The 101499-nt window shown below is 37.2% G+C and overlaps 5 protein-coding genes and 1 long non-coding RNA gene across 11 annotated transcripts; 2 read left to right on the forward strand and 4 right to left on the reverse strand.

Moving 5' to 3' along the window:
* Positions 1–699: 699 nt before the first annotated feature.
* Positions 700–14476, reverse strand: LOC105196269 (activating transcription factor of chaperone). 3 transcript variants are annotated; one of them, XM_039452438.1, is made up of 3 exons: positions 12741–12953; positions 11233–11324; positions 700–2489 (listed from the first exon to the last, which is right to left on the reverse strand). In XM_039452438.1, exons 2-3 carry the CDS (start codon positions 11270–11272, stop codon positions 1555–1557), a joined length of 975 nt encoding a protein of 324 aa, XP_039308372.1. In that variant the 5' UTR covers positions 11273–11324; positions 12741–12953; the 3' UTR covers positions 700–1554. The 3 variants fall into 3 exon arrangements, with proteins under 3 accessions (XP_039308372.1, XP_025990838.2, XP_025990837.2); XM_026135052.2 differs by lacking the exon at positions 11233–11324 and adding an exon at positions 14285–14476 and having other exon boundaries at positions 702–2489; positions 12741–13058; XM_026135053.2 differs by lacking the exons at positions 11233–11324; positions 12741–12953 and adding an exon at positions 7312–8404.
* Positions 14477–17238: 2762 nt separating this feature from the next.
* Positions 17239–24911, reverse strand: LOC105196624 (inactive hydroxysteroid dehydrogenase-like protein 1). Of its 2 annotated transcripts, XM_039452520.1 has the most exons (6): positions 24773–24911; positions 22130–22322; positions 21526–21719; positions 20740–20976; positions 17854–18197; positions 17239–17629 (listed from the first exon to the last, which is right to left on the reverse strand). In XM_039452520.1, exons 3-6 carry the CDS (start codon positions 21683–21685, stop codon positions 17411–17413), a joined length of 960 nt encoding a protein of 319 aa, XP_039308454.1. In that variant the 5' UTR covers positions 21686–21719; positions 22130–22322; positions 24773–24911; the 3' UTR covers positions 17239–17410. The 2 variants fall into 2 exon arrangements, with proteins under 2 accessions (XP_039308454.1, XP_039308455.1); XM_039452521.1 differs by lacking the exon at positions 22130–22322 and having other exon boundaries at positions 24773–24905.
* Positions 17503–33119, forward strand: LOC105199868 (carbohydrate sulfotransferase 11). 2 transcript variants are annotated; one of them, XM_039452519.1, is made up of 5 exons: positions 17503–17610; positions 29975–30359; positions 30446–30733; positions 31920–32155; positions 32241–33119. In XM_039452519.1, the coding sequence occupies exons 2-5, from the start codon at positions 30045–30047 to the stop codon at positions 32404–32406; spliced, it is 1005 nt and encodes a 334-aa protein (XP_039308453.1). In that variant the 5' UTR covers positions 17503–17610; positions 29975–30044; the 3' UTR covers positions 32407–33119. The 2 variants fall into 2 exon arrangements, with proteins under 2 accessions (XP_039308453.1, XP_039308452.1); XM_039452518.1 differs by lacking the exon at positions 17503–17610 and adding an exon at positions 25126–25538.
* A 3701-nt stretch (positions 33120–36820) lies between these two features.
* LOC120358390 lies at positions 36821–38945 on the forward strand. The gene is made up of 3 exons (XR_005575349.1): positions 36821–37398; positions 37679–37841; positions 38339–38945. It is a non-coding gene; the product is annotated as an uncharacterized LOC120358390 (long non-coding RNA).
* On the reverse strand, positions 38240–45158 carry LOC105197360 (sodium channel protein Nach). Its single transcript, XM_011163671.2, has 9 exons — positions 44688–45158; positions 43511–43727; positions 43122–43379; positions 42885–43041; positions 42129–42206; positions 41780–42007; positions 40881–41062; positions 40368–40471; positions 38240–40296 (listed from the first exon to the last, which is right to left on the reverse strand). The coding sequence occupies exons 1-9, from the start codon at positions 44974–44976 to the stop codon at positions 40184–40186; spliced, it is 1626 nt and encodes a 541-aa protein (XP_011161973.2). The 5' UTR covers positions 44977–45158; the 3' UTR covers positions 38240–40183.
* Positions 45159–45427: 269 nt separating this feature from the next.
* Positions 45428–51610, reverse strand: LOC105196628 (cAMP-dependent protein kinase catalytic subunit PRKX). Of its 2 annotated transcripts, none has more exons than XM_011162659.3 (5): positions 49607–51610; positions 47357–47519; positions 46718–46981; positions 46020–46350; positions 45428–45847 (listed from the first exon to the last, which is right to left on the reverse strand). In XM_011162659.3, exons 1-5 carry the CDS (start codon positions 49695–49697, stop codon positions 45701–45703), a joined length of 996 nt encoding a protein of 331 aa, XP_011160961.1. In that variant the 5' UTR covers positions 49698–51610; the 3' UTR covers positions 45428–45700. The 2 variants fall into 2 exon arrangements, with proteins under 2 accessions (XP_011160961.1, XP_039308451.1); XM_039452517.1 differs by lacking the exon at positions 49607–51610 and adding an exon at positions 48479–48672.
* Between the last annotated feature and the right edge of the window lie 49889 nt (positions 51611–101499).

The raw sequence follows: 101499 nt of genomic DNA on the forward strand, positions 1-101499 counted from the left end.
TACCGAAAAGGTTAAAGAGACAAGTACATATCTGGAATTTGAAGAGAAAATAAGAAACACGAGGAAATACAGAAAATGTAATTAAAAGAAATTTATACAGATAACACGAATAAATGCAGATAACGAGGAAATGAAGCATCAGTTAAGTGAAGAAAGCCGATTGCAATCTTCAAGCGAGGATAGCAGCTGATGACGTATCTCTCTCCTCTCTATCTTCGTATACCACATACACATAATTAAGCCTGCTTTATCAGATAATAGGATAATGCAAATATAAGCATTGCATTAAAGAAACTTGATGCTCATTGTCGGGCATTAACTCGTCTGCGGAAATTATCTGATTCTTAATTGATTTTCGTTAATAAAACAATTAGTACATCTCTCAGTGAACGTTTTATTTCAAATTTTAGTCTGCGAGATACTTATTCGTGAGCCAAGATTTATTTGGTAGGAGGCACATACAGTTCTCGTAAATTGTATTGTACAATTTTTTATGTCGTGCGCATTTCGACAAAAATTTTCTTGATTAAATAATGAAAAATTAAATTGAAGAAATGCACACGTCAGAAGCATCAATATTTCTTACATTAAATATATTGTCAATAGTGTAAAATGTTGATAGAATGTTAACTGATGAAAAAAATCATTGATTTGCGACTATGATCTAAAGATGTCTAATGAGAAAATAACATATACACCTGTTTCATTTGACCCATTTATTCTGTACTACATAATTTGCAGTATGAAATTATAATTATGCAATAAAGGATAAAAATTAATCGGAATGAAAAGATTCGCATCTGAGAGATGCGATAGATAACTGGTGGAATGTGCACGAGCAAGCAGTTTTCAACTTTGATTCAACATATATCAAACTGTTCAGAATTATTTATATATTTGTTCAACAACTTTTAAAATATACAGGATCTGCTTCAGGGATCCGCATATTTCTCATTCATATAATAAGCCGGATTGGATTTTTTCCGTTAGCTCGATTTTCTTTAAATTCTGTTGGTCGCAGTTGAGCAATATCTAAAGTTTCAAACAATGCAGCGTCGCTTTGATTTTGCTCATCCTTAACATGGCACAATCTTTTAATGTAACAAGTTTTGGTACTCGGAAACATAGGTATTAGTTTAATATAGATACTAGCAGCTTTCTCATTTAATATTAAAATGATTGTTAGATCTTCACTCGAGCACACTTCACAATTTATACGCGTTATCTATCGCACCACGTTTACCGATGGTGATGGACCCCGCTCTCTATTTTAGATTAGATGTACATTTCATTCTAAAAATCAAGTCTGTAGACTTTCTCTAAAAAGCTGCGGACGAGTTATTACAGATACATTTTATGTATAAAATACATATTAACAAATACTTGTTAAGAAATAAAGATCACGAATAGAAAATACGATAGTGAAAGTTAATATTAGTATACAATTACAGTTAAACAGTTAGTGACAAAAAGTAAACATCTAAAATTAACAAATAATATTTAAGTAAAACAGACGATTATATATATAATGATGAGAGTTTCTAGACGAATGGATTATTTAAGAAGACCCTTGGCTTTGAACACTTCTCTCATCAACCCCTTTAGATATCCTATCTCCTGCTGCAAATTTTTCACTTTCTCTTGCAGCTTCTCGTTGTGCTCAGCCAGTTCACGCTCTTCGCCTTCTATCTCTTTGACCTCTTGTTTCTTTTTCTGTCTGTAACGAGTGGCCGCGTTCTTATTCTGCTCTTTCTTTCGTACTTTCTTGTCCTCGAGAGACGATCGAGAATACGGTTTATACCGATGCTTCGAAGAGTCGTGAACCGAGTGCTTCGAGATCTCTTTTTCGGTTTCGTAAGTCCAATCGGGATCATCAGTGCTGTCGTCGGCCGAGATGTAACTACCACCTGAACTGCACGGGCTTGAGGGAGACGGTATATCCTTGGCGTGCGAGCGAACGTATTCGTCTACCACCGCTAACTCGTTCGCAACATCCCCGCTGAGCGGGCTAAGCGATATGTTCTCAGTGTTCCATTCACGCGATGTGTCGTTTACGTACAGCGGTTCTTGCGTTGGAACACTGCTGTATATCGATTGATTGCCGGCAAATGGTTGAACAGGCTGCAAAGTGATCAACAGCTGCGTGTCCACATTGACCGCTTTGTGCGGGGGTGATTGAGGAGGAGTTAGCGTCGAACTGCTTGCCGGAATGATTTGATGGCAGGCTTCGACGTCACCCAAAACCGTTTCGAACTCCTGCAAAAGGGTTTGCGTGTTGTCATGCTGCTGCTGTTGCTGCTGCTGCTGTTGCTGCTGCTGTTGTTGCTGCTGCTGCTGTTGTTGCTGCTGCTGCTGTTGTTGCTGCTGCTGCTGTTGTTGCTGCGATGCCTTTACGATATTTGGGTAAATTGGTTTGTTATTTTCGAAAAAGGATATTTGCTCAAATATAGGTAGATCTATCTTTTCCTCCAACCAATCTGAGAAGGGTTCTGTAAGCAAACAAATGAAAAATTTTGATTAGTACAACAGTTGTTTGTGCGCCTCGACGTGGAAGTTTCAATGATTCTTCGCGAAACCAAAGTTCCTCAAGTCACAATTTGGACATTGTTTACAATTATTTATTTTACAGATTTGTAATAATTAGGGGTGTGCGGGTACTCGAGGTTTCGGGTTCAGGTCGGGTCGGGAATTTTTTTCGGGATCGGGTCAGAACCCAAAAGTTTGTAAAGTTTGGGTACCCGAAATCAAGTCGAGACCTCCTGAAATCGGATCGGGACTCAAAATCAAAACGGAATCTCAAAATTTTGTAAATTTTGAGTACTCGGATCTAAAGTCGGGTCAAGTAGCGGTCAGAGATCTAGATACTTTATACACTGATGTGAGAAAAAAATTACTAAATTTACGTAAGGTATTTCGTTTATATTGAATTACTAAATTTGAATACTGCCAATGAAATATTTACTTACAATACATAAGTATTTACTCAATAAAAAATGATAATTAAATTACTGGTCACTCCTTGTACTAAATAAATATATATTTACGTTCGGAAAAATTTTATTGGGGCAATATTCAAACAAATAATTATTAAAATTTAGTAATTTATTTTCTCACATGTATAAGGTATTTAGATCTATGACCGCTTTTTGACCCGATTTTAGATCCAAGTACTCAAAATTTACAAAATTTTGGAATTTCGTCTCGATTTCGGGTACTTGTAAGTTTCGGGTACCCAAACTTTACAAACTTTTGGATCCCGACCCGATCCCCCTCCAAAAAAAAATTTGACCCGACCCAAAGCTCAGGTACCCGTAATTTCAAAAACCCGCATATCCCTAGTAATAATATTTATAAATATAAACTATTATTAAATTAAATTTATTTTTATATTAATAAATTGCATAGATACTAATTTGAATACGTTTTTCAAAAAGGCGCACCACATTTGGGTTGAAACGAGGCGAATAGGATCCAAACTCTTATTTGAAGAACTCTACAGCAATATCGCGCAATTCTTTGGGCAGGTCTTAACGGCGCCGCTGATCGAAACGCGCCAGTCTTATTTCTAATTGACGTCGCATATCGGTTCGCGCGTCAGCCACCGCTCGCGATACATTCGTTCGTTTGCAAATGAATCACACACTGGCGATATTATATTTCCTGGTATGTGCATTGTTATTGGATAACGCGAGACGCAATAGCTTTAGCGCGCCTCTGGAAAACGGGCGGCATGCGGTCCGGCAACGTCGTCAAGAAATGATCGATCTTCGTATTTCCCATAATATCGAGACTGTTTATCGTGTATTACGTTCTGGAAATTACGTTATCCATCTTTCATGTTTTATCGGTGGCATCGGGTCCGAGTTCTCTTCCTCGTTCTTTAGTGACAGCGTTTTGTGCGAGTGTTCGGGAAAGAGACTTTATGTAAACGTGTCCCAACATATTATTCGATATTCTTATATGTAACATAAATTTGAATAAGGTTTCAAGACACTTTAAAGTCGACAGCTCTAACAGTATTTATCGTTGCAACGTGCGCGAACAATAAATAGGTGTGGCGCGGTTAATACAATTTCATGGTCGTTAAGTAGGAAAACAAGTCTCTCATTTGCAATCTCATTTATAATGAGATCAATTGCTTATTAATTTCTCATTCCGTATGCAAAGCGATGAATTTGAAAAAATTGTCTTTTTTTTTTTTAATTGTTATTAACGACTGAGCGTGTGGCGGCTTTACGGAGCTTTACTCAGACGAACGTTTCGCACAAAATGCTCAATCTTTCTGGAAAGCTCCGTCTTTTTCCGGCGGATGGTGTAGCTGACCAAAGACCTAGAGCGCATAACATTATAATTTTCGCGCTCACTACGACAGCCGTGACCTATTTTATGAAACTTTGATCAGTAGCTATTGGATGTTATCTCCATTTAAATACAAGAGGGCAGAAGGTTAGATAAGACCATTTCTGTATTCAGATGACGTTAAACGCTAGTAGAAGTATACAAAGAACTTTCAGGAAAACAGAGATATGCGAGTGCAGTTAAAATGGTGTCATATATAAAAATGTTACTGTAATGTATGCGCGTGTGCAGTAGCATTTTTAAGCGATATTATTTCAGCTGCACTTGCATATCTGTTTTCTTAAAAGATTTTATGTATATATAGAGTTCATTATCACAACTTTTATGTTCTTCTGTTTCTTAAGAAAATACCCCAAGCACGATATTTCAAAGATACGACCGACTTTTCTTGCACGATATGTCTATTTCATAATGTCTAATGTACTTTTATGAAAATGTTTTGTAACGAATGAGTTAATTGACTTGATAATGTTCTAAAAGCGCAAACAAGTGGTGAATAAGATCAATGTGAAATGGATTTTTCAATTTCTAAGGGCTATCTTCGGATAAACTATGTGATAAATTATCTAATGGATAAATATCTATGTCTACACGTCTATTATAAGTTTGTGTGTAGACATAGATATTTATCCATTAAATAATTTACCATATAATTTTTCCGAAGGTCGACTAACCGGTCCTAAGGTCCACTTGCATCAATACAAATTAACTTTAATTCGGTTTGAATATCTTTTTCTAATTTTTAGGATCGGTTGCTCCACCTTCGGATGAACTATGTGATAAAAATTATCTAATATTTGATAAAATATCTAATGGGTAAATGTCTAAGTTTACACACAGACATATAATGGATATGCAGACATAGATATTTATCGATTAGATAATTTATTTCAAGGTTGAACTACTGGTCCTGAGGCCCTTGCATCAATATAGATAACTTGAACGATTTAACTTGCTTTCTATTTTTTTTTTCCTAAATTTTAGGGACGGTTGGGCTCCACCTTCGGATGAAGTATGTGATAAAATATCTAATAAATATTTGATAAAATATCTAATGGATAAATGTCTGTGTTTAATACTCTCTAAATTCTTTGGAGTGAAAATCCAGCCAAATGACCGGATTTTCACTCTTTTAGAGTGAGATTCCACTCCAAAGAATTTAGAGAGTACAGGCAAATAATCAACGTATAGTTATAGACATTTATAGACAGATAATTTACATGAAGATGGAACAATCGAGAATAATCTTAAAATTAGAAAGACAGAAAGTAAGTTGAGCCAAGAAATTTACATTAATCTACATTAGTGCAAACGGACCGAAATGATATTTAATGAGTGTTAAACACCTTACGTATCCAACGTATTGGCGAGAATTTTTTTTAAAACTCGTGTATGCTTGCTGTTATCGCGCGTGCGATTTGGCGTATCTTTTATTTTTATGCTATACTGTCGGGCTGCAAGTCTGGAGTTTCATCTGCGGTAATGACGAGTTAGCGTGAGAAACGTTTCATGATGAAGAACATCAGGATGTCTATTTAAACTTTGGAAACACTTTTAAATATATTCATTTCCAGAAAAAAATCTTTACAAACGAATTTAAAATAAATTTATTATGTGATTTTTTCATTTTTTTTTCTATTCGAGAGAAAATTAAGTATTCAAGAATTTACAAAAAATTTTATTTTCAATAAAGCAGACTTGTGAAACATCGGACATAACGGGAAATGTATTCGGAATACAACTCGCGTATGTAAAATTATACAGTCTATGAAGATATCTTCCTAAATGTGTGTTTGAAGAAAACAGACGTGCTATTTCAGTTGATCATATAAAATGAAAGAGACTTGAACCAAATAAATCAATAATTAATAATTTAAGACCGTAAAGTGTTACAGCGCAATTAAAATCGGGAAAGGTAAACAATGGTCATAGCCCATAGTGAATCTTAGTCAATTAAACAATATATGATTTATATACATTTTCTAGTTCCTGCGCGTCTTTACTTTCGGTCTAGAAACGTAGCTCTTAAATTAAACCTAAATAGTAATATTACAAAATTAAATTAATAATTTTGTAATATCGATACTAACAAGCATTTGTAAAGTTTTATGTTCACGAGGCTAGAAATCGGTTCGAGATCTCGGACAGATAGAGAATTGACCAATCGCATTTGAACAGCTCGGCTAACTGATCAATGCGATTTGTCAATCCTCTCTCTGTCCGAGATCTTGGACTGATTTCTAGCCTCGTGGATACAAGATTTAAGATCTATCTACTCTAAAAAAAAGGGGGGGGGGGAGGTACTAAAGAATTTGCTACGGAAAATAAATTAAAAAGAATCTTTCGGTTCTTCAAATTCTTCTTTGACTTTTCTTAATAGTTAGACATCCTGAATGTGAAATTCATCCCAACGTGAAAAGGGACCAAAATACTTCATCTGTACGTGAATCGCTCTCATTACTAAAAACACGCGACTCCACGGATTCACTTTCTAAAGAACAAAAATTGATCTATCGAGAAGCGGAAATTGATTAAATGTTACAAATGCTTAACATGGTCGAGTTATTTCTACACAGCACCGAGAACGTTTTTAGAATGTTTGAACATTCTTTGAACGTCCCTAGGTCTGTACTGTGTAGAGATAAACTTTTACGCGAGACAGACTTTTAAGACCGAACCTTTTAATTATGTATCGAACGCGGTTCTCGTACTATTTTGCGCTTTAAAAAGAACGTAGCGCGCCATGCAACAGCTGGCAATAGTAACCATAAAAACTAACACAGAAACAAGAGATCGTTATGTCTACATTTACAATGTGACAGATAACATATTTCTATCCCCTCCCGCGTCCAGATAATAAATTCTGTATTATACCTCGAGTTCGAGCAACCCGTCTGGGTGGGAGGGGAGAAGGGGGGCTGAAAGAGACCGAAGGGGGAGAAGGAAACCTACCGTTGTAACATAAGGCAGCCATGGTAATTGCGCGTGGCTTGACGTTTTCCTCGTTAAAGGGACGGGAGGAGAGAGATCAGGTGGGAGTGCGTATCTAGTGCAGCTGGTTGGGAAGGGCCGGTGTTTCCAATACGATCGTTCCTTCAGCACCGTCGACGTAACGTGCCGCAGCTCGTACGAAGACGCAGAAGAACGCGCGATCCTCCCACGTGTAATCGCGATGGGACGGCCGATATTCAACGTCTTTTCACGAGCTTCTGGGAGTTGACGATGATCTCTCGATTCCACGTGTACCGATATGCGAACTGCATGCTATTATATAACATTAGTACACTCCACCATCGAGACGAAAGGACGGTTTCACGGATCAACTTTAATGATGCCAGTCTCGCAGGGTTGCCGGAGCCGAGCCACTGTTCTCTTCAGGGCACCGGCCGTGCGGTTGCGCTCATGCACAAACAAATGTCACCGAATCGGTACGGAGCTGATCTGCGTTGGGCAGATGTTTCGCGATAGCTCGTCCCACGCCTCCTCCGGACGGTGATGCTTGACGCGGTTCGCGAACTCGCGTGGTATCCTTTCGTCTCCCTGCGCCGACGAAGATAGGTCCCGTGAGACTTGGGGAGGATCTTCCCAGAGCACGACACGAGGTTGTCGCGTTGATACGCACAGCCACGTGTTATCGTCCAGCGAGCGGGGACGATTTCACTGAAGCGCTACTTGTCGCACGCGCGCGCGCGCGCGCGAGATTCCGTTCTCTCCGCGGCGTCTTCTCCTCTATCGCTTTCCTCTTCGGCGGAGCTTTCAACGACGTGCCACGAGGAACGAGTTGGGAGACTCGTGCATTCCACTCTGCGCGGGACAGTTGCGCGGAATTTTCCGGCGATTCGCGCGGGAAACTGATATAGAGATGTAGACAAGGAGTTTTCACGAGACTGTTAACCGACGGTCGAGAGACAGATCCAAGATGCCGTGGGCGACACTGCGCGAAAACACTGATAAGAGGCGAGATGCTGCGAGCTGCACGTACAGACGGCGGGTAATTAAATACTGATGTAGCGCGACAGCTCGGCGAATGGCGATCGTGCAAATTGGACTTCGGTGGCCTGTATACTGCCGAGAAACCACTCCTGCTTATCTTTGGACTTTCCCCTCTGCCGCCCCTACTCCCGTCTTCCGATCATGCCGCTGACACCGCCGCCGCCGCCGCCGCCCCCTTCCGCAGCTGAAGCCATTCGCGTAGAGGTTAACCAGTTTGTCCCACTCTCTTTTATGGAAAAAAAGGAGAGGAGCGCGTTGGAGCGACGGAGAAGAAAAAGACGGTCGCGCGCGCGCGCGCGTGTACGCGCCGAGTGGTGCTAACGAGAAAGAATGAAAGCGATAGAGGGATACGAAATCAAATGAAAATACCAGTTTTCTCTTTTTTTTCCCCCTTTTTTTTCGCGCAGCGCGGAAATATGCGAAAAGTAGGTACGATTCTCGAGTTAGTGCGCACTCACGCACGTCCTTTATCGCGGCGGACTTCTTGCCGCTCGATTAATATTTTGATATTGCGAAATAATCACTGCGAAAGCATATAAAGTAACGTGTCTTTTTCATCGCGCTCCTTCGGAATATCGGGAACACTGGTGCCCCCCCCCCCTCCACCCTCCAAGGCGGCTGGAGGCTCTCACGACGCGACGCTCTCCGTTAAATCACCTATTTATAACAACGTTTAATATGCCGGTGATAATATAGCGATCGGGATTTCTCACCGCCCAGATGCGATAAATATATGAAAATCATACGGCATGTAATTATGTAAACACGAGAATCTAAGTGATTTAATTCCAGACCCAAGTTTTCTCTTCTTCACTGAAGCGAGCAATGCACTAATTATATTAAGGATTATGCAGACATACACATCTCAGAACAGCCATAAAATTAATCAATACGCAGGGAAAAATTAGTATCAAATCAATAATTCACTTTTGATTTGTTTGAATTGCTGGTTTGATATTAATTTTTCTCTGTGTACATTGTACAATTACAACAATCAATATATTGTAATTATATTGTACAAATAGTTATCTCCTAATACTTAAATCATTAGACATTATGACATGTTGCGGGTTTCTAAAAAAATGCGGAATAAAACTCGAAAACTTGCGTTTGTTTTTAATGACTTTGGTAAGTTGATTGACATTCGTTGGTGGGCTATACTTCTTGCGATACAACAAATATCCGTATCATGTCGGTGTATGATAACAAAAAAAGAAAAAAAAAATTTGTCCGGAATCAAAGTCTGGCTCGTTAATACTACTTCAGAAGATTGAGTAACAAGTTTCAGCGGAATCTTCCAGAGAAACTTGGCAACAAACCGGGATGTATACCTTCGGCATACATTATATTCCCGATATGTTAATTTTTTTAATATAAACAAGAAGACTCTCAACGAAGATTCTCAACTAGATTAAAAATCAAATAAAGACAGTAATGGGCTACAAAAGCCATGTTAGATTTTAATGCTAAAGATTATTAACAATATAAACAAATTCTAAATGTACGAATGTTTCAACTTCTATCAGACCATCCTAATTAATGTGTCAAATATTAAAAAAATATCCAAATGAACAATTAATAAATTACAATAATAAAAGCATGTTGTAAAAATTAAATGTAAAAATTATCAAGTGATTATTGAATTTAATTACAATTCGTAATTTTAAATTTTAGTAAAAAATTATATTTTTAATCACAAATACATTAAATTCAAGCAAGTTTTCTTACAAAAAATTTAATGTAATTTTTAATTATAGAAATATTAAATATTGAAAATTAAAGTTACTACGACGATTGCCCGAAAAGTAATGCCCCACATTTTTTTTCTCAAAAACTATTGTCCTACAAAAATGATGTTCACACATATGAAAAAATGATATTTTATCTGCTCACTCTATTTTTCTATATAATCTCCTTCAAATTCTACTGCCTTCCTCCAGTGATTCACTAGGGTGTCTATGCCCTGTCGGTACCAATCCTCGCTCTGAGTTACGGAGCCAGGTTTTCACTGCGCTAATCACCTCTTCGTCGTCTTCAAAACGTTTTCCGGCCACTATAGAATAGCATTCATGAAAAACATTTTGAAGATGACGAAGAGGTGATTAGCGCAGTGAAAACCTAGATCCGTAAACAGAGCGAAGACTGGTACCGACGGGGCACACATGCCCTTAGTAAGTCGCTGAAAGAAAGTAGTAGAATTTAGAAAAGATTATGTAGAAAAATAAAGTAGATAAAACATCATTCTTTCATATGTGTAAACATCATTTTTGTAGAACAAATAGTTTTCGAGAAAAAAATGTGAGGCATTACTTTTTGGGCAACCCTTGTAAAAAAGTATCATTAGTTTTTAGAATAACAATTTTTTGTGCTCAAGAAAAATAAACTCTATGAATTTGTTAAAGTATTATTAAGTTCTAATTCAGTAATAAAATTTAATGGAAATACTTGAGTCATATCAATGATCTATTCAATTATATCATAAATATATTATTATGTCATAAATTTTATTTATAAAATCATGTCTATTAAAAATTTCAAAATGTCTCAAGAGATTAAAAGTTGTATTTTTAATATAGTAATAGATTTTTATATTTTAATTAAAGATGACCTTGTTCGAATATAACTAGATCTTCGATGTTTCTTGTTTGATTTCCATATATCTTTTCAAGTTCATTAAACTGCATGCCGAATAAATTTTCAATTTTGAAACACAGATTGAACAAGAATAAAATCACGAAATTAAATTGATAACTTAATAACAATTATGCTAAGAAATATCTATCATCTTTTCCCCCAAATATTGTATAGAATTCTTCTTTGCAAAAACTAACACTTCTATCAGGGATTGCATCTGGACCTTCCAACTTTCTGATGACTTACCCAATTTAACCAAAGGCATGTGATAAGTAATCGTAACCATCAGACGGTCCTGCTTTTCATCTCTGTATCAATCCATGGTTTCTTGTTTTTCACTGAAGATGATCCAAACCAAGGGTTGAAACGTTTGAATTAAAGCTTGTTATTAATTAATAAATAATTGTATTGTTACATACTAAAAACTTTTACCGGCTTTTTTTATCACTAACTTTTGTCTTTAGAGACTTAATTTTTTATTTACATCAGTTTAGAACGCACGTTAAAAATACATGTTTTAATATCGTGAAATTGCTATTCTTATTCAACTTATAACTGTGTTTCAAGATCAAAAATTTATTCGTAATTTGATAAACTTGAAAAGGTATACAAACTCACATAATATCAATATGAAGATCTAGCTATGACTTGGAACTTTGTGTTGATATTGTATGATTTTATATAACTTCTAATCTCTTGAATCATCTTGAGATTCTCAATTGATATAAGTGCTTATAAATAGATATAAATAATTGTATCATAAATAAACATTATTTGATATAATTATTTATGATTATAATTGAATAAATCACTGACATCACTCAAGCATTTCCATTAAATTTTTTTATTAAATTAGAGTTTAATAATAAACACTTTCACAAATTTAGTTTATTTTTCTTGAGCAATAAAATTGCTATATTAAGAAATGAGATCATCTTTAATCAACCGTAGTTTACATATATAGATCTATATACACTACTCAAGAAAAAATAGGGAACACTTTCCAGACACCAAAAATTAGGCTATTTTCACATGGCTATAATTCGGCAAAAAATGGTTTGGCAAAAAACGGCATAACTCAGTTAAAATTTTAAGAAGCAAAATATGGTGAGCTCTTTTACTGCATAAGATAAAAAAGTTAAAAGAATTTTAATAATCTGTTAATAGAGCATTAAAGTTAAAACTTCAAGCTTCAAAATGCTTTTTTTTTATCTACGATGATTTTTCGCCGAGTTACAGCCATTTGAAAATAGCCTAATTTTTGATGTCTGGAAAGTGTTCCCCCCCTTTTTTTTTTAAGTAGTGTATTCTATTATTTTTATATTTTGTTAAGTCATTGTACTATATATTATTTTTATACATCATTAAGAAAGAAATATTTGCAATATTTAATTTTTTGCTTATCTTTATATGTACAACTACTGTTTTATAGACTGATTTGTAATTCTGATTTCTAGTTCTTAGATATAAGCTTAAGAAGAGATAAAGTTGTTTATACAAGATTTTTTAAATGTGTTCTTATGTTAATCATATTCTAGAATAACAAAATATTACATGTTTTGATAAAATTTAGAATTATCAAATTTCTACATGTCCAGTATTTTGTTTGATGAAACACAAAATAATCATCATATCATGAAATATTATCGCCAATTTAACATTGCAAGATGAATGTTTATCATTGATACAAAAGCCACCATTGATTTATGTACTTATATATTTTAAATAAACAACAAAATAAATAAAATAATTACCTTCTTTTATCCATTCGTCTAATTCTGCTAAAAGTTTAGTTGCCACTTGTGCCCGGGTGGGATGGTCGTCGTACATAACAACATCCGCAGCATTATTAGAGTCTTCTACACACTGATTATTGAACAGAACCCAATCGTCATCAATCTCTAGCAACGATGCCCCGCTGGGGGACACCGGCTCGTTCTTCCACAAGAACATCTCCTGGTTCGGACTGGATGACATTTTCGATGCGAATCCAATCGAAAGGTATTAAAGAATGATGAAAAGAAATTTGTGTCGACGTAGCGACGTAGCTCGAAAAGAGCGCCATTTTGGCACTGAAAAGTAAAGAAAAAAAAATTAATAATTTCCATGTTAATAAACAAACGTAAGAAAAAAACTAATAAACATTTTCCTTACTTATCCATTTGTAAGTAAATTCTTAACGCTAATACTCAATTATCAATCTTAGTATTATAAAGAGTCTTAGTATTATAGAGAATGTAAATTTTCTACTTTATATGTAATTAAAATTTTATATTTTGTGCCTTTGTGGGCAATAACACAAAAAAAAAATATTAGGACATTCCCTAATGGCTCAAATTTAAAGGAATGCTGAAGCAAATTACTTATATTTTTTTATTAGAAGACATCTTTGAATTGGCTTTACAGAATTCCAATTTTATTTACACAATTAAAATACACACAAAAATCAAGAAGACCGATTTCATGTTAATGACCAATTTTTTTATTTTTATTTTTAATGTACTAAAAATTTTTATCACAAATAAATTGTTAAACACATGAAAAATTATAAGATTGTTTCCATTAATAATGAGAAATCAACTTTTACCCTTCGACTTTTTGTTACATACTTTAATTGTGTAAAAGAATTTAGAATTTTATAAAGCTAATTCAAAGATATTTCTTAACAAAAAAAAAGTTGATAATTTGCTTTAATATCTCCTTAAGCCTTTTCCCTCACTCTCAAGCTACTTGGAACCTGAACTGACCTCTCTCAATACTACTCAATGTTTTGCCTAAATATCAATTTTACACTTTTATATATTTTTCACAAGCATGCAAGATGAATTTACATCTGGAAGATGGATAGCTAGTGACGCTGATAAGGTCATCGGACCGGATATCGTATCAGATCCATATCATTGTTTTCGTCTTGGCGGTTATCTTGACGGAAGATGACTTTTCTTTCTCGCACAGATCACACACAGAGAAGCCGAATAACAGATACATATCGGTGCATGATGCATCATGACGCAATCGGGAGGCTATCGTCTGGCGAGATCTTTCGACGGATTCAGATCGCGCAACACGTGCATGCATGGGTCGCAAACATTTACGCGGCTCATTAACGTGACACGACATGCACGACCGGACAATAAAATCCCACGCGACATAGCGAGCCACGGTTATCTCGCAGTCGATTCGCGCCCGAAGCGATGACTCACAAGATGGCCAGATCTCGTTGCAACACGCGCACGAGACAGACACCGAAGCGCGACGCCGAGACAAAACCCGAGAGACAAGCGAATTCGTTACTTACTGCATGATTATTTAAAGGGCGATGGCACACTTGCGTGTGCAAGTTCTTCTTTAAACTACAGACTCATCTTGCTCGTATTCTGGAGCATAGAAGTAATCCAAACGTCTTCCTTGCGAGCCTCATGGACGGGGAATGTCCGCTCTGGTTTTCATTGGCGTCATCGGCGAAGTCGGAACGGCGGAAATGGGCCGCGGTTCATCTGCGAAATGGATGGAGGGGACACGTACACTAGAGAAGGATCGCACACGTACGTGCTTGACGCCTCACACGCACGTGACTGTTGATAGGATGAGTGTTCCCCTCCACTTCTTTCAGGACGAGCCGCGGCCCGTTTACGCCATCACCGACTACGATCGATCACGTGACTCTTCCCCCGCCACATGTCGATGACCTACACTCGGCGTTGCTTTCCCGTGCGATTGGCCGCTGCCGAGCGCTATTTGGAAACGCCACAGGCGATCCGGGTTAAAGTCGAAATTCCGAGCGTAAAACGCTCGCCGATACGTTCCATGATAAGTCGGTTTTTTGCCTCTCTCGAGTCACGATTGTGAAAACATTGGTGAGATATATATTCTACGTAGTATTCTGAGCCAATCGGGAAAGTTCAAACGCTCTCTTTCGATGAGTTTCAGAACGCGCCGATCTCGCCGGAGTTTGTCCACGGTCTTGCGCAACGAGTGGTAATTCTGAAGATACACAAGATGAAATTTAATTTAGTTTCTCCTCATTAGCAATTCTATGTTCTACATTTTGACGATTAAATCGTCAAGAACTGATTTGCATCTTTTGCAACGGTACAACAAATCATTGAATCAATATTAAAGCAAGCTTTCGTCAGTATTTTTTTCGAACACGAAATATTCGAAAAAAATTGAAACGCGCGTTCCGTATTTTTGAAAAAAAAAAAAAAAAAAATTATAAAGAAAGTTAATTGGTTTTTGTATCTTTTTTTATTGTGCGAAATATTTAATAATATATATTATTTAATAATATTCCTAAAATATTATTTAATATTAATAAAAAATGGTTATATAATATATCCACTCCTCATAATATTATATAAATATTATATTAGAAGTAAATAATATTATTTATTTCAATATTGTAAATTATTGGGAATATTATATAACTTTTAAATGTAATAATTATATCAAGTTTATGAATATTTTATACATAATAATTCAAACTAATTTTTGAACAAAAATAATATTTGTAGAATACTTTCATAATATTCTCGTAGTATTATTTTAATATTTCAATTTTTAATAACATTTGTATAATATTTTAAGAATATTGTAGCGCTTGTAGGGAATTATTAGAGAACGTAATTAAATAAGAGGTAACGATCGAGAGTATGCATCAAGACTCTTAAAAACTTAAAGTTGTCAAAAGAATATATAAATAAATATAGAATAAGAAATTGTTTTCAAAGAAAAATTTAGAAAACAATATATTAAATATATCTATATAATTTAAAAAATTACAAATTATAAAAATATTAAATATTAAAATATGTTCTACTATTTATCTCATACAACTAAATGATTCGAAGCTAAATGCTGCGTGAGGAGATAATATACTTGTTATTGTATGTATTCTAACTGTGTAGTAAGCGCAGCCAATCAGCGTGCAGGTCAACATACATTGGTATACTGATTGATTCGCATTTTACTCAATCGTGATATATAATCATACGGGAAACCCCTTCCTCGATCGATCGTCAGAAGCTAATCATTCGATTGCTCGATTCGACGCAGAATAATGAATGAGATTATGTAATTATTTATTTTTCTTCTTGGACGGTGGACTCTCTAAGGACAAGGAGTGGCTGTGTAGTCATTATACCTACTTATAGATTCTAATTGAATAATACCTGCGAACCAACCAGCGCATGGGTCAACGTTATCTCGCAACATTGATCTGTCTACACGTGTTACTCAAGTCGAGCGTATAAACAGGTAGGTTTTACTCCATCACACATCGTTCAGCTTCGGCTACGGAATTCCCAATCACTAAGGCTGCTGTTATACTGAATTACTGATTGTAAATATACAGAAGTAGCATACAATAACCACTTACATTAACGCTGCGTCATTGCAACCATGTTGTTCTGTTCGGGTCTATTTGAACTAAAACGTATTTTACTATTTCTTTTTAATCGTAAGTAAAAGTATTAACAATAAGTAAAAAATAAATAAATAAATAAATTTTTACAGACAAGAGATCTACATATAAAAAAAGTAAATGTCAGATAAAAAATTTTTAAATAAAATATGAGAAAATAATAATAAATATTGCTCGTATTAGTGGTAAAATAAGCGGGCCAAAATTAACAAATCTCTCGTATAAGATGTAGATTTAATAATAATTTATTTCACTTAACAAAATTTGAGACAAAATTCAAATTTTGTTAAGTGAAACAAATTATTATAAAATCTACATCTTATGTGTATGTGAAGCTCATAGTGTATGTGAAGCTTAAGTTTGGGTCTGTTTGTTTTATTACTTTGGAAATTGTAAATATATTAGCGATATTTTTTTATTTATATTTTATTAAAAAATTTTTTCTCTGGTATTTATAATAATTTCGTCTTTATATGTATTGAGATCTCTTTTCATTAAAATTTTTTTTTTATTTTTTAGAGAATTTTGATCAAATTAACTCCTCCAAACGATAGTATGAATATAGTATAAAAAAATCGAATATAACAGCAGAGTTAATATCGCTTACATAAGATATGTCATAAAAATGTAATGTGTTACAAGCCAATCTATTTCCCATTAAAATTAAATGTATATTGCGACTTAAGCTTGCACAACTGCAATTGTTAGAACAAGAGTACAATTTGGAGAAAGGAATGTTAGAGTGGAGGTATTGCTCAGTCTCGATCTTAGAACAGAGAAAAATTAGTTGAGATAATTGTTGAAATTTTGTAAAATAATATTAAAGTGCATAAACAAGTATATACATATATTTCTCTTTTTCGTACATGCACACAAAGAATTTTTTTTTCTCTCTTACTCTTTCTCACTTTGTTCTATTTTATTTAAAAATTTATTATTTGTTGCTTAGTTTCTGTATCGTAGTGATACAGAAACTGACTAGAAAGAAAAGATATTGAAATATCATTCCAATATCTTTTCTTTCTTTTGCTTGAAATAATCTTGTCTAAGATTCTCGTTCATAATTTGTCCTATTTTTGTTCTTATCCATACAGGTGGCATTAGAGTGATGAACTTTTGAATACTGTGAGCCCAGTAGCCAGTACTGCAGTCCATTTTACCCAGAGTGACAATGGCGTTTTTCGCATAAGTTGTGGCATCAGGTACAAATAGACTTGAAACCTGCGGTTTTTTCGATAAAACATATACGTATTAAAATTTTCCATTAATCGCAAACGCAAGAATTGGAATAATAAACGCAATTAGAAATGCAAGTTAAAATATAAAAAATTAATTGATAGCAAATTGACAAAAAATAAGTTTTAAGAGCGCGAAAATTCAGTTTTAATAATTTAATGGAGAACATTATTTAAAGTAATATTATTTTAATAATGAAGTTTCAATACCTGAAGTCTAGAACTAAACGCGTTCATTTTGGTATTGACAAAAAATGGCGACAAGTGTTGTACGGTTACGCCGAATCTGGAGTATTCTTCTCTAAGACCGTCGGAAAAACTCTTCACGTATGCCTTCGTAGCGGCATACACCGTCATCAATGGCAATGGTTGGAACTCAGACCCGGAGGAGATGTTGACAATCGCACCTTGTTTGCGCTTTTGCATCTGCCCGATAACCAATCGCGTCATTAATGTTGTGGCGGCCACATTTATGTTGATAATGTCCCACAGTTCCTTCTCGGGTATTTCTCCAACGTACATCGGATACTCGTACATCTTACCTACGTTGTTCACTTAAAAACCAAAAATTGCGTTCTTTGATTTATGGTATCCACAGAAGCATTATTTACTGACTTTTATGTGTGATGTAAATTTGTGTTTTAATTTATGTACCCTTGTGCATTATCGTGTTATGTGTTATTTGTTTATTCTTTGTGCCATGAGAGAATGACCTCTGTCCATCGGACATAAAGTGGAGGAAACATTAAAATGTCGTATGAATTAATACATAGCATTTTTTTAAACTTACATTAGTAAACCCGTTTATAATAGCGTGTTGCGTTATTTATTTAAAAAAAAAAAAAAAAAAAAATGCACGATGAGAGAATCGAGATATTTTTTACTGATTTCGTTTATTTTTATTCATTTTATTCATTTTTATTTATTTTTGAATTGAAGATTGTTTTTTTATGATATAAAGCATTCATGTTTAGAAATAACACAGAGAGTGTATTGACTTTCGTAGATTTATCTATCATTTATGGAGATAAATTGAGATAGCAATTAGATAATTATTTTTTTAATCTTTGATTTTCCTCATTTCTTAAGTAATGATTATGATATAATACGTAAGCTGTAACGTTTTTTTAAAATATAAACTCACTTTTTCTTGTTTCGATACATTTAATATTTTACATCTTACTTTTTATTTAAAAATAGAATTACATGCTAATAAGTTTATATGCTTTAGAAATTTTAACAATAATTATGTAACTATTTTTATAAACATTGCAGTGATGCTCAATCTTTTTTAAATTGAGGGTTATTTTTAGAAATAGACAAAATCTCACGACCATCTAATGTTTATTTCTGTTATATATATATATATATATATATATATATATATATATATATATATGTATAAGCATGTACATAATGTGCTTTTATACGATTCTATATTTTTAGTTACAAGCCAATAAACTATAAAAAATTTACAAGCTGAACCGCAGATTGAATATCGTTGCTAAATAAAGCAATGTTTTTGTTAACCGTAAGTGGATTTATATTATTATTAAAAAATAATGCATTTTGTCTAAAGTAAACTTATTGATTTATACTAAATTTATTAATTTAAATTTTAATTGAAATAAATTTTTTATTCTAAAATATAATTTTTGTATGTAAACATAACAATAATAATAACAATAAAAATATGTTATTGAATTCCCAAATTATATTTATTTGATGTAAATATTTAAAGTTAATAGTGAATAACTTTTTAGAAGAATAAAAGTATTATTATTACTGCACGGTTATCAATGAAATCTTAATTCAGTTGAATAATGTTAATTCAATTGAATAATGAATAATATAACGTAACAAGGTTAGATGATTCAATTGAATAATTTTAATTCAATTGAATAATGTAACCTAAAGCTATGTACATACATACTTGAGCATTTTTCCTTGTGCAAATAATTTTGCTTGAACTTTGCTAAAGATCGCATGGGTTAATAGTAAATTAAAAATAAACTTATAACACTAAAAAGAAATATAATTTATATAATTTTATTTAAATATAATTTTATTTAAGAAGTAAAGAATGCTAGCAGTTTACGGTCAAAATTTGCTTGTGAGGAGATTGATTGAAATCGATTTATCTTTATGTTATTAGGTCTGTTAAACTCGAATATAAAGCTTAAAATTGTCCAAAATTCGGGGAACTTAATGAAAATGCAATTTTTTTACTCAAAAATCTTATTTTGTAGTTAAATATTTTTTGATGCTCAAAGTATCTTTGAACAAAAAAACTTCTTTTTTGTGAAAAAGTACTGTTTAAATAACGAGGCTTTTCTACAAAAATATTCAAATTATAATGCTCAAAATTCATGATACCATCGGCATTAGCATTATCCATATCATTAAGTATACTGTATGAAAGTTACCCAATTGGATTTATGTCGTTTTTGTATGCGTGTATTTATATAACGCGGAAAATGCTAATGCCGGACGAAACTTCCAAGCTTCATAATACATTTGAAAAAAAAGTTCTTTGTTCAAGGTTACTACTTGATCATCAGAAAATATTTAATTACAGATAAGATTTTTTTAAATAAAAAATTGTGTTTTTTCAAAGTTTTTTCAAATTTTGGATAATTTTAAGCTTTATATTCGAGTTCAGCAGACCTAATAACATAAAGATAGTTTGATTTCAACCGTTCTCCTCACTGACAAATTTTGATCCTAAATTGCTATATTTAGTTCCTTCTATATCTTGAGTAAGTCACAAGAATATTGTAATAAATTGAAAAAAATTTTATTTTTAAGTAAATACATATTATTTTAATATGATTTCCTTGATTAAAAAAAACCATGAGTTTAAAAATAAATTATTATTTTATACTAGCTAATATTTATTTAAATCAAGAAAATGATTTGCACATAGGAAACTTTTATTTAGTATAAATTAATATCTAATCTTAAAAATAAAAGAAAAATAAAAATTTATAGAACTTCAGTAATTTATTCTGTTTAATGTTTTGTTGATCACGCAAGATTTATATAATACAACCATTAAATTTATTACAATCAAAATTATAAAATCAATTTACTTACCTAATATGCCGACGGACACGTCTTGTAAACAAGAATGAATTTTGGAAAAAGCATTTTGTCCTTCGGCAAAATCCGCCGCAATAATCTTCACCTCGATTTTTGGATTTATTAATAGCATCTCAGATTTTGTGCGTTCAAGCTTCTCTAAGTTTCTGCTAATTAATATGAGATTCATGTTTCTTGCTGCTAATTCTTTAGCATAAGCTTTACCGATACCGTCAGTCGAGCCGGTGACAACTAAAAACATGGTCACTTTTTACTTATTTTTATAAATTTGTTTAAATTGAGGAAAACAGTTAACCGGTCAAAATGGATTTTAATGCTCACTAATAATTTTGTAGGTGAATTTATATATACATTTGCAAGTTCCTGTGCATTATTTGCCGGACTTTAAAATGCAGCTATTAAATGAAACTAGAATTATAATATCACAAATTAAAACACGATATAAATTTGTCTAGAAAATTATTTTTGAGCATTAGGTTCGCTTTCGATCGGTTAACCGATTTCTCATTCTAAATGTCTTGATGCACTTTTCGGTCATAAAAGGTTGTTATGTAATATTGTTTATTTTTATAATATTATTAATAACATGTCAATCTATAGTTAATTTTTTGCGAAGCTGTTTTGCCTTTTTGTTCAAGAAATATTTATATATCCAAAATGGTAAGATAAGATATTACAGTTGAAGTCTAAAGATTGTCAATAATTTAAATAACATTTATAAATTAAATACTAATTATTTATAAAAAAAATTAACCAAAGTTTAAGAGACTTTATTCTTACTCGCCCATTCGCCGAACTTTGTTTGCAGATCAACCGTCTTCTTGTTATATAATTGCATAATAATCTCCCATAGAATACGTAGAAGGCCCATAACGGGACCAAGTAGAATCCAAAATCCAATAAAAATGACTAACAGCCAAAATGCTACTGTTAATAGCATTTTCTGTCGTTATTTTGTGCTCTGTCGTAATTACCTACAAATTAGAAAAAACATTACAGCTAAAAGTCACTGAAAGCAGTTTTCTTACCTTTTTTTATTATAAAGATTGATGTATTTTTGTTAGGCACAAGATATTTGTTTATAGTTATTTACAATAACTACTGAATTATTTCTGTGATAAAAGAATGTATTCGATTAAAGTTTTTCTTATATTAATTAATATATAAGAGAACTTCAAAGTTGATTTTTTTTATAAATTTGTTCTCAAATTGTGACATCAAATTTACGAAAACTTCAAAGTTTTCATAAATTTGATGTCACAATTTGAGAAAACATTTGCGAGAATCTCAAAGTTCTAACGCGTGAAAGTGCATTAGCTAAGCGCGCACCAGATATTTCGGCAATACAACAAAACCGATCGTTTCTTTTAGCGGCACATCTTACCCAACACTATGTTTCCTTTCTTATTTCGTATCCACCCTTACTTATATTTGGGCGCGTTTTCGGTGCTGGCGCGGTAAGAGATGTGCAAAGAACGAAGGCCGAAGCAAGACTAAACTCGCTCGTCATCTCGCTCGAGTGATTGTACTGAAGGCCAAGTCGAGAAGTCGTGGCACTTTCTCCTTTTGCTGAAATTCTTATGACCCCATACACATTTTTTTAAAATGTTTTTAGGTCAAACATAAGATTTCAACTTTTGTTGTATATGCATCGTGTGTCGGGACTAGTTTTGTCGAGTTAAAAGCTGCAATTAATAGTATTTACCGTGCTCGACGTCTGCGTTAGCGAAAGTTGCTTCATCATCAATGAGATGTGAAAAATCATGAAGAATACGTCATTTTAGAAAATATTAGCATATACCTATCCTCAATAAGAGAGTTACGAGATTACAACGACAAAAACATAGATACGTTTGTAATTTTGACATGAAATCTAGAGATCGGTTTCTTCAATTAATTAATTTTGATTTTTAATCTATAATTTTTTATTTGAAACGATTAAATTATTTTTTAAAAATATATGTCATGATGTCCTGACGTTTTAACTTATTCTTTCGTCAAACTGTTTCTTCCGGAATCCTTTTTTTTGTATTACATTGCTATATAGACTAATTTTATGACTAATTTCACTCAAATTGAAGTTAAAAGACTTTTATAGATACAACACGGATTGTTATAATAGAAGCAATTTTGCTAACGATCCGACATTTATCCGTGATTGAGATTGCATGTGAACAAGTTGCTAGTCCATGATAAACTCGTGACCCTGATTGCCAGTCGGTATAATCCTTTAAAGAGGCCACTTTTACAAGCATAGCTGACCGAATTTCTTGATCTACAACTCAGCCAACGGGAACAAACAAACAACTAATGCATTTTATAATTAATATATAGCTGCAAAATTTTAGTCAATTTGAAAATAAAATATAAAAGTATGCCAAATTTAAAAATTAAAAAATTAATTCTTTTAAATAAAAATTTTTAAAAATTTTTATAAATATTTATTTTGTATACTGGAAAAAAATATAAAACTATATTTATAAAATTTTTTAAAACTTCTTAGATTAGTAAGTCCTAAATTATTTTATACTAAATAAAACGTAAATCATATACACAGATTTTAATATTCCAAAATGAGGAATTATTTTAATAATGAATTTTTTTATTAATTTAGATTTGATTCTTTTTTTAGAAAAAATATCAAAGAAACAATTTATTATTATCTCATACACTATACAATATTAGTAAGATATATTTACAAAATATTTATAATTATTTGAAAGAATATTTTATAAATATTTACCTAAATATTTCACAAATATTTTTGTGATTTTAGATTAAATATAAAGATTTATAAAGATTTATCATATATATCGTACAAAATAATTATATATAAATTATGTATAAGATATCACTATAAATATTTAATTCTTTCACAATTCAAAAATTAGAAAATGTATTTGACAACTAGCATTAAAATTTCGGTATGACTTAATACTGGTAGTTTTTCTTATTTAAATTTAGTTTTTACTTATATTTTAATAATATGTTAAATAAAGTTTATAAGTATTTTAATAACATATTAGATAAAAATTTGAAGACTTTTTCTTTTATGTGTATAAAATATATATCACACAGATAATGGCGTAATATTCTAAAAAATAAATTCTAATAAATATTTATGAATATCACATGCTGTCTAAGGTTCAAGTAAATAATTAAATTTTACGTAACAATTTTAGTAAAAAATTAACTTAAAAACTGTAATTTATTCTTTTCAACTGTAATTTACAAAAAGTTTAGTTTATTTTTTAAATTACTTATAATAAGAACTTATAAAACTTATGCTTTTGTGTTATCTAAAAAAGAAGATAATTTCAAATTTAAAAAAAAAATTTAAAAATATATTTAAAAGACATTGTCTACTAATTGAAAAGTGGATTATTCGTTATATTATTTGAATTATAATATTTAATAAACATGTTCAATAAAAAATTTATATCTTACATTATAGATTATCCTTAATAGATTTCTTTAACGTTATTCATGATTTCTTCATCCTTCTACATGTAAAGAAGTAATATAATATTAGCAAAATACTTCCTTCATTTAATTTAGAACAGTGTCAAAGATATGTTTGCTGCATAAATGTAATTTAAAATTATTTTTATATTTTTACAATTTTTTTGAAGAAAATTTTAATTTGTTTTTAGGAGAGCTCGTTCACAATTTTTGAACACTATATATAATAGTTTTCGATATCTTTATCATAGATAAAATAGATAAATCAGCGTTATTATTGCAACACTGAAGGAAAAAGGATTTATGGCACAGAGGCTTTCGTATAAGTTACGTAACGAAAATTGCGTCATAGTGCATGTGGTCATTTCGTACAGAAGAAAACCTTTTAAGAAAGTCTCGTATGTGACATAAAAGTGAAAGTAAGATATGTAAACTATGCAATGAGATGGAGCTGTCGGTTACAATCAAGAAATTCGAGTGAAGAGGCAAGACAAACGCGAAAAAATTCAATTCGATTACGCAAACTTGTTGAAACGAAAGATCAAAGAGAAAAGAAAGGCCCAACCTTGTCTCGTTTCACTTGAATAAATTTTGAAGGCGCTAAATTCCATGGATCACTGAGATCGAAACTGGTTATCGACAATGGTCCTTCTGTGGTTCGCCACGAGAGCAAACGATCTGCCTCAGACGTAAGCACATCAATTATGCATTGTGCGATTCGACTTTACATCACGTGGTCTTTCGGTTTCTACGAATATACGCACACGAACGGGCTAAGCCGTTAAAGTGGGGAAGGCCCATGGATATGAATCCGGGTCGGAGGAGGATGGACCGATCCGGGGATACTGAAAAGGGAACGAGAGAACGAAAGAGTAGAGGCGCGCGCAGCGTCTCTTTCACTTTACACTACACACCGTCGTCACCGACACATCATCGTTACGTTCCTGAGAACCTTCCAGGCGACCTAACGCGATCACCGGCTGCTACGTCGATCGACGGCCGCTTGACCACTCGTGTTCTCCTTACGCGGTGCGCCGATGAGTTTCGCGTTGTTCAGCGCGCAGTCAGCAAGTTCGTCGTACTTCCCGCACAGGGAAAAGTGACACGCGGAAGTGCTCTTTGTGAACTCCGAAGGGACTTTGCTCGGGATCGGGTGGAGCAATCGATCGATCGATCGGCGCGCCGATAACTCGCCCTTGAAAGGCCAAGGTCTTCATGAAGCTCTGGAGAACGTCGGTGCGCTTGACCGCGCGCTCCGAAGGATTTGCGGAATTGCGGGACACATTGCTCCGATATTGAACACGCCTCTACCTGTTTATTCGGATCACGAGGTAATAAGTGAGATCGAAGTAAGTCGCGAATGTTGCAGGGCTGCCAAATCTTTCATGTTCAAATCTGCTGCAACACACGTTTTATTATTTGAACGATAAAAGAATTATGATATAAGTACTTAATTGCGAAAGAGCGACCGCGAATCGATCGATCGATCGATCGGCGAAGATGGGCAAAGTCCGACAGCGAATCAATCGCATGCTCGAGGAGATCGCGTGTCGTCGCAAATCGCTGACAATGAGTGATAATAAACTTGCGAAACACGTCACTGTCGCTGCGGCGATTCGAACGTTTATTAGCGACCGCAAATCTAATAAGACTATGCGTATGATTGATCCGGGTTAAACATGTAATTAATGTGTGGAGGCACGACGCTCAGCGTGATTTTAATTAAAATTCTTGCCATTACAACGCGATATAACGCGATTTCTAGGCGACGCGCCTAGAATTTTGGAGCAGCTTTTCCTTGGAGTACTTTTGAATCAGGACAATCCGCGGTGGATACCAAGGCTTTCACCGTCATAATTTATTAACTCGTTTCGCTGATTATTCTACATTCCCTAGTTCAATTCCGGAATGTCTGTGTGCATGGTACGTGACGTTATATGCGGCTTTCAGCACGTGCTCGACACACGTTTCGGAGATACTTATCAAACATCACGATTTCGTTCCGATTTCTTCAGAATATATTTAATTATGCTTGTCATGCACGACGTTCGACATAATACAATATATTATAATATTACTTTGCGATATTTGTGTATTTTATTTTCTTATTATACATATGAATAACGTCTATGTAATTCTTATCTCCGTAGTTTTTTTTATAAATTTCTTTAATTCTTCACAAAAGTGTTATTAATACATTTCGTTATCGTATCGCCTTATTGTAGGTCAAAGTTTTTTCTCGATATTATAATATCTCACACTAGAAAAAGCCGTCAGCAAAAACTGTTTAGTCGAGGCATTTTTAATGGCGATCAAATATTTTATTTTATGTAACGACAAATTAAATTGTTTCTGCAAAATTCATGCAAATAAAAAAAAAATTTTTACATTAACTAAATAGTTTTGTTCGTAAATTTTAATCAAATTATTTGTTGTCGTATAACAAAAGATTTTTTCTACACGACTGTATAATTTTCAAAAAATGTAAAGACTTTCAAAAAATAAAAATACTTACTTGACAATATTTAAAATTACGCCCGTGCTTCTGAAAGTTGTAAAAAATTCTACTGCACAAAGTAATAATAATACACCGTGCAAATGTGCGGCTTCAATGCGGCTGCATTTTTATATGCGAACTTATATTGAAAGAAGGGGCAAATTTTATCTTTCTGTTTTTGTTCGATACTTTATTCAAGATATCATTAATAAACATCGTGTTTGATTGTTAGATAATAATAATCTGGTGCGGGATAATAAGAGCTCTGCAAACTGCATACACAACAGCTCAAGCGACAAAACGTCGTATAATACAACGTTACATAAACGAATGATTTTGATTAGCAGGAGATAACTTTCAAGCATCACATGTCTTATTTTTGTTTGCAATTGATATTAGGAGTACAAATTGAAAACCGCCGTTTTTTGTCAAAATTTGAGGATTGATTGTTGAAAAATGGTTACATACTTATTCTTGAAAGTATTGTCCATCGCTGGCCACTATTTTCTCCCACCTTTCGGGCAGCATACGAATCCCGCGTTGAAAAAACTGCTCGTCTTTTGCGGCGATCCACGAATCGACCCAGTTTTTGGCCTCTTCGTAATAATGGAAGTGCTGCTCAGGCCATGCGCCATTGATCGAAACAAGTGGTAATCCGAAGGGGCGATGTCAGGAGAATACGGCGGATGAGGTAAGACGTCCCATTTCAATGTTTCCAGATAGGTTTTAACGACCTGAGCAACATGTGGCCGAGCGTTGTCGTGCAGCAACATCACTTTTTCGTGTCTTTGCTCGTATTGTGGCCGTTTTTCCTGCAATGCTCGGCTCAAACGCATTAGTTGTGTTCGGTAGCGAGCTCCTGTAATGGTTTCACCCGGTTGCAACAGCTCATAATAAATCACGCCGAGCTGGTTCCACCAAATACACAGCATGAGCTTCGAGCCATGGATGTTTGGCTTGGCCGTCGATGTTGATGCATTGCCGCGGTAGCCCCACGATTTTTTTCGCTTTGGATTATCATAATGGATCCACTTTTCATCGCCGGTTACAATACGATGCAGAAAACTCTTCCGTTTTTGCCGTTGGAGCAGCTGTTCGCACGCGAAAAAACGCCGTTCGACGTCTCTCGGCTTTAATTCGTATGGCACCCAGTGTCCATGCTTTTGGATCATTCCCATGGTTTTCAAACGATGTGAAATAGCTTGTTGAATCACGCCCAATGAATCTGCAAGCTCCTGTTGCGTTTGAGATGAATCTTCATTCAGTAATGTTTCCAATTGTGCGTCTTCAAACTTTTTCACCTGTCCGGGACGCTCCTTGTCTTCTACGCCAAAATCACCACTTTTGAAGCGTTGGAACCATTCTCGACACGTTCTTTCACTAATGGAAGCCTCACCATAAGTTTTTACAATCATTCGACGCGCCTCAGCCGCAGATTTTTTCGAATTGAAGGCAAAAAGCAAAACTTCCCGCAAATGACGCTTATTGGGCACAAATTTCGACATTTTCGATCACAAAAAATATATAACGCCGATAAAAATTCACAACTGCAATGATAAGGAATTGTTGCCAGATGCCCAACCTTACATTTAAAATTTTTGATCTAACGTTTGGCGCCAGCATTTACCGCTTATTGCATAAAGCGCGATTAAACTAATTGAGTAATTAAATGAATCGTTAACGGTATTTCATGTGCGATTGATTAATCAACGATATTATTGTTTTACGTGGCGCCACATAACACTCCACATTATAGTACTTTACAGTTAGCGACTTTATTCTTGGAAGAAAAATTTTGATAGAAGTTAATAATTTTCGTTAAAAAGTTTATTTATTCTTGTGTGCTGGAAAAATTCTAGAAAAGCTACAGATTTGTATGTATATCTAAAAAAGTAAAAATGATTAATAGTTATTTTGAAAAGAAGGACAATGTTGCATTTTTGTAAAATAACTTTTATAAATTCAAGCATGCATATCAAGGGGAAGACATTGTCTGCATTGTGGTATGATTGCACGTGTGCTTCGACCGTAACATTGGCCTAGAAAGTTACATTGCGGTCCATTCTTCCATTGTCTGTCAAAGAAAAGAGAGTAGTAAATAATAAATAGGGACACAAAAGAGAATGAACGAAAGTTGAAAAAGGAGAAAAATTGATATTTTGTATGCAACGCTTTGATTGTACAAATAATAGCTTAAAAACGGAAAGAACTTGCTCGATTTCGTACTTACGCTACTTCGTAACCATAAGTCGTGTCAAGCGTATAAAAACTGGCTGTGAAATCAGGTTGAAAAGACTGTGATTAAGAAGAAACGACACCTGTCTCTAATAATTTTTTGATCGCTTATTCTAAAAGTTATGTACATGTATAACCAAATATTATATGATGTTCTTATGCATTGAAATTGCAATCTTTATTTTTATGCATTTGTTCTTTTTATATGCAATTTTATAAGGTTGGCATTGAGACTTTTTCCGATTGAATTTTTCTTCATTTTATTAAATATAACTTTTATTCTTTATTTTGTAACGAACGATAATAAATAATTCACTGATTTTTATTATAAATATATAAACATCTACAGTGAGTGTAAAAAGTATTTGTACAACACTTTTTAAAACCTTATTTTTAGGAAGTAAATATTGATTAGCAATTAATCAACAATGAGTACACATATGCATATATACCATTTATTACGTACGTTATTAATAAATTGCTAATTAATGTTTACTTTCTGAAAGTAATTTAAAACAAATTCCCTGTACGAATACTTTTTACATCTATTGTATGTAATTTGTCCGTAACTTTTCTATTAATTTTTAAAATTTTAATGTTGTCAATACATCATGAATTAATGTATCTGTCGCAATTACACTGCAAATAACGTAAAATTCTTAGTGTATTTTAAAATAAACATAAATAATTGACTTTCTTATTATACATATGTATGAATAACATCTATGTAATTTTCATCTCCGTAATTTTCTATAAATTTCTTTAATTCTTTACAAGAGTTATTAATACATTTCGTTATCGCCTTATTGTAGGTCGAAGTTCTTTCTCGATATTATTTCACACGTCCGTCATAATTTATTATCTAATCGTAAATAGCACTTCCTCTTATTTCTAAGCATAACTGGTTTACAGTCGCATGTCTGTCTAATTGAAAGTAGCACAAGAGAATATAACATTTAATTCAGATTATTACGGTTTCATAATAGCATTCCATTGGAGAAGTTTGTAAAGTGGGCCGTTCTTTTTTTTTTGCAGATTCAGAGTTTTGCGGATTGCACGATATTCTGCAAGAGAGTCCAATGCTCGCGGTGGTTAAAGAAAAACGATGACAGAATGTCGAGTGTGGAGGATAATTTTACTCGTTGTTATATGGAAAACGACCGCAAACGCAAACATGAACGTCGCGCAAATCTATTCACATGACGAAAACAGGAAACCGTTCGAGCCGAACAAATACATTTATTCCTGGACAGGGCCAAACGCGTTGGCCAGGTCGGCCTTGGTCGAGAGACAGGAAAGGCTGCAATATAATTGCGAGTTTGAAAGTAGCGAGGTCGATATCGCCGCGTTAAATCCAGAATCATTCAAGAATATTCTTGTGGATGATTTGCATGAATTGCTGTATTGCTATGTACCAAAGGTATTAAAATTCATCGGGTTTTTTTTCTTGTAATGATTACTAAAATCGCGAAGCATTACGCGTTTTAAGACAATTTTATTTTTTAGGTGGCGTGCACAAATTGGAAACGCGTACTGATGATCGCGACCGGAAAATGGACCGGTAACGATCCTTTAGAAATACCGGCCGATCAAGCTCATTCCCCCGGTACTTTTCAACGATTGAGCAATTACACTCTGCCGGAGATAGAGAAGAAATTAGCGACGTACGACAAGCTAATTGTCGTGCGACATCCTCTGGAAAGGCTTTTATCAGCCTATCGAAATAAATTAGAAACCAAACATGAGAAAAGTGCTAGATACTTCCAGAGCCGCTTCGGCAAAAAAATCGTCAAGGTAAAGAAATAAATCTTTTTAAATATAGTACAATTTCTGTATCGTTTTTGTTTGTAGTTCTTTAATCTTGATTTGTATATTATTCATCACACGATGTATTTACGGATCTAGCTCTCTAATCTCATTTTGGATATATTTGAGTATATTTAGGTCACTAAAACTAGTTTTAGATCACTTACTTTCGTTTCTATATCTATTTTTAGAAATAATTTTTTTAAAAACAATATAAGCTTGAAACTTAAAGACATTTATTCTTTGATATTTGAATTTTAGTTTAATACTGAATTTGAGTTTTTTACAAATTTTTTCAAAACATTAAAAAAGATATTTTTGACATTAAATTCGCAATCTGTACAGGTGTATAAAAAATTTTAATAATGCTACGATTGAAATGCAACAATTATCAGAAACAAAAAATAAAAGAAAATTTTAATTTATAAACAAAGTTTTTGTACGAACTACAGGTTAAAAAATTGATTTTCGCAAAAACAACAAAATTTTGAAAAAGATTCGATTTTTTGCTTTCCTTTTGAGACATTTACTGAAAAAATTAAAAAATTACAATTTTTATTTAATTGCAGAACGAAAGAAAAAAAAATACTATAAATATATCCTCAAAAATTTTGAACTAATCAAATTAAATTAAATGATTAACGTGGCAATAATTTTGAACAATGTTATTTTGAGAAAAATGTATTTAAATATTATAAACTGTTATACACATTGTATTTGTTGTTTAGATTAATAACAACTTTTGCAAATCTCTTTAATTTGCTCTCTTTCTTTCTCTCGAGATTAAAACTGTTAAAAAATACTTGAAAATAAATCGATTTTTTGAAACTTAACAGAAATAAAGAATCAATAAACAATTGTTTAAATGAAATTTCTTCTTCTGTTTATCGAATTATTTTAGTTCTATCGTTGAGTCATGCGCCTACGTATAAAAAGAAGATATTTGTTTGCTTAGATAACGTTAGATCAAAATTCTTATTTCTTCGGTGATTGGATGAAATTTAGAAGTACCGTATAATTGCGCACTTCTCTGAATATGATTATGATTAATTCTACGTGTTGTTCCACTTTTATCGTATTAACCGTTAATGGCAAGTTCCGTATGAAACGAATAGCCAAACATCGAAAACATCACATCACAAATAGAGGATTTAACTGCGCAACATTTTTATAGAAATACAGGCAAAACGCGACCGAGGAGTCTTTAAGAAATGGCGATGACGTGACGTTTCGCGAGTTCGTCGACTTTGTCACCGACGACACCGAGAATGGAACTCGGAACGAACATTGGAGACCAATATACGATTTATGCCAACCGTGCATAGTTAACTACAATCTCATAAGCAAGTACGAGAGCTTGGTCGAGGATGCCACGGAAGTTCTCGAACGGATAGGCGTCACATCTGTGAAGTAAGCGCACAAATTTATTAAATTAATAATTTTAATAGACATCTTGATATATTTGTAAAATATTTAATTATATTTAATTACACAGTTTTCCAGCCAGACCAGCAAGTAGCGAGCCGACATCGAGAAAACTGGATAGATACTATTCCACCCTGAGTTACAAACAGCTTCGTAAGCTGGTAGATCTGTACAAATTAGATTTAAGGCTGTTCGACTATTCGTTGGAAGATGTGCTGGGATTTTCCTTGGCATAAGGCGCTCATTAATATTAAGAAGCAGATTTACGTGTTATGACTAAACTGTCATATCACTCAAGTCTATGTAATATGACCTTGTGTATTAGGACAAATTATTGCATTTTGTAAATGCAATAATGTAAATGTTTTAAAATCCCAGAGTCGAACGGCAGACTTCTTTGTTGGACATTATATTTTGTATAGACACAGCCTCGTACTACCTCGTGTTACGCACACAACTGTCTTCTCAAATTAATGATATATCATTAAAACTTACGTAAAAAAAATTATATGGCATATTCTCAGCTTTGACATTTTAAAATGTGTTTTTTATTATGTCAAAGCACTCTAGTGTTATCAATATGAATGAAAAATCAAAACTAATATATATAATAAGATACATATAAAGTTGTGTTAAATATAAATTTAATATGCATATAAAGTATGTTATTAAAATATAAATCGTTTTATAAAATGTGGAATAAGAATCTTGAATTTTTCATTTTTTTATTTCTTTTAAGTATAAAAAGTTACATTATATGAAATTACTTAAAATTATTGCTATTTATATTCAATTAAAATGCTTCATTTATCGTAATACTTTTCGATCGAAATATATTCGTTCACACGCTTATTCGCAGATATATATCTCGAAACTATTTATTTTTGAAGTTATGGCGTTTTAAATGTATCTTTCAACAATAAAATATGAAATGCTTGCTCTTGTATAATCTGTGTTCGCTCCTGTTACATATTAACGTAGACGTACAAGACACGCCGCGTTTCCTTCTCATCGCATCTCCCTAACATAGTTGGCAAACGTAATTTAAAACAAACAACGCGGAATTGTCTGTTGATCTATAAAAGTCTCTGCCACCAAAATGTTGATTAATAGATTCTAGACTCAAAGTTATTGTTTTTTAACGGGGAGAAACTTAATCTCCTCACTACAGTTTCGTTTAGTTTAGTTTAGAACGCTTCTTTAATTAAAATAAAAAATTTCTAACACATCTTTACAATGTTTCAAAAACGTTTCTGGAATATCAAAATATGCACTTTCAAAATCTTATAAAAATATTAGAATACGGAAATTTTTAAAAATTTATAGTATTATATTAAAAAGTTACTGACAATTTTATAAAAAAATTGCAAATTGTAATACTCTAAATATAATTAAAAATATTATTTTTGAAGTATTTTAAATCCAAAATAAATTAAAGTATATTTAACTTTAAAATATATTTTAAATTTAAAATATTTCCGATATATTATTTACATAGTATTAATTATATTGATAGAATTACGAACGCTATATTTCAGAACGTTTTCAATAATTTTTTGAAGTTACTTTGAATTTAAAATACTTACTTTACAATATTCAAAATTGCGCCCGTGCTTCTAAAAGTTGTGGACACTGCACACCCGCGATAACACACCGTGCAAACGTGCGGCTACGTTGTTTGCGCATTTTTTATATGCAAGTTTAAATTGAATGAAGGGGTAAAATTTATCTTTCTGTTCTCGTTTACTTTATTCATACATCTTTTATCAGAAGATTACCTCTTATGTAACTATTAATAAACATCTTGTCGGTTAGACAATAATAATCTGGTGCGCGATAATAAGAGCTGTGAAAACTGCATACACAGCCCAAGCAAAATTATTTTTGATCATCTTGCATAACAAGTCAATAAATCAGTGACACCGTTTTATCAATTTATTCCTATAAATGTGTACACTGAATCACAGGTATGTACACAATTATGTGAATGACATACATGTAATGACAAATGAAAGGAACATATTAAGAATTAAATAGAGTAACATCTCATTAATTGCAAATATTTCTACTTTAGATTTATATTTTTAACATCTTTTCTTCTTATAAATTTTTATCTTAAGGTACAGGAGGAAAAAGAAGAGGACGGAAACGGGGACAAGGACGAGAAGATATTTTATAATTAGATTTAAGTCTTTTTGTTTTATTTATTTTTGTTTTTCAATTAATTAACTCCATAATATAGTATAAATTAAAAACTAAAATAAAATTTTGTGTTAAAAAGTGTTTTCACACGTGTGTCTTGATATATACATATAAATTTGTTTTTTTTTATTTTCATAATAATTATCTATTACTAATACAAAGATATATCCATGTAAACATTTATAATTTGTGGTAATCAAAATAATAACATTATGTCCAAACAAATTTTAACTGTATAAATTTTAAATATATAAAAAGTTTTTTTTTTTTAATTTCTAATTGATCTGATCAATACAATTTTTGATTGCAAAAGATAACATTGTATTAGATAATGTTATTGTTGATGCGCAGAATAACAAGATATTTAAATATAAATTCTACTACTGCACTATAAATACATGTTGAATAAGATTTAGAAAATTCTAAATTTCTTGTAAGTAGAAAAAGATAAAACAGAGAAGAAATTATAAGAATAGTAATATATTCTCATACTGTCAGAAACACATTTCTGTTAGAAAAAAATCTGATAAATTTTCAATCAGAGTTGTTCAGCTAGTCAATAAGTAGCTTTCATTAATTTGATAATGATTATTTTGAATGCAATAATTTAAATTTGATTAACATAGTAAACACTGCAACTATCTTTATCATCATCTCTCAATTTATATTAGTAAAATCAACAAGTACATAAATAGTCTTTTAATAATACTAAGTATATTATAGTATTATACTGTGTTATCTGCTGATTAAAACTAATATAATTATCTATTCTTATTTATTTATAAAAACACAATTCTTGGATTAATTATCAGTTGATAACTGACGAGAGAGATTCGGTCTTGATTTTATTTTAAATTTCTCATAATACAATCTTACTGCTTTTTCAAGTTGTAAAGATAAAGAATTTAATTTTTGTCCGTAAATATTTCTTGCAATCGTTTTCTTTTTTTTAAAAAAAGAAGCTATTTTAGCTTTGTAGATAGTCAATTCCGTTTAAAATCTGGATGATTTATCATAAAGTAAGCTCTTCAAGTTCTTTCAGCAATTCATTTTCCTTTTTAATCTTGTCTAATTAATTGATTTCTAACTATTTTTCTGATTTCAACTGCTCTTTCAATTTAGAAATTTGATCTAATTTCTGTGACACAAATCAAAATTATTAATGTAAATGTAATAATAATGTGAAAAATAGAAAAAAGAAACATCACTATTTAGATGCTATACTTTCGCTTGTTTCTTTCTTTATTTTCTTATTTTTTTCAAGATCATCAGTTAATTTTATTTTGGTGCTTGTTGCTATATTTGTAACATGTTCAGTGACAGTAGGATTGTTAGACTCCAGTTCTTTTTTAGCTTTCTTTGCTTTCCGATTTTTCTTCATTTTCAATGCAGCTTTGAATGAATGGTTCAGAGATTTACTGAGTTACTGAGATCTGATAATCTCACGTGCTTGGAACTCGCTGACTCGCGTAAAAGAGGATCGGTCTGCGACTTTCATAAAAAAAATTTTTCTACATAGGCGCGAGTCGCGACCGCGCCTCTAGATAGCGGTGCCGCGTGCCAAGAATTTAAGGATAGTTCAAATAAAAGAACTCATTTTTGCCTGTGCTAAGAAAGAATCAATGTCAACTTCTTACAAGTCGGGTTTCGTAAAAGTCATACAAAATGTAAGCCGCTTTTATATCGGTACGGAATTTACAGAACGAAAATTATATTAGAACAATTTCTATTTATATGCGCATCTTGTGTACCGTGTCGTGAGTTAATCCGTAATAAAAGTTTCACTTTCCTATTTTCGTAATCGTGTCATACCGTGTTTAAAGTTATTGCTTTGAACGCAGCCATATTTGCATGCCTATGTAGATGTTATGTGCAAGGATGTCTTTATTGCATATCATAAAAAGGAATCCATAAAGATCAGAAACTATGTGTAGTTACCAATCAATGAATTATTCTCTATAGATAAATTTGTACATACACGGCATTGCAAACAACATGCGAACATTATGTATATTATGTATCCAATAATAAAACTGTAATTAAATGTTTCATGATTAATAAATATTGCTAATTAATAATTTGACTAATTGAATTAAATTTTGGATAATTAAATTAAATCAATTATAATTCAGCTCAATAAATAAGAAAATTTAAAACTATCAATTAATACATGTCTAGATTCGTGGACAAGAATATTTCTATCGATTTTGATTGAGAATCTAATTTACAAATTAGAGGAATTATAATTTAGAATGTAGTACATAGTGCATGTTTTTCAAGTAGACGCGTTATATAACGAGCTGGAGTTCGGAGGTGTCCGTACATTGTTCATCGAGATTGATGTTTAGCTAAACGAGTTAAATTTAGACGAGAGCCCGAAAATGATGGACGGCCTTCTATATTGGCGCGCATCGGCTAAGGAGTGAAATCTTAATCGCGCGAAACAGTTCTGACAGTCTCCCGCATAATACGGTGCATCTCGATGCAATTTCCAATCAAGCTTGATGGACTGGTGCATATTGATTTCGTAATGATCTTGAACCTGTACCTGTATCAATACCTATATCACAGTGTCTCGACGTGTGTTATCTGGAACGGATCCGACGGCGTTTTTGTCAGGAAGTTACGCCTAACATCTACAATGCCTTAATATAACTCGAGGTAGCGAAACTCGTTGCTTTCCAAGCAACATTAGCCGATGGTGGGATCTTGTCTTCTACCAATCCTGGAGCAGAAGATGTTCGCGGGAAGGTGCGACACGGTACACGCGAGTAATGGGTGGGGATTCGGTGATGCGGTTCCTGGAGGAATTTCGGGATCAAAGCGGCCCGAGAGCGCGAATCCTGCACCGCGTGATCCAGTCTACGATCGCACGTAGAGCGGCGAGGAACGCATTCCTGGATCCGAGTGATCTTCAAGACGGAAAGCTCAAAGTGTTTTTCATGTAATAACTTTTATAATCGGAAATAGATTGTCTTTAGCCTAACGGCAAAATACGCAATTAGTTCGTGAGAATCCAAGCGTTCGTGAGTACCGAATGTTATTCTTTGAATGAAGATCGATCGATACGAGTTTACCAAAAAAATATCACAATGTTGTATACCGTTTGATTATAAGTCCGATTATCAAAAACACCGGTGCGATGTGGAAAGAAAGTAAGAATTGGTTGTTGTTATTTCTTGCACCCAAGTTCACGGAAATTCGAAAAGAACGATCGATACTTTATATATGAGAAATAAGAGAAAATTTTATCGAATAGTACAGTATAATTAGTGAGTATAATAGATTTTCTATGTCATAACACAGAGCTGCCCATACCGTCAAAAAAAAAAAAAAAATAATGCCAAACGCGGGCCACGAGACGACGAACCTTCTGATGACGTACCTCATCCTTATTCTTCTATTAATCTCACTTTGGGTATTATACTCGGGGTTGTTTTTTTAAGTACAACAGACATTCCTCACCATGGTGAGTTACGTCTATTACTGAATTTGAATCTAGTGCGTTTGAATCCCGTTTTTCGTTTTGAAAAATATATACATGTACTTGCATCGAGTGTTTCAAGTATGTTTGCACTTTTTATTTTTTATTTTAATATTGCATGAAATAAAACCTTCTTAATTTTGCAATTAAAATTATTTAGATTAGTCGCTTTTATCATTTTTAAGATTATACGAGAAAAGTTACACACGCAGAATAAGACTATGGTTAAGAAGGTATTGTGTTAAGTTAGTCATTGAAATCTCCGAACAGTAAGCGGAATTCCATTATTCGTCTTGCCACGCTTCAGTCCTATCTACCTTATGATGTTTTCTATGTTGTTTATCAATTATTGATCAATTAGTAATCAGTTATTGTTGCGATAATTAGTTTTATCAGTGACAAATTGTTTATTAATAATAAGTGATCAACGTGAATTCAACACGCATTTAATAATATTTTGAACATGAAACATTATATTTTAGGGTTGAACAAAGGAGAAAACACGTGTCGAAAGGCGGATGCATTCAGAGAATCCAAGATCGTCACGGACAACCTCTCGTTCGGAGCTCGCCAGTTCTCATTTATTACATTTTCATTTACAATCTAGGCGCCTGGAGACATGTTTATCCACGATAATCATCTTTGACTGTTAGTGACCGATTTCCGCGATGGGAACTGTACAAAAATATATTTATCGGGCAACAGGAAAAATTTTCAAACTTTGTTTCACTATCGTGTCTCTCACTTCAATTTCTTGCCACCTCGTCGTGGAAATCGGCTATCTTAATATTACACTAATTATATCTCCTTAGATAATTAGTTATAAATACATTTTTTGAATTTAAAATAATATTTATTATTTCACGAGCGTTTACAGCTACAATTCGCATCGTCATTGAATTGTGCTCTCGTTTGAAGTTATATAAATATATCAGTTTGTTTCACCTGCGTTCGTGTATGTTCGGATGCTTCTCGTTTACCTTCAATTGCAATATTAAAAATGTACTATGAAAAGTTTCGAAAAATTTGTTTTGTAATATATACTTTCAACATACTGCAAACGATAAAATAAAATCTCTTTGTTTGGAATGCGGACTAGAATTTATTTTGCTGTTACTTGCTATCGATCCGGAAATAACTCGTTATTTACCGTCAGCGAGGGGTGCGCAAAACGGACGGCGGATTACAAAAGGAGGACGTAATTGCGAAAAATGCGGATTTTGTTACGAGGTGCAAAATAGAGAGAGAACTTCTTAGAGATGTGTGGACGACACCGCCCGCGGATGTGTGGGCGTTTCTCCAAAAATAGTCGGCGCTTCCAGCTCTCGAAGTTCGACCGTACGTCCGCGTAGAACTAAATCGGTATTTTCGACAGCGCACGCGAAAATAGACGACATGATTAGTACACATTTCAATGCTGGGTCGCAATTAGAGGGCTGTGTTAACGAAAAGCTTTCAAACGTTACGTAAAGCGGAGTTATCCCGATATCTCGGGTACGACTCGCGTATCGAATTACTCGCTCGTTGTATTCGAGCACTTTTCAAATACTCACTTTTACGATATAAATATCTACTTTCTTTTGCACCGAGTGTCCGTTTTTTTCGCCTTCTTCGTTCGACAATTTATACGTCTCGTACATTCGCCAAATCAAATATCAAGTTTACTCTAACAGATCACGTGTTTTCGTGAGCTTTTTTCATTTCTACAAATCTGCCATCTCTACTTGACCGTATCGGAATGTATTCCGTTATATTTGCACCCTGTTATTTCAAATGTGTTCTCTATATTATTAGTAGCACATTAACGGACAGGTGCGTGCAGGTGTGGATGACGAAACGTACAAGTTAAATGAGAGATGCCCGAGTACGAGAATTGACTTGTCGCATTATATAACTGATCGAATGATAATATCAAATATTAATTATAGATGTAATATTGCAATTTCTGGCTCCTCTTCTTTACATCTATAATTGATATAAATTATTTGTTATATACAATTTAGTTCCAAAGTTCATCGCACGGTACCGTAGGACACTCGGCGTAGTAAATATTTTCACGGGCGCGGTCTTAAATGTTACGGCAGCGCTCCAGTAATCGCTCAAAATAGATCTAATCGCTCCAGATTCGTAGTTGCGCGATGCGGCATCCGCACACACCCGGCGTGTCCCGAGAGATGTTTTGCATGCTGTGGTGTAGCAATGCCAAATCGTCCCTCATTCAATCGTCTTTCCGATGTGGATGCGATCTAAATATCTAATTGTTTAATTTATAAACTTAATTACGTTGTTTACCGTACCTCATTTGTGAAATTGTTGTCAGACGGTGATTATTTTGATTTCTTGAACTTAGCGTGGAGAGCTAATCCTATGTAGTAAAAAATCTCCAAGACGCTTATGAAACTGCATCCCAAGAAAAGATTAAATATTCCGCCCAGCGATGCTGAAAAGTTTTCCTCTTCTTTTAATTGGAACATTAAAATTGGTTACATGCAAATAAGAGCGATTGCTTACATAGCAAATATAATTCATCAGCAGCCGGGATTGTATCCATTTCTATAAATGTAGCGGATTTCATAAATACTTTTAGAACTGACTGAGCTTTCGAAAGATTGTGACTGAAACAAATTTGATGTATAAATATATAATTTTACATATAAGTAGTTTTATATAAATATATAAAAATGTCATATGGAGAGAGCATATATTTAAAGCAAAGTATATTTTAAAGCATATTTAAAAGCAATATTTCATGCGATATGTATTGAGTTGATCAGAAAGTCTTTTCGCATTTTATGTAAAAAAAATTATTTTTCATGAAAAGCATTTTTACTTTAATTGTCATATTAGTCTCCGCCTCATCTAATGATATTCTCCCATCGATCTACAAGTTTGAACATTCCGTCCTTAAAAAAGGCATTAATACTGGAATTAAAGGAAAGATCCTCTCTTTGGAAAATCAAAATATGAGAAAACTTTCTGATTAACTTAATATTTTATTTCATATATTGTTTTGTTATAACTTACTATAACTTGGGATTGAAATCGTGATCACCATTTAACGGAAGAGTGAGACTTTGTAAATCGTATGATATACTTCGACATGGAACTAAACATTCACATGTTAAATTTTCTCTAACTACATTTTCAATAATCCGTATGTTGTTTGCGTTCTCATAAAGACATGAAAAATCTTCCCAGTCACAAAGCTACAAAGATACATTAATTTTATAGTACTCTTATACTTGGAAATTTATTATAAGAATACATTAACCTTTTCATGCTTAGTGAGACACACACACACACACATCCCGGATTTTCAAATTTTCGTAACTTCCACAAAAATAAAGATAGTGACTTTATTTATTAGTGGGTTTATTTTAAAAATAAAGAATAGAACTTTTCACAAAAAACCTTTATAAATTTTATTTCTTTATCTGCATATTTTGTCACATGATCGTAAAATGGGGTAAAAGAAAAATACATGTATTTTTAAAATTAAAATAACACATTTTTTCTGAGTGAAAAAAAGTTATTGCTTAATTTCCCAAATAATTTACCTATTATGTAATTATTTAATTTAATAATTTCAATAATTTCAGCCATTGTTATATTTACACTAAGTAATTAATTATTAAATTAACAAATTAACAACTAATCAGAAACGAGGAAAAGAGGCTTCAAATTAGATAACATGCTAAAGTTACAACAGAGAGATTTGAGTAAAACTTGTGTTGATATGTTGATTCATTATTTTAAATTTTGAAATTTTGATTACAAATTTATAATTAGCGACCCTAAGAATCTATAATAAGATGTAAATTGAATGTTAATTATAACTAGAAAAAAGTTAAGCATGAAAGGGTTAATTTATAGAATCTAATTTAAAGAAATCATGTTATTATAAAATCTTATTTTAAAGTTACCTTTAAAGAATATTTTTTAGCCATAGGCGTGTAATAGAGTGGCACGCAACCACAGGCATTGAGAACAGCCCGGATAGAGCAGCTAGTAAAGCAGTTGGGATATCGATACGAAGGAAAGTATTTTAATTTAATGTGATCATCATCTGCGCAAACCGGAACCAATTTACCTTGATCATTTTCTTCATAATACCCTTTGAGCTTTTGCTTGCGATGTGGAATTACAGCAATCTATATCGAATCAAAATAATCAGATACGCGAAATATCTAGGAAATGCTTGATTGAAGATTTGTTTGTAATAACACTTTTAACAAATCTAAATCGATTATTACATATATGAAAATATATAACCTGTAATTCTTGTTTTGCTTGCAAAATGTGTCTAGGAGCTATGGTGGTGACATATTCCAGAGGATGATGAGGGAACAACTATCGAAAATAAAAATATATAATAACAAATATATATTATAAATATATAAATATATAATATAAATATATAATATATATTAACGTTTGTTTTGAATACCGATTTGAAGAAATATGGAGACAAATATTTAGACTAGTAATCGTAAATGTAATTCTTTTCTTTCCATTTGATTATTTGCAATTCACATATATATGTATACGTAGGGTAGTTCTTGTATTGGTCGCTATGATGTTTGAGATATTTTCGATAAATTGGCGACAAAGTGTTTTGAGCAAACGTTTATTAATTTTGAAGGTGATAAGTCAGTTTGTTACAATTTTTATGCACTTATACACACACACACACACACACACACACACACACACACACACACACATATATATATATATATATATATTCTGATACATATTTCGAGATAAAGTATAAAATAAAACTGTTTGTCTTTTTGATAACTGTATCTTAGTATTTTTATTCACAGAACAATAAAATAAACCAATTCGTGGAATACTTAGTTGCTTTACATTATTTGTTTCCTTTAAAATCAGTAAACCTTTGTTCAAATATTTTGTCGTCATTTCATTGAAAATATCTTACAAATCATGGCGACTGAGAATGAGAATGATCCTATGAGAAATAAAAATTAACGTGTCACGTTAATAATACATCTGTCAATTTCATACCAGAAGGCCGACGGAATTTGTTGAATATTTAATATATTTATCTTCTTCGACCGCGTTATCATCATCTTCGATTAAAAATTCTCGGTGTAGAATGACACGAAGACCGGTATGTGGTCCGAACAAAGGAGTTTTGAGAAGATCATCGTGCTTTTTGTCTCTAATTTAATCGAAACAAAGTGATGCACAATCAAGTCATAATAATATGTAATTAATATGTAATTAAGCAGACGTAATTACCTGCCAATTGCTATGCATTCTTCGAGAAGATAATTGAAAGAGCAACATATACCTTTAAAAGTGTAAGATACTTTGAACAGTTCGCTACAATTTCTTTCAGTGCCATCCCACATACAGGTTTCGAATAGGTCTTCGCAAGGTCGCAAAGCTTGTACTAGGTTTAGTAGCGTCATATTGTTTGTCTTTAACAATAATTTCAAGTCTTTCGAGTAATCCCTACCACCAGGAATGTCCACATTCGAGAATGCAGGCCCATATCTAATAGAAATTCCGTATTCTATTATTATTTTAAATATAAATTTTAGATATTGCACAAGTTGTTTCTACGTAGAATTGCAATTAGGATCGTCTACGAATTGCGTGTACTGTTTATGAAAAAATACATGTACCTCACTAGGAATCTCCCTCTAGTCTCAGTCATATTAGGTGGTAAGGTCAAACTTTCGAATACTTTTCTGCGCCTTTTAGCCATCGGTGGTAGTAAGGGACAAATAGTAATAGCTGGAAAGGGGGCATCAAATACTGGAACGTAAAATGATTTAATGATGGTCCGGGTTGGATTATTGCTGTAACGTTGCCAGAATTTCTGCAGCAGCATAGTTAAGACTAAAAAAATAATGTGGCTTACATTTCACATTTTATATTAAATAATGTAGGTAGTACCTTAGTAGCACAATATTGACAAATTCATTGGCGCAATATTCGCCCAATATTGTGCCCATAAATAATGCTATTAGGGTAATTAATAATCAACTTGAATTAAGTTATTATTAATTCTTTAACTGATATTTATAATTGATTTCAAATCCGTCTTAAAATGCTAATACGGTTCTTTAATTGGTTGATGACATTTTAAAATAATACTTGAGATTTTAAGAAAGGGCTATAAATTCCAATCTTTAAGTACTACATGGTTTCTTTAAACAGTCTTTTGCGACAAAACATATTTTACATACATATATATACATAGAACGTTTTCTGTAACTTAATTATTTACAATATTTCTATTATTTTTAATAAAACAAAAAAATATCAAAAGAAAAAGTTGTTTGTTTCAAAGGACAAATAAAAGAAAAATAATTTTTTTAAGAGCATACTTTGAGATTTCTATGTCATCACTATGTTTTTACAAATAAAATTATATGATTTTTTTATTGTGTAAAAATAATATGAGTTAATCTGCGTATACAACTATTAAAGCAAATTTAATGAAAAATTAATATTTTACGAGATATGTAGTTTATTATTGCATATTTTGACATAGGCTAAAAGCAAGTAATATGGAATATGCTACTAATATGGAAAAGTGACTTTTTAAAGAAAACACTTCATAGAGATGACATATTACGTAATAAAAGTATATAATTTAAATTTTGTATTCAAATAATTTATATAAACTGATCTTCTTCAAAAATTAATTTTATCATTATTTATCACCTTTCAGATTATGCAACTCTTGTCAGGAAAATTTTTTGCAAATTGCTTTCTTTTTAAGATCTTCTATTTCCATAAAAAAAAGTGAGACAGTATATAATGCAAGTAATGATCTTTCTAACTGTTACCTACATACAAAACTGCAGATCATGATTACAGTCCAGAAGATTTTTTCGATAATGCTGGGTTTTAGTAAATTACTGAAGTATTTGATGCCATTAATCGAACTATTTTCCAAATATTCGTTCAAAAGCTGATGAGTAACCTCTTTTTTAGTGTTTGCTATTGGATTACTTCTATTATACAATTTTATATGAGTGTTGTTGAATTGATTTCTTCTCATTCCTCTCGAAGCTTCTATATCATCCACTATAATTCTCTTCACCATATGTCTCTTACGTTGTAGATTATTCGACATCATGATGCAAGCACTAGGAAACTTTTAGTTTTCTCAATATTCTTTTGATGTTCACCACTTACAAAATATTTTGCACAGAACGGTTCGCTTGGTAATGCTTCTTCTACGATGCGTTGCTTTACACTGTTGTTTGATCAGAATCACGTTGATTTTATCGTTTCACGTAGAAAGTTGTGTGTGCTGCGATCAAACATATAGCGTGTCAAGGCTGACTTTAAATAATCTATTATATTTTGCAAAATTAATGAAATATAGACGATGGTAAATCTGATAATCAGATAAACGCAGTACTTTAAACAGATTGATTTTCCGACGAACGCGCGATTAAAAGAATAAAACAATTCCGTTATTATTTAAAATACAACACAGCAACGTACATACATGGCGACATAAGGTCTTCTGACTTTTTTACTGTTTTAAGAGAAACAGATGAGTTGAGATTTAAAACGTACACTTAAACTTGACTGTTCAACCTTTATTTACAGAATCTCACGAAAACAACGAGGAGGAATGCCTAGCCTATCGTACGTACAAATAAATAATACGCAACAAAATTATAAAAAGTTACCTATGTACAGAATGGAAAATTAATTATTATCAACGTATCAATCAATCGTGAGTGTTCTATACCACAAAATAAGTTCTTTTAGTTAGCGCGGTGCCCTTGATGAATTTGTGAATTGTGTAGAATATTTGTGACTATTCAACGGTGTCGTCACATTAGCTGTCAAAAATCCTGGAATAGAGCTAATTGGTCTGGTGGCAAGGGTGGTTGGGAACGCCAGTCGGTTTCAGGATAATCGTCGAAGCAGCTAGCATCGCCCGGCGTTTTCACACGTGGCCTTATCGGGGGTGTCAAGGCCCTTTGCGGCACCTGTGGACATTGATCGATCGTTCAAGCGCGACTGCATTTCCGACATATCACGAAACGTAAAGGCACGCATACGGTGCCATACGGATTAAATATTAATCTTTTTAGCTTTTGCCACTTTTCACTTAGTTGCAATGTACATCACGCGAAAGCAAGCGAATCGCTGTGAAATTACCAAAGGCCATTCGACTAGCTTGAACCATCGATGCCTCTTGACGTCCTCAGCGCCCTGCCTCATGTTGCCCAATCTCTTCGTTCTGTCGGCGATCAACAGCTTCTTGATCAGATCCTTCGCGATGGGATCCACGTGCTTCGGCCATTCTATCCTACCGCTCAGGATCTTCTCGTAGATCCCGAAAGGATTATCGTCGAAGAAGGGCGGATAGCCCGCCAACATCTCGTAAATTAAAACGCCTAACGCCCACCAGTCTACGGCTTTATTGTGTCCTTTACTTTGAATTATTTCCGGCGCCAAGTATTCTGGCGTACCACACAAGGTCCATGTTCTAAAAATACACGTGTTAATTATAGCCACGGTCTCACAATGTTTTATTATGACACGCCGTTAGAAGTAACAGGTGAAGTTCAACCGTAAAGTGTGCTAATTGCATGAGGTTGCATGTTACGCTTTATAACAGATGGTCTTTACGATTTAAACTTCACAGGAATTAATAAAAAAATACAAAATAAAAAACGACGTTAGATTAGATAATGTTTTCTTATGTAAATACGTTAATAACTCATTTAATTTTATATGCTTCTTTTGCGGCGAGACATTCTGTTAGCAGGCAAACTTTAACACACTTATCTTCGATCATTGTTAATTGACATCTCACTTATACTTTTGAGTTATTCTCCTTTTAAACGATTTACCTGTCCGTAAGTTTCTTGGAGAAACCAAAATCGGTAATTTTGAGATGACCCTGACTGTCAAGGAGAAGATTCTCCGGCTTGAGGTCCCTGTAAACTATATGCTTGCTATGCAGATAATCCAGAGCGCAAACTATTTCAGCCGCGTAGAAACAACTCGTAGGTCCGGCGAATCTCCCAGCTGCTCTCAGGTAAGAGAAGAGTTCTCCGCCAGCGACGAACTCCAACAGCATGTACACCCTGGCCTCGTCCCTGCCGCTCCACAGCCTGAAAAAACGATCATAGACTGACGATTAGTCTGAAAAATCCAAGACTGACGATTAGTCTGAAAAATCCAAGTGACGTGCCGTTCGGTTTTGTTCAGCTTAAAGCGAAAAAGCGTTCTCCTCGCGAACGGATCGATTTCTCTCGCCTCTATCCAGCTATTAATCGCGATGTGACGCAAACTAGTAGTACGGCGTATATCTGCTACGTCTTAGACACGCTAGATCGTCTTTGCGAGAATCCTTTCCTTGACCGACAAATGCAACACTTTCCTCATTCCTTGGACGATTACATCGCGCGCTCAGTAAGCATGTTTGAAATCATCGGGTAATAATTGCCAACCATCCTCAAGTGATACTTTCTAGGCGTAATACTTACATGTTGACAATGAAAGGGTGCTTAACTTCCTTCAGGATTGTGATTTCGTTGCGCAAGTGCTCAACCTGCTTTAATCTGATCACGTCGACCATAGAGAGGATTTTCAGAGCGAGAGGCGTTCCATGATGCCTGCAGAGAACCACTCTGCCAAATGTACCCGTGCCTAAAAGTATCAAATCATTTACATTAGATATTAATTAAAATTTTGAGCAACTTTAAAAAAATTCATAAATGACAATTTATTTCGAATAATTTTCTTTCTTCATATTTTCCTTTACGTAAAAAATTATGTTATCCTAGATTTTATTATTATTTTATACAGCTCACTTCTCAATTATTTGTTTGAATAAAAAATGTCGAAAATCTCACGGAAAGAACAATTTTATTGTAGTATTTAAAAATTTAATTAGATACGAATCAGAAAATAATTTTATGTTGGCCAATCAAAATTATTATGTAAGACATTCAAACATGATGACACTGTTGCAAAAAATTGTGACGTTCTAATAACCAATTTAAATTTTTTAATGATTCAACATAATTTTATATTCAGATCTGTTTTGCTTTCGGAAAATTGTTCTTTCCGTGTATATTCTAATTTCTTATATTCAAATTAGTTTCACTTTCTAATTAATAGAATTAATATCATTAAACAAGTTAGATATGTTTTCGAAAGCATTCTCCTGATGGGAGAAGAATTGACAAAGGGAAAGCATCTTGTCACCTATTGCTTTCCCTCTCTCACATGTTGTTTTTACGCCTTTTATTTCATATCAAATTACTTTGCATAGAATTATTTTATGTAATACTATTTCACACATTATATAATTATTTTATATAATAATTTCAACTTTCCAGTACAGAGAATCAATCTCATTAAATTGTATCGTTCTCCTGTCACAATATTCCCTCTGATTAAATCGAAATTCGATGCAGTGCAATTTCACGAATAACAAGTGCGCTTATCGCAAAACGTGCCGTCTACTATGAATCAAACATTGAAGTAATCGTTAATTACCGACGCTTTCGACGTTCTTTTAATCCGATATGCATCGCAAAGCGCGGTCTATTTAATACACTTTCCCACGAATGCAGGTGACTCGGTTGTTCTGGTTAACGTACCGTGAGCAATTAGCGCACGTGCAATGAGCCTTGGCCAAATTAAACTGCGAAATTGGCCGTCACATTGGGGCGCGCGAGATTGCGCATATTTATGCGCGCGTGCACTACTGTCGAGAGTACATCTCGCGTGGAATAGCGACGAAATTGGCCGCGGCAGCAGAGGCGGCATGATACATGCGTATCATCCACCGAGAAGACCGCTGCCAACGACGACTCGGAACAGGTGTCAACGGTAAAACGACGAAGCGCTTCCGGTGATGGCGTGGACGCTTTAAATACTCGTACGACGAATTTAGGTGAAGTGTCGCGCGGCAGTCTCGGGCGATGTTTGTCCGAGCGACGCACCAAACGTCGGAAAACGTGTAAAAGAGGAAGACGTCTTAAAAATTGCTTTTGCTCTACTGGCTGCGAACGCATCTGGGCTAAAATTATAAAAAGAAGAGAAAGAAAGTCTCGCGGGCCGAGCACCTGCAATTTTCCGAACCATTCTCTCACATAATTCTGACTTTAACGAGCAGTTAAATATATACTGAATATCCTCTTACTCTCCAGTGTCCCACTTTGAAACTACGACGAGTTTGATTTCTTCTCGCTTGTTATTCTTTCTCAAATCTGTGATCCCAAATACGATATTTTGATCGCTGCGAACCAAGTTTCTACTTTTTATTTATCCCACAAATACATACTGTACGTTTGCGGGTTTAAAACTTTGAATTTAACAACTTTCTAACAGTAGTTTTATCCATTATTAATATAAAAAGTTTCTCTAATTGTAATCTTATATAAATTTGTAATTTTTTGCAAAGCATTAAAATTTATAATGTGTTTGTAATTATGAGCATTTTGAAAGACATAAATCAAGCTATCAAATTCAACTTCTTTTCTTTTTATATTGTCATCCATAAATAAGATTTAGAATTCTAAAAAAAAAAGACAAATATAATATAAAACTTTTGTAAAAGTCAAATTTAAAAGATTGCGTATTAATTTATTCTTTATACTTATAACGATCGAAAATATTAGCTAGATAAGTGTTATAATTAAACTAAAATTGCAGGAAGTGACAGACAGAGAGTTCAGCGCAAGTAATGTAATCGGGCTTTTTTTAGAATAACGTTTCGAACTTACCGATAGTCTTGATGATTTCCAAATCATCGATGTCGTATCGTGGCGGATCCTCCTGCGATCCCTCATCGTCGGACGTGGTGTCGCCCGACATCGTTTACGAAGTACTGTCGAGTCGAGCGTCGTCAGAGAAAGTTTCTGATTTATTTCTCCCGGGCACCTCGACACTCGCGGAAAGAAGAAAGGAGAGGCTCTGGTTCAACGATCCACACCGCGGTATTCTTAGACCACGTACCGGCGACGACGACTCGTTCTCATATCTGCTCTTCGTGACTTGGATTTGTAACGTGTCTTCCCAGAAATGATTTTGTCAGTTTTTTTTTTTCGATGTAAAGATCGTGAGTTTAAATCCGCAAAGATCAGTTGGCACTTGGATCGTCTTCGAGGCGCGATAGCGCGCGTTTCTCGGATTTCTCGTGGATTGGAAAACACACACTTAGCGATCGGTACTGCCTTCAGGAAGTGTGTTCTCATAACGCACACCGCTCGAAAGCGAGTCGGCGAATGTCCCCGTCAACGACCCGCCTTCCCTACGACTCTCGCTCGGAGCGGTGAAAATGTGCGCGTTGATTTCACAAGTGTCATTTAACCAGCGGCAAGTGCGTGCCGCGATAAAACGCGCGTTCGAACGTTGAAAAACGAGTTCGCTTTCCGCGCGGCAACGCGAGCGGTTTTATCGCCACGAATTTTATCACCACGACTTTCTCATGCTCCAATTAAATACCATTCGAGAAAAAAAAAAAGCGCGGTCTCGAAGCGCCGTCACGCGAGCGTTGCCGCGATTCCCGATCTGCGGGTACCGCGCGAGTGGTATTTGCAATCGGGGAACGGCGGTAGCGTTCACCCGTTCACTTCGTGAGACCGCTGGTACGCGTTTTTCAACTCCGTTTACCTCGCAGCTGTCATCCGTGGTTCTAAAGTTCAACGCGCGTCTCTCTCACGGTGCAATTCAAAAATTTTTTTTTTTCATTTCCGTCGTTCCGGAATAACACATTATTTAACTTTGACGTGCAGCAGCTGACAATGAGCGGCGCACGTGAGTGATTGTTGCAGCTATTAAACCGCTCGCTTCTCAGAAACGTCAGCCTGCACTAGCACCAATGCGATCTCCGACAGCAAGCGCCTCGGTCAGCGGAGCACATCGCGGCGGAATCATTTCGAATCATTTTCCCGTGTCAAATTCATCGATTCATCGATTCATCGAATTAATGATCGATCAGTGAATCTCGTAAACGCCGCCTGAAGGATGATTACCGCGGCATTGTTCCCTTGGGTCTTGCACAGCACGCAGCTCGGATGCCAACCAGAACTAAACTGGTCACCGAGGGGTCTGAAAAGGCTGTCTATCCTTCTGTTGCCCCCTCTCTTTCCTTTGACCCCCCATTCGCGCCCACCTCGCGCTTACTCTCGCTGAGCATCGCCTCTGTACCATCTAGCCGGAAAGATTTATAGGAACCCGCGATCGATCTCGAGGAAGATCGAGGCGCGATACCCATGGCGCCTCGAGATAAAGCGACCTACCGGAAAGCCATGTGGCCGACAAAAGCGGGCGCAAAGAATACGGATCGTCTGGATCTAAATTAGTCTTCGGCTTTGTTTTAGCGAGAGCGTGGGCCGCGCCTATCCCATAAATACGAGGACTGTCGAAATTCGCCCGAGAGAGAAATCCCAAGAGAGATCGACCGAACGAGACTGTCCATTTTGTAAATCATGTTGTGTGGATCAACAGTTTTATTGATACATTCTTGGAGAAGATCGCTGCTTGAAGAGAGCAATATGTAAAAGTCACCTGTCAACGCGAGCGATCCGGCGCAGATATCAAAGTCTAGTGGGAGCGGATATCCTCCGTCGCGTCGCGGTGTTTCGTAAATTGGCTATACGTTACTGCCGTTGCAAAACGTGTATCAACGGCCGCGACGGACGGAGCGATCCGCTTACGATCGGGCGATTCCTTCGAAATTCGACTTATTTTTGAATTTGGCGATCGTCCAGATGCATTTTGCTACCGACGCCCGACGTCGCGATGACTGACGACACGTATCGAGTCCCGCTACCAGCGAGCCCCCATAAATCGGCGGCTTTTATATTTATCGCTAAGTGCTCCCGATCCGTGAGCGCGTTAAAAGCACGTTCGTCGATTTTATCAGCGGAAAAATCGTGCCCGTTATACTTACTTTATCGACGAGAGCAAAAGGGAGAGAGCACGGGGACCTCGCGGTTTCCCATTGATATTCGGGATCGCGGAAAAAAATTGGCGGAATGCAAGAACAATAAATTACTGTCGCGAATTCATGACCGTGTTCTTTCGTAACTGATATTTGGCGTCCCCGCGTTTCGTGATCTTCAACGTCAACGTACGTCTGCGCGATTGTTACGTAACATGATAGATGCAACGTATAACCGAGCGTTACACATTGCGTCAGCTAGCAAAATAAATTGTTGTCGTGCACCTGTTTTATTCATACGCGACACACGAGAATGGACCCACTTGGCGTTTAACAATTTCGTCGCCGCTCGAAAGCCCCGATGGCCACGTGAAACGCCACGTTGCGTGATCTCGATATCGCTGCCTCGTGTGTGTATTCGCGTTCCATAATAACGCGGCTTGATTATTAGCGACCAAACTAAAAATAATAGTTTCCGGGAAATCCCGTCGTGCGATGTCATTCGATGCCAAGACAAGTATAAGCCTTAATAATCACATATACCAGCTTTGTACGAGCGTACGTGTACTGAAATAGTCCGCGGTTATGAGACAGCAGCGATACGAGGCGCACGATATATTTTCGCGAATGGAACAAGCACCGCTTTTATGTGCCGCCGCATTATGTAAAAGCTCCGTTCATCGATTATTCAATGAAACGCAACAAAAGAACTACATAGCCAATCAACCAATGTGTTATAGATGCTTCATCCACCGGAACGACTCCAACACGATGCCTTTTTAGTAACATACGTAATGTATGTTCATTATGTACAAGAAGCAAGAGAAAGAATCTATAATTTTCGATGATGATTGATGGACCGTACGCTAATATTTTGCTGTATTTAACGGAAGATACATTTTGAAAGTCACACTGAGAAAAAAAATTAATAGATTTTAATAAACATTTTTGTTTAAATACTTGGAATAAAATATTTACTGGATGTAAATAAATATTTATTTAATACAAGAACCAGTAATTTAATTTAACTATTATTTTTTTTTATCAAGTAAATATTTATGTATGTTAAATGAATATTTCATTGCATTCAAACGAATATTTATTAAAATTTAGTAATTTTTACTCTCAGTACAATATTAAATAACAGATACACTTGGTTATAAAGTTTTCTCATTTTTAGAATCGTGCCATTAACATTTGGACAGGGACGTTGGTGTTGAGTGACCGCTACCATATATCAGCTAGTAGCGATATTTACAGTAACTCGAGAAACAAATGTGTCTGCTTTCGCACGAGATCGGACGCTTTTAGCGTCACTTTGCGAATGCGAATGAGCCGTCGCGATCGATGTATTTGTTACGAAGTTCTGATTTTGATCGTAAGTCAATATTAGCTTTTGCGATGACGATAGTCGAAGATTGATGGCTCGTAAAACAACCGTGAACGCACACCGCGCTGCGTTATCGAATAAAGACGGAGCTATGACTCGGTTGATGTTTCGAGAAATATACAAATTTCAATCTAAAGTGGCCAACTATCACCAAATCTTCGTAATTCTTCTCGTCTTCCTAAATTTACAAATTGCGAATTTCGAAAATTTATTACTTTCCTTCTACTTCGTGGCTAAATAAATTTCGTCTCTAAAAAGTGCCTTTCCTTGAATTTGGAAATATCCATTAACCTTTCCAATTTACTCAATCGCGTTATTTTTAAATATTATATTTATGAGTAATGCTCCTCGTGCTGCGGCCGTTCGTGTTTTCTCGCGTTGTTTGGAAACGGTAAATCGCGCTGTTGAATTGCAACCGCAAAAGTGTCCATATCTATTTCTCGAGGACACCGAGCCGAGGAAGTTATTGGTCAGCATGACGTCAGCGTCGCCCACGGTCTCTAGATGTAGATTAAATTCGGTACCTAGAAACCAAAAGACGAATAGACACATCGTTCTAATACGTTACATTATATACTAAATCGTTTCTCGTTACCGTATCATTGTTAATCCTCCAATTGTATTTGCCAAACATTTGCCCAGGTAGCGGTTCAAATATTCTGGATGTTGCTGGACGTGTCAATAATTAATGTTCCTCATTGGATTTCTCGCCTCCGCGACCACTTCGTTATGCTCGTTCCTCGTGAAGCTAGAGTAAAGACCGGAAACGAAGTATGCTTCATGCTTTTCTTAATCATTGCGAAGCCGTTTTTCGTAGCGTAACAACGATTAGCATGAGTCATCGACCTACCTTGTAGTGGTGTGCAGGCGAGTCTTTTATTAGACGTTTCCATTTGCGTTTGTGTAACGTGGAACACAGCGGTAATGTAACGATTCGACCTTCCCCTAATCTCCGTTTCCAAGTTTTTTTTTTACCCAGAACGCGAGACGACTTTCAATAGCTCCGCTGAATAGAGTCAATCTTTATTTTCTCACGATTAAAGAAACTTCTGTGGCGTAGTTGTAAAAGCCGCAGGATTTATCTGCGCCGTAGTCGCCTAACGTTTTGTCCCCCGCGTGCTGTATCTCCGACACTCGCACGTCACGCTTCTTTGTGTGTGTGTGTGTGTGTGTGTGTGTTGTGTGCGTGTGCCGTGATGACTGCCTGCACACACGACACAGGCGAAAAATATACACGCGCGTGTGGCTAATCGGCGGTTCCCAGGGAGCACGAAGAGGTTTCGCTCGGTATTTTCAGCGGCCTCCGCGAGCGATCCCACGGCGACTTCCGGTTCCGCGCCGACTTATCCACTTCCCGTTGCTACGACAATTTTCCGCGGGTACCACGCAGAAGCGCTAAAAATAAAAAAAAGAAAAAAGGTAATAACGTTGTTATGCGCACGCACACGGGTCACGGTTCGCTCCTCCATGCGAGAGAGGCCGGATTCAACGTTTCAGAACTTTATCGTCCACTGTTAATTATGCACGCCGCGCCGCATTAATTATACCGGTGAAATCTTACATCGTTATGAATTATGAATGAACGCGATCGTCAAGTATTCGCGATAAAAACAGGTGCACAATCAGGAGAAAATATCTTAACAATTGTTTGTTTAAGCGGAGAACCGCGTTAGATCGGAGGAACACGAACCGCGTCGAGGAATTTAGCGCAGAAATGAGACGTTACGTGCTTTCCCTTCCACTTGGTTTGTATCATGCCCAACATGGCGCAGGTGCTTACCTGGGGAGCCAGGATGCAGCCAGGCCTGTCCGTTCGTTCGTCTGACCGTCGTGCAACTCAACCTGAAACCGGAAGCGCCGCTTTCTGCCCTGCTGCCCACGAACAATGAGATCGAGAGAGATTCCTGAGAGGACGTGAGCACGATCGAACTACGAGGTGTTTTATCAACAACGGAGATCGAAAATATTCATTTCTCCGGCTGAAAACCTACGAATTGAAACGTCACGTCCACTTGTACAAGCCGTGCTGTATTTAGAATTCACGTCGGTGAATTCCTATATTGCTCACGATCAGAAGTATATCAGAAAAATCGGGAGACTTAAACCTTTTGCTACACGTTTTTAAATTAATTTCTTTATATTGTTGTTCAAATCGTAAGTAGTATAAGAATTTCCGATTTTGCTAACATCTTAAAACTTTCTTCTTCGTTTTTCTTTTATTGGCTACATAAAATGTTCCAGATAGGTATATCTGATAGAAAATAATTTTTTTGCGAGAACAATTTATATATGTATCGATATTTTTCTACATGCCATGTAGACGTACCGCGATTCAATGCGGCACGGAGACCATCGAGAAAATCTTTTCACGGCCACTACGAAGTCACGTGGTACGTGTATGTACGTGCAGCAACAGGTGTGACGCAACAGGTAATCAAATGCCGGTATTACAATTTACTCTTCGTCGAATCGATTGTCTCTCTGCACTTGTCTGCGATTTGAGATTACATCCCCTGCACATTATTTCTCGATGATCGTTTAACTGAAGAAACGTGCGATGAGCACACTCGGCTAGCATTTAGCTAAGCCAACGCTCGCACGTTCTTTGTCTCGCATACGTTCGATCGATTTGTTCGATGTTTCTTTATAAAAAAAAAAATCATTAATATAAAAATTATGATAAAATATTTGATAAGTTTCTATCACGAATAACGCGCGAATAAACAGATGACGTAATAAATATTATATAAAAATTGACGTTACGGCGCGACGGGCAGATTTAAATGAGTTTCAAGCGAAATTTTATCGGATTCCCTTCTGATTTTGCCGATCCCACGTACACAAGACTCGAGCGGAGAATCTTTCGCGGAGCTGCGTCGACGCTTTTTCCGCGAAGCTCCGCGGCGAGCGATGATGATGAAGAGTGCGCATTTACCTGCCTTAGCCGCGCGACAGGTGGTGTGTGACACGACTTAAGCCGCGTTGCGAATCTGCCTGAGGACCTTGACGCGGCTTTTTTTTCCCCCGGGCATTTTCTACTTCTGCCTTCGCAAAGTCCGTTTCCGGTTGGCTCTGTCTCTCCCCGTTACGTTCCTCTCTTCGCCCCTCGTCCTGTCGTCGCCGTCGCCTCGCCGTCATTGTCGCGCCGCGACGAAACGGGCATTTCGCTCGGCAAATGCGCCTCCCCGTGACTCTCATCCGCGACGCTTTGCGGCATGTTCTTGCACAGGAGGAGGTCGTTGCTCGTTGCCAAGCGGTTGCTTGCCACGTGTATGAACGGCGCCACCGCGACTCGCGGGAAATAAAGAGAATAGGGGCGGGCTGCCGGCCTCTCGTAATAGTTGCGCGAAATGAAATTTCAAGCTAAAGAAATTTATCAAGTAGATTATTTCAAAGATAAATCGTTGATTTAGGCGTATAAAAAAATTAGCAATTTTAGAAATGCAAAGTTTAGATCTCAAGTTTCTCAAAGAGGTTAGTACAGAGAAATAAATTATTCCAGTTAATTTTACAGTTTCAACAAATAGTTTTGGTATTTTTGTCTACGTTTACTTAAGAGTTAAGATAAGCGTTAGTGATTTATAAATGGGACGGAAACTTACTTTTATAGAGGGTGAAAAGTTTCACAAAGTGCATACGATACTTTACGCGAATTATATTATACGTCTCTGCGAAGAGAGAAAAGGCCGAGGAGCAAAATAATTCTTGTCTCACGTGTGCAGAGCTGGCTGGACCAACCGTGGTGGAGCGGATGACGTTGGCAACGGGTCGTTCGGTCCATGTAAGTTTCTCCAATACATACGTGTTTGATGTTTATAAACTGATAGCCGGCGTCGGTGGACGTTTTAATGGCGCGGATACGCGTGCAGCAGAAAATGATTTCCTAGGCTTATCGCGCCGTAAGGCCGGACGCTGTGTATGACACGGGAGCTCCACGGGCCTATTGCTTAAATCCCCCGTGAATTCTTCCAGTGCCATTTACAGAATCCAAGCCGATATAGACAAGCCAGCGGGAAATTGCCAGTGCGAAGAATTTCCATCTTGCGTGGTTGCGCCTCGCTGAGACCTCGCTGACAAAGAGACTTCGAAAGGTGTAATAATCGATACCAGCGGCCTTCGAGAAACGATATGTCGCAACGCTCTCCAGATGCACGCGCACGATCGATAGAAGTCACTCCACCGAGACTCTATCTGCAACAGCAATTACAATTTATAAATATTGAGAGTTGCTCTCTCCGTTCAGTTACTATTGTCGATTCAACGTCGCATTGAAAGACACGTCTAGAATAAATCAAAGCGAAAAGATGTAGTGGCGTGATAAAGATCGTAACGAAACGATACAAAGGCCATTAATCTCGGTGTACAATTATGACAGCGGAAATAGATTTCGGTATTAATAGACCGATATCCCGAGTTTACTTAGAAAATTTCGAATCATAAATCACCGGGAACGAGGGGACCGGAACGAGGTCAGATCGATTTGTTTCCGTGAAAAGAAAAGACAGTACTCGAAAAAAAAAGAACGATGTCAGGAGGGTGGACGAAGCGGAGTGCTCGGGGGCAGTCCAAAGCCTGTCGACTGTGTTTCTTTTCCCCTTCTTGCTCTTCCGTCACGGATCGATGACTCTTCCCGGAAGCCGCGTCTGCTAGAGATCTCGCGGAGCGCGCCATGATTTGTTCTCCAGGCGTTCTCCACGCTCGTCCTTCAAACTCCGCGTCTCGTCTCGGGGCTCTCCTTCTTTCTCTATTTCTGCTCGCTTCTCGATTTGCTCGCTCCCACCCACAAAATCGTTCCCACCGATTCCTCAGGTTCGACCAGAGCCATGCCGTCGGCTTTTTCAGGTTGAGATGTGCCTCCTATCCTCTCCGTCTTTCCGCAGGCTATAATCTAGTCGAGTATCCATCTATCCATTCTTGTCTCCCTGGTCGTTTCTGCTGTGTAATATACATCAGAAATCGCACAGGATCTCTTGGTTACAAGTTTATTGATAAACTCAAAGTCGATTTTTCACAGCTAGAATTTTAACAAAATTTTAGCTAGCAAAATATTGACTTAGAATGTAATTAAATGCCGTAATTTGTAACGTGCGTAGTATATCTTGCCGCGAGTGTTTTATATTTTCTTGCTTTATGCTCATTTTTCACGGTCATCTCGTTATAACAAAAGACGAGAACTCTCATCATCTCACTTAAGATGATCGATGATCAAGAGAATAACTAAACTAAAACGCTAACACCTTAGTTATTGATCTTTCGCGTCGAGAGTTCTCAATCTCCCCTTCCCCCTTTTTTTTGCTCTTAATGAATCTTGTAGTCGAACGGTTATGGCGCGGCTTCGTTTAATTCGTTTCATGCTGATTAAGATGAAATCGATTCAGAACCGTCGAAAATGCTCTGGATGAAGTTCACGGGGGGGGAATTGATTTTGCGTATAACGTGACGAAATTACTTATGAAACGGGAGAACGTACATCCGAGGGAGTAACGCGCGTTCCTTCCAGTTTTCCCGCGTGGTTCTCACGATTCGAATCTTCTCAGTGCACCGTGTATATACTTGCGATTCTTCGCCGACTATCTGCAAGTCTCTCTCAGTTCTCAAGCCATTCTTCCGGTCATGCCATCATTCTGGTTCTCACGGTTTATTCGAACATCGAGAAACGCGGCATGGAAATAATGGCTGCTCGCAGAAGTCTTTTTTAATACGCCGCGGTTAAATGCCCCTGTACGGCGATTATTACTTCGGAAATAATCTGATTGCATTCCTCCGTTCAGCCGTGTCGGTGCGATTTTTGTTGGCTCGTCGGCACGTCTTATCGAGCCCGCACTAAGTCGTAAAAAAAGATGTTAAGTATATCAGTCGGAGTTATTCGTCGAAGTCATTCGACGAAAGATTCGCGCGTTTTCCGGCGCGTTTCTTTCACGAAACTCCAATTATTAGGGAATAATTTATTTCCAAAGTGTTTTCCGCGTTTCTGGCATTATATTTAGAAAAAAAGGAAATTTTGTAAGTGCGAGTATATTTAAAATAAATAATTTCATGCATATATTTGAACGTCATATAAATTTCATTCTGCTTCGCAACAAGTTCAATAAGAATAAATGTTAATAATGATAGTCAAACGTTATTAATATTATTAAATATGAATTAGTAGTGGTGCTAAATTTTTTTTACGCAAGATTAGTATTACGGGAACGAAAATGTCGTAAAAATTGTAAACACTATTTTTACTACGGCCAATAAGTTACGTTAACGGGCGGCTACAGATTTCTTTTTAACATGTGAAAGAAACTTGTCTGTCGACATTGAATAAAATTTGTGTATGCCAAATTGAGATGCAACCACGTCTCGGGCCAATGGGGTCTGTTGATTTGTGTACATCCAGATACATAATGGCTGCGAAAACACAAACGCGTGTCTCGGGCATGTTTAAGCCCCCATTTCGCGATCTCGTAACTCTTCGAACAGGTTTCGTGTGACCTCGACTTCTCTTCTCGTTGGAATGCCCGTTCTTCTCTTCGTCTTTCCTGCGCACGATCCACGCTACGTTCCGCCGCGCGATCCCAATCGCTCTTCCGTGTTTCGATCGGTGATGAATCTGTATCGAAGGCGCGCGATTAAAGAGAAAATCATCACGATGTCGACGGTCGTGCCCGTGCTTTCTTCATCGTCGAATTATCTCGTTAATATACCATTCGCCGATCATCAATACCGACGATCGACGGAATGGAATAACTAATTGCGTGCAAAATACTTTAGCGTAATATGCATCCCGCGAGGTAAAATAAATAATCAAGAGTGAAATCTTTGTGTCGTATTTGAAACCGCTTTCTAATCCGTCGTATTTTTCTCTCCATCTGTTTTATTTTTACCGGAGAGAGGTATAGCCAGCACGTCCGAGGCACGTGAAGGAACATTTTACATCCGCGAATTCGTGCGCGATGCGCAATAAGTATCGTTGCTCTCGACGAGAGACGCTGAGCCACGGGAAAAAAGTTCAGGCGGACAAAAAGTCTTCCTTCTTCAGATTAGAGACTAGCACCTTGGTACCATGACGAAAGGATTTCACAGTGACGCAACGGTATCTGGGACGAGAGAATAAATGAATGGAGAAGGAGAGGATAATTGGTGGTGGGTGGGGTGAAGCTGTGAAAACAATAAAATATCAAACGGTCCCCGGGACAAGGGCCCCGACACTCCAACGCGCGCGCTCCTCGTGACTTTCGAAATCTTATTAAATCACGACGTAGATACTTCGTTACGAACAAACAATATTACTGCGAGAACGGACCGATAAATTGCGGCACGGTGTGTATTTGCATATTTGCAAAAGTGACATACGCGACAGGCTAAAGGCCAGAAAACCCGCACTTGTAATTTCGCTCGGTACGTGTTCTCATGCCGCGCGCGGAGTTATGTAATTTTCTAACGACCCGGCAGTCGCGTTCTTTCTGTTTTGTCCAGCAGAGAGAGAGAGAGAGAGAGAGAAAGAGAGAGAGAGAACCTCGCGAGATTATTCATGTAGAGCCTCTTATGCGAGCCGCGCTCTCGCACGACAAGTTCTCGATACCCGCCGCGCTGTATTCGATACGTTGAAGCTATTTGTAATTCTTACCAGCGCGCGAAGGAAGGTAAAAGAGAAGGCTCACCTGCGCGAAATACTCCGATGATTCGTCTCGTCAAAAACTTACTTCCGGATTTACGTAATCATGAGTGTGGGGGGGGGGAAGAGCGTCGTACGCTCACGTACGTTGACAATCGACAAAGCGATTGGCGACAAAGCGATCGGGCGACAACGCGAACGGTCAGCCTTTCATTCTTTCGGCGACGATGGGGCCATTCTTATTCTGCGATTTCTCAGCGTCGATGTTTTTCGCGCCGAGGTCGGAGCCGGCGGATAACGGTCACCGGTACCGGAGGACACTGACCCGATGAAAATCTCGGATATACAAGAAAGAGAAACCGTTGGGAACGTGCCCCTTCGCGAACACGGCAAAGAAATAGATTTCACCGGCGATCGTTACAGCCGATAGTAAAAACACCGAGAGACATTTAAACCGGGATACGATCGTTTCTAGCCTCCAGCGACGCGTATGAAGATCGCGTTACGATTTCGCCCGATCTGGAAAAATAATCATGCAAAACTTTTAGTCTCTCTACGCGAATTAGTATTTGAATTTGCGTAAAGACATTCTCGCTGCCGTTAAGTTACTCTAACTACTGACCGGTTCCCGATCTAAAAGGGATAAAGATGTCGATCAGATTTAATCAATTCTCCTGTCTTAGTAATATCCGCTCGTCGATTACCCACGCTCTTGTTCTCGCTGTACTGAATGAGAATATACCTGATACTGATCAGTATCTCGGTAACACCCTCTTCCTTACAATCCTTTCCAGACTGGTCTTCCGTCTTCTTTCGCTTCGCAAGCGCGTACTACTTCGAGAAGTTCGTTAATATTTCACTGTTGTCTGGATCGTCGTCAATCACATCAGAGTCTTCTGTAGTTGGCGCGAAGCAAAGTACGATCTCAGCGGTTGCGAGAATTTTGACGCGATCGATCGTTTCTTTGAACGTGATATAGCTCGCGCACCAGTATCCGCTAGGCACAAACGATACGGGAAATGTACGCAAAGAAAAAAAGAAGTTGTAGAAGATGATGAACGAAGAAGAAGAAAAAGAAGGAGAAGAAGATGAATCAAAGACGAAGACGAAGAAGAAGAAGAAGAAGAAGAAGACGAAAAAGAATTTGTGCGTATGTAGGCGAGGAAAGGAGGCAGAAATATGAGAGGAAAGGCTTTTGCGTAAAGTCGAGTGCGAGTGTGCGGAGAAGACTCCGAACCGGTTGCTCGAAGTGACGTGAGTGAACTGAGACTACAGGCTGGCAGGTAACGCCAGGTAAACCCCGGCCGACTGGTGGCACACACGCGGGAGAAGAGGAAGGTGGCCGACTGGGTGGCTACACCGGCAAAGCCAGCCAGCCAGCCAGCCATAGAGACAGTCAGCTCGGTCAGTCGACCTGGGGAGTCAGCCTGCGGCCCCTGGGGCCGCAGGAAAGACGCGCTGTTGGGACGGAGAGGGACCGTGGGACGTAGGACGGCGGCGGCGGGGAAAAGATGAGAGGAAACACGGGGAGGGGAGGATGTGGGGTCCTCGCGGGGCCCGGAGGGAACGTTACCTTGTGGTGGGACAGGTAGGAAAGGTGGGAGCGGCGAGGAGAGACCTGGCGCGCTGCGTGTGTGACTCAGCTCGGAATGAGCGAATAGGCCAACAACACACGGCAAAGACTACGCCGCAAAGGCTATGTTATATACGGGATACACGCGTACAGAGTGATCCAGAAGAGACGGCGCCTTTTGCTCGTCGCTTTTTCCGGTATCGTCACCGTATAGCGGCGATTGAGACTCCCGCGCGTTTACGCGCGCAATTAATGGCGTAATCATTAGCGATTTCGGCTTATGTAATCAGAGAGAAGTACGTTGACTCTTGATCGAGTCTATAACGACGGTACGTGTAAAGACGACGCGGGACAAACATTGTCTCAACGATGATAATGGTTTTCCTCGAATAGGACACGCTCCATGCGCAGATGCAGTAAATCCATCTGGATAGGATTCTTTCTTCAAACGCGTTTAGGAAAGAAATGGAGATGACTCTCGATTCCAAAGGGGCACCTGGACAGAGTTTAATGCTTTGTTCACGATTATATTAACGTTACGGATAATCTGTTCGCCTGGTTGGTGATTTTATACGCGCGCCGAATCGTAATACGTGGTTTACATGCTGATTATACGTGAGGCCATGGGAATAAGTTTTCACGGTTTATTTAATAACGTTCACGCTGCGCAAGTTTATGCTTGCACGGGCAATAAAATCGCCGACCGCGCGATTGCGGCCAGACGAGCTTATTTTTCCTTACGAATCAGGACTCGCGGGAAATGAACAATAGTCGTTGACGACGATACCCTTGCTCTGAGAACGTCGGAGCACATCCTCTTTATCGCACGCCACTACCTCCACGTACCGCAATCTTTTAGGAGCGAGCCAACATGTAAGAAAAATGCCCGACGATACGTTCCGAGGCGGAACGAATCTCGAATTCTCTCGGTCAAAGTGTTCTCGGTCTGGCGTAATTGGGCAAAAATCGCTCGGCCATCAGATCAACGAAACTGACCACCCGGTATATCGGATACTAACTATACCTGAATCCAGCAGAGCGTGACTTTTCACGTGTAGTTGCGCTGGAGTGGGGCCGTGACCGTATCCTAGTGTAGAGCAAGATAGACTTTGATAGAATGTACACGGCGGCTTCTGCGAGCCAAGAACCTCTACGAATCATACGAGAACCATAATGAACATGAATTACGACGGGTAATCCTTCATTTTTTTTTCTTCTTCCGTGTTCTTCTAAACACGATTATCTTGGCATATTTATTCGGCGATGGAAGAGATGCTCCACCGTCGTATACGCATCGTCCCACAAACATTATTTCATTCAAAAAGATCGTCATTAAGCGTCGCCAATGTGACGGTACAGTGCCTTCTCTAATCTTCAAGCTGAACAAAGCCGCAAAAGCAACCGGATCTATTTCCTTGAATTTTGCTGAATTTATACCGACAATAATTACCTCGGTAATTGCCACGTGTGGTTTATATTCCCTGATGACGTGGACTGACTAGCGCAATATTCCGGACATAAACGCTATGGCATAAATATCTACCTATTGCTGCAATCGTGGCTCTTCCCAGTATGTTTCCATTGTCGAAGATATGAATGAAAAATGGCAAAAACTCTTCAATTTAAAAACTATATGCCTCATACTATTTTTTTGAATATATTGACTTTGTTTTAATTTTTATTGTTTTACAATTTACTTTCGCTTGACTTGCTCTTGTATTTGCTCTTTTTTAAAATTTTATTATATTTAATATTCTTTTTTTAATCATTAATTTGTTTATTATACCAATCTTTTGTTTTATGTAGGACGAATATTTTTTGTATTGTGTCGAAATAGATGCGATAGACTTCCATACACTTTTCCAAACATTTGAAATTAGTTTAGTTGAATGTATAAGGTAAGACGAATCTGCTCGCTTAAATGAAATTACGTACTTCGTGAAGATATGACATATCTAATGCATAAAACATTTAGTTAAAAAAAAATTACATTTAATTTTGGTAAACATATTACATATTTTTCCTATTATTTACATACGAGACTTTAGATTCCAGACGAGATACTTTCTGACTTGTGACATCATTTTCAAGCGCAACAACATCCTGTTTTGGATTTTACAAAGTTTTTGATAATATTCTCATTGTGTTCGAATAATGTACTTTGCGTGAGCTATCTCCTTCCTTTTCTTATCCTCTGCGAGCATTCCCTCGTCTAACGCCTATTGGTGCACCATGGTTCTTCTGAATTACCATGACCATCGCACAGCGCAACTGGTCTATGTGCAAGAGGAGAAATGCAGCTGATGCGCACGGCTGAGTCCTGAGGTCAGCGACTCGTCGGTAGAGTTAGTGGAGCGCTTAGGCTCGCTTCAGGGATTTTATGAATTGGTATATGGTGGAGCGTTGAAGGGAAAGGTGGGACGAGAAGGGAGAAATAGCGAGAGAAAGAGAGAGAGAAATTAAGCTCAATTTTTCTCATTCAAACTAAGCAAAAAGAAGATTCTAAATGGGCATATAAAATCATATTCGTCCCTTTGCCCGACACCGCGATTCCCAGATTCGCTAAAATTCCTACTGTTTTTTTAAAGATCTTGAGTAAAATTTTTCTTATAATAAACTTTGTTTTTGTTCCATTTTATGCTTGCATCATTTAATATGCACAAGATATCGCTGAGAAGATGCTGGCGCAGAAATAAGAAATTATCTAATTCCGGAAAGTTTGATGCCGATAAATGTAAAACAAAAAATAAATATAATATATCTTACGTTATGTTTTTCCTATAACTACGTTTTTAATACCATGGGCAAATATTTAATTTAATTTTAATTTATAAATATAATAGAATTATATCATTTTGTCATTGCCAGCCGATTTGCTCATTAAAATTTACCGCTTTTACTTAATAAACATGAAAGATCAAGATCGAGATCAACAAAGATCAATCGAACCGAGAAGTCTGTATCACGAATCTGGTAAAGAGAAATTGCTAATATTTGCGCATCGTGTTCCGCGGCTGGTTTCTGCGTTCCTCCCACTCTGTGGAATCGCTCACGGTGACCGATCCACGTGGTCGACTTCTTCATCATCCGTCTTCCTGGTCCCACCGTCGGTCTCTTCCTTTCCTCTCATCATCGGTAGCTGCTCGCGACAGAGTTGTTCGTGATTGTCCCCGCCGCGCGTTCCGTTCTCCCTTCCTTCCATCGCCGCGCGCGGCCTCCCGCTTCGCTTCACGGTGTTCCGCTCGCGAGCCGCGGACTACGCAGGTGCATTAACCGGACATTCAGCACCGTAACGCCGGCCCCGTAGACGAGAAAGAGGGAGCATCTAACCACTAGAGTCCGCCGCTGCCGAGAACAGATGGTTGGAACGCGAATTCCTCTGGCGCCCCGTTCTAAACCGCGGCGCTTAAATCTAGACGTGCGAGCGTGCACCGTGGTGCGCTTAGGCAGCACGCTCGGCCGTCTCTTCATGAAGGAATGCTACTCTCGACTTCTCTTTGGGACTGACAATTCAGTCTGACGTTCAGAAACCAAACGAGACGCGAGAATCAAACAGCCGCACATGAAAAAAATTTATAGAAAAATGTTCACATTTCGACATAAATTAATCTCGATACAAAGAGATATTACCTACGTGCGCTTTCCTATATTTCATCAGAGTCTTTTTCTACATTCCAATATCCGTTTTGTTATGCACATGCCCTTTGTATTTCCTTAGTGATTTATTAGTATTTCGAGACTCGGCAATTTTCTCAGCTCGCAAAAATCCAGCTAGGCACATAGGTCTCTTTAGCGCTGGTCCTATTCGGATAAACGTGCGCTGTTCCGTATAGTTGCCGTTTGTCCGTATTCGTTATTGCTTTAGGGACTTTACGGATCATTATCGCGTTCGCCACGTTTCCCCATGAGAACAATCCAACAATACCGCCCACACGAATCCCATACGAATCATTGGCGAGCAATGCACGCGTCGCGTTGGAACGAACGCCGAACCCGCTCCGTACCTTTCTACGGTACCTTCGGCGAAACCACCGCAATCGTGAGGCTACCTTTGACCATGACCTAAGATCGGCGTCGTTAGCAGCAAGCGTTAAAATCCCTACTATGCATTCGTTTTCTCTTAATACCATAAGACGCTCCGAGCGTATCGCCCACGCAAACCCCAAGACCGAGAGAGTGGACCATCCGCACGGTACTCGGATTTCGTCTGCCTAACGACTTCTCTCATAACGCGTGATCTTGGGTGAAACGCAGTTTTGGATCCGCGCAATCGTTTACTTTCGAGTAGCCAAGGAAATTGTGTGTCGACGTCCCGTATCACGAAAGAATTTGAGACATATTAGCAAACTGTTACTAACTAACTTTGAATCTTTCTATCATTGTTAAAAGTTGGCTGTTAAAGATAAATTTACTGCGAGATACAGCTTTATCAGCTAAAATTAAAATCGTGCCTTAATACGCGTAGTTACAAAAGTGACAGCTATACCTCAAAATCTTGTGCGCATACGAATTGCAATTGTTCATGGGATGCTGTCACGTATATTTGATTCTAGCAGCAAATATCTTTTGCGTTTGTAGCTGTTGCATTTTAATAACTTGAACCTCGAGAGTAACGACATTAGCTATTCCCATTTTAAGAACACATCTTAGCAAAGTATAAAAATTTTGCTTTATCGTCGTCGGCAATTGTTGCTGACATTCGGTCACTTAACGATTGCGAACTGCACAGTTTCCAACTACATTTGTTTGACTCATAGATCAGGATAAGTAGCAATCAGAGTTAGACAGGAATATTTAGTCGCTGTCTAATTTTGTTGGAAATGTGATGCATATTCGGGATAAATACGGGACTAGTTCTATTGACGACGAAGCGACTTTGGCGATGAGCCAAAGTAGGAAACATAATGCACGAGGCGGCGAGTTTCCGCCAGACTCCGACAGGTGCGAGTCATAATCGACGAGCTCCAGGCCCTGACTGACTGATCCGACCATATGCTTCTTACGACGACACGATTTCTGGTAACGTTATAAATAAAATTTCGATAGAAAACGGAAATTGGAGTCTTGCCTGTGGAGACTGCGACAGTGTCTCGGAATACTCGGTACGCGCTTTTGACAAACTGGTTTTCGTTAAGAGGAAAAAAGAGGAGAATCCAGAAGCACGACGAAAGCTTCGCGTTCTTGAAACGATGTTGTATTTATGAAGGTCAAACTACCTAACGTACATACGTGTGTGCGAAATGTTCGATATAAGATGATTTCAATGCGATTCCTTATCGAATGTAAAAGTTGGACAGTTAGAGGATTATAGAACTCCAATGAATCGAGATAAATAATTCAACACAATGTAAAACTTTTGTTTAAAGAAATAGATAAATAATATACATTATTTTTTTATTATTTAAAAAACTTTTTAAATATGTATTTTTATTTAAGAAACTATAAGCAAATGCGCAAAATAAAAATAAAAATAAAAATAAATAAATAAAGCTTTCTAAATAAATAGGCGCATAATAGCCGCGATTCACTTTCGATAATTATTTTAAATTAAAAAGTAAATATTTTTTTACACTTATTATTTTCAGATCGTGAAAAGAATTTTTTTTAAATTTTATTTTTTACAAAATTACAAATATTTTAATATATAAAAAATATTTTCAAAAAATTAATTTTTGTTTTTGATATAACTTTAGAAAAAAATTAAAAATCAAAAAAAGCCTTGGTAAGCTGATGTTTAATTAAAATATTGTTTTAAAATTTCAAATTGATGAGATAAATTATGATGTGAATACTGAATTGTCATGGCTACCGCTTTGAAAAATAAAAAAAAAAAAACGTATTCAATATTTAATATTTTTAAAAAGTAAAATGCATTTACTTTTTTAATAAATTTTGCATTTTACTTTTTTAATATATATGCATTAAGTTTGGATTTTCTTTTTTAAATTAAATATACATAAACTTAATACAGAAATATTATTTATCTAATAATTGGAATAAGACCGTAAAGTGTGTAATTTAAATCAGAAAAAGTTGACAACGGTTATACCAAGATCTTGGTGTTCAAATAATACTTCTTGTGTGTGATTTTACATGCATTTCTAATTCTTCGAACTGCATACCGTTACTTTTGGTCTTGAAACGCAGCTCATGAATTGAACTAGAATAGTAACATTAAATTGCGAAAAATGTTACCTCAATAAGAATGAGCTATTCGTTTTCTAATCCTTCGAACAATGTACCGTTACGTTCGGTCTTGAAACACAGCTCTTAAATCAGAATATAAACTAATATCACAATATTAAATTGATTACCAACGATGCGCAATTCGAAGAATTAGAAAATGTACAATGTATATACAATTACACAAAAGTTATTATTTGAGAATAAGAAAATCCTTTTATGACCGTTGTCTTCTCAGAAAGAAATTAAATCAATAATATGATTATATACTCATATCATAAAATATACTGTAACTACTTTTTACATCAATCAATCAAACGTTAGAAATATTTTCGCAAAATATGTAATAGATATATATATATATGATATAAATGTCTTCGCGACACGTTTCTCTATGATAGATGCATTGAAAAAGTTTTTACGACGTTACCTGGACTTTTATGACGAGCACCGTTATAGCAAACTCGGCTGGTCCGCCTGCTTTTATCCATGTCCCGCACTGTGTAGGGCCATCATGTGGGTACTGATAGTGTTCGCGGAAGGTAGCAGGAGCGTAAATTTTTCCCCCTAGGGACAGTATGACGTATCGCTGATGTATCGGCTGCAAAATGATTTGAAAGTACTTGCATTAGCGACTGATGACATAGCACTATAATTTGTTTCGAAAAGTAGGGAATGGAGTAGCAGTGCTGTATCTCTTTACGAGGTAATGTTGCTACATTACACGGTTAGTAAAGTATTAAGATCTATTGCCGTACGGTAGAAATACGAAAAGGAAGAAAAGCGGAGATACGACTTGTCTTGGCGAGTTCACGTCACCTCACTCGTTATCCCTGACAGATATTACACGAAAAACTGGTTTCCTTGACTCGCGTATGACCGCTATCTCGCATCTAACCGCACGACGTGTATACCGAAAATGCCCCAGAACTCGCAACGTTACAAACGTTACATCGTAAAATTGCGACCTCGGTTCCCAGCCCTTTAACCGCCGCCTTTCATCGCGCGCGGCAAAAATAAAAATTCTTGAGGCCGCGCCGTCAAATTGTACGACGTGATGACAAACGCCCTAGATCCTAAACGCTTTAATTATTGTGAAACTTCGGCGGTAACATCGTTGTCTTATCCCGTGCGTCGGTTCTCGACGACCATGTGAAATTGAGGAAGAAAACCGGCGTTTCATCATGCTTGAAGGTGCGGCACTGCGAAGATATAGCGGTGTCGCGAGTATGGTGAGCTTGAAACGATTTTAAGTGATGCGAAAATATCTCTTCTACTTAAAGGGGACAAACAAATGGGCGCGACGTGTTCTCTCCGTGTTCTTCGCGGAATATTTTTCTTCGTATGAGCACCTACGTGACGGTTACCACCGTGGCTCACCCCTGTGAAAATAACATTTCCGCCGCATTACGGATTCCTCTTTGTCGACTCTCTACGGGCTGACGGAAGTCGACTATCGTGTGCTGGTTCCTGGCCCTGACCCTACGTGCGCGTGTATTCTATCCCCCTCTCGAGTACATGCGATAAACGCCACGCAGCTATCGCGACTCTTTGGTGGTCGTCTTTTTACGAAAACAATTGTGTGATAATTCCGTATGTCGGTATAAATTAATTGAATTGTCAATCTTGAAAAGGTGTCTTATTCTCAAATACAAATTTTACAGAAAAAAAGTTTTTTTTTTCTAATTATTTGCATCAGCGCCACCAAAATTTGCATAAACACTTTATTGGCGATCTATTTATAATTGCTGATAGTGGTAACCATTTTTGAAGTTTATTCTTTTGGCTAGATTAAATTTGGATGTTCAAACATGAAACTAATTTCTTTTCGAAACGATGCAAATTCAGATGACTAGCTTTTATAAGTAAAAAAAAAAAACACTTAAAATTGCCAAGAGAACGGTTTATTTTCTTTATTGTATTAAAAGATTGAAAATCCATTCTGAAAGTAATTTGCAAAAATTAGAAAACTCACATTATGTTATCTAATATCGTGAATATTTAAAAAATAATTAGTAAATTTAGAAAGTAGAATGCTGCGAATCAAAAATTTTCCGCAGGATGCTTTTCTTGTTCAGTAGATGATATCTCTTTGAAACTCATGAAACCATGTCAAAGTTATTTTTTTCTTTTTTTTTATTAATACAGAATATGACCCGTTGTCGTACTTAATGCATGCGAGCGGAATGAGAAAATGCAAAAAACCGTATTTTAAATGGAACATGACACCTTGTCGAAATTGACAATTCAATTATTAATATATTTTAAACAAACTTGAGACAGTTCAATTTTCGAAGAATTTAAATTTTAAACAAAAATAATTTTTACACAGAAAAAAATTAATATCAAATCAACAATTTATTGTTTTATATATAAGCAAGAATATAAAATCTTCTTGTAAGAATTTATAATCTTAAACAGACATAATTTGCTTGCATGGAGAAAATTTTTCTCTTTATGTAAGCAAATTATGTCTGATTTAATACTAAATTTTTTTTTGTATACATATTTATTGATTCTTTTTCTTGAATATTTTTTCCTAAATTTTCAGTATATAGAGCAAGCGTTTATTATATTTAGAATGGTAGTAAGATGTGTTTGAATTGAAAAGCGGGATTATACACTTTGATTTCATATATGATTTATTAATCTCTATGATCGAAATAATTATGAGGAATTACGCACAGTATATTTTGACGTCAAGGTTTTGTGTGACCGTCACTCGATAGTCGATGGTATAACTAACTCAACAAGAACCTTTGTGTAACAGGTGTTGGATGATGGCGTGCTGCTCGGCTCGCTTCAACAGTTACGGCTTACAGTGCCGGTGGTTCGCAGGCAACAAACTGTTTCGCAGGTGAAGCCTGCAGCTGCAGATTGAAGTGTGGAGGGTAAGTGGGAGAAATCGTTTTATTTTGACACGGAATCATCCGCAGCGAGCCTACTGGAATTAGATATTTTATAAAAATATCTTCGACACATATATTTTTGCAAAATGAGAAATCACACGCTACGCACAATTTTATGCACATAAACAGTAAAAAAAAAAAAAAAAAAAACTAGGACAAGATTCGTTGCAATCGACGTAACGTACTTGTACGGTAATTATTGAGTATTCTCGATATCTCAGCCGCTTAAAATCCGGTCTTCAAAGTGTTTTTCAATTAACGTTCTTTTTCCTCCGCTTTTAACATCGCCGGTTTTTTTTCCTATTCGCGCTTTAAATAGCCGTGGTACCGCCTCTTACAAATAATGACGCCCTAGACCGCGGCATATCTTAATCTTGTCAGTAAACCGGCTTCTCCTCGCTCTCCCTATGTCTCTCCTCCTCCTCCTCCTTCTCTTCTTCTTCCTCTTTTCTCTTTCGGGCCCTTCGATTGATGATCCTAGAGATGCACGCCGATAATACAACCGCGTTGAAGTAATCTAAAGCCAGTCGGACTGGCCTCTCTTAGCTGGCTTTTCTCTCGAACGGCGCTGCGCGACGGCGGGGTGGTTCGTAAGAAGGACTTTGTATCACGATACCGTTCTTAGATTTCCGAGACCGATAGCGCGCAATTGCACAGCAATAATTTTCGAAGTGATAGGGCACCGTACGTGTCGCGCCAGTGCGAGCGTGCAATTCGCGAGCGTGCAATTCGCGCGCGAGGGAGACTTTAATGCCTGGATAGTTTCGATTTCACCACCATCGAACTTCACCTGCATCGGGGGAGGACCCTTGCCTTCGTGTACCGAGGCTATCGGTATCGTGCAAGTGTCTACGTGTCTCAGTAACGATACTTTAGACTATATTAAAGCGTCTTTTCGTGCGCAATCTTCACGGATACGTGTGGGCGATGATTGTGCTCTCTATTATTTTCTTCCAGCTCAGAGCGTAGATGTTTTTTTTTTCTGAGCCACATCAGCGCTCGTTCTACGAGTGCAATATCCTATAATTACAAGCGATCAACATTGTAAGACAATTTATATGAAGAAAGATTCATTCGGTCGACGTGGTCTGCGGCGTGATGCGAACGCCGTGGAAGACGCGGTCGTGCGCATTCTCGTTTAATATCATGTCGGTTTATTAACTGGGAACGGTGAATTTAAGTCGTGGAAAAAAAGCGGCGTGCACACGCTAATAGGAGTCCGCGGAACCTAAGTATTTTCTAATTCAGTGCGCGGAACCGCGAGCCATCGCGGCAAATAATCGCGAGAGAGAGAGAGAGAGAGAGAGAGAGAGAGAGAGAGGTTTCCGCTACGCGGCGCGTGTATCTGCGTGCATCTCTCGCGGTAAAAGGCGACGCGATGCGATGCGATGCGCGCGATTACCTGTGACGATCCGACGAAAAATGCTCGCGCGTAGCAGCGTAACGCGGAACGCGAGCGTCCGTTCATTTGGTAATCGGCGCCGTTTCGTCGCGCGTAACGACAACGATCGCGACGCGCGTCTGTCATTATCCTCCGCGCGCGTGACTCCTGGATGCATCATCCACCGCGCTCGTTTGCGGCCGCGTTTCGCTCCGTTCGCGGCGCGGGTAACGAAGCGCGCACGCGATTTTTCCACGCGTCCGCGGCTCTGTTCGCCGGCAAAAGGTCAGCGCACCGCGGCACGGCGCGGCGCGGCGCGGCGCGGCGCGGCGCGGCGCGGCGCGGCGCGGCTCGGCGCGGCTCGCCAGCTGTTGGTCGACGTTAAAGCAAAGCATACATCGCGTGTGATGTGTGCACGACAGGTAAGTGGTACCCGCGCACAGCGCTGCGTCGTACCGTGCGAGTCGCGAGCAACGGAGGACGCACGGTCGGAGCCGCGCGCGTGAAACGCGCACAGAAGTGGAAACGCGACGCGCGGCAGATTGGCGAGGGAGCTTGTCTGCCCGCTTGCTTGCTCGCTTGCTCGCTTGCTCGCTTGCTTGCCTACCTGCCTGCCTGCCTGCCTGCCTGCCTGCCGACGACCGAGTTCGCCGCCGGAGACACGGCTGGCCGCCTGCGGCTTCGCTCTGCCGCTTTTCGCGTCTCTCTCTCCTTTTCTCCGCGAGAGAGGAGGTGCCTTGTCCCTCATCTCCCCCTTTACTTCGAAGCGGCGCGACGTCGAGCTTCGCTGGAAGACTTTGCAACCCTTCTTGCCCGTGCCCCGCGCCGCGCCGAGGTGGTAGCGCGTTCTCGCCACAGGTGCACGTCTACGGGGTGTCCCCGAAATACGCGAGAGAAACGAGCGACGAACGTCCGGCTTTCGATATTTAAAAATCGGTTGCGTTGCGCGTTACAAGTACCACGGGTCATATTTTAATATCTCGCTGCTAAATATAAGCGAGTTATACGTGCGTAAATTACAAGGTAGATATGGCGGCAACTCACAAGTTTTGCGCGCCGTTTATAATATTACGAGCCGATAAATCATCTGTCGCAATCCGCAACAGATGGCTGCATATAATTTTGTACTGACAGATCGGGAAAGGCCGCCGGTCTCTCGCGTCACGAGAGATGCCTGAGGTCGAACTAATTAAGCAGTAACTCGAGGGCGATGATTCGTGAGCTTCACTTATACTGGCTTAATTACGAGATATACGATGACCCGTTACTCACGGTCGTAGATCGACTCGGATAGGACTTTTGTGTGCAAGTGTCTCGGGCCCGTTATACGCGTTACATCGCTCATTGAGCGGCCGATAAAAATAACATATTTCTAAAGAATAATGGCTCGACACTGAAAATCTCAATGCGGCTTTGATTAAGGTGTCTCTGAAGTAGGTACGCGTAAAACACGTGGAGCACAAGAGGCAAAATTATCTAACGAGCCTGTTATAAATCGGTGAAATTCACCACCATAAAATTGATTTTGTTTAATACTAAATCGTCTACAGATATGTTATTAATTTATGCAGAATTATCCGTGGCAATTAAAACTCTTAATTGCCTGGTTTACATTTATATACGAATTAAAATTAAAATTTATAAAATTAAATTAATAGCATCTTTAGAGAGAATTTAATAATAAATTAAATTCTTGTACGTTAAAAATTCTTGAAAGTCCTCGAGATACCATGAAGAGTTGAAATTCATCTAAAAATTTTAATTCTTGTAAAGATAGCAATAGCAAATGGTAGCTGAGGAAATAAGCACGGGTATCAACATTTAAACCAATTGTAAATATGTGATAAGCTCATACAATATCATAATCCTAAAAATCCGATAGCAATTATTGCACAGATTATTCCTAGAGATCCAAAAGTTTCTTTTTTGCCTCTTTCATTTATAATAATATGAGAAATTAATCCAAATCCTGGGAGAATTAAAATATAAACTTCAGGATGACCAAAAAATCAAAATAAATATTGGTAGAGGATAGGATCTCCCCTCCTAAAGGGTCAAAAATGATGTATTTAAATTACGGTCGATTAATAACATTGTAATAGCTCCTGCTAGAACTGGAAGAGATAAAAGAAGTAAGATTGCTGGAATTAAAATTAAAGAAATTCTACGTTTAATTTTAATCATAAGCTTCGATTACTAAATATATTATTTGTGCTCGTGTAAAAAGGATGAGCCTCGTCGGCTGCGGTCCAACCGAAAATAGTGAAGAGTGACGCGCGGTTCCTTTTATAACAAAACTGAATCACGCTACCGTTTGAGCGATGAGTCGCAAATTTCGCGCATCACCCGGTAGAGGATCAAGCCGAGTGCTCTCGAGATTTGCCCCGACGAGAGCATCGCGCGCGGCGGCACGAACGAGAACGAGCGAGGCTCACTCTTGCAGAGTGCCGCTGTTAGCGCATCGCACTATGACTAATTACGAGCTCGCCCCACCGATATACTCGCTATACTCTGTAAACGCCGGTACCGCGAGTCATTGTTCCTTTTCATGTTTTTCTGAGCGACCCCTTCCATTCTCTTCTTCTTCGTCTTCTCTTTCTCTCCTTCGCTCTCTTCGCCCGTCTTTCCCTCGTCCTTCTGCTTCACGCGTAGCTACCCGGAGGAATCGAAGCGACGCGCGCGATAGCTCGTGCCTCGAGCACGGTCCTGTCACGGCGTGCTTCTTTCCAGGGGCGCATTTCGGACCGCCTGGAAAGTCCTCGTGAATTTTTTGCTAACTCTCTTAAAGATGTATATAAGTCATATTTCAAAATATTACCAAAAATATAAAAAGTTCATAGAATATTCTAGTATTACGTACGTTTGAGTATCTGTGTAAAATTTGAGCACAAGTCGACATTTGTTGGTTTAAAAGTTATTTAATTTTTTGTTTACACTTGATTCTTATGTAAAATCGCATTTTGCAGTACGTATTTGCAAATTAGATGGAGAAGTAGCACTATCAATTAAATAAACATTTTTTCATATACTGATAAATATTTGTGCAAAAATTCATTTAAAGCTACTTACTTGGTTAAAAGTTGTTTATACATATATTTAAAATTGCAGCAAAATATAATAATTTTTTCTGCAAAAATCATAAATCAAATTTTTCATTGTTTTCTTTTTTGCAGCTACTTCTAAGGCCAAAATTCGAGCATTCGCGAACAAAACTTGTTTGCTGTTGATTAGAAAAAAAGCAAACTTAGAGAAGCCTTTAATTTTTAAATTTTGATAACTTTTAGTTCGTATTACACAGCTAAAATATTCTTAAGCTATAGAAAATAGTTACAACTTTAATTAATCTTTTTGTTATTACGCTAAATAAATTTGTGTTGGAAGATAATAAAAAAATGTGTTATAACGAATTGAGTTGAGTTAAATTTCATTACCTTTATAATTTAAGTAATAAAAATATATTAGTAACGTAATACACTAAAGACTGTACGTAATTATTATACATTGCATTAATTATGAAAATGTAATTATTAATTTTTTAATAATAATACTATTTATGTGGAATAAAAGCAATCGCAATTTTATCTAGATATCTAACTAAAGTTGTTTATTCTATCTTGTTCGTAAAAAACATTCAATCATGTACGACCAGTTTTACAGTGGCATAAACACGTTTAACGATATCGTAAGCGATCGACAATGTTATCTTGACTTAAACCTGTCAAAATAAATATGTACGTTGAATCGAGTGTTGCTTTAAGAATTTTACGATTAATCATAGCGTACAAATGGGACATCATTCACCACTTTTAAAAATGTGTAACGATCATAAATGTGTCTATTTAGCGAACATTTATATATTTTTAAGTAATCCGTCCCTGATCCTCGGCATTACTAGCTTCTCGCCTTCGTGATTTAAGAGGAAATAATTTACCGTTTCCGGCAACACGGCTCAGGAAACCGTGTCGTTCAAAAGAAAGGCTATTTTGATCGCACGTGTAGCGCGGTGTTGGATCTCGCGTTGGTTCCTGATAACGCATCAGTAATGACCGTACATCGATGCTCATGTCGTAATCAGAGGATTTATCATTTCAGCAAACCACGGAAGCAAGCAATCATTATGGAAAAACGCAACAACGAGTAATTTATAATGGTGCTAGACAAGAAATCCGATCAAAAGGATAAAATATGTTTATGAGAGAGTAAAAGAAATTGTAAATTATTTGAAAACAAAAAGACATGATTTTGTAACAATTAACAACGTAATTTACACCAATAGTAAAAGAAAAAGATATCAAAATAACAATTTATGCGACGCAAATTTAAAAAAGCGATGATAAAAATATTTCTCGAGTATTAATACCAAGCTTTAATTTTTTTTGCGAAACATACGAGCAAAAGTGAATACATGTTAGATTTTGAAAATTTTTGTAATAATTTTTTCTTTCTAGATTTTTTTTTGAACTCTTAGTCATGATTATGACATCATAATTTTGACGATTAAATGATATAATATTAGAGATTTTAGTTGAATGTGCTAAATAAATTTATTTTTACGGTAGTTAACGGTTGTTGACTGTTTTGTTTTCAACGTTTACGAAGTGCATTATCGCCGTTGCAAAGAAATAATCAGATACATTTTATTATAACGGATCATATACTATAATTGTATATAATATTAATAATATAATGTTAATTGCAGAACTGATCTCTATGAGGCATATCAATAGCTAATTTTCGAACAAAGGCGTATTAATTTAAAATGTGAGAAAATTATAAACAAAAGATTGCGTTCTGAATCGGCGCGCAGCGCGATTTCTTTATTTATCGAATGCCGTTGTAAAAAAAGGGGAATACTCAGAAATAACGGGACTGATTCATTGCATAAAGATGAAATGGTAAAAGAAAAACATTATGTAAGTTTTTATAATAATGAAGGCTAATTATAATCCCGCCGAATATATTCCTTAGTTATATTCGCTTAGTTATATTCAATTCGTTGTTTGTTTCTGCCTTAGCGTGCCCTTTACTTATCTCGCAAAATCGTAGCTCTTATTAAATGTAAAAGGAGTTTCGGAAAGTCTCATTATCGCGCGGTGCATTATCATGATAATAATAAGCAATTATTTTTATTTCTCTAGCTTTCCCGCGCGATCTCTCTCGGCGGTCACAAAGCGATGATTAGTTTCTCCAAAGGCGCATCTGCGTCTAATCTCGTAGTTCGCACGTACTTATGCGTCAGTCGCTATTGTTTCGAACGACACTGCCGGCGGATCTTTCCACGAATAGACAATATTCCGGTAGGTCGGCGGTAGAGCCTTAGGAGACACGGAAGGTAGGAGTACATCCTGTCGTAGGACCCCCCTTCATGCTCCGCTGCTTTTACTCCGTAACGCTGATTTCCTAAGTTCCCTTCCTCGCCACGGTGTACTGACTTTAGTTGAAGAAAAAAAAAAGAATCGTCGTCCGTTTCGTGCTGACGGGATTGACGATGGGACTCTTCGTTAATTAAAGTATCTCGATCGTCTTTCTTTGGCGGCATCGATTTTCCCACGGATTCGTGCTCTACTTAATTTTCCTCTACTTTTATTTAAAAGCACGTGCCAAGAAATGTAGGACACGCTTGTCCAATGCCTCTCATGTACCGTTTTCTTCCGAATATTTTCAATCATTTTTTCTAAATTCATTTCTAAGTTATTTCTATGTTTCCCAAAAACTTGGACTGTGATGAATTTGTTATTGTCTACGCGTCAATATGTTTTATACTTATAAATGATATAGTTATTAGCATGAATTAAATAATTTTTTTATTTTGAAGACATTTTAAATTATTACTTCTTCATGTTTTACTGATTGCTCTAAAAGTGACCTCAAGTTGTCACATAAATTTGCATGTAACTTATAGCAATAAATGTTTAAAAAAATGTTTAAATATTGAGTTCAATGTTATGCTGAAAAAAATATCTTGATATAAATTTAATAAATATTATGTAAAAGTTATTTTAAGCCTCTAAATTGTCGATAATACAGTGAGCGAGAGTCGGTAGGTGATCAGTAATGGTAGTCGAGTATTCTTGCTGCGGAAGTCGCCGTATGTTGAAAGTTCTACTTGAAAGTATACAGCAGTTACTGTTATAGCTGCTTTCTATTGCATAATTCATGTAATATAAACTCATATAAACTAATATTTTTGTGTTTTATTTTGTCTTAATATTGTTAAATGTTTTGTTTTATGTGCAGTTCATAATATCTGAAGTTTCCCTTTCAACTGCTGATAATGTAGACAACGAAATTGGACAGCTTTAATGTGGTCTCCTACCTTTTTCACAGTCGACTCAGTTTAGTTTCATTTTAAAGCAGATGGCAAACCTTGTACGTTTATTAGTTTATCGATTTTAATATAATTATGAAGTTTTATTTTGCTCAGCTTTTTTGAAAATTTTTATTATTGTACGTATATAAAATAAACTTTCAATTCTGTAACTTTTATGTTTTTATATTTTTGAATTTAATATTTTAGTCCAATGATGTTTATAACAGTTATTCATTTCAAGATATTATATAAATATAAATTAAAAGCATTTTTGTTGCAATTAAGTATTGCTAAGTAGAATGAATAAATTTAATAGAGAAAGACATCAACTAAGGAAAGAACCGGTAACGCGATTTAAAACGTTTCATTAAAATGTAAATATTCCGTAAAAGATTAAAATTGGCTCACTATACATTCTTTATACCGAAGTCTACGTCAGTAACTTGCGGAATGCGTCTCGTGCGGCTGATTTCCGAGGCGAACTTGTCAGAGTCACGAAGGGCGAATGGCAAATTAAATTGCGACGGCGAAAGGCAATTAGCGCGAGAAAGACAAAAGGCATGGCGGAGGCACAAGAACCAGAACCAGAAACGTTACGACTTAACGAGGGCGGATTTTCTTCCGATCATTACACACGGCGAACAACACGTGTCGTTTTATCTTAGCTATGGCCAAAGCCAGAGAATCGTCGCAAAACGAAAAGGTGTTATCTCGATCGCGCGGTTTAATTAAACGTAGAATGTTGCTCCGCGTAGATACTCTTATCGGATTAGTCGCTATTTTGCTACTTTATTGTGACCATAAATTTTGTGCTTCCCTTTCTGCGGCAATTGTCTCGCAAAATTATAATACATCCACGTATTCTCGAGGACTGTTGATTAAAGAATTAATACTTGTAATAGTCTAGATCACATATATTCTAAAATCGAATCAGTCAAGACGTTTTTAAGCCTGTTTTCGAAAATGTGTCTTTAAGACTCAATTTCAGACTTTGTATTGTCTAAAAATTATTACATATCGCATATAATATCTTTTATTACCTTAATTTTTAATACGCTTTATTATATTATTTTTAAGAAAACAAGCAAGCTCATATTAAGTAAAATACAATAATCATGAGAAACAGAACGGAATAGCAAATTAAGAAGCATGAAATCTCAAGCCCAAGGATGAATAATTCAAACAGTATCTAAAAAACAAGTATATTTATTCAGACCACTAAAATTAATGAAACTTTAAAGTGAAAATTTTGGAAACTCAAACTTATATGTTGAACGATACGTATAAAATAAAATTAAGTAAATAAAATTGGATACCAATAAATCAATGAAAATGAAAGACGCATAATAATATTAAATAATAATATATACTGAAAATCAGCAAAATCATGAATAATAAAAAGAGTAAACCGGAATATAACATATTTGAAAATATACATATAAAATCCGACAGGTGTAGATCACTTCGTCAAAAATTGATGTAATAAGACCGTTTATTTTTGTTGATTTATTCATTGCATTGTGCAATTTTATTTATTCAATTTTATACGTGTCATTTAACATGGATGTGGGGCTTCGGAATTTTGACTTTGGATTTATACTTTTTAATTTATTAGATACGATCGCTCCCCGTTTTATTACTCAATTTTTGTTTCAAAGTTAATTTTATTTATTGCCGAGGAAGGTTGTTTAAAGCCGAAACGTTCGAGTTTTTTTTAATTTAAAATTTAATTAATTTTAAAAGTCTGATTAAATACACATGTTTTTTTAGATATCGTTTAAATTATTTATCCAAAGATTCGACATGTTTTCTCGCTGGTTCGTCCTGCTTATGATTGTTACATTATTCTTATTATCTTTGTATGATTTAGTGAATAATAATGCCTGTTTCGTTATGTTTGCCTACAAGATTTATTCTCTTAATTAATTAGATATATATTTTATTTAATTACTTTCACCGTTAGCAATTATTGTATTTTCCTATTTATCTCTTCTGAAAGGAACAAGCATCGGTTAACACATATAAAGCACATCCATAGACAAAATGAGGTATGCAAGTATACCTTAATTATTTATATATCTCCAAAGTGCCTAACCAAATTTGATGGCACACAGATATTAATTATCTCTGATCTTCCAGTGAGGTTAACAGTCAATGCCGCTTAATGGGAAACAGCGTTAATTAATTAAGCGTTCAATTACGCTCGTGAGAGTTCCGGGAGAACCGGGGAGAGTTCAAAGATGTCGAGTAAACGTTGTGCAGTCGCTAACTCGAGGCGCTTGTTTGTACAAAGAGAACTCGCGATGCCGAGTGTCGTGGGTTTGACAAACGCCAGAGAGACGTCGGCGTTTTGCAAAAGCGCAGGAGTAACACAAACGTCGCCCACACGCTTTGGCATTACGCGACGTGGCTACTCTCGACCTAGGTAGTACGTACGCGAATCGGGCATGTTAGCACGCTTACACAGGCATCCAATATCGCGTGTATGCGCGGCCGGCGTTTTATGGGATGGCCTTCATAAAATTCTTCGCGTTAATAACGCGCGGCCAATAGACATCTCTCCAAGTTTTATAAACGCAAACGAGAGGCTCTCTCTCGTCACAGCTCTTCAATCGTTGCGACACGGTAAATTGCTTTTTTGATATTGCCAATAAACAAGATAGAAACGCACGATAAATACGATATATTTTCCAGATTTCATTGTTTCGATATAAATCAGTAAATAGGAGCGACGTCGTAAATCAAACATCGTTTGCTACGAAATGTATTTCAACCGATCGAATATGTAGGCTCTCTGACGAAGCCATTTCGGTTATTCGGGAATATTCTGGGTAGATATATGAAATGTTTGCTTGTACAAAGGGACCTTATGCCATATTTTTCTCGGAGCTACATATTTCTGACATACACTGGGGAGGATGTTCCTTGCCAACTAAAGACACGACGAGATCGCACACGTGCTTTGAGGTCATATGCAACTCATAAAACAGTCAGCTTCACGGGTAATAATACTTATTAGTGTAATTTAGAGAAACATAAATAGATTCTTTTTTCTGACACGGTATCACGGGATCCAGTTTTTAATATACACACTCTCTAAACCTGATATACTTCAGTGTATTGTCACTGAAAGACAGGGCATAAATCACTGATTAATGTAATTATAATTGTGTACTACCGAAATCATTTACTGTCTTTCTGTGAATAATACGCTGATTCCGATTTAGAAAACATACACACAGAAAAAACATTAGTATCGATTCAACAATCCATTGTTTCATATATGTATAAGCAAGAATATTAAATCTTAAACAGACATTATTTGCTGACATGAAGTAATTTTGTTTCTTTTTACAAGCAAATTGTATCTGTGTAAGATTATCAAATTTTTTCAACAAATTTTAATATTCTTACTTATATTTGAAACAATGAATTGCTGATTTGATACCAACTTTTTTCCGTGTAATTATACAATTCTGTTTACATTTGCTTCGCAACTTAACGATCAGAAAATAAATGTACGCGTAATCTCTGCCCACTCAATTTCTCGACACGGGTCTAAATAAAGACAAACTAGAGTGTGGTAGTAGATATTATTATAGAGTTTTGTTCCTATACGGTTGAACGGTCATCAAAGAAATCCATTAATCGCAACGCTTTTAGCGGCAGCTGCAAAGAACTTTCTCTCTCTCTCTCTCTCTCTTTTCAAATCGTTCTACAAAACGTCTCTTTGTTAAGTTTGTGATTCGAAGGACCCACAGCGATATGTCGCGGTGGTCTGACTTCTCGAGATTCTCGAAAAGGGGACTCTTCTCCGCAAGCCGTTGATGTAAGCTGACAAGTATCCGGACCGCGGTACATGTGGTATCGCGAGAGTGCGAGCGAGAGGATCGTGACACTCGTGGGTACCGCGACTGATTTGAGTTAGCCACACGCCGAGCGAATCAATCACGTCGCATGCACTCGGCACACATGCCGTTAATGTGCGCGCACTGCTTGTGGGACCACCAGCCGACGTCGAGAGGAGAAGCCCGAGGATTAGGGTGCACGCTTCCGTTTCGTGGATAATTACTCGGCACATCTCTTACTTTCTCTATCTCTCTCTCCTTCCCTTTCTCTCTCACGCGTTTCGTGACGCACGTCTCTATATCGTAGAAGGCGAAAGGCACGTAATGCTCGAGAAGGAAAAAAAAGAGAGAAAAATGAGAAGGTAACTCTGGGAGTGACTGGGAACGCGCTTCTCGTGAAGCGCGACAGGTTCGTTACCGGCCGAATACGCTCTCGACTCGACTAGAATTAGACGAGGGTAATTGCCTCTCTGCGCGTCGACGCGCGGCGACGCGGACGCTGCTGAGAGCTGAGCGCTACGCGTTAACCTTTAACACCGCTCGTATTTCGCTTAGACGATAATATTACGAGAAGGGTTAGGCGCCGAGTTCCCATCAGCGTTTCTACCCTTATTAATTACACGTGGGTTAAAGTGTTCGTGAGGTTTCGCATGAGCTTTTTGTAGGCTCTAATGTACCAAAAATTATCCGCAAACACATTACAAACGGAAAATATATATATCGTATAGATGTTCCAGAAACATCTCCAGTCTCAATTTAACTCGTCATATTAAAATTTTTTTATAATCAAACGTCTTTTTTAATTAATTTTAAATTAAAATTTCAGACTCGGATGAAAATGATGAAAAATGTGAGTTGATAAGATACTTAATCCTTTTTTCCTGGCCGTAATTATGTCTACGTTATTGAACTCGTAACTCCCGCCATTGTGACGCGTAAAAGCTCTGGCGGCTTATTGCACCGCGCTCTGCAATCTCGACTCAATTGGCAGGTTCCGGTGTCGTTGCGCGAATATCAGAGAATTTTCCTCGGCACCGCGGACACAGTACTAAATTAACATTTCTTACGATAAACGAATTTCCCCGGAGCCTCGACCGAATTGAATTTCCTGCCACTCTTTCGCTCGAAGAGAGCTCAGCTTGTAGAACTCTATTTCCCATACCTTGACGATACTACCGGCCGGCAGTGCCACTAATGAGCTCGATTAGATGGGATCCTTTTTATCGTGAGGTCTCCCCCAAAGAATCTAGAGTGTTCTCCGTTAACCTTTTGATTAAAGACTTTGCACTCTGTGAACGAAGCATTACGAATGGATCCGTTTTAAGAAAATAAGACATATGTACATTAACGAAAGTACATTTGAAAGAATGGTTATGTTAAAGTCTTTAAAAAGACTTTAAATGGATACAGATTTGAAAATAATTTTGTTAGACCATCAAAATAATCGTGTGGGTTATTCAACGCCTAGAGAAAAGTTTCTTCGATTAAAAATATATTTGTTTTAATCGAAGAAATTTGTGCCCTGCTACACGATTAAAGAAAAGCCTCTTTGATTTGAAGAAAATTCTTGATTGTTCCTTTTATTAGAATTGAATAGATAGTTTGATTGTACAACATAAGTCTTTTTTTTTTTAATAAAAGAAATATATTTTAAAAATCGGAACAACTAAATTATTTCCTACATTTCTGTCAGTTCTTTTTTTGAAAAAGAACTGACAGAAATGTAGGAATTAATTTAAATTAAAAAAATTATTTGTCTAAATTAAATAAATAATTTAAACAAATAATTTGTAATATTATTTCTTGGAATCAAATAAATTTTTTTTTTTTTTCAAAGATATTTTCATTTTAATTAAAAAAATCAAGTTAGAGAAACAATTTCATCAATTTAAAAATAACTTTTCTCTGGGTGAAATTAATCGCTAAAATGTCAAAACCTTTTGCAGCATTGTTAATATGTTTAAACATTTTTTTATAATCATTTAGACAACAAAATTATTTTCAGATTTTCGTGCGTACGTGAAAGAATCTTAAAAGCGTTATTTTTAAGAATGAAATAAATTCTTCAATTTTTTCTACATTTATGCGTTATCTAAATTTGGTTTTCAATCGCAAAAATACGCTATTGCCTATCGCTGTATCAGCTTCTTTGATTCCCTCGAGGAGATTCGCGGCGCGATATGATCCGATGCACGAGATCGCGAATGCGCGCGTAATTATCAACAAGCGACGCATGACGCGCGCCGTCTCCGGAGGATTAATTAACCCGTTTTGCCCGCCGGACACTGGCTCATTATGCGCGTCGAAGCCACGACTTGCGCGATGTAATTCGCGTGCATGATCAACGCGTGTGAAAGCGATACCGCTCGCGGCCGGATCGAGATGCGAAATGAGATACAGAATTAAAACACAAGGAGGCACAATCAAGCCACAAGATAGATATTTCCCAGGTAAGCCCTTTGTGAATTCTTCAATCAATTCAGAATTGATTTGTTGAGAATAGGGAGGAAGTTTAGCCTTGCTTTCCCAAGTCATTATCTCATTGCGAGTTGATAAAATTACATTTCTTTCCTCGTTCCTGAATTTCATTTCTATGTTTCATTGTGCTCCAACCCTAAAGTTCTCACCTGTCCCTCAAACAGGCAGCGATATAAAAGTCGAGCGTGCTCATCGCGCAACCCGCATCCTTCTATTCTCCACTGTCACTCCCGCATCGTCGTCGCGGTCCGACATCATTTTTTACAGTCGACTCAACCTTCTTTTTTTTACGTAAAGTGCGGGTTCGAAAAGGGTCCTCTCCGGCGGATGGTTCACATAAATTTTCATTTTAAGAAAGACGCACTATAATTTACATTTCGTTCTTGGGCAACGAATATGAAGAACAAGATGGAGCGCGTTTCCAATTGAAAACGTACTAATTATCCCCAACCGCGCCACAAACACACACACACACACACACACACACACACACACACACACACACACAGTTTAGGGTGAATTAATCGTTCTTTATAATTTCGAAAGGTATCGCATAATTAAGCAATGAGAAACAGTTTTCCGCTCGCGACGATCTACCACCGCGAAACTTTTCTACCGCGCGCAATTACTCCGGCAGGCTTCGAGTCTCGAGTCCGTGGCGCGTAATTAACTTTTGACGAGAGCGGTCTGCGATAATACCGCTTCGCTGTAAGAGAGCTTAATTCGAGGGGGCTGCGTTCAAGTTTAAATTCGCGAGACGAGTCGCGTCGCGTCGCGTCGATATTTCCCGTGTGTGAAGTCCGCCTTAAGGGACAGCCGCGCGTTATCGTGCCGGGGTAGCCGGGACGAGTGCCACGAGGGTGGGCTGCATAAATTCGGGAGGCTGCAATTGGCGCCCGAATACTTTTACAATTCAAATTATGGAAATCCCGTGGGTGTACGCGCTAACCGGCGTAGCCGCCGACCGCCACCGTCGCGTGTGTACGTCGAGAGCACGAACGGGATTTATTCCTCGGAACACCCGGAACACGGACCACGTTTGGTCGCGCGTAAACCCGTCTCCTCGTTCTGCTCTTCCGTCTCTGCTGCCGCCACGGCGCCTGGGGGGGCTGAGGGGCCAAGCTAAAGGGGAGAAAGGGGGAGGGAACCGGCCGAGGATCGAGGGGCGAGAGAAAGATATCCCCTCGAAAACGCGCGTTGGGATCCGCATAGTGCTGCCGCACGATAAAGGGATATCGCGATCGCCGATTCTAATTCTATAATTCCGCGCTTAAGCCCGCCTTCTACGCACACACACACACAGGCACGCGCGTGTGCGTGCACGTACATGGTGCGTCTTGTAGCGCGCGTTTTATCTAAATCTGTGTCACGCGCGGCTCCACTTCATCCCCTTTAATGCCCGTTGCGAGTCGCGGCGCACCCCGCTCACACACACACTCTCTCTCTCTCTCTCTCGCATGCAACGAGAACGACGTACTAAAAAAAAAGTGGCGGCCGGCTTTGAATGGAACGTACTTGAGGTAGAATGGAAACTGTATTCGAAGAGAAAGGGAGAGAGAAGAAGGGCGAGGGAGGAGGAGAGAGGCGGCAATGGGATACTTCGACGTTGGCGCTCGTACTTTGGAAAAATGGTAGAAAATAACTGCTCATTGTTTGCTAAAGAACGATTATTCCATACTTACGATAGATCCCCCCATTTCGCAGTTTATCGATTACTTTTACTTAATTTCAGTTTGTTTAGTATTATTGAAATAATAATAAGAGTATCCGACGAGTATGTGCAAAGCAACTTTTATAGATAACGATTCGATAACGGGTCGAGTAACGAGCAAACGATTCAATAATAAGTCGAGTAACGAGCAAAAGTTTAAATAATAACAAATATTTTTATTCTAATATAATATGTGCGAGAGAACGTTTCGACTTATTACGTCCAATTATCTAACGAATTATTTCACAAGTGACGATAAATAGCAATCGCAGAACGCTTATTCACACATTACAAATTTGTTGAAATAAACAAATAACTAAGTGAATAAATTAACGAAGTCAATTTATAAAACATCATTACAATATTAATGTAATAAAGTTATATGTGAAAAGTCAATATCGAAAAATTCAAAAGTGTTTCTTCGTTGCCTCGCGAGAACAACGCGTTGAATCCGAGAGTGTTAAAACCATATTTGTTTTTCGTAATCAAAATTAAAATCAATGTCCGAGTTTTATTCTAAGAAATGAGTTAAGTGATGATTAATATGCAGTCGTCCTAATATTATTAATATTTAAACAAAAAAAAATTTACGATGATTAAAATACCCGACTACGCAATGGAAAGAACAATTTTGCTGTATATAATCATGTTGAAGTATTAAAAAAATTGTATCGAATGTTGAACTTGATTGCTTTGCAGCAATATTATCATGCTCGGGTGTCCTACATAATTATTTTGATGCTCCAATATAAAATTATCTTCCGATCTCTATCTAGTAAAGTTTTTAGATCGTGCAGTAAAATTGTTCTTTTCATGCACTCTTCTATTAGTCCACCTCGCAGTAGTTCAATGAAAGCTGATAAAAAGTTCAATGTTCAAAAAAAAGAGATTCTTAAGTATTTAAATTATTATTTCTCATAAAACCTAGGATTATAATATTTCTCTAAGAGTATTTCATGAAATAACTGCAAACGGTGCACGTGGTTGACGTCCGGGTAATTGCCTGTCAATGTTAACGACTTCAAAGTCCAACGGAGCCGTGACACGGGTCTCATAGGAGGCGCAAAACCTTCGCGCGCTCTCGATAAAGAATTAACAAAACTTCATCTCGACTTCTTTTTCCGTCGTTAGAAGCGCGCTTCTCGCGCCACATTCGTTATCCACGAGCAGCGCGCTTGAAGCTCTCACATTTTCCCAGCGAGTGCGGATGAAATTTTTCATAGGAGCACGCGCGGAACATCTCGGAGGCGTTTTAGACTTTTGATTTGAGATCTTTGTAAACGTCCATCCAGGGACGTCGGGGAACGGAGTTTCTTTCCGTGACTTCCTTCCCGATTCTCACGTTTAGCGTCTCGCGGGACCGACGGCGAGGAAGAAGTTTCGACGTTGAAAAATGCAGACCGAGACTTGGCCGTTGCCGCGCGACGCTGCTCCTCCCCGCCGGATATTTCTCATTGATGCCTCTTTTTCGCTCGGCTCTCCCTCCCGATGTCGACTATCGACAGAGCAATAATACGCGGCAGGATCTAATCGCAGCAAAAAAGTCTCGACATTCGGTGATTTGTCTCCTCGTGTCTTTCCTCGTGCCTCGAAATCGCGGTCTTCTCGAACGCGATATGAAATTCCACATTGAGACAATATGCCGGGTGTAGGCAATATTGGACGACTGCCTGGCTGTGGAGACATAGTACTCGATATAATGGCGTGCTATGGTTATTTGAGAGAACGTATCGTCGAGAGAAACGTTTGATGTCGCACGATAAAGCGGGTCGTGCAAAATATTATTTCGCACTATAAAAAAAATGTATATACCGGTCCTTCCTTACGTACGAGAGATGTTTCACGAGAGGCATTTACGCAGCAAACGTAATTTCTCCGAAACCTTTTCCTGTTTTATTTCAAACGCGACACTGCTGCCTGTATCTCCTTGTCAGATTAGCCTATTCGAGACACAGGATGAGATCGCGCGCAGTTAGAACGCTCGCTACTAAGACGTAGACACTTATTACATTCGAGTATTAGATGAAAAGGGGAGTGATTTGATTAGAGAAGTGTATCCGGGGTAAAGGCAACGGAAGGGAGTAACTGCATCACGCGAGGAGTTTATCAACACAAATTGGAGGGTTAAACGAGGAAAGTTTCCTTACGCCTGCAACCCTCGAGGACATAAAAGAAGTACAATCTCTCATTGGATTTCTTCAATGGAAACTACACCGGGTTCCGCGTAATTATTAATATCGCGAGCGGATGTAACGCGTGACTGTAACGACCAGCTCGGCTTGTTGCAAAACTTTTTTCGCGCGAGTAATAATTTTCCAAGGACGTTCAATTCAAATGCACGCCTCGGAAAGAGAGAAAAAAAAAGAAAGCGAGAGAGAGAACGGTGACTTACAGCCTAGGCTGCATCTCTTCCATCGTAAGCAAAAAGCGCAAGATAAGCCCGACAACTTAGCCGCTAAGCCGTTCTTTCTTGGGATTATCAGCTAGAGCTCGCTCCTCTCGCGTCCCTCTCGCGGGCGCAAAACGTTGCGCAACCCTCGTCCCATTTCCTGCAGACAATACCTACATCCTGCCTCCTCCCTGGTCTCCACTGTTCCCCGCCGCTTCTCTCCCGTTGTTTCCCTCTCTCGCTCGCACCCTCGTGCATCATCGCGGCTCGTTGTCTGGCAACCCCGATGTCTGGAGTGACAGACAGCGGCGGTCCGAGGGGTTGACGTTTGCCGAACGGATGAAACGCAGGAACGTATATTTGTTCGTTCGGACCCTCGCGAGAGCGAAGCCGTTACCTTAGAAACGTCAAATACCTCGCCACATAATGACGTGCCACGAAGCAATTAGTGCGCGTCATTAGCTGAATGTTTTAAAGTACTATAACGCGCGTTATTAAGAACCCTAGATTGTTCAATGGGTTTGAGTTTGGTACTGCCTGTCGACTTGTACAGAAGAGACGTTAAAAGAAAAGATTATAAACGGGAATAATTTCTATATAAATTTGACAGACCCATTCAGACTCATTCCCTATAGTACTAGTAAAAGGGGGATAGTATATGCTGCCTCCCTCGCCCCTCCCCTTCCCAAATCTAGTAGATGCGAAACTGTGAAGGGTCACATCAAGTCGTAACACTGGAAAAGACCAGAGGGGAAACGCCGTGACATTTGTCGGAGAATCTTGATTAAATAAACATAAAGAAAGGCGTTCGTCACGGATCGCAGAGGAACGGAGCTATTCAATGACACGTAAGAATCTCGGCGGTTACGATACGGCTTTGTTGCGCTTTTTTTTCTTTTTTTTTTTTACTTTTCGTTCTCTAGTTGGATAACAAAGGATAACGTTAAAGAATTCTGAATGAATTCTACAGGTATGTATCGTGGTTAGAAGTTGCGAATATACACGCACCTTCTATTTTAATCTAATATAAGTAGAAAATAATATAGAGAACGATGTAAGATTGCAATGTAATCGTCCATGTAATACAAGGGAGCACAAAATTTCCAAGAACAACTACGAGACCTTTCCGCTTTACGATCTTCTCGTGACTCTTGAAACTATCTCAATTCAGAAATACTCGAAGAATTCTTCGCGCGTGCTCTGCAGTTCACATCCGGCACGTAGTTCATGTAGTTATAAACTGGAAAATCTGGAGGGCCGTCCGTTGTTGTAGTTCAAGGACGACGAAATGGTTGTTATGCATGGAAAACGAATTGCCGAGCAGCGGCGAAAAATAGAAATTCAAATGTGGACAATCTCCATATTTCCAAATTGAGAATACGCGACGGTCTACCACCTCTCGCCGTTTCGGACGATTTCCGTTAATTCCAAGTAATTTTGCATGCTGTTGCTTCTAATAAAGTATTCAATTCGGAAGGGGGAAAATTATACCAGACGGTGTTTGGAGAAATCCCATATATCTAGTCAACATGTACCATTCTATTATTAAATGACGAAGGCTAGCGGGATCTCAGTCTTATGCAAATTTATGTAAAGTTGTCTTGTTTAACTGGTATTGTGCGCGGATTGCCGGACGATACGGTAACTGCTTCGACTCCGTGGACTTGAGGGACCGTTCTATCTTCCTCTCGAAGCACGTTAGTCCTCAGCGACCGCGCGTACGTACTCCTCGAAGTTCGGCAATACGCCAGAATAATACCCCAATGCGTATTCTATCATCGGACGTCGTCGGTGAAACCTCCGTTGGTACAGTAACGGAACAAGAGGCGGAAGATGCAAAAGAGCGGATGAAAGGGGCGTAAAGGGATGAGAAGGAATGAATGAGCGCTTGAACACGAGTACGAGTAAGTGGCGGAGAGAAAGAGAGAGTGAGAGAAAGGGGCAAAGTCCCCGGCATAAATCACAATTATAATCAACGTGCCCGAAAGTTACACCAGGTCCCCTTTGGTTCCCGCGACTCGTCGCGGCTCTACCGGCGTCGCATGAAAATTTATCGCTCAACTTCGGTTTCCTTCAAGGTCGGCCGCGCCACTTTGCATACATCGCTCTTCTTCCACTTTTTCGCGAGTTTTCTCGCAGGGAAGGTCGACTCGTTGCGCTACATGCATTCGCCGTCGCCGCCGCTGCGCAGGCGGAAGAACGGGAACGCGGAGGCTGCGAAGAAAAATAAGAGGCAAACATCCCGTTCAACTTGGAACGCGAATACTTTATCTCGTTTTGATGAACTGTTCCGAGTATACGGCGCCTCGCGTTGCGGTGCACGGAAATTCCAAAACTTTTTACAGTTTATCGTTGAAAATTATATTGTCGCACACAATTCGTAGTACTTTCTTATTTACAAAATTATACATTTTTTTTATTTTTACACACGTAGTGTTAAAAGCTTGAAAGAAAGAACTGATAAATTGCTTCAATAAATCAATTACTGAATAATTACTGAGCCCATTTAAGCTTTGAGATTTTTTTCTAATTTCTTGCTGAGTTTACAATTAAAAACTAATGATTAAATTCAAAGTAAGAAATATTTTTATTCATTAACTTAAAAGGGAACAATTTCAAATATTTATGTGAGTGCATGCAGTGAAAATTTTTAGAAAGATATATATACTCAATATAGCCTTATTAGATCATAAGAAATATTAAATCATGAGAAACACTATCAAGAAAGTTTTATTTTTGGTTTCACGTTCAACAACAGAATACTGCACAGTAACAGTTGTAAACAAGTCACGTTGACAGCCTGTCCGACATTCTAGTTATTTGTTCAATTCACATGTAATTACTTAAAAACAGCAAGTAAGCTTTTCATAATACGGAGAGAATAATTTTATTACAGCATCCAAAAATTTAGTTAGATATAGTTCAGAAAATAATTTTATGTTAAATGATCAAAATATATTTTTCAACCAACTCTGCAATTAATCGTTAATTATAATACACGTGGTATTTAAAAATTTAGCTAGATACAGATAAAAAATAGTTTGATGTTAAACTATCAAAATAATTATGTAAGACGCCTAAGAACGATAATGTTGTTGCAAACAGTTTTGACGTTCCGGCAATCAAGTTAAACATCTAATACAATTTTTCAAATGGCTCAACATAACTATTTTCAGATCGGTATTTTAGTAAAATTGTTCTTTCCGTGTAGGCCATATCAGTAACTGACGATACTGCATAAAATATCATCAGTTACTGATACAATAATCAGTTTATCTAAAACACCATATCAGTTTTTTTTTCAGGGATGAAAACGTTAAGCTTTTATTCACCAACGGTTTTAATCGCTTCGATAAATCCTGTGTCGACGTGGAAACGTCACAACACCACAACAGAGGCGTCGCGTCGATAGGGGATGAGACCGAGAAATGACGAATGAGTCACGCCGAGGGTGGTTACGCCTTGCGATCATACGATGTGAGCTCTTCTCTTCATCGGTAATCAGGAGAACGTGACGATGGCTGCGTAAAATACGGGCGCATGTGTAAAAGCGTGCGGAGTCGAATTGCGAGCCGAATCGAATCAATCGAGAGCATCGTAATTCGAAATGCGGGAGCGCAAAGAAGAAAGAGGGTGCGCGCGGCGTGTAAAGTTACCAGGTTGCCAGGGGTAAATCTAGTTTCTTCGTTACGGAGTATCGTGAGACGGCTCGCCGTCTCTGGAAGGGAACGACGACGAGCGTTGCTCGTCGCGGAAGTAGGGTCGTACTTCGGCGAAGTGCGGATTTTCACGACACTTGCATTTATTCCGCCGAGCAAAACTGTAGAACTTTTCAAGGTGACACTGCCAGCGGCGATTAACGAGATGACAAAGTCGAATTTTCTAGCGTCGTGTTCTCTAACGCGCTGGCGGAGGAAATGCGCAAAACGAAATGGGAAGGGAACGAACGAGCGGGAGGAGTACAAGGCAAGTTCGTATAAACTTTCGTGCATTTCGCGCGGCCCCAAATTTCTGATTCAAATCGAGAAGCGATAAGAGATTACGCGAAAGATAGTTATAATCGTATGATAATTGTAAAGTACGGTGGCAAAGTTTCCTCGCTTACGTGCGTCGCATAATTAAATTCGAGGCGGTTACACGGTAACGCGTGCGACGACGGGGTCTAACAAGTTCCACGAAATTAATTCGCCGCGGTTCTTCGCATCGCAATAAGCCCGTCTGTTCGCCAAGTTCGCTGGCGAATTTGCTTAAAGCAATTTTCCCGGCGGACCAATTGTCACCGTCACGCTGTATCAGGACACTGAATTTCCCGGTAAGCCCGGCGAGCAGACGATAATTTTTCATACGTGACATATCCGGAGATATATTCATACTCTCGATCAACTTCCTTTTTAACTTGTAATGCGCGCCGCCGCGCTGCGCCGTTCCGTTTCGCCGCACAATTTCTCGTCGTGTCAATGGCAGAAAGTAGAGATGAATTATTCCAGAGAATAATGGTGAACGATTGAAATACCCTTGGTCCCGCGGCGCGGCACGGCGCCTAGGGGCGATCTAGCTTGTGAAAAGAGACGAAAGAGAAACGAACGAGGGAGGAGTCTCTGAAAAATTAACATTATTCCTTCCCGTAGGGCGCAGAGGAGGATCCCCGCGCCTATAATGTCACGATAATTTGAAATCGCCCCATCCAGACCCTCGCTAGCCGATGGCAAAGAGCGACGATCGAGTCACGTCGCGTCGCATTATCGTAGCGCGGAAGGCACCGTGGAGCGCCGGCTCTTCAAAGAAACCAGCAGTCGCGGAAAGGAAGAAGACGACGAGACGACGACGCGTAGATATACGTACCCGGCGACGCTCGCGCACGCCATTCTTGCCCGGGCCCTTCCTGCCGTAATCAAAGATTTATATCGGAGAAGTGCACACGCGCGACGACGTTCGGGATCCTCGTCCTACGTTCGGGCTGGAGAGCGCAAGATCGACGATTGGAAAATCGATGAGCTACTGTGTTCCGTCCGCGTGACGTTTTCCGATGGCAGATACGAGGCGATGCGCTCGTGTATCGTACACGAGCAAGAGCGAACAGCGGAATGAATTGATGCCGCGCGCGGTTCTGATCGCGGGATATACCGCTTTTATGTTAATGGGCGCGTATCCGCACGCTGACGGATGCTCGCGGATAAGTCGCATTCGACTGTTTGATTTCGACGACGCGACAGACGTCGCGACCAATGTCGGATGATAGCGTGCAAATCGCGCGCACACGGCTCGACAGCAATGTCACGCGTTCTCATTGTAAGCATCGTCCATGTGCCTATCTTGAGAATTTATGACTAAGCTTGATTAGATATGTTTTCCTTTATTTATTTTTTTTCCTGTGACAAAGTTTGATTAGATAGTTGAAAATTTCATTTGGAAACTTCTATTTTGATAAGTAATATCGCTCTGGCCTAAATAAATAAATGATATCACTCTAAGAATTTTTCAGAAAATATAATGCGTCATTGCTAGCCCTGCAGCTCTGTAGGGACTGAGACTGCAACGGTAATTCTTCAGTTCTTATACAGTAGAAAACATTTTTTAATTATGTTAAAACTAGTCCTTGTTAAAATTTTTGTGTTAAATTTTTAACGTATCCAAGTGTTAATTTAATGTGATTAAATTATTTAAATATTTTGTGTTAAATTGATATTTAACATTTCTTGTCGTAATTAAAGAACTTATTATAACAAAAAAAAAGAAATAAATTCCTTTTTTTACATTATATTGATAAATCTTACATCATTAATATAAATATTTAAAAAAAAAATTTACTTTTTTCTTTAATGACAATTAATGTTTATGATTTGTTACGTATAAATATTGTAGTTCATAAGAGTCTACACTGAGAAAGAAAATTTGTTGAAAAACTGAAATATTTAATCCGAGACGTGCAACTAATTATTAAGTTGGTTTAATCAATTTTTAGTTAAAAGATATAAATAGTTGATATAAATGAATTATAACTTTTTTGTGTAATTTAATAACTGTTAAATCCACCCAATGTTTAGTTAATTAAACTAGATACTTTACTTTTTTAACAAATTTTTTTTTCAGTGTAGAAACTGAGAAACTGTTGCTGTAATTTCAATGGTCCCTATTTAGGGTTAATAATAATGCTATGTATGTATACCTTTTGAAAAATTCTTATAGTGATATCATTTATTTTGTCAGACCATCATTAAACAATTAATCTTCTAAACGATATGCATATGTCTTGTGATAATTAAAGAGATTTTTGAATTTCTGTTGCAAAAAACAAGAGAAATCGTTCTAAATGAATCAGAAATTGCTAGCACAATTGCTATTGTGCACGGAGAAAGAATTATGATTGTTTCAACAGAATAATAATGTTATTTTTTGCCTATCCATATAAAAGAGTTATTTTATATGGATACGGGAACTATACACTGAGAGAAATATTAATTAAACGTTTAGTTAAATGGTATATAAGCAAATGAATTTCGTAGTTAGTGGAACCAAAAACTTAATTATATTTAACGAAATATTTGGTTATAAGTTGTATGAAAACAATTTTTTGCTTAAGAGATTACAGACTGTTTAATTAAAACAACTACATTTAATAATTGCAACTGTAAAATTCATTTGATCACTATTTCACTGAACATTTGGTCTATCTCATTAAATATTTCCCTCAGTGTAGTACTTTGCAAGTTACTTACATAGTTGCCCCAACCTTACCATAGCTGTTATATGTATGTTACAACCTAATCTAAGCGTATTATCAGATGACGACGATAGCATGCTATCAGAAATATAATAGAATTTGTTCGCATGCAGCACTTAGCAGCAAATTGGTGGCAGAAACAGAGTAGCTTTACACGCAGTTTAGCAGTTTGATGAAAATTGGCAGCAGAAATCGAGCAGAATCTATCGCCAATCTCATTATTAGATTATTAGATTAGCTTAGGTTATATCGGCAGACACTGCCGGAAGAACACAAGTTTAATGTGGACATAATTACTGCTAATCTGCTGGCATATTACAGACATTTCGCTAATTGGAATATAAATAATGTACAAGAAGAATCGCAGCAGGATGTATTTTATTTTATATGAAATAAAAACATTTTATATGAAATAAAACTCTTCGCGAGTTGATACTGCTATTCTGTCTATTCTGTTGTGACAAAACAATTATATTTTATAAATCTCTTGATCATACAGATTATATTTGATCTACAAATTATATTGAAGAAATAATAATAATTTTGTCGTTGAGGCAACCTTGTATGTGAGGATATTCTATTTGAATATTACATATCATAAATATTTAATATAATATCAATATAATATGATTTTATATACATTTTGTTTCCTGACATACAGAATATTGTTGTAACAACCGCAGCAATTTTTTCGTGGCATAGCAATTTGCTCAACAATTATTATTATTTTTTTTAACATAATATAAAAGTATAGGTATAAAAAAATGTTAAAATTGTGCCTATTGAAAATAACAGAATAATAAAAGTATTGCGTAAAATCGAGACGTTGATCCGATAAATAATTTGATCTGACAGATTATAAAATTTCAATTCGACGTTAATCGAATTCTTTCTTTGCCGTCAAGCACTTGATTGAGTGACAGCTTAAAGATTAACATGTCTTTTTCTGCCGCTCTCTCGGGGTATAGGAAAATTCAGACGACTCGCGTCAAACGGAACATGATAAACTAATCTCGTGGCAGCATCCGACTTTGAAGAATCTTCGTCCTCGCTTACGACATTCACGCTTATCTCGTGAACGCATCCACGAACTGTCGTCCGGACGAACATTAGCATACTTAATGGCCCTTTGTTTGGCTAACTTGAACTACGAATGTTGCGAACGGGACACGGTTCGTTAACCTGACCGAATCAAATTACATGAATTTATTGTCCCAACGCCTTCGTGGTAATTCATCGTGGGTCTATAGTCGCGTGCGCGAGTTTACATTTGCTCTTGGATGGAAGTTCGACGTTTCGGCGGAATCAATTCTGCTGGAAACTCGCTCGGTTTCAACGCATCTCGGAGATATTCTCGTTAGAGCACGGCGATACCTTCGGATGTACAGAGGGGAAATGCGTCCGGAAATCGATTTCCCGACGCGTATTTTACGCGAGTAATATTATTTCTAAGTGATGACGTAGATCGACGTACATATTTCCCGTTTTATTCCCCGTGTATATTTATAGAGAAATCCCGCGTGACGACGCGTGCGGCCGAACACTGTTATAATAACGATAGAATGAAATTTTCACCGTAATAAGATTTGTTTGAATAACTTGGTGCACGGGCGAAATTCAATATATCGATATCGTTTCAATACAATACGCTCGCGTGCACCATCGACGAAGTGAATAAATATTTATTTATGGAAAAATATGGCGAGCTAACGTAAGCACATCGGGACAAATAAAAAAATTAATTAGGGAACACTTTTATGTTGATCTGAAAATTTGCGTTATCGTTACTTCTTGTCAGTGACGAATGTCAAACGATTTAAAATTAGAGCGAATCGAGATTCATTTTAAACCCACGTACTTCAGTGATATGTGGACGATTTATTTTAAACTTCTTACTCATATAATAATAGAGATTTTATCTATAATTAGAAATTTTTGCAAGTCAAAATAATGAAAATTATAGTAATTATAAAAATACGTTGTTTTTGACGACTCATCAGTGATTAAGATACATTGAAAAAAAAGGAGTCGAAATATTAGAAAGCAAATGTTTGTGACGTGTTCTTTAATATTTATTAGTTATAAAAAAACTTTGTGATAACGAAATATATTATACATTTATGTGGAATATATTTTATTTCTGAAATATATCTAATTTTTTTATTAATTGATTTATTTGTCAAGAATAAAATTTTATTTCGTCGTATTTAAATATTTATTTCAAAAAATAAGTTAATATTTCACAAATTAATTTTTAGATATCTTTTTTTCAGTCTAAGTAAATGGAAAGAAGATCAACATATCACGGACATAATTAATTTTGTGTTGATAATTGAGACAATACATTTTAATTCCATTAGCACCAATGATATACAACCGAATATTTTGGTAGATAAATAATCTTATTCAAATAATCTTCCTTCTTATCCATTACTTCTTTTGAATCTGATTTATATACTTTTGTTTCAGATAATTGAACGCCTAGATTTTATGGAAACATAAAATAACAGGGGCTCAATACAAATTTTTTTAAACTAATTTTCATTATTTTTACTCGAGAAAAATTGCAATTATTACAGATAAGATATGTACTATTATGTATTATGTGTACCAAGTTTAAAATAAATGCTTTTTGCTAATTTCTGACAAAAAATTTACATAAAAATCGTCTTTTCCCTTCCCTTCTTGAAACACCAAAGGGGGGGGGGGGGGTTTCTTTGGGAGAAAACGACGTATTCGCAGAAAAAAGTTGATAATTTTTAAAATATTGTAAATCAATCCCATTCAATCCCCAATTAATTCTATTTAAAAATTTTTTTTCTCTCTTATTGCTTCTAATAGTGTAGAGATGGTATTGATTTTTTTCATAATTTTTCTATTAACTGGACAAAATCAAAATGTTGTTTAAATCAATTAATTTGACTGGATGCATCTAGAGTTTATTGCTTTAGAGCGTGAACGAGTGTGAAAGGATTAATATAATTAATATAAATATTATGAACTTAAGCTTCAAATAGATTGGTGGTCAAAAGTTATGTAAGTAAGTAGGTACTGGCAACGCAGAAATATTATTATTGTTATATTTTTCATTACTATATTATGATATATTTAAATTTACATTAGTAGACAATACTTAATTTTACTATTCCAAAACAAGATTTTTAACCCTTCACATTTCTTTGCTGCATGAAATGCTGTGGTCACCCCACCTACCTACTTACAGGTTAAAACACATGAATGGTATATTTACCTGCTTCCTTAAATGGACAGTAAATGAGCAAGCATGGATAAACGCAGCCGAGGTTCGCATTTGTGTGTTTTTGATATACGGAGTAACCAGCAACAAGATTGAGGTCGTACATAATCGGAGCTAACTTCCTTTCCATTTACAATCCATTGTGCGTCGCGTCGCGTCGCGTCGACAAGGAAATTTCCGCGAACGTGCGAAGTTAGCCGCGAAGGTGGTCGAGTCACGTGACCCAATTAGCGACGGTCACTCAGTCAGCGTCGCATCGTTCCGCGTACGGCCGTGAACTGCGATCGCTCCGCGTTTCCGCGTCCTTTCTACCCGTGCCGGGTGAGTTTTACGTGCGAATGAGTGTCGGCAGTTGTGGAATACCGCAATGAGCAATCGTTCCGACGGCCTGGGTCGATCGCCCGTGTCCAGTGTCCGTCGCTTCGCATCTCGTCCGAGTCCAACGTACGTACCGTTGGAACGATCCCTCGTCGAAGACGCTCGTTTCGTAACAACGTTTCGCGACGTGCGTGCTCGCTCGAGCGTGCCGGGATGTCGTCTGTTTACGCGCAGCATCGAGGAATGTCTAATAAACATCGAGCGGAGCATCGAAGGACACGGAAGGAATCCGTTGATGTAGGTGACTACGCTTGTTTACGATAGCCACGTAACGCTCGTCACATCCGCCATTACTGTGACGTCGCCTCACTTTTCGGCGTATTTTTGCGCGAGGCACGTCGGGACTGCTCGACTGACGTTCGATCGCGGTCGAAATGTGCTTTTGCCAGTGTCCGTGACGAATATCGATCTCGTATCGATCTCGCCTGGTCGATCGTTCGTGTCCAGTGTCCGTCGCTTATTCGCATCTCGTCCGGATGCGACGTACCGTCGCTCGGAGCGATCCCTCGACGAAGACGCTCCTTTCATAACAACGTTTCGCGACGTGTGCTCGATCGAGCGTGCCGGGATGTCGTCTGTTTACGTGCAGCATCGAGAAATGTCGAATAACATCGACGGGGCGTCGGAGGACACGGACGTGATCTGTTGATATGTGTAGGTGATTCCGCTTGTTTACCTTGTTTACGATACTCGCGTAACGCTCGTCGTGCCCATCATGACTGCCGTACGTCGGCCGCTTCACTTTTCGGCGTATTTTTGCGCGAGGCACGTCGGGATTGCTGTGGACTGCTGAAGTGAGGTTACGAACGTTATCACAGTGTGCCGGTTGATCGCGGTCGAAACGCGATGTTTCGTCAGTGTCCGTGACGAATATCGATCGCGCATCCGGCGCTCGCAGAAAGTTTCTTACAAGTGTGCGTGTTCTGTCGCGTTTACTCGCAAGTGCAATTACATATCGGGTGTGTCGATTGAGTCGGGCGATCGCGTTAGTGCACATATATTTATCAGTGGCGGACGTTGGCGTTTCGAGGGCTCCAAGTTCAATTTTATTCGATAACCTTTGTGAGAGGGCACTAAAAAAATGATCTTGCAAGTACAGCTACGATTTTTTGACTGCGAAAGATTAATTAAGGTAGATAATGATTAGTAAATGTCGCGAATCGTGATCGCTCCGCGTTTCCGCGTGCTTTCTATCAGCCGGATGAATTTCACGGTGTAAATGAGAATCGGGAGTTGCCGAATTCCGCAATGCAATCGTTCCGACGGCCCGGTCGATTGTCCGTGTTCAGTGTCCGTCGCTTCGAGTCTCGTCCGGATCCGACGGCACATCGCTCGGAACGATCCCTCGTCGAAGACGCTTGTTAGCAAATATTGTGATATGGCATAGATTCGGCACTTAAATAGTCTTAATAACAGAGACAGAATTTATATGTGAACTGTTTTTGAAATTTATTATAAGAAGAAAATTTTTTTTAGCGCCGCATTTTCATGCTAAGGCCAATTACAATTATTAGAAAATTTGACTTTAAATTGGCACTGGACTTAAATTTTTCAGAAGTTTTCTAAAAATTTTCTAGTTTTATAACGAATAATTTTGTAACAGA

The sequence above is a fragment of the Solenopsis invicta genome, chromosome 8, assembly GCF_016802725.1.
Source record: "Solenopsis invicta isolate M01_SB chromosome 8, UNIL_Sinv_3.0, whole genome shotgun sequence".
Lineage (NCBI taxonomy): Eukaryota > Metazoa > Arthropoda > Insecta > Hymenoptera > Formicidae > Solenopsis > Solenopsis invicta.

Bases quoted from the DNA above. Each gene is read 5' to 3' on its own strand.
- LOC105196628 (XM_039452517.1), bottom strand. From the start codon at position 48,647: ATGCCGCCTCTGCTGCCGCGGCCAATTTCGTCGCTATTCCACGCGAGA. The intron at 46,982-47,356 runs GTAAGTATTACG...TCGTTTTTTCAG, and splicing joins CACCCTTTCATTGTCAACAT to GCTGTGGAGCGGCAGGGACG. The intron at 46,351-46,717 runs GTAAATCGTTTA...GTGTATTTTTAG, and splicing joins TCCAAGAAACTTACGGACAG to AACATGGACCTTGTGTGGTA.
- LOC105197360 (XM_011163671.2), bottom strand. From the start codon at position 44,976: ATGATGTCGAATAATCTACAACGTAAGAGACATATGGTGAAGAGAATT. The intron at 43,728-44,687 runs GTAGGTAACAGT...TTATTTTTTTAG, and splicing joins CATGATCTGCAGTTTTGTAT to TCTTAACTATGCTGCTGCAG. The intron at 43,380-43,510 runs GTACATGTATTT...AATTTCTATTAG, and splicing joins AGAGGGAGATTCCTAGTGAG to ATATGGGCCTGCATTCTCGA.
- LOC105199868 (XM_039452519.1), top strand. From the start codon at position 30,045: ATGACAGAATGTCGAGTGTGGAGGATAATTTTACTCGTTGTTATATGG. The intron at 30,360-30,445 runs GTATTAAAATTC...TTTATTTTTTAG, and splicing joins TGTATTGCTATGTACCAAAG to GTGGCGTGCACAAATTGGAA. The intron at 30,734-31,919 runs GTAAAGAAATAA...ACATTTTTATAG, and splicing joins TCGGCAAAAAAATCGTCAAG to AAATACAGGCAAAACGCGAC.
- LOC105196624 (XM_039452520.1), bottom strand. From the start codon at position 21,685: ATGCTATTAACAGTAGCATTTTGGCTGTTAGTCATTTTTATTGGATTT. The intron at 20,977-21,525 runs GTAAGAATAAAG...CCATGTTTTTAG, and splicing joins AAAGTTCGGCGAATGGGCGA to TTGTCACCGGCTCGACTGAC. The intron at 17,630-17,853 runs GTATTGAAACTT...AAAAAACCGCAG, and splicing joins CGTTTAGTTCTAGACTTCAG to GTTTCAAGTCTATTTGTACC.
- LOC105196269 (XM_026135052.2), bottom strand. From the start codon at position 12,963: ATGTCATCCAGTCCGAACCAGGAGATGTTCTTGTGGAAGAACGAGCCG. The intron at 2,490-12,740 runs GTAATTATTTTA...GTTTGCTTACAG, and splicing joins AGACGAATGGATAAAAGAAG to AACCCTTCTCAGATTGGTTG.